At 42.0% G+C, this 129,710-nt stretch overlaps 4 protein-coding genes and 1 non-coding gene across 8 annotated transcripts in view; all 5 read right to left on the bottom strand.

The window, feature by feature from the left end:
• The window catches only part of fam171b (family with sequence similarity 171 member B), a 13,491-nt gene extending 8,896 nt beyond the window's left edge, over positions 1-4,595 (bottom strand). The window contains exons 1-4 of the mRNA XM_085448371.1: positions 4,160-4,595; positions 3,273-3,506; positions 2,214-2,306; positions 908-1,066 (exon numbers count right to left, since the gene is read on the bottom strand). Of these exons, the coding sequence (XP_085304497.1) occupies positions 908-1,066; positions 2,214-2,306; positions 3,273-3,506; positions 4,160-4,358 (685 nt within the window). The 5' untranslated portion in view covers positions 4,359-4,595. The remainder of the gene's footprint in view (positions 1-907; positions 1,067-2,213; positions 2,307-3,272; positions 3,507-4,159) is intronic.
• Positions 4,596-8,084: 3,489 nt separating this feature from the next.
• LOC146680951 (SLAIN motif-containing protein 1-like) lies at positions 8,085-26,112 on the bottom strand. Of its 3 annotated transcripts, XM_085448661.1 has the most exons (10): positions 25,532-26,112; positions 23,902-24,044; positions 15,307-15,450; positions 15,032-15,151; positions 12,182-12,331; positions 11,381-11,764; positions 10,688-10,699; positions 10,054-10,203; positions 9,613-9,934; positions 8,085-9,216 (listed from the first exon to the last, which is right to left on the bottom strand). In XM_085448661.1, the coding sequence occupies exons 1-10, from the start codon at positions 25,930-25,932 to the stop codon at positions 9,141-9,143; spliced, it is 1,902 nt and encodes a 633-aa protein (XP_085304787.1). In that variant the 5' UTR covers positions 25,933-26,112; the 3' UTR covers positions 8,085-9,140. The 3 variants fall into 3 exon arrangements, with proteins under 3 accessions (XP_085304787.1, XP_085304789.1, XP_085304788.1); XM_085448663.1 differs by lacking the exon at positions 10,054-10,203; XM_085448662.1 differs by lacking the exon at positions 10,688-10,699.
• Positions 26,113-27,190: 1,078 nt separating this feature from the next.
• Positions 27,191-71,762, bottom strand: mrps9 (mitochondrial ribosomal protein S9). Of its 2 annotated transcripts, none has more exons than XM_085448081.1 (11): positions 71,545-71,762; positions 49,026-49,211; positions 41,961-42,023; positions 40,598-40,628; positions 40,431-40,510; positions 32,252-32,337; positions 32,086-32,161; positions 31,832-32,000; positions 30,209-30,317; positions 29,292-29,461; positions 27,191-27,577 (listed from the first exon to the last, which is right to left on the bottom strand). In XM_085448081.1, the coding sequence occupies exons 1-11, from the start codon at positions 71,680-71,682 to the stop codon at positions 27,486-27,488; spliced, it is 1,200 nt and encodes a 399-aa protein (XP_085304207.1). In that variant the 5' UTR covers positions 71,683-71,762; the 3' UTR covers positions 27,191-27,485. The 2 variants fall into 2 exon arrangements, with proteins under 2 accessions (XP_085304207.1, XP_085304208.1); XM_085448082.1 differs by lacking the exon at positions 71,545-71,762 and adding an exon at positions 49,533-49,660.
• Positions 61,290-61,362, bottom strand: trnar-ucu (transfer RNA arginine (anticodon UCU)). Its single transcript has one exon. It is a non-coding gene; the product is annotated as a tRNA-Arg (tRNA).
• An 8,303-nt stretch (positions 71,763-80,065) lies between the features above and the next one.
• Positions 80,066-83,895, bottom strand: LOC146680948 (POU domain, class 3, transcription factor 3-B). Its single transcript, XM_085447995.1, has 2 exons — positions 81,892-83,895; positions 80,066-81,496 (listed from the first exon to the last, which is right to left on the bottom strand). The coding sequence occupies exons 1-2, from the start codon at positions 83,116-83,118 to the stop codon at positions 81,395-81,397; spliced, it is 1,329 nt and encodes a 442-aa protein (XP_085304121.1). The 5' UTR covers positions 83,119-83,895; the 3' UTR covers positions 80,066-81,394.
• Between the last annotated feature and the right edge of the window lie 45,815 nt (positions 83,896-129,710).

The raw sequence follows: 129,710 nt of genomic DNA, 5'->3' as shown, positions 1-129,710 counted from the left end.
CTCCTTGATGCGGACAGAAATTATTTTTGGAGTGGCACAAATAATTTGTATGGCATCAAATTTGATGCCAAACAGCTGATTATGCTGTAAATAGTTTGAAATGTTTATTTAAAAAAAAAAACACCTTGGCTGCATTTTTTAAAAAATAGCTGCAAAAAACTTCGTTGTTTGCAAAACTCAGTTACTTTTTTGAAGAAGTAACTATATAATTAATTGCGCAACATTGGTCATTATATATTGTATTTTGCAGACAGAGTTACAGGACTCTCTCCCAGACCACAGACTCATACTCATAATACAACTCAGAGCTTTATAAAATAAAAAAAAGAAGAAATTTGTGTTTTCAAAATTTGAGTTCAAGTTAGTTTTACTTCCAATAGTGTTAACATCCTACACAGGTCAATGACTACATTTTTGTTTTACATTTTCATTGTAAGTGGGCTAAAGCAGTTAATTAAAAGTAGTCTAACATAAATGTAAATGCTGTAATTTAATAAACCATGTAACTTGGATGGATTCAATGCTGGCATGACCACAGTCGTCTGCTGTTGCTCACAGTGGTCCAAGTGTCCGCTCAGGGAGTGTGTGTGTTCGCTCAGACACATGGAAAATTAGAGGGAACATTGTTCACGACCTTACTTTTTCATTCTTTACCTAGATTTCATGACCAGAGGTAAAGGTTGGGATGTAGATGGAGCAGTAGATCAAAACCTGAACCACCCTAACCCACTACTGACAAGGAGTGTGAGCTGGGTGTGTGGACCCTTCAGCACCACAGACTGGTTTCTGGGACGTGGAACATCATTTTTCAAAGGCATGATTGATCTCTTTCATTCTGTACCTCTTTAACTGGACCAAATGTCATTGTGACGTTTAAAAAATCTGATCAGGAAATGTTTTTCTTTACCTGATTTGTTGCTGATGAAGCCCGGCGTGCAGTTGGTGCAGTCCTTCGCCAGGTGGGAATGTGGTACAGTCAGGTACGCCATCACCGAAGAGATGTTGGTCTTATCCGGGATCGTGAGAATGTTCTTTGGGAACTTCACCATCGGCTGGGATGAGCTGTCTGTGAAAACAAAATGGCAGGTTATCAGTAGGAATTTGGGCACATGTGCTTTTTAAGTCGATTCAGCCTTCTGCACATTTGTTACACATCTGCAAGCCGCTTTGCAAACCACTTCCACAACAGCTCCTCCTTTTAAAGGTGTAATTGAATCTTCTCTTTACTCAAATAATCTTTACAAGTGACTTTAGTTGAACTAAAGTCACTTGTAAAGTAGCCACATACAGCTCAGTTTGGTCTGCTGTTTCAATCTATCGATTTAACTGTGAAGCAAACTAGCTAAAATGAACCCTCACTGGGTAGTTGATCTTACAGTCAGTATGTTCACTTTACTAATGAAAGTCTTTTCAATGTAAAGAAGAGGGGCCCTGCCATCTACCCACTGGGTTGCTGTACACAGTGACAGAACACAAGTACATTAAAAACTGACTAAACTAAGAGCAGCCTGTGTGCAGAAAAGCAGTTTGTTTAGTTTTCTGCAGTCTGAAATCTGGAATTTGTCTTTGCTGAAGGTTGACAGCAGTGATACCTGCAGGAGTTAGCCTTAAGCAGCTTCACTACATTCATTTTAGAGAGGGAGGCATGTGTCACAGAGTTTAAATACCTGGAGTCAACCATCCCAAAGTAACAGATGGTGAACAAGAGAGTACAGGCAGGGTGGAGCGGTTGGAGACGAGTGACAGAGGGCAGCAAGAATGGAAAGGAAAGTTAAGAATATGGTTAATGGTTTGGACACAGTGGTGCTGACAAAAAGACAGGACACTGGGAGTAACCAAGGGAGACAAAAGTAGAAATGAGTACATCAGAGGGACGGTTTACTCTGGATATATTTTTACTGCTGTGCAGTAAGGCTGATGCACCAAACCAGGAACAGCAGCGCAGTGTTTGCAAACTATCCAGAGGGCTGAATCGTACCTCTGGGCAGACCGATTCCAGCCTCTGAAGCCACATGTTTAGACACCTCTGGTTTCGTCTCAGTGTCTCTGCCAAGTGTGTCCACTTTACACTGTCAAACACACTCAAAAGCCTACTTAAAGCAGTGTAAATTGAATACTAAAAGCCTAAACACAGTGTGTGTGTATGTGTGTGTGTGTGTGTGTGTGTGTGTGTGTGTGTGTGTGTGTGTGTGTGTGTGTGAGAAGGAACTCACCAGGTACCTTCCCGGTGATGAGCACGGAGTCTTCATACAGCCAGATGTTCCCCTGACTGTGAGGCAGCAGCAGCAACGTGACAGAGGAGAAAACTGCCAGAGAACAAAGAGAAAGATCAGGAGCCAATCACAAGTACAGAAGAACAACAACGATCTGTCAGGTTTTCATGACCTATAACATCTGCTGGTGTGTTTGTTTGTTGGTTTGGTAGCTTGTAGAGCTACAAATCCAACAGCAGAGGGCGTCCAAACATTGGAGCACAGCAGAGTTCAGCTGTCTGGCTCAGCACCACAAAAGGGAGGCGTCTCTGCTAATGCAACTGTTCCCCCCACCCTTCCTGCATTTTCTCCTCCATAACACCTGCTCCCCACTTCCCTTTGAATCACCACCTGCTCCCTTGCCCCTTCTCCACACTAAGGCCAGCAGAATAAAAACATCCCCACCACCCCCCTGCTCTGGCAGGACAAAGACACTTTGCTGAGACAAGCATAGGTCTCATGCCGGCCTGAGGCAGACACCTCGACTCCAAGAGCGATCGATGAGGCGAGCACAGGACGCCACGCTCAGTTACACTCGACTGGGAACATAAATCGCCTCATCGTGGACAAACCTCAGAGACAAGTTGTGTGTTGTCGCTGACACTTCATTAATCTATAATGACAATGAATAATGGAGGCGAGTGTGTTTGTGTGTGTCTGAGTGTGTGGGAACTGTGCTAGCAATACTGTAAGCTCCACAGTCTTGTTTTTGGGTTTTTTACGTCACCTTTTAAAAAATTATTTACTGGTTTGGTCATTTTTAGGTTGGCAGTGAGCCCACTTTCTGAATTCTGTCTCTAAAGCACTTTAGACCAATAACAATACTCACCAATACCAGTACCGATATACCAGTATTGGTATTGGTAATATCTGCCCTGTATTTACTTGGTAATTGAAAATTAAAATTATTTAATAAAATTCAGTGGGCTACATACTGAACTTTGAGGATAGAAATAAAGTATTGATCCAGTACTGATATCAGTAATTGTTTCGATCTGCCCACCTCTGCTGGTTACTCACTTGGTCTCTTATTGGTGCTCCAGGGGAGCAGGCTGGGCACGTAGCCTCCCATGCTGCTCAGCAGGGTCAGACCGAGGCCCGGGCTGTACGGCACCCAGAGCAGAACCTCCCCCATCTCCCCGGTCTGGGCAGAAGTCCTCAAGGTGTGGTTGACGTAGACGTCCACCGAAGCCCCCGACAGGGGCTGGCGGGTCACCAGATCTCTCACCAGGACCTTCAGGGCAAACTGAGGCTCTGCAAAGAAGATGCCAGAGGAAAAAGAGGAGATCTGGGTTGCACGTGTCCCTCCTGCGTGCTCCGTAACCTTTCTCTCGCCATGAAAAAGTGATGAGGCGAGCACTTCTGCGGGGAGGGTGGAAAAATACATCCAGGAACCGAACGACAGCACAGAAGAGATGCAGTCTGACTTTTAAATACGAGCTTCCAGATAAACAATGCACTGTTTGCTGTTATTGACGGACACACACACACAGCCTCAGCTGTCCTTTGTGTGTTCACTAGGGACAGGATGTAAACACAGACTTTACTTACTGTATCAGCAGAGCAGCACAGGATTACCACACTCCCCTCCCTCCCTGTCTCCCATTAAGACATCACCTGCTCAGGCCAAAAAGATAAAAGCCTAATCCTCCACACCTCCATATTCCTCCTATTAATCCTATTACACTGGACTGTCTGATTTCAGTCCAGCAGTGTATCAGTGCGCTCCTGATTTCCTAATTTATTGCAGAAAGCCCCCTTTATTAACGCACCTGCACCATCAGTCATGCCCCACTGTTTCCTCTGCAGCTGATTTCCATTTTCAGTAACAATGACATCCCCCTCCTCCATCCTCCACCCCCCTCCATCCTCCAGCAAACACCCCCTTCCTCTTTGTTTATGTTTACCTGCTGATAGAGCCGAGAGGGTGGCGGCTCGGCTCGAGGCGGCGGTGTAGGTGCCGGACGGGTCTCCGGCCCCGGCCGTGAGGCCGCCGCCCTCCTCCAGTGCCGCTGCTGCCCTCGCCACCCCATCCAGGCAGGAGATCAGCAGCAGCGACGGCAAGAAGAGGAGCAGCGGCGGTGGGTGGCGTTCAGCGGCGGGCATGGCGAGAGGGGGAGCAGGCTCAAAGACATAACGGACCGCGAGGAATCGAGCTCTGGAGCGGGGAGCGCGATCACCGAGGCCTCGTCCCTCCCTCCCTCCGTCTGTGTGTCTGTCAGGGTTCCTGTGATGCTGGTGCCGAAAGAAGGAGGAGGCACCCCGCGGAGAGGAGATGCACTGGTGCTGAGGCTGGGCGTGTGGGGCCGAAGATCGTCTATATAAACCGCGATGTCTCACTCTGTTAGAGGAATGCGTGCGGTAATCGAGATTAAGCAAAATGAGGGCGTGTATCAGTAAACATACCCGGAGCAGAAGCACTGCCGCTGTTTTCTAACGTTTCATGGATGTTACTGTTTGACAAGAGCAGGGGTGCCCAATCCCAGTCCTCGAGAGCTACCGTCCTGCAGCTTTTAGACGCATCCTTCTTCTGACACACCTGAATCAACTGAATGGCTTGTTATCAGGCCTTTGCCAAACTTGATGGCATGCTGAAGAGGTAATCAAACCATTTGATTCAGCTGTGTTGGAGTAGGGATGCATCTAAAAGCTGCAGGATAGTAGATCTCGAGGACTGGGATTGGGCACCCCTGGACAAGAGTCTCTGCTGTCCGCGGGAAAAGTGTCAGAGTGAGCGCTCCTCTCTCTGCGTCATCTCTGATGAGACCCAACATGCTGTTACATCATCGGGGTCTGCGCGGCCCTCTGTCGGTAAACTGGGGACTCAACACTTCGGATCATACAGGGAATTCTTTATACTTTGCTATGTACATCTTTAAATAAATCACGTTTTTAAACATACATGTAAATACAGTAAATAAGGCAAACTCTCTTAGGCAGCTTTCTTGTCATGTCTTTAAGTAGTCTTCAGGAATAGTTCTCCAGGCTTCTTGAAGGACATTCAAAGCTCTTCTTTGGGTGTTTCTACCTTTAGATGATTTTCATAATTTTCATACCTCAGCCTTTTCTCTCCGTTTCCCTTCCTTAAGAATGGCTTGTTGACAGCCACTGAGACCATTTCTGATGAGGAACAATAGATGATCAGCTGAAGGTCCAGATGAATCTATCAGGTCCTGTGTCAGATTCTTTACTCTTTCTATAAGGACATGACTTGTGTTCTTTTTTGTATTTTTCATAGATTCAAAGAAATTGGAACAAATGATGTGTTTTTGTTACAGGCTGCTTAAAAAAGTGCCTAAAGATGTGTAGAAACAACACTGGCTCATCCCGTGACTTAGGAGCCTTTTTATGCTTGAGTGATAAGTGGCATAACAAAAACGACTGAAAATGAGTGAAAAAGCAGCAAATGCACAAATAAACACAGTACAAGATCTTCAGAAAGCTGGAGAACTACTGCTCAAGAGCACTTTGAAAACTGACCAGAAAGTTGAACTCCTTGAAAGCAAAATATAAAGAAATGAGGGGCGGCTGATGAAATCAAAAGTTGAATTCAAATATAAGTGAAAATCTGAACCTGTGAAAACCTGGGTGATGAATTTCCATGACTTTCTTGAAATATCATCAACAGTTCAATAATTTCTGTATTTCTCTTGTTATATTTGGGTCGTTTTTTTTTTTTGCTTTTTTGCTTTTTAAATAAATTAAAGGCTGTTGCCTGTTTTTAATTCATGTGTTTGCTGTGTTCCTTAGTGTTGGTAAGTCCTTCAACTGGGTGTAAGATCATAAAAATTATTATAGGAGTGAACCCACTGTCAGTATCACCCTGCACTGTAGTGGTCTTGATTCATTACTCCATGGCATCAGCCTCAGAAATCTGATGAGAAGCTCTCTCTGAAAGCTTGTCAGACTTTTCCTCAGAATGATGGGTTTCAAAAATGTAGGAGACACCTCAAAAATTCTAAACTTGTTAGATCCTTCCATCCAAAGTGAGACTTTTAAATAAACCCAGAGGTTAAGAGTTATTTTGCTGTCATACCTTCAATTTTTTTTCTTTCAAAGTTTTAGACTCTCTGAATCTTTGAGAAAACCCGAACCTTCTAAAAACATTGGGCGCTTTTTTAATGCTCTCCTTTGGGGTTTATGGTCAGCGCTGAAGTGTTTCAGGATCTTTATGGACTGGGTTTAGTGTATTTCTTTGAAAAAAAAAGTCAGTGAACACAGGTGATCCTTTTAAATCATATCAAAATACAGAGAATTATTTAAGTAATTGTTCTGGTGACTTCTGTTGATCACACTGCTGCCCTGTTACAAGATAACTGCCCTCTAGTGGTCACTATCAGGAACTACAACTCTGCATGTACATGATCATTTAAAAAACTTCAGGCTTTATATGCAAATACTGACATCAACAGTGAAACTGGGTGGAGCCTATCGCTGCTGACCCAAAGTCTGACTAATTAATGATAATTCTACAAGCTGTAACGGACGTACTCTCTCTGGTTATTTTATTAGGTACACCTACTACTGTGTGTGTGTTTAAGTGATGCTCAGCTCAGTCCAAAGAAAATGTCCTCTAGATCATTACACCACCAGCAGCTTGAAGCAGTCTGGCCATTATCTGACATCAACAGGGATCTGCTGCTCACTGGACATTTTCTCTTTTTCAGACCAGTCTCTTCAAACTCTAGAGACAGCAGATCCAGCAGATCTTCACGCAGACAAACAACCATGTCACATTCAAAGTCACTAAAACGAGAAAACAGTCAGGTGTCACAATAAGATGCCCCACAAATTATTTACTGACACAAAATCCACCACAAGACAGAGGAGAACACCACAGGGATAAACCCTGCAGGCCTGACAGCAGGTGTATCACTGCTCCTGTTTTCCACCTGGACAGTGTTTACATTGCAATCTGCCTTTGTGACAGTCATTAGCACCCTCACTAACACACAAAACAACGACTACATAACACACTAAATGTCACAAATCTCTCATCTCTCGCTCTCTCTACCTTTCTCTCCAATTCGCTCGCTCCGTCTCGCTGCTGTCACTCTCAAACCTTCCCCTCTTCCTAAACAACCAAATCCCACATGCTGCCTTTTTTTTTTCCTCTTCAAAGTTGGTTGACAGGGTACATTTTTCCACCAACAGGAAAGAGTTGGCTTTTTTTTGTCTTTACAGTTTTCGGACTGTCCTTAGAAAATGCTTTCTTCTTCTTTTTTCATTTCTTCTTTCTAGTATATAGAAAAAGGCATCGCTTATATATATTTTTTCATATCTCTGGATTTAGTGGCCTTTAATGAAAATTTCAAAACTGGTGTATACTTTGAAGTCCAAACTTTCAACACGAGCTGAAATAGAGACTCAGCGTGGCTGCAGCTTGTTTTTATGTCAGCTTAAATCAGTCATGTGATTTGGAGGTGCGCACACAGAGGGTTAATAACACTCACCTTCATTCCATTTCCAGACTGTAACAACCAAGCACCTGTGTGAAATCTTAAATGCCCATTGTGCTCTGGCACAATCATAGGCATCGGTTGCTACTGAAAACAAGAAATAACACCATGAGCTGAACCTGTTAATGGTGGTGGTGTGAAGCAGTGGGCAGCCACCAATGCAGCGCCCGGGGAGCAGTGTGTAGGGACGGTACCTTACTCAGGGGGTACCTCAATGTAGCCGTTCAGTGGAGTCAAACCCCCGCCGGGGCCATTAAAATATTATACCACTAGGTGGCAGCGTTGACCATTTCCACAATTTAAGTGATGCTGAAGAAGTCTGCTCCACTTTGTTACAGTGTTTCACTCATGCAAACATAAAAACAGCTTTAATTTAGAATATTTTATTAAAATGCTCACTCATTCGGTCTATCACAGTAACAAAAGTGTCAGGGTTTTGTGAAATGTGCCGTGGTCAAATATTACAAACAGACGGTGCTACATTAGGCTGCGTGTTAACTGTGAAACATCCCCAGAACGTTTTACTAACAGCCGTTTACTCACTTTAAATCCATAAAATCAAATACAGATATATTAAAAAAAGAAGTGCAAGTGTTAGTAAACAGAACAAAAAAGAAACAAAGTTGAGAGATTTTATACAAAAGTGCAACAAGAACCGTTTCCTCTTATTGGTCAGACAGTTTTAAAGTGTTAATATGCACAAAACTTGTGTAAACATTCAGATATTTTGGTCAAGCGTCACGTTTAAAATCAAATATCGGATCAATTAATATATATGTATGCACACTTAATAGTTAGATTTGTACACGAATACGTCATTTATTACGTTTATTGTAAAAACTGGAGTAATTGTACCCAAATGCACAGGGACTGATTAAACTTTAGCAGCATTGTGGGCGCTCGTTGCCACAGGGAAAAATCTCCTGATTAGTCAAAATTATTTATTTATTCAAAATAAATGTGATATAAACAAACACACACAGCATCACGAGGCTCATTAAAAAAACCAAACAAACTGGCAGCCCTCTTCAGCGGGTTAGTATTACTGGTACCCATCAGCCAGCGGTTTATTGCACAAGAGCAGCAGGGAACAGCGCCCCCTTGGCACAGACCACACTCGTCGATTGTGAAGCAGTCAGTGAATTCAAGGGCTGACGTGCAAACGCAGATTAAGAAAACCCGACTTCCCCGAAGAAATTCTGCATAGACTCTGAGAGATCGGTTCACAAAGACCCTCGGCCGACCTTTCTATGCAGGATCTCAGATTTAAGGTCATCAACAGTCACTTTTTTTGGTCAGAAACCTTTCAGCATCTCCACGGGCAAAAAACAAAAAAACAAAAAAAAACCCTTGATGCTGAAGCGCAGCGAGTCGCCCCAACCAGCGGGGTGTTGCTGCCACTACTGCGCCGCCGCAAACGTCACGTCCATCAGTAGCAGCCGTCTCGCCAGGTGCTGTCGCGGAGGGCACTGAAGGTGGACAAGCTCTTTGGAGGAGTCAGTAAACTGAGGGAACAGGAGGACGACTAAAGTCAGAGGACAGACAAAGACATGATGTTCCACAACAGGTAAATCTAACAGACATTCGCTGGAGCCACATGTCTCAGGAACCCCACCAGTGCGGTGTGGATGACGAGTAACACTCGGTGCTTTGCCTCATTTCAAACTTTTAGTGTGAGTCCAAATGAATCTAATACCATGTGCTCCAGGGAGAGTGCAGCAACATCAGTGTTTGATGAGAGTTGTTGCTTCAAATGAACAAATTACACAGTACTCTTTATTTTTAAAAAGTAATCCATTATTTTACACATTTACTGACTATAGTCCAATGAGGTAGGTTTGTGTTACTTCAGATTGTGCAAGCAAACACACACACACACACACCTTCTTTTTAAAGTTTACCTTCGTGCTGGTTGGGCCACCTTGCTGCGGGGGGTGGAGCTTGTGGTACCAACAAAGGAGGCAGGGCGGGGCAGGCTGCTGCGTGCAGTGTTTGAGGTGGTGGGTGTCCCTGCAGGTTTACTAAGCAAAGGGATCCCGCTGTTGGCCCCACCCCCCCCACTGCTGTTCAGATTAAGAGACTGGAGACTGATGGAGGTGGGCATGGAGGCGGAGCCCTTGATAGTGGGACTGACGTAGGCAGTGGCCTTCAGAGGTGGCCGTGACAATGAGGTGAAGTTCCCGACACTCTGGACTCTGTTTTGGAGTTGGCCTGGAGAGGGGACTGAAGACGAGAGGAGACAAACTGAAGTTAGTAAACTTACTTGGCTGGCGGCGCCTTCAAGGCGAATGAATTTTTGGGTGAGCTGTCCCTTTAATTAGAGAAGACAAGCAGCGTCTTACTGGAGGACTGCAGTCGAGCCAGTCCGCTGGACGAATCAAAGCTCTGGCTGTTACGAAGCAAAGAAGGGGAAGCACTGGGATTGGCTGGTATGGGCACACTGGGCATGCTGGGAGCTCTGACAAGGTTAGGCATGCTTCTCCGCAGCTTATCTAACACAGACAAAAACAGCCAACAGATTTAAGGCGTCCAGAGCTGCGCCAGGCCAGATTAATAAAGTTATCTGCAGAGTCTGCAAACAGAGAAGCTTCCAAACAAAAACACAGAGACAAATAGAAACCTTCAGATGCTGAACTATTTTTAAAGATGCCTCAAAGCAGCCTCTGATCTTCTTTATACTGCTAACAGTTTCCAGCCCCCCACAGTCAGATATACACTCCTAACTTGTAATCCCATCAAACTCTCGGAGTCTCCGCCTCAAAATGGAAACACATGCCAGCCCGAGAGCTTTAAGAGCAGTTGTACAAGAGGATTAGAAAGAGTTTATGAAGCAGGTAGAGCATCAGCGAGGTCAGGACCGAGACACCGTCACAGTGTTAAAGGGGCGAGGTTCACAATTAGAAGAAAAAAATACTCAAATTAATGTTCAGAGATGATGTATGAGGTTAGATATACTGAACCATGTTATTGACTTACTCTCATATTCGGCTGGAGGCCATGATGAAGTTTTCCCCCCAAAACAACATGTCCAACGTCATACACGTACACAGCAATACACACAAATATCACACGCACAAAACATAAACACAGAGATAATTTATATTAGTACTCTTCAAAGCATTAATAGGTGCTGATTCTATCAAAAGATCATCAGTAGTTTTAATCCATGTCTGCTGATGGATGGAAATACCTTCTAGTGCCAGATTCTTAAAATCAGGCTTTGGTTCATCCTCATTAAAGGACTACACTCTGAGATTAAAGGTACAGTCATGCTTTCAGCTTATTTAATAGACAAAAGAAAAGAAAAGAAAAGAGGTGATATACTCATAAATTTGGAGTAGCGTGTGTGTGTGTGAGAGAGAGAGAGATTTGTACATGTATATTCTCATAGACATTCATTTTTGATATTGTTATAAGCTAATGTTAGGCTCGAGTGTCCTTAAAAGTCACTTACAATTTGATTACATTCTCACAACGTATTAGAGTTTAAGTGTCTGAGATCAAAAGTGTTAGATCCACTTTCATGAAAGTTTCACTAACACCAGCTATTCTTCTGGTCTCTCAGGAAGCAGAAGACCAGAAGAATGAGCTGAAAGGGAATCTGTTCCTTGATAATTCCGCACAACAGCCTTGTTTCTTTATTTAGATCGAGTTTCCCCCTTTCCTCACCTGAACCTGGTCTGAAGCACTGTTGCTCGGCTGCGCAGGTGCTGCCCACTCCCAGCCCCAGCCCAAGACCCTGAGACTGGGCTTGGAGCGCAGGTTGAACGGCGAACCCAGCGGAAGGGTACGGGGGGGTGGAGGGGGTGGAAGGAGGGGTGCACAGGGAACTGGTGCTTCTTCGCCAGTCTCGGATGCTGGAGAAAGTGTGGGAGTGGGGCAGGCGGGTGAGGCGTGGCTGTGGTGGCGGCAGGAGACCGTAGTCTTCGTCGTCCTCCTCGTCTTCCTCCTCCAGGTCGGGACCGGCGCTGAGCTGGCTGAGCTGGAAGGTCAAGCTCTGGCTGCGGCGGTTGGCCAGGACGGATGAGGTGCTGGCGAGGTCCTGCCTTAGACCTGGGGGAGCGAAATATGAGGACCAGCGTGCAAAACACCCACCACACACGCACACGCACACACACAGTCATCACCTCCTGGGGTTAATGAAGCTGAAGTAGCGATGGGCTCTGAGATCTGGTGCCATATGTTAAATTATTAGGAGGGGGGGGGGACAGTAGGGATAGACAGACGGACAGCAGGAGAAGTGAGTTGGCTCAAATGACACAGATAACCATAAAAAAGTGACCAAACAGCCAGAATGATTTCTACTGTCCTGAAATCATTTCAGAAACATCTCTCTCTGTATAAAGATTCAGATTTATAGTGCATTTTAAGCACTCTGGCAGGCGGAGCAAACAACTAACCAACAGTCTACAACTCAAATCAAAAATCAGGAAGTGCAGTCAGGGTGCAGACGGAGGTCCTGCTACTTACTCTCCTCCTGCAGCCGGGCCATAACCTGGACATCAGTGAGGTCCTGCAGCTTGTATCCCAGAGCAATGGAGTCATCCTCTGCCTCAGATGCTCCCAGGTCGCTGTCCATGGACGACTGCGGGCTGAGGGTGGAGCGCCGCAGGCTGCGACCTTCAAGTAAAAACAAGACCCAAGAAGTCAGACTTTCCTCTCCGATGTCTCACTTCATGCTGCACAGTTAAACAAATGAGGCAGGACTGCTCCGATGAGAGAAGTACCCTTCACTCTTCAGAGCGTCCTCCACATAAAGATGAGGGGTCCGGACTAATGGAGGGCGATGCTCGGCTCACAGAATTAGAGCCCATTAGGCAGCAGTGAGGCAGAAATATTAAGCCCGAGGTTACAAAAACCTCTTCACAGTTAACGATCTGCCTGATATCTGCTCCCTGCGACTGCTCTATAAAGTAATCCCTTCCATCAGTGCCATTATTCTAATTACTTTAGTCTTATTTGACTCACACAGGCCAGGATTTCTGCACCTTTACGAGCTTCTTTAACGCGGGCCGTCTCTGAATCTTTGAAATTAACTCCTACCAATCAAGAAAGGAACATTAAAAATGTCTGTGGTTTGTGCTGAGTGACACAGGTTTCTCTGGATAGACAAGTGAGACTTTTGAGATCAGCACAAATGACATTTCCTTCACTTCCACTTTGGGCACAAGCTCAGGTAGGTCAACGGTCAGCTTCTTCAGGTAAAACAAATCCCATAATAGGTTTTTGTTCCCTCCTTCAGGTCGATGAGTTTGTCATATTTTCTTGTGTGAAGTAATTTGTAACATGCCTTCAGGGAAGCACTCTATAAATAAAGCCTCATTAAAACTATCGCAGTGAAGTTTTAGAATATTGTTGCTGTGCAGTTTAGATCAGAGGTGCTTTTAATAAAAGGCCAGGGCTAAGTGGTTGTTCCTTCAGTGGGTAGAGTACACACCAAACGGGCTGCACCACCTACAGGAGCTGTTTGGTCATAGAAATGAGGCCATGAAGCTCCTGTCACACAGCTTTAGTGCTGATGTTAATGCCAGAGGAGGTTTGGAGCTCCGCGGTTACAAGTCAGCAATCAGTTCCCCGATCTGCAACTTTATGTGGTTCTGCTGTGGTTTCTAAAAGCTTCCTCTTAGCAATACCAAAACTTACAGCTGATGGTGGAATTTCTCCATGAAACTGTACAATGAGGAGAACACACCTGTTGAGAATAAGACACATTTCTGTTCTAAGGCCTTTAAAATTATTTTTCAGACTCATCTACTCTTAAACAGTCGTTCACACCGATCACAAAATTTCGTAGGAGGAATTTTTTGGCATTCATTTTTTGAATCAATCTCGATTTTTGAGACTTTTCACATGCGAATAAACAGATATGATCAATCGGATCACTGCATTTGTGGTCGTAGCTCCAAAACGTGCACCGGTACCAACTACACAATGAGATGGAAACAGCAGACGTTGCTCCGGGGTTAATCGGCTCTCTCAAATCGTTTCCCCAACATCTAGACCCAACTCTCCCAACAACAGTTCAAAATGCCTCACTGACATCCTGAAATAAGTACTAAAGCAGCTGTGATACAACTTCAGCTCCCGGATCAAACCATTAAAGCGTCCCTGCTGTCGCCTGCTCATGAGAACCGGATGAACCCACAATCTCAGTTTCTTCCTTTTCTTGTTTAGAAACATCAGGACCAGCTCAATCTCACTTCACCATGACTCATGCAATGCAGAGCTTTTGGTGCATTTAAACGTTATGAGACACTTGCATATGAAAAATTGGGAATTTCGCATCGTTTTTCTAAATGCTTTCAGTGTGTAAAAGCCTTCACACATTCTTGGAGCCGTTTTAGATTTATAGTGTACATATTATGTATTAATACAATCTGTGCTACTCTCTTACACATCAGTCTTTTCATTTCCCTTGTTTTCACTGTTTATGTAAAACTGCTGCAGTCTCACAATACAAGTTCTCACTACGCAACTGTGGCACTTTATCCATCTTGATTATTTGTTGTTGACTATTTTTATTCCTTATCCTGCTGCTGTAATATTAATAATTTCCCTTGTGGGACCAATAAAGCATCTAACTATCACATTTAGTGCTTCAGCTGCCATAGTGTGTTTAACCTTTTCATATTTTTCCAGTATTGTAGCTTTATCCAAGCTTTCATCGGTAAGACGCTGCCAATCGTGCCTCTTTCTTGAAAGCGTGCTTATAGATAAATGAACAAACCCTGGGTTGACTGAGCCCAGCACAGAGCCCATTTGACAGCCCCGAACACATTGGTGGCACAGAGGAGGGCAGGGAGGTTCCCGTTTAGGAGAGCACGAGAAAAAGGCTCATTAAAGCCAGTGTCATGGAAATAAGCTTTGGGCAAACACCCACCACCACTACTTAGACCCCCCAGCAGTTATTTCTGAGCTACATTGCTCAGGATGTGAGCTCGCTCCCTTCAGGGCTGAGCAGTTTTATTCCCTGCCGCTTCGCCCTCTCCTGTGTCTGGAACGTCGTTTTTTCCATTGCTAATAATGCACTTGAATCCACTTTGCCTTCAAACAGGATTCATGTGCAGCAGTGAAATGTAGTCTTATAACGAGCAACAAGCAGGGCAGAGGAAAAAAAAAAAAGGCTGCGATGAAAATATATTCTTCAATTTCAACTTCCTACAGGAGGGAATGTTTGGAATAATGTATAAAAAGCTTGAGCATGACCCAGTTTTTTCCTCCCCCGGCACATTCGTATTCTGGTTACAATACGTATTAAATTTTTAATGTTTGTAAGGAATCAACATGTTCTTTTAAGAAGAGCAGCAAAGGAAGGCTTACTTCGGGTGAGCGGGTGAGGGAGGAAGGTGGGAGTCCTCTCAGCTACGGGGGAGAGCTCCTTCCCGATGGGACTGAGAGTCCGATGGAGGAGAGGGTGGAGCGGGGAGGAGAGGGAAGGAACTGAGGCACAGAGGGAGGGGAAGCCAGTTTTGGGAGAAAAAGATGTGACAGACAGCTGATTCATGAGTGAAAGTTGCACTGATGTTCAAATCTGGACAGTACTCGAGGAAATTTAAGTCCCAGGCCAGCTTTGAAAAAAGATAAAACATTGGTACCGTGTCTTTCAGACGGCTGAGGAGTGGAGCAGGGCTTGGTTGGAGGGGAAGCACTGATAGGAGACACTCCAGCAACTCGACTCAGAGGAGGACCGGGAGAGGAGGAAGGAGAGGGGCTGGACAGGGAGCTACGCCACCTGGAGACTGAAGGAGGGAGAAAACAAGCACAGAGTTAGCATATGTTTAATACAAACTGTTACGTTTCCCTGTCAGACATGACACACCAACTAAAAGCTGTGGGCGGATAAAGAAACAAAAGAAAGTCCCACCCACACACACACACACACACACCCACACACACACACACAGGACAGTGTGTTTATAAGATTTCTGCTCTTTTCAGCATAATTATTGGAATTTGTGAATATTCAGGAGTGCACAACAGAGCAAGTGTGCTTATCTAGAAGTCTAAGGGGAAAGTGGCCCAACTGCTCACTTTATTTACTTAGTAAATTTACATTTATAGTCTTAAACATTGGTTTCAAGTCTAATTTAATACAAGATCAGGTTTACTTTATAAATGTTAGTCCAATATAGAGAAATTAATGATAAAAAGCAGAGTATTTAGTAGTGGATACTCTGGTAATAATGACTTAAGGAGTGACTACCTCTTGATAAACAAGCCACCTCCATGTGAGTACATCGACCCATCTAACAAAAACTACCCCCCCCCCCCACCCCAAAAAGAAAAAAATTTATATTTTTTATTTATTATACTTTTATATAAACTATGGTTTCACATTAAGTGTGCATTATCCCAAAGGATGAAGTAGTTTTTAGTACATGCACCATTCATGCTTTCAGTGCAGGGGTGTCAAGTCAAACATCTGGTCCAGGGGACAGAACTGGGCCACCAAACTGACCCAGTGGACAGCTTTAGAAAATGTGACACTTGGAAAGTAGAAGGATACTTGCACAAAATATTGTACTTGTCAAAAGCACAATATGTCAAAAGACTTCACCCAAGGAATGGCATACCACACCAAAGTAGGTAGAAATGTAGGCGTTCTTTACCATTAGTATTCCAACACCCAACTTTGGAGACAAAGTTAGAGAGGCAAGGCTGGAATTTATTGGACAAAGGGTGTTAAATATGGAAGAAGGGAAAGAGTTTTCATGCTATGAGGGAAACAACTGGCAGGTAGACATGTTTATCGATGAGGCAATGCTGTAACTTCATTGGTCCAGCGCACATAAAATCAAATTGGGCTGGATGGTGCCCACAATGTAAAATTAGTCTGACACCACTGATCAGTGGAAGTTACTGAGCTGACAAACTCATTTATTTAAATAAAAACATTCCCATATTACATGAATGATGGGAAGATCAAACATGTTGCTAGACTGTTCAGGACCATGTAGCAAAGGCCAATACTGAGAATATGCAGCAGCTTGTTAGAATTAATACACATTAACATTTGATTTCACTCACTTCCGTCGATAGTTCATATTTTGGTTCTGTCTCTATATAAAAGTGAAGTTCCATCATACAGCTCCAACTGCCCAATAATATTTTAGTAAAAATCTTTTGGAGAATCTCTTTGACTAATTTCAGATAAACACATTTGCTTTTATTTGCAGTGCAAATTTTACATCAATCTTGTATAAAATGAAAAAGATTTCCTAACATACAAAAACATTTTTATTTTGAACAGATCATATTTCATTAATATAGGGATATACACATCCGTTATTTGGAACAGATATCTGAACTTTTCTGCCAATAAGTGCTGATTTAATCATTTTTGCCAGTGTTAGCTGCCGTAAGCCTCTTTTAGCCGGCGTTAACCTCCGTTAGCGAAACCTTGAGGGTAGCTCTAGCATTGTTAGACTTACCACACATCTGTCAGACTATGATGTGAGAATGAAGTCAGACTCTTTGTCAGATAAAAAGTTTTCAGGTCACTTGACCTTATCATTAGCTGGTGACTCTTTGAGACACTTTTTCGCTGCTTTTGCAAATAAGGAACCCTTCTCAGATGACAGTACTTTATCATATCTCAACTCTGAAGCTGCAGAAATGAATTAAAATTTGTCTATGACTTCTCTTCTCGTATGTGACCGGTCTCTAGCTACATACATAAAACAAGACTGAACAGTGTGTTCAAGGTGGCGGGCCAATATGACAAACCTGCACCTACGTATTTTTAACAGATTAATTCTAAGTTTGAGAACACAGTTTGTCGGAATACATAATTATGCACTTATAAATATATATTTATGAGCATAATATTATTGTTTTTCTGTTAAAAACGACTGACTGTAACATTTTAAGCTCAGAGTCGGGTAGACGTAGAAACTAGAAGGACATCACTGAGAAGCTTTTATTTCACTTACAGTAACGACTTGTTGCCAACTCGATTAATGTCCTTTTACTCCACCTGTGCCTCGATAGCGCTACATCAATGAGTGCAGGAGTGGGAATAAAGGACAAACTAGAGTGTAAATGAGCCGTAGTCCTCATTTCCTCACAATGAATTGGTACTTCACACCAGCAAGCATCCAAAATGAAACATGTTAACATTTTTGGGTGTAATGTCTCTTTAAATGCCATCAGTGAATATTCTATGGGACTTAAAAAAAAGGGAAAAAAAAATCACCATCAGTTCGACTCTTTTGTTCTTTACAGCTCAAAATCAGAGATAAAAAGACAATAACCACACAAAGCCAGACATCACAGACGTCTTTGTGCACGAGGGCAGCGCCGTGCAGCCGCTACCTCACCAGCGGTGTCTGTCACCGACTGCTCTATTCAGCAGCTCAGCGCCGAGGACAAAGCAGGATTCAACACAACAGAGACGCTCACACAATGCAGCTGTACCTGGTGCTGTGCGCCTCTCACACAAATACTATTCATAGAAAGAAGAAACATGACAGCTTTGAGACACACACACACACACACACACACACACACACACACTTTTGGAATCAGAGGTGAATAAAAGAAAATACTGCTTGTATTATTTAAAAGGTGTGCGAGTAAGGCTGGTGTCCGCACAGAGATGCGAGGGAAATCTTTCTCTCCTTTACCTGTCAATGTGAATATAAAAGCATTTAGCTACGAACCTTTCATGTACACCGTTGCTATGGCAACAGCTCTTCATTTCATCACGGCAAACCTCGGGTGGGGGAGAGAGAGCTAGTGGGCCAAGTTGGTGGGAGGATTCCTCTGCAGAGGATGGTTAGTGTGTCGAGTGGAGGTTTAACTGCTTCTGATGCAACAAGGTGCACAGCCGAGGCAACTTCAGAGGATGCAGCCGAGTCAGGGAGTCGAACTCTGTGACCCAAATACTGAGACTGCAACGGAGGCTAGTTTAAAGCACATGGAAGGTTAGCATGTGATCAGCAATGCAGAGGTGACACTCCAGCACAGTGATCACAGCAGCTGCAATATTCCTTAAGATTTGTTTGTCAGCACTCGCACTCAGCCCATCTAAAACAAGCCTGAGTTACCGTAGAAATGTGTCTAACTGGCAACATGGCTCTCAGGAAGTAACTTGCTACAAACCAAGTGTGGCCGAAAAGATATGCTGTAATGAAATTCACAAGTATCGAGTTCTGGCTGCTACACCAAGACTTGAACAGAGTAGCTTTGCATGAGTCACAGTTCAAAATAATCCTCATTTTATCTGATTCTAGGCCTTCAGATCATCCTCTCTGAAACAAGACAAGAGGTTAGCTCTTCCTCGCACAAGATTAAAAGCAGGTGGCTTCTGTGCCTGAGATGACCAATTCATGATGTTTCCTACTGATGTCATCATAAAGATGAGGAAAATGAAGAAAATCTAACAGAGGGAGGGGCTATTTGATCTTGATTAAACCACAATTTGTTCTGTTAGATGCTCAGAATAACCCAAAGTTCAAAGTGACATCTGGTTTCCGACCGGTTGTATTCCTGTATCAAAGCCACGCTGCCGAGCACCATGTCATTTTACAGTTAAATTGTCATCCTGCAGCAACTACGTCACTATTTGTGGAGGACTTCCTGTTTCAGATTTGTGAGTTGGGCTGGTCTCTGAATTCAAGTCGTGAATGTGAATTTCCATGCATTCAGATTTGTAACTTTTGCCAGTTTAGTGCAATTAATCACTGTATAGCAACAATGAGGTCAAGTTGTCATGCAGTTCCCAACCCTTATCGACCTCTTGTTGTTGTTTTATGGCCGTCTTGACACACCAATGTTGCTTTGAAGACGGCAGCTGACTACGAGTGGTTTCAGACATGGTCCCCGTCTTCAAAATGACCATTTCAAAAGGCAACACGATCACAAGTTCAGTGCAGTAGCACAGTAGCAACAACTTTGTCTCCCACGACCGGTTTCCTTTGTGTGACTGTAGCATCAGGATATGTCAGACTTTGAATGTGAAGTCGTAGCTTACTTGATTGTGCGTTATAGTCATATCAAACATGGCCACCTAGAGACTGGCACCATAAATTCAGCAGGAAAAGTGCTTAGCAACCAGACAGCTGGGCCCTCTTTTGCAACCATGTGTTGATCCTGGCTGGTCACTAGAAAGAAAACAGATTCAAGGCACTTTTCAATAGCACCAAACATGAGCACCAATTATTTGCCTTGGCAAACCTAAACTTTGACTTAATGATGGCATGATACCATTAGAGACTTGCTGAAACTGCATAAGGAGGCGGGGGATGCTTTTGCACAAAGAACAGGCATACATGCAGGCTTTAAATCTTGCCTCCTTTCTTTATTAATTGATTTAATCAAAAACATTACTGTCACAGTGAATTTTTGGATTGCGTTGGTGAATCTCCACTCTGCGCATCTAACAAGATTAAATTCAATGTTGCTCTTTCTGCAAGCTTTGCGGTTACAGTGTGAAGATTAGCCTTTCTACACCAACAGCCGGCCCTTGATGGAAGCAAAATTGCAGTGTAAGTGAAGTATTTCTTTGACTTTAACTCTGCACATAATTACTTGATTTCTAAGTATGTGGAGGCTGAGCGGGATCGTATGCAGACGAGCGCGCCCACGCAGGTGAGTGGAGCTCCATCTCGCCTCATTAAAGGCTGCGGGCGTTAAGCTGCCTGTTCAGCTGAGGCCGTGGGAGCTGTCGCCTCCACTCACACTTCACAAGCAGCCCCATCTTGCGCACACACACACACACACACACACACAAAACTACAAAGAGACCCATCGATTTGATGAGGACTCTGATAAGCACACGGACATCAGGACTGATGATCCTGATCTGCTTTTTCCAGGTCACCTGTCGATAAACTCCAAACACGAAATCCATTTTTACAGACCCATGAGGTAACCATGACAACACTAAGCCAAGCGGCGGCCTCACCACTGCCATCGATCCACTGGTCTGCTCCTTGCTTTAACCTGCTGGTATATTTACACCAACTTCCTGTTTTACTTGCTCAGATCTTTTCCGGTTGCTCAGTATCGCTAAGCGACGGCTGTAATTATGACAGACACGCAGGTCAGCTGACCTGGGCCTGATCTGCCTAAGAAGTGCCGACGGACTGCTGAGCCCTGCAGTGCATGGATGAAGGTGAGCCGACCTCAGACTGATCACCGTGACCACAGAGTACTTAGGAAGCATTACTGAGGTGACTGCTTATCTTACTGGCTTTAAAAAGTGGATCATTTAAAAAGAGCGCTAGTGACTGTGCTGCCAGCTGTTTCCATTCATCTCCAGACCTGCTGAGATTTCACCTCTCACAGGAAATGTCTCCTGCTTCTTAAGCTGATTAAACAAATGCAGTGTCACGTTACACTTGTGCTCTAGCACATTACTGCTGCGTCTTTGCATATCAGTCCAAACACCTCCCGTCTGACCATCACAGGTTTATCTGAACAACTTTGAGGGGTGAGATACATTTTTTAAACAGGATTTAGGTAAAAATGTCATGCCCCTGCCTTCATATTGGTAAAAAAAGGGGATCACCATGATAAATTCTGGAAAACACTTTAGTGCACCAACCTTCGTTTCTTTATATATTGCTTACAAAGAGCCAGACGTTGTCATTTTCTAAAGAGTCACCAGTTCTAGAGGTTTTCTAAAGTGTTTCTTTGGACAATAGCTGCTTTTTCACACATTTTCAGTCCAGTCCTTCAGACAACAACATTTCTTTTCTTGAATCTATGAAAAATATCTGGAACTTCAGTGGATCGTTTGAGACCATTTCTGATGAGACTTCAGTGAACAAACATCTCAGTGCATTCCTATTTTATTGTACTTTTACCTTAGAGTACTTTATTTTTCTATTGTCCCTTATTTTTGTGTTCAATGTAAAGCACTTTTGTCACCTATAGTTGTTTAGTATTTGCTATACAAATAAAGTTGAAATTTCGTTGTCCAAACTCTGTTTCTGCCTTAAATACTGTATTTACATGTTTCAATATAATAACTGCACCCATTTCTTATTTTACTAGCAAGATAAACAAATGAGTGGTAGCTCTTTTCTTGCTAATGGCTCCTCCAAAATAAATGGCACAGAGAAAATAGCTACACAAATATCAACAACTTTTGTGTGGCCGTTAGTTCGACTTTAATGCATGCAATGTTGGACTGAGCAAACTGTTCCGTCCACAAACAGTAAACCACCACTGAGAACACAACTTCTCTCATACACGATCCAAGACATGAAGATCAAGAAACAAGCTGCTCAAGCTGAGTAAGTTGAGAAGCCAAACAAGCAGCTGTCAATCTTGATTTTCAACAGGTAACAAAAGCAGAGATGAACAAGCTCATATTTTCTGCCTGTACTGGTTCATACGGCACAATCACCAAAACAGAGAGTGTGACGTTTTTCCTTCTCCTCCACCCCACGCAGTTTGCTGGCAGCTTTGTGCTAATTTCAAACAGGCAACTAAAACAAAGACCTTCTGTATGCATTTCATTTTAAAGAGATATTGGAGCAGACGAAGTTTGGCGTCATATTGTCAGAGCAATCGCACAGGTGACGTTTTGACATAAAAGGAACCTAATTAATAACCTTCTAAATACAATAGCACAAAATTTCTTGTAACACAACACCGCTCAATACAAACTCAGAAAATGGCCACAAGAGCAGGAAGAACAGTTTCAGCTGGAAAAACTAAAAATTAACATTGTAAAATAATACTAACAACAAAAACAACAAATTAATAAAAATAAATGGAGTGCAATTACACTTTTCTTATGCTGACATGCCGAGGCCCCAGCTGCCCACAGATGTGCTGACGTATCTAAAGTAAAGAGTCTTTACTTATTCATTACTGAATGAATTATTACACATTGCTCAAGTAAATGAGAAGCTGGGCTGTTTTTTTTTTTTTTTTTTTAAGGGAGGGCTTTTCTATTAATTTCTATGTCTGCATTTGTATTCTTAGTACAGCTTTGCATGATTCACAGTATCAAAATAATCCTCTTATCTCATTATGTCCTTAAAGCTAGCTTTCTTCTGGTTGGATGGTTCTCACAAACAGAAGCTTTTGACAGCGAGTGGGTGGGGCTTGTACCTGCTCAGTATTATCATACTGGTGTGAAAAAATAAATGATTCAAATGTGTCTGCATGTCATTTTGAAACTCATGCTCAAACGCTGACACAGTTTTAAGGAATTCATCCACACTGAACAAAAACCAGTGTTGACAAATTAATCTGCTGAACCCAGGGACTCATCTCATCAGTAATACACTATACTGCCAAAAGTATTCACTCATCCATACAAACTATTGAATTCAAGTGTTCCAATCACTTTAGTGGTCACAGGTGTATAAAAATCAAGCAGCTAGCCTGCTTGTACAAGCAAGCTCCATAAAGACACAGAGGAGAGAATTTGGTGTAGAAGAACTTGACTGGCCTGCACAGAGTCCTGACCTCAACTCGACAGAACACCTTTGGGATTAATTCGATTGCAATCTGTGAACCAGGCCTTCATCCGACTGTACTTCTGTTCAAAAATTCCCATAAACGCTCCTGAACCTCAGTTGAAGCTGTTGTGTCTGCAAAGGGCTGACATCATATCAAACCCTAAGAATGGGAGGTCACTTAAGTTCAGATGTGTGTGAAGGCAGATGAGTGAATACTTTTTGCAGTGTAGTGTATTTGTGCTCAACACATTTCTTTCTAACAAGCCAGCAGCTGTGCTGTGTGCAAGATCTGTACGAACTAACACCAACACTTCCTCCTGGCCAGCATTTGTGTTGTGAGAGACAGTAGGGGCGTGTGAGGTAGCGAGCGCTCTTGTTTTTGGCAAGACACTAAAAGCTGTGTACATCAGTTTTAAAATAGCCTGGAGGCGAGCGGCACCCTGCAAACTAATCCGCTGCCTCAGCCTTTGGTTTTAGCGTGCACTGAACAACAGAACTGCGGGGACTTCAAGCTCTGAAATGCTCCCAAGATAAAGATGCATTTTATTAAGAGAAACCGTCTTGAGAAACACCCACAGGCTGAACTCCAAGTTAATGAGGAAGAAACTCCCACTCTTCACTCATCTACTCAGAGAAATATCAGACTTGATCATCTTTCTTGCAGCAGTAGCTACAGCAGTGCTCCCAGCAGCAACTTAATCATGTGGCTTGTGTCCTCAGAGTCGTTTTCTCTACACACAAATTACAAACAAACCAGTTGACTCGCACCTTGCTCTAGCCGGAGGGACAGCGACCTTCTGGCGGCCTCCACCTCCGATTTGGGGCTGTCCAGAGCCTGCCGGCACCACTGCAGCGGTGTGAGGGCGTCGCTCGTGGTCTCCGACCTGCGGTCCTTTGATGACACATATAACCTGGAAAGAGAAGCAAGAGTGAACTAGACTTCTACAACTTCTATGAGCTCTGATAGGAGACTCTGGCCAATCCCAGATCTTTCCAAACATGATCAGGGGAGCAGTTTAAGAGACTACAAAGAGCTGGACAGTGTGTACACTGTGGTGGGGACAAATCTGGGAAAGCCAAACTCAAAGGTCAACAAAGACTTACTCTGTAGTAAGGTGCTTGAATGCTCATTCATTCTGAAAGCCAACTGGAGCTTTACTTATTTAGCCTATAAACCAAGTAGTCCATCCTAATGTTTCAGGGCGTAGAGATGATGTTACTGCCCAACAAACAGTTCAAAACCAAAGAGTGTGTTTGTGTAACTCTGAGAAAAGCGGTAAAAGCTCACATTTGAGATGGCAAAACAAGAAAACACAAATTACTGCCACTGTTTTGCCCAAGTTTGTGCTTGAAAGACATCTAAAACCAGTACTTAACAATGCCCACATGAGAATTTCCTCCTTTTCTGTCATAAGAAGCTGTGGTCAGGCATTTACATACACAGGCCTGTTAACTTGTTACCCATCATGATCGATTACACCTGGTAGTGTGTCTTTGCGACTATTAAAATATATAGACAAATATTACTCTTAATGCCATCTTCCTCTTTTAAAACTTCTCCTGTTTCATGTCAACATCCTCCTCACTACATATCTAGCCTTAATCACGTGCCTATTCTTTTAACTCAACTCTTAGCTGTTGAATACAGATAACCAACTCAATCTGGATAATTCAGTGCTGTGACATACATATATAATCTCTCAGCACACAGTCCCTGACAGATCGCACTCCAGACTCCATCGTTCCTTTTGCGCCACCAACTCGTTTCCTCCTGAGTCAGAGAAATCTGTCTCCCACTCAGTTTGAAGGTGGTGTCAAGCCTTTTTAGAAGCAAGGAAGAGGCTCAAACAGAGTGGATCAGATTATTCTGACAGCCCGGATGCTGCTGCTCTGTGGGCAACATGGAAGAAGCTGAATTATAGATTAAAACCCCGGCTGACATCAGGTGAGAGTGTGACCTGAAGGGGACTGAGTGCACACCCACACATGGAGATCTGTCATATTCATATCTATCTATCTATCTATCTATCGCTACAAGTGAAAAAAATGACCACTTGTATTAGTTAAATGCAGCCCTGGGTCACTTCCTGTTTATGAGTTTGCACAACACCTCACAAGCTGTGACAAAAATCAGCAAAAAATTTCACTTCCTTAATTTGATTTAGTCCTCTCTGCAGCCACTCCACAGCAAAACACAAGAAGTGTTTCCCTGAAGCTTTAAAGGCAAGTGGCAGCACATAAGTAGGGCCTGATTAACTTCAAGGTGTGTGTGGCTTTGTTGGGGCACTGCAGAGGGCTGGAGCAGCTGAAAACAAAGCTTTAAAATCCCACATTTCAGTTAGAAATCACATACTACATGACTGAGCAACATATGGTTGGAAATGCAGTGTGCACTTACCAGGTTTCATCAGACTCCTCTGAGCAGCTCAGGGAATTCAAATCCAGAAGTTCCAGCTCGTCCAGAACCGACGGCTCGGATGCATCCTCCTCCTCCTCCTCCTCGTCGTCCTCCTCCCTCGCAGCAGCAGCCGCTCCATCCCTGCCGCTGTGCGGGTGGAAATAGTCGAAAGGCTCCTCGGGGGCGGAGAACGAGCCCAAGGACGAGTGGCACAGCAGGGTGGGAAGCGGGCTGGGGAGGCAGTATCCGCCGGCGCCGGCTCGGGTGCGCAGCTGCTCGTTCTGCCGCTCCAGTTTGCGCACCAGCTCCTGCAGCTTCTTCACCTCCAGCTCGGCGTTCAGGGTGTTGCTGTTGCAGTCCACCTCCGTCATGATCGCGGGGTTCAGCACGGCCGCCTCCATTGGAGCAAAGAAAAGCACACGAAAAGACCACAATACCAGCCGCCTTCACCTCTACCTCCACCTTAAACCACAAATGGAGGACAGGTAGGGCCAAGCTGCTGCTGCTGCGCCCTCAGACTGCTTTCTGTATTCGGCAGCGGTAGTAATCTGTCTAGTACGCCTGTCTGGACGTTCACCCAATGGGAGACTACATAACTCCCCCCCTCCCTCCGACACATTTACACACGTACCCCTCCCTCTGTTCCTCTCCCGGCACTGATTACAGGTAGATGGTGCACCTGTCAGTCTAAAATGTGGGCTAATGTCCAACACACCTAACCGTAAACATATGACATTTATTTTTTTCATGCTGTAACACATTTCTATATTCTGCTTCACTCAATGCAAACACACTGCCTCAGTTAATATTTACTTATAAGCTTTTAACTAATTAATGATGTTATTTTATAATGAGATGAAGTTATAATTAGCAACAGACGGTCACACATGGCAGGCATTTGTGAAACTTTGGCGACATCTAGTGGTTGAAGTGAGGGATATATCAAATTAAATATATATTATTTCATAACAGAAATAAAACAGAAAAAAAGCCTACGTTCGTCCGGTTCTGCCTTTGACCTTTATCGGCAATATGTCGATAAAGCAATATGTTTTTTCACTCTAGAGACTAAACTATTGATAAACTATCGAATTCGTCAATTTATTTATTAATAAAAAAAACGTTACTTAGTAGAAATCACCACAGTCACCCCAAGCGAATTTGTATTTCACCGTTATTAGCATACACTCCCGAAAACACCCGGATGCTCCGAATCCACGAAGGCAGTGCCCGAGCGTTAGTGTTGCACTGTGGGTAATGTAGGCCATGGATTTTGACAAAATAAAACGTAAAACGCGGAATAAAATCATATCTGGTTCTACTGCAGGTTGTTGGCAGCATATTTTATTTGATTAATTTGATTAGTAGATTTGTTTATATAAAAACTTTTTTTAAACACATCACCACAGTTGACTTGATTCAATCTAAAAAAAATTCTTAGTTTTGCTTCAAAAACTGCACAGTTTGCCGTAAAATCGTTACTCCTGCCTTTAAAAAAAAACAAAAAAAACAAAAATTAGCCTCGAGTCTTTAACATTTACTATAAAATAATCTCACACTATGGTGAACATAGGTACCTAACCTACTACCTAAGAAGGTATTTGAAAAAAAAAAAAAAAAAAGGAAAATTGTTTAAATTGTATTAAAAAAAAAACAAGCCAAAATATCACAACCTTTATTTATATTTTATAGAAAATCTTTAATTTATTAATTGATGTACAGATAAACAGTCCAAACTATGAATTTCTTATAACATGTCTCCATCTGGTGGCTGAAGGAGCTCCCTGCAGCAGGTGCATCATGAAAACCATGTGAGAAAGCATAGCACTTGGCACCAAGAGCTTAAAGAGGACAGAGTGGCATCGCCTCTGGAGAGAAAATAAAGCAGTTTCACTGATGTCAGAAATCAGTTTGAATGTTTCATATCCAAGCTCAGGCGGAACTGATCCGCCCCTCAGCGCTTCTTCCAGGTGAATTTCCGTCGTGCTCCCTCCTGTCCAGGCTTCTTCCTCTCCCTCACTCTTGGGTCGGGGGTCAGCAGACCAGCTGTGGAAAAAAAAAAATGAAAAGAATGAAATATAACTGAACACAGGCGCAGATGAGTAAATTTTTATGTATCTATTAGTTCATTAGTACATGCATGTCATAACACAAGTAGTCCTTATGAGACTGGAGAGTGACATAAATATTTATGGTAGGGAAGATCACGGTAACGTTTAAGTAACAAAAAACACAGCAGCAAACAACCAGCTGTCACGGAGCTTTGTGGTCTCAGGAAAACCAGAGGTGATAAAAACTACACAATAAATTCAAGACTAAATAACTTTACTTTATTATAGTTGGCTAATAAAAAAGGTTAGCTGAGAAAAGAAAAGAAAAAAAAAAAGAAAGAAAACTCTGGAGAAAATACTGTGCTTTGTTCTGTTCTCCGTCAACATGATCCTACACTGCTTCAATAATGAGGTCCGACTCATGACTGATAGTGTTCCACTGTATGTTTTTCTATACAACTCTGATTTTACTGCACTACCAGTGTGTTTGGGATCATTGTCATGCTGAAAAATGTTATCAATCAGATGCTTCCTTGCATGATAGATTCAAAACCTGATGGCACTTTTCTGCGTTATTGTCACAATTACTTAATGTCAGCAGATTAGACATGTGACCCTCCCGTTCCTGGTGACAACGAGCCGGCTAAACAACAACAGCTGATTATAAGCTAACATTATGCTAGTTAATGTTAGGCTCGTGCCTCCTGAAAATCCCAAGTTCCTTGTGACAAACTCTCATACAGTATGAAAATTTATTAACTAAGTGTCTGAATGCAGCAATTCAGTGAAACTTTATTCTCAGTGAAACTAGCATCAGCTAACAGAGGCTAACAACGGCAAAATACAGCTGTGCTTAGTAACAGGAAATTTTCTAGAGTTGCTTTGCTGTCTGAGAACTCTTGCTACAGATGAACGGTGACTTGAGTGACTCGGGGTAACCATCTCTGTTTTTTATTGCTAAGTGTTGATATTATTCAAATATGTTCATTTACAGTTTACAAAATGTGTTTGTTTGTTTTCCCTTTTTACACAAACAGCAGTAGAAACATGCCGACCGGGTGTGGCCTTTATGGGGTACAGTCTAAATTTAATATTGTTGATCTCTCCTTGCTGACTAAAACATGGCAGCTGCCATAGCTAAGGCGGTGCACTTAATTGGGAGGGGTAAAGCCTAGGTTATCCTCAGGTTTGCAAACAGACTGCTGCAGACCCGACGGCCAAGCAGTCATTCCTGTTATGCTGCTTTAAAGTCAGTGTGTAATGTAAATTCTCTATGGAGAAGTCTACACGGTAACAAAAACCAAACAGGACCTTTGCACTAACCATCCGACGACAAACTTTACGTGACTGGGACCCAAGTAGACCCCCAGACTTCCCGAATCCATGCTTAGGAAAACAGAACCCAGTAAAGGTAATATGTAATCTACTGACAGAGATTTTAGACCCTCTACCTTAAAGAACATGCTTTTCAGATACGGTTTATTTAGGCTTTACATGTCTTGTCCAGTTCTTCAAATATTTTAAGGACACACTGCAAACCACGCTTAGATATGTCCATCCAACCAAAGATTTTTAAAACCAGCTGCACAAGCTGGTGAATGAGCACTCTTTTAATCCCAAGTTGTAAAAGTATATCAGTGGTAGTAGTTTTCAGACAGGATGCTGCCGTAGGAGATACAAACAAAACAAAACAAAGCAAAACTACCCACCTTGTCTCATCGCCTCCCCATCTCCCTCAGACAGGAAGCTGAGCAGCGCACGGGAAATGGCGAGTCTCAGGGCCCCCGCCTGGCTCGACCTGCCGCCACCGCTCACCTTACACTCCAAGTTGAAGCGGCCCAGCACGCCCATGAACTGCAACGGGAACATCAGCTGCTCTCTGAGAGGTATTTTTAAAAAAAAAGAAGAAGAGAAAATGACCAAGAGATAATAAGGTGAAAGAATGAAATGTGGCTGAATGGGCAGACCAGGAGTGTGCACTATTTAACAGATAGCGGTATCAACGGCGGAGGCTTAGCTAATTTAATGTCTGGTTGGGTGACTTTTCAGACAAGCGTAGAGGATCCCGGCGCTGTGAAATGCCTTCTTTTACAATCTCACCACCACATATAACAGAGTAACTTCTGACTCAGCAGGAAGAGGATAAGAGTGTGTGTGTGTGTGTGTGAGTGAGAAAAAGAAAGTGTCTGTGTTCTGGATGGCGTCTTAGGCTGAATGGCCCATAGCTGCTGACAAAGTCAATTGTCACCTCTCTGCTCCAATTACAGCCCCGTCCTCACACTGCGTGACAACACCAGCTCTGGACATTCTCTCTCACACACTCTCACTCTCACTCACACACACACACACACACACACACACACACACACACACACAATCACTCAACTGTGTAATTAACTTACTACAAGGAGATAAATAAAAAACGAGGCGATGCTGTGAAGAGTGAAAAAGCTGCTTTTTAATTTTTTTTTTTTTTTTTGGAGAGGTAGGGGTGGAGGGTGGAGAGTAAAACCCATCGCGTCTTGCATTTTAAGGAAAACGGTATCTGTGAATGAAGCAGTGCAGAGGCTGTGAGGTGGAAAGGCTTATTTGCTCAGAGTGGAAACCTTCGTGCTGCTCTCCTCACCTGTCCTGCAGCACGGGGAAGTATTGGAGGTAGTCCTGGCCGTTGACGGTAATGTGTCCTGAGCCGCAGTCCCGCAGGATCACTGATGAGTCTGATGTCTTCCTCCGACCTGAGAATGACAATGAAACACAGTCTGGTTTTTTACTTCAGACACGAGTGTCATGTTTGCAAGTTTACTACAAAGGTTACCTTTTTTAGCCTTCCAAATCATCCCAGAAATGACTGGGAATGGAGGAAGTTACCTGGTCTCGCATGTAGCAAGAAAACAAAACACTTTGTTTAGGCGAGGGAGGCATGAAGCATGATAATTCAGCAGAAATTACCCTCATTGATGGGCTCAATCAGACATTAGAAGGAATTGATACCCAGGAGGTGTCAGACTGATGATTATTTGATGTAGACACTTACAGTGGTCTCTCTCCTGACCTGCTCCGTACATACTGAAGATGTTTTGAACCAAACAATTCCATCAGACCCATTTTCACTGATTTCTAGTCCAATTCTTGTGTAATATGGGATGCCTCAGCCCTATCTCCCCGTTTCCCTTCCTTAAGAATGGCAGTAGATGATGAGCTGAAGGTCCAGATGCATCTCTCAAGTTCTGTGTCAGGTCTTTGCTGGATTATTTTCTGATTCTTAATACTCATCAACTCGACATGATACATTTCATCTACTAATAGTTTTTTAGACCAGAAACTTCTTTTGTCCTCCAATTGTTCAGTGTCCTTGATTTTTTTAAGAACACCCTGCACACCATGCTGAGATATGCCAAGTTTTTAGCTAACAGCTGTTTGAGAATCCCCTTTTTGGTGTAATGATACTATTTAATCTTAAACTGTGTTATCTTTGGAATTTTTCAGAGATTAAACAAAAGAAAAGGGTACAAATTGTGTGTTTTTGTGACAGGCTGCTAATAAAAAAAGTGCCTAAAGATACAATTTAACAACACTGGTTCATCCCTTTAGCTAGAGCTTTTTTTAATGTTTGAATGAATCTTCAGAGAGCCTGGAGAACTAATGCTTAAGAGCACTTAAAAAACACTAGTCTGGCTCTTTGGAAGCAAAATATAAAGAACTGAGGAGGGGCTCAAGACCTTTGCTCAGCACAATAAAATCATGCTGGTTTTTTTTTTTTTTTTTTTAAATTTCCCCCAAATACTCTGAATTCCACAAAAACTGTGCAATGAAATTATTTGCATTTGTTTTTAAGCCTGGCTAAATCTGCTCACACTGTCACATTATCAGAGTTTTAGCCAAGACAGAAATACCAAAAACTGAATCTCCACAGACTGCCACAGATTAACGTGTTTACGTCTTGCTACAAAAACAGTTTTGGTCTTGCTAATTTATCCATTTGTGATGGCTGTGCCTGGTCAACTGGCTCCACTATGACAAGAAAACAACAGGTGGTGAGGGTGGCCATTATTTCTATACAGAATATGCATGCTGACCTCTAGTACACATGTACAGATCCCAAAAAGCCACATTAAAAGGGACATACCAGGGTGAAATCAACCAAACGTGCCTTAAACTGAGAGGTTCCTTTTCTGTGTTAAACTGTTTTTTTGGTCGATTTTCAAAACTTCTGAGACTTCTGAGAAACACATCGCTGTTGTGAACCTACCCTCCGCGGTGCTGAAGGCCACACCATTTTCATCCTTCTCCAGCAGTGGCACCAATTGCTTCAAGGACTGAGCCTCCAGCAGCCGACGGTATCGCTGAACGAACTCCTCCTCCGTGCTGCTGTACGGCATGCAAAGCATGTGCTCCATTAGCTTGATAAAACGGTCGTACTGAAGACAAATGCACAAAAATGCAAATCAAACTCTTGGACACAAAAGAGGTGCAAAATAGGACGACAAAAAGCATAAAACCTACATCATGAGTAGAGATGGTCTCCACTAGTAACAGTTCCAGCTCCTCCTTTGTCAGCCACCGGCTTGGGCCGAGAGAGCTAATGGAAACAGGAAGAGATGCGAAATAAAAAAACAAATTGCCAAAACCGCTTTAAAGACTTTTGATTGTGGACTCTTCCTCCTCTTACATCAGCTGGGCATCCTGGGAGAAAAGTCCTTTGGCCCTCAGACGGTCTTGGTGCTTCTCGATTTTCAGGATTTTGCCATAAAGATCCTAAAACAACAAAAGCTTTCCTCAGTCTTATAGAAAAATCTTACTGAACACAAATCAGGGTTGAAAACGGGATTTTAAGGGGAACATCTTTCTCCATTGCCCATCCTGGCCCTCCACAGTCAGATTTAAGCCCTACATCAACACTGACATGGGGCCTAAAAATCCAACCAAAGCTCTCGAGAACGAGAAAAAGTTCAGCCGTATTCTAACCAGAAGAGGAGAAACAGTTTTCATTCCATTTCTATTTTACCCATTTCATAGACTGAACAACTAATGAGTGATGGAAATGGAGTGATCTGCCCAAAAGCCCTTTCTTCTGTTTAGGAAGTAACTTTCATTCCCAGGAAGTCTTTTCCCCTCCTTCAGGCAGCTGTTTTTCTTCCTTCTGTTAAAGTCTAAAGCGCCAAAAGGATTATGAAAATAACCACAGCACTTGTCTGACTCTCTTCTCTGTGGCCACAGAGGAACGGTTAAACCTTGCTGATTGGCTGCATCCGCACAGCACCTTCTGGCAGGGCAGCGCAGGGGTGTACGAGGGTTGATTTGTGCTTTAGAAAGAAATCATTGTGACATGATCATAAAGCACTGATTCACTGCTCTTTATTTTGCTAACAGCTTTTACACCTACATCGCCCGCTGCTGATTTTTGGCACAATCTTGCTCATTTAACTCATTGAAAGCATGAAAGTCAAAGTCTGAATGTTCTGTGTACAGTTACTGATCATTTCTGCACAATAAAAGATGGATGAGGTACAGATTTCTTTGTCAACATCTTGTTTAATTAAACCTAAACGTCACAAGTGACGCCCTGAAGCTTCATCCTTCTTTTTGACTCTATGCTTATGAAATAAACCTCATGCTCTACTAAATAAGTCTTCAAACAAGAGACTGAGACCATAGCTTTATCAGTAAAGAGTTTACTGAGGCCATAATTGGAGGCTCATTTTCACATGGATTTCTACACAGACTACTTCCTGTGACCAGAGTTGCAAGTTTAAGACACCTCAGCGTCAAACTGAATCATTGTTAAGTGACTTTAGACATGTGCCAGATGGGCTGGTCTGAGTATTTCAGAAACTGCTGATCTGTTAGGATTGTCCCACACAACCTTCTCCAGGGTTTACAAAAAAAATAGTTTGAAAAAGAGAAAATGTCCTGGTGACATCAGAGGTCAGCTGAAAATGATGGTTTCCATGTGATAGGAAGGCAACAGTAACTCAAGAAACTACTCGTTACAACCAATGTGTGCAGAAGAGCATCGCAACAGCAGCAGAAGACCACACAGGACCACGCCTGTCAGCTAACAACAGGAAACTGAGGCTATAATTCACACAGGCTCACCAAAACTGGACAATAGACGTTTTGCAGATCTGAATCAGGATTTCTTCTGCAAGTTTCAGTTGGTAGGGTCAGAATTTGGTACAAACAACATGAAAGCATGGATCCATCCTGCCTTATATCAATAGTTCAGGTTGCTGCTGGTGTAATGGTTTGGAGGATATTTTCTTTATACACCTCTCTGCATTTAATCATTAGTCATTATTAATCTCTTCCACAGTGTGTCTCTTGTCCTGTCTTACTCTCGTCACCCCTACTGGTCGCAGCAGATGGCCGCGTCTCCCCAAGCCTGGTTCTGCTGGAAGTTTCTCTTCTGTTAGGAGTTTTTCCTTCCCACAGTCGCCAGGTTCTTGCTCATATTGGGGCCATTTAATTGTTGGGTTTTTCCTCTCCAAAGAAGCTGTAACTAATGAATTGACCAGTGAGCGTAGAGTTAAAGACCCAGACAGTTCAAGACTTTAGTGTAAAAGATGCTAATTTCTTTGCAGCCTTGTTGAGAAACTGAAAATAAAGAACTTCATATCAGCCTTTAGTGGAAAAAAAACTAAAAATAATGAGAATAAAAGCAGATTACAACTAAACACTTTTAAAGGATAAAAACTCTTTTCTATTTTTCTACTAATTTTCTATTAGTTTTCTTTACAGTTTAATTTCAGTCAGTTTGTAATGTCATGATGCATTTGCTCATGTATTGTGTAGTAAAATTGACCTCGGCAACTGTGCTGCACAACTGAAGCAGAGCTGGAAGGAGCAAAAAAAATCTGGAGTTAAATACCCGACACTAGAGTTTCGCTGAGCGGCGGATCAATGCCGCGCTGGGGGTAACCTGGGGAGAATGTGTCATGGCGACGGACACAGACAGAAAGGCAGACAGACGGTAGGGTAAGATCGGGGGAAGAGAAGGAGGAGAGGGTGGGCATGCTGGTCACGTCCCCGAGGCAGTCCCCACCCCCACCCCACCTTAGCCACACAGCGCCTGGGTGAGAACTCATTTCCCCGTCAATTATTCACCAGATGTTTGTTTAATTCCTTCTTGATAGAGTGTGCCTAATCCGCTGCCACTCTGACCAGCGACAGAGGGGTACGGGAGGAGGAGAGAAAAAGAAAATCAAGCAAACATCAAGGAAAAACCAATTTTCTTTACAAAAAGAAAAAAAAATACAGTAATAGAAAAATCAGAAAAAAAGAAGGCGAGAGGAGAAGGCAGCTTGAGTTACACGTGTGCAAACACTGGCTCCTACAATGGCGAGGAATAATTCGCATGGATTGGCGGGATGAAAGGAGGTGGCGGCGGAGTAGTGGGCCAGTATCTGGATACATTTAAGTTGAGGCTGTTACAGAGACAGACAGTCAATAAAGGCTCTTCAAATGCACGTTCAGAGCTCCGGCTACGTGAGAACGAGGCATTAACTACCAGCATTTATTCGGTCTTCGTGTGGAAAAGGAAGGCGAGTTCTCGGGCCTCCCTGGAGTTGTGGCCATAAAGGGTTCAGCGGAGCAGCGAGCAGGTTAATGTGCCACGCCGGCTGAGAGGAGAGCAGCCGAGCACGAAGGCTGCTTCTTTACACGCCACTGCCCCCTCCTGGCAACGCTCCCGGGGCTTGTGAGACAGCGAGACGATGGGTAAAGGGCAAAGGATGGGAAGGACGGGAAAGACAGACATGTCTGACATACCTATTTAAACCCACAGCAGGGGGTGCAGATTACAGCTGCAGGGCAAAACGATGTGTGTGTGTGTGGGGACAAATATTCACATATCATCCCCCTCTTCTCTCTCTCCTTCTCTGTGTTGCAGATACAATCAGACAGAAGAACAAGCGTGAACGGTGTGCCTGCTCATCTGCCCCACTCATCCTCCTCTTCATCGCCCAGCCCTGCTTCCCTCCAAATCCCCGAGGAGGAGGTCTTCCCCGTAGCGGGACAAAGCCTGACAACCAGACACCTTTGATGGGACTCGAATCCTGGACATAAAAAAATAAAACTACACCGTTTATTCCAATCAAAAGGGTTTTAAAATTCTGTTGTGTTTGTATCTTTGTCTCAAACGGCTGTTTTGCTATTACACAGGCCAAACACATCATTTGATCTATTTTTAATACAAATGATCTCGGCACTGCAGGACAAAAATGCCCTGAAATTATTTTTCTTAGTGGAGTCTGGATATACTGCTGATGTGCGTTTACTTTCTGTTGTAGTAGTTTTTAAATTTTCCCTCTTTTGTGGTCTCAACACCAGTGTACGGTTCATCTTCACTTTAAGAGGCTTGAAATGTTTGTATATTTCATTTCTGGAGTCACCGTGTTCACATGATTTTCAGAAAACTTGACCTCTGACCTTGACTTCAAATTTAAATATTGGTCTGACTATTGGTGACCACTGATATTCGAACTCTCTGAGATTTGCAGTAGATGAACCTAAGACAGGAAGACAGGTCCTGTTTGGTATGTTTAGTAAGCACCCAGAGAGCAGGGGCCCGTTCTTCGTACCTCGCTAAGTAGGTTAGCCGGATTAGATTGTTGACGATTTCGCGTGATCCTGGATCGTTCGGTTCCCCGAAGCTCATCCGGGACTTGCTGTCATAGCAACAGAGCCGTAAGCGTAAACCTGCTCGGGAGCAGGTTTACTTTATGTAAACAGGATTAGATCGCGGCCACGCAGGTATGTCCGCTTCATTTATACGAAAGCAACAGCGATATTTTTCCACTGTTTCACCATAAATAAATATTATCAATGTAACTAAAGATAATGCAGCACTTGATCCTTTTATTGATGTCACACAGATACATACAGGTCATTTCCTAAAAAAGGGAAATGTACTATTAACATTCTATTACATGTATGTGATTATTACAGATGTAATTCATATTTCAGAGTAGTAATTGTAAATTACTTCGTGTAATCAAGATGAGAGACCACGGCTATAAAAGCGAAGGTGGATTTGGGAAGCCTGTCGCAGCCATGTCCTGTCCGTATACGCGAGCCACCCATTGCGGAAGGTGCAAGATTGATAAGGAGAGTCCTCAGAATTCAGCGTATATTGCGGGACAGACAGGATCCTTTAGCTCAGCGCGACAGTGTGCTCATAGAGAGATATCGATATTCCCGTGAGGGTATTATTTACTTAACCAACTTGTTGACGAGGGGGTGCAGGACCACCACCTGTCTTTTTTTCCTCTGCCCTTTTCTTGGTTGCTGTTATGAACAAACTAACAGAGTATTACAGGCCAGTATTACCTTGCCAAGAGACGCAAAGCAATCTAAGAGATAAATATTACCATTCTGTAGAATACTCCTGTATTCCACTTTTACTTGTTCCCATGTTCTTGTGGGTCCTGTTGTGGCTCTAATGTGAAAGGGGATATAATATAACATATTATAATATAATATAATGCCATATATTGGACAATATAGTGTCATATGATAGATCTACCCTACCGCCTACTGGTGTTGGCCAGAGGGGCCGATGGCGCGATATGGCAGCCTGGCTACAACCGTAGCTGCCTCCACCAGTGTGTGAATGTGGGAGTGAATGAATAGTGGTATCGTAAAGCGCTTTGGGTGCCTTGGAAAGCGCTATATAAACCCAATCCATTATTATTGTTATTATTGAATTACTTACGAGTTTGATTTGTCAGCAACTTTCTGCCAGCCCTCTCTCCTTGCTTTTGCAGCCTTTGCAGTGTTCTCTTGCGTTTTAATTAAACTCTGAAACTCCTGAAATCCCTCACTCATGAGTTCTTGCTCTGCTGCCGGAAAATACCGAGCACGCCCCTTGGACATTTTCGCCGACCAATCAGCGGGTTGCCGATCAATGTTTCTACTATCGATGCGTAGCCCCTTTTACGACACCCAGTGATGTCACATTCCTGCGTCCAGCTGTACTAATCGTCAACAGCAGGTGTGTTCGGGGAACCGGATTAGCGAGCTCACGGTTAGCGCGATGATTTGATCTTGGATGTGTCATTTGATCTTGGATGTAGTAAGCGACGTACGAAGAACGGGCCCCAGGTCTGGGTGCTTAGGCTAAGCCGATCCCAAAGCCACCCTCAAACATCACATGTACACAGACACAGACAGAAGAGGATGAGGGGAATGAGAATCAGTATGTATGTAAGTGCTAATTGGTGCCCCCTGAAAGCCTGAACTGAGCAGTTTCTGTCATATTTCAGGCCTGCTCAAAGAACAAAATGCCCGGGTGCATCAGAAGTTAGTGAGGGTGGTGTCTGCTTACGGAGTACGGAGCTACCCTTGGAAAAACTCAACCTATTCTAATGGTGTGAAAACCAAATCTTTATTGCGATATAATGAGGTGTCAAAACTCCTCATTAAGGGTGCAGGGAGGTCACCAAATGTTGTGTTTACGGGGGAAAGAGTTACGATTAAGGATCTGAAAGCCAGCACTGGGGTGCCAAGATTGGAGCCTCGACTGCCTTCTGTTTACACGGACAGACTGACTGAACAACACAATGTTAAAGGTCAGTGAGCCAGCCTGTGACTGTGTATGTGCTTATTTAAAGAAAAGTTGCTAAAATGATATAAAAAGTTGCAAAACCCAGTGGCAAATTTGTTAAGTTTGCAACAACGAGGCAAACTAACGCACAATGTCAAGTTGAAGAGGTGAGATGATAAACATCTCCACATGAAGAAAATAGAGTCTGTAATTAGCTTAAACAATAAACCTCTGCAGGTGGGCTTGTGTCTGATTATATAACTGCGACATCAGGTAAGGAAATCACCCCAGACTTGAATTAAAGATAATGGCTGTCTGTGCTGTGATTTCAGCTGTATTTAAATGTAAAATAATCACCGAGGGGGAAAGTTAGATGCAACAAAAGCTCTAGTACTTTTATTCTGTCACACGGTGCACAGCCTGAGAGCAACAGAAGCAGGAATGTCCGTGTTCTTAGCAAGTCCCATTCCTGATAACTAAGACTGGAGGAAAATGACATGTGATGCTCACTGCTTAGATTAAAAGCTGAAGATGTACAAAACTATTATCGAAATGCCAATATTGACCAATGAATACCTACACAACAGACGGATATTCAGGTACAACACACCCCCCCAAAAAACAAAGCAAAAAACAACCAAACCCAAAACTGTCACAGTGTTGTGAATTCCTTTGTGCTAAAAGTCTTCACAAGTCTTCAAGAGCCCTAACAAAAATAAAATCCTCCATTAGTTTTGTTTGCTGAGATTTGGGGGCTGGGTGATTAGGTATTCCACAGGGATCCATTCTTGGACCTCTTTTATTTATTCTTTACACAATATTATCTCTGTCATCCGCAATTTTTTATGCAGAAGACACCATTTCATATGCCACCGTCTCTTCCCTTGATCTGACCATTGCAAATCTGCAGCTGGCTTCTGATAAATTTTAGAAATCTGCTATTGCACATAAACTTGTTTTAAACAGTGACAAAACTAAATGCGTGATATTAACAAGATTTACAAGGTCCCCTAAAAGTATCCGGGAACTACCCTTCATATTCAAATGCTTTATAGTCATAAAATCCAAATGGTTGACTGATATAAATCCTCGGGCTGGATGAATTTAAAAAATCATTTAAAAAAAAAATCATCCAGAAAAGTTTTTTCTGTGTTCATTTTGAAAACATATCTCAGTCTATGTCAAAAAGCAAAACATTAAGGACAGTCAAGAGTGTACAAAACCAACAGGTAATGATGCAACCCTCACCGTGAAGAAATGTTTGCCAATCAAAAGCCCACAAACAATAACAGAGCGCACAATTTTTTGAAAATCTGCACCCTGGCCGGAGTTTTTCCAAAGCTCAATTTTCAGTGATCCAAAATGCCATTTATGTGTGGACGTAGACTGGGAAGCTACATCCAGATTTTCAGTTTTAACGTGCTGGTTTCAGTTCCACACAAAAGAAAAACTAACCAATCAAGTCATAAATAACAGTTTGCGAATAACATGACGTGGCATCTGGTGTAGTGTAACAGCTTTACTTCCTTGGTGGAAGAAGTTGTCTGATGGCAGCTGAAGCAGGGAAATAAATATAATATATATACTATAAATACTTAAGTTCATAGTGTTTTCCAACAACTACATCAGCTGACAAGAACTGCATTTAAATGTGAGCTATGAAACTACATCTCTTAGTGACATGCAGCCTATATTACAAAAACAACCTTTTGCTGCAGTTTGAAAACCAGCTAAAAAAATTACATTCATGCAGGGCTATAAAAAATATCTTCAGCTACAAGAAGAACAGGAAGTCGTGCAGCAGATTGTGGGTTAGTCCTGACCTCAGACTGTAAGTACAGAAACAGACTCAAGGATATGCCATAAAAACATAAATAAAAACTACTGTTGGTACTATGTTTTGTAAATTCATGGTACACAGATAAACCTTCGGTATGACAGATGAAAGATGACCTCAAAAGGTTCAACATGAATCCAAACAGGTGAAAATAAGCCTCCATCTCTGCAGCAGGTTCCCCCCTGAGATTCGCATGTTAAGCTGGACTACCTCTGACCTCCTGCTCACCTCACCTCCCTCTATTCTCCCACCTCTTCCCTCACACCGCTGCGTGGAAAAGAGGATCTGACTTCGCTGCTCCTCCAGGGAACGGCACCGTCTTCTTTCAACTCACTCTGTCTGAATAGGATATGACCCGAGGGTGCGGGAAGCAGGGAGGGAGCAGGTGAGGAAGAGCTGGGGATTTGAGGGGGATGAAGGTTTAACTGACAGCGCTGCTCGCTGCTCCAGCTGTACTGCCGTACTCACATGCATGAGGGAGTAGTAGGACTGCTTGCCAGTGTAAAACAGGAAGTGAAAGGGCCGCCCGTCTGCTCCCCACTGGACAGCTTTATGGAGAGGAAAATGAATCAGCTCTGGAAACCCTCAGTTAAAAAAAATGAATAAAAAATGCATTCAGGAGCAGATTTACATACCTCTTTGCTTGGGAAAGATTTCATCAGGATGCTGGAAATAAAAACATATTTGTTTCAGTAAAAAAAAAACCCCAAATAAATAAAATCAAACAACTGGTGATGTGTAGAGCTTTAAAAGCCACCACTCCTGAGCTCTACTCAGGAACCATCTTTTGCTTCTGTTTACCCCTCAAACTCACTGATGTACCAGACAAGTACCTGTGCTTGTGATGTTTATATTTATACTGGTGACCACAGTGAACAAGACAATTTACCAACCTACCTGAGGTCAAACTGAAAAGATCAAGGACATTTCATCATAAAAGCACCAGAACTGATGCGTTCCATCAAACTGCTGCTTGTGTTTCCACTGTAGACCCACCAACATTAGAGAAATTACTCAGCACTAAGCTTCTTTTGTTTGTTTTTTACATCCCTTTCAATCTTTAAAAAAAGGACAAAAAAAAAAAAAAAAAACAGGTAAATTGAACAGACCATCTCTAAACTAAATTTGTTTCATTTGTTCTTTTCTATTTTAATATTTCAACTACATATTTCCTTTAAGAAAAGGGCAAAAAAAAAAAAATTGGGACAATATGAAACAACAGTGCTGGCGTCTACAAAAACTGGTTTTGAAGAAAGTGGAGCCCTGTCCCAGTTCAGATTTTATTTTTGTTTTTCTTTTTATTGTGCCCACCATGGAACGTGTCCTCCTGAGAAGTTCTTGTCCAAGATCATAGATGGTAAAGAAAATCAGACGTATCTGTGTCCACTGGTTGATCATCTACATCGTCGTCCTCCACAGAAACTGGCTCATCCATATTAATGTTTTGTGTCCAGATATGATGAACCACAGCTTGGCTTATTGTAAATCTGCTTATTTTTGCATGCTACAAACTGGAGATGTGTACTGTGAAAGCTAGCGACTAAACCGAGTTGGTCTGCACATGCCTTACATGTCTGTACCTTTTCATGTGGACGTTTAGATTGGAGCAGTGGGGATAAAGGGGGCTGTTTGTTCAGGGAAGGAGACAAACAGGTAAAGAGGGAAACCCCTAACTTCTCTCTGACAGTGTTCGTGACCTCACAGTATGTTTATGATTTCAGTTTTGGCACTGATTATTGTTTTATAGTCTCATATTATAAATGGGTTGAAACCGACCCAAACAACACAAAGATGAGAATTTTCACCAGAGCATTTTATCATTTTGTAAAATTCAATTTTTGTCTTTTGTTTTGTTTAAACAGAGATTCCTGACAATGTGAAAAAGCCTTGAAGCAATAGCCTAATTTAAAAGGTGTTGCCACGACAGGTTAATGGAAGTAAATAGGGGAAAAAAGAGAAACGCTTAACCAACAAGTAAATTAAACCGTGCAGTCTTACCTTCATGAGCGGCCGAGCTGTCTTCTCAAACAGGCCGGAGGGAAAAAGGTACGTGATGCTTCTCTGTGGGCGAAAGACAGAGAAACAAACAAACAAATACATAAATAAATAAATAAAAGGAGATGGCAGTTTGAGAGATGATGGCACATTATGACAACGCTGACATGTCCACACAACAGAGGTCACACCAACAAAGTGACAGAGTAAGAGGTGCAAGCTGCTTGCGGGTTCAAGGAAAGGCGAGCAAGGTGTGTGTGTGTGTGTGTGTGTGTGTGTGTGTGTGTGTGTGTGTGTGTGTAGTTAGAGGAGAAAACAAGCATGAAAAGGCACAAGTTTAGGCTTTGTTGACAGCGAACAGAGGACACTGTGGATGTCTAACAGTTCACTCCGAGTTCATCCTCTGCTGTGTGTGTTATTAGCAGGGCTACAGATGGCATTGGAAATGTGTGTGTGAGGGAAGAAAGGCCCCTCATCAAGACAGCCTGCTCATCTCTCTCCCTCTTCATCCCACCATCTCTGCACTCTTCCTCCTGTCCTGCTCTCTCTGTCGGTTCAATTAGCGAGGCAGCAGGTGCTGCGGGGAGAGAGCAGGTTGCTGCCTTTAAGGTTGTCAAAACGACGGAAAAGTAGGAAGAAAAAAGGGGGCCGGTCGAGGGAAATGTCTGCGCTAAAGCTGTGAGAGGCAGGAAGAGGAAGACAAGTGAGGAGAAGTTAAAGGGTAGGAAAAAAAAATAAAAGGAGGAGGAAAAGGGAAAGACGAGGAACAGATGAAGACGCACCTGTGTGTCCCCAGAGAGTTGACAGAGATGTGGAAGAGCTCCCCGAGGGGGGAAAGACGGAGTGACAGAGGGGAAAAGACGACTTAGCAGAGCCACAGCGCACAAAGATTTTTTTTTTTACTTCATGGTGAAATAGGAAGCTGCAACAGGACAGACAGTAGTGGAGGAAAAGATCAAAGACGAAGATGAACAGAGTTATTTTAAACCTACAAAACCACGAGTGAAGATTCAAAACTTCACAAATTCACTGCACGATTCAATATCTGTGAGATTTTTTAACATTTTGTAATATTTCGAGTATTGCAATAATATATACCGTATTTCACGACCATAAGGCGCACTGTCAATGAACGGTCTGTTTTCATTCACAATGCGCACCGGATTACAAGGCGCATTAAGTGAAACAAAACAGTCAGATACGTCACACTTTAGTCAACCTTTTCTTCTTGCTTCCTCCACCTCTGTGCCATTGATTCACCAATGCTGAATTCTCTCACAGCTGCTCTATTCCCATGTTGTTGCAGTATATTAATGACTAACCTCATATTGTGGATGGATTATCTCAGTTGTTCTCCTGACTGAAGTTTGGTCTGTTTACAGCATCCTGCCATGCGATTGCATTTGGTGAGGTCTCCCGTTGACTTTTATTGAGTGGAAAAAGGTTAGCATTCGTCCTCCAGCTTGACTGTGTTTATGTTATGCTAACGTAGCTGTGTCGCTAGCGATGGCGTAGCACATCATTATATACCAGCTAGCCCAACTTCAGCAACCCTAAAAAAGTCACTGCTGTTCAGTTTTCTGTCTTCATTTATGTTGGAAGTGATGGCAGAGCTGTAAGTTTGAATTCTTTCAGATATCTCTCAGTCAGAACATGCTATATCATGTTTAGGTAGAAGCTAGCGAGCTAACTTCCTGCTAACTTCTAACTCTGTTGAATTTCATAAATTCTGTTTTCATGGATGTTAAACTTAATTGTTACACCTGGTAAAGCAGCAACGGGACCTGAAGAGGACGGTTTTTTGACCCAGATTACTCTGCCAGGCTCCTGACTACAATAGCCATAATGCTCCAACAATCCATCAAGCAGTGCGGCTTCATAGCTTACCAAAGTCGTACTAAAACATTTCTGACTGATTTTTGAGCGCTGTGTACCACATAAAATCAGTTCGAGGTCAGCAAGCACAACCAGAATTCATACTTAAGGCGCACCGGATTATAAAGGGCACCGTCGATTTTGAGAAAATTAAAGGATTTTAAGTGCGCCTTATAGTGCGGAAAGTAAGGTACTGCAAATAATGTTCTCAAAGTTAGACTTTGCCAGTATCTGTTTATCCAATAAGATAAAGTTGTCTCACTTCAGTTATTGAGATTGTCAAACAATTCAACACTTGCTGAAACCTGCCGTAAAAGTTGCCATAACAGCCGACTTGACAACTGAATGGAGTCAAGTTGTCCGTTACATGAAACCAGTTTCTAATAATACAGCAATTAATTGTGATAAAAAAATACAAAGACAGAAATTCATATTTAACTATTATATTTGCACTCAGCAGCCTTCCAGTTCTGGGAGGGTCCTGTGCTGGATTCCCCCCCAATGCAGCCAGTTTAATATAGGTTTACTCGACTAACACTATCACAGCTGCATGAGATGCCACAAATGTACTCAAATGTATAATTTTTTCAAAAATCAGTTTAGCTAAATAAGACAAATTTTTTCAAGTTCCAGCTTCTAAAGACTAAAGACCAGAGACTGTATATAAAAGATGGAATCCTACTGCCTATGGTAGACCCAATTTCCCTTTATTTTTTCAAATATAGTTTGTACAGTAGCAGATAATCTCTAACTGGTACATACTTTTATTTTTGTTTTTCAGTTCTTACCGGTAACAGCTTGTAGGTACACTACTGCCGCCTTTTGGTTGTAGCAGTGTGTTACATCTTAGCAGGAACCAGTTAAAAACAAGCAAACTATGAGCTTCAAGATCATAAATAGCTGCATGGACAATTTATATATAATTTAATGACTGAATATTCAAAAATTGTGATCATCGCTAACAAGAACGCGACCAAAACTAAAGCACAAACTTCATGAATGTTTTTTTTAATGGCAGTTAAGCTTTATCTGTATTCATATGTATGAGTTATACAGTTGCTATGAAGGGAGAAGCTAGCCTAGTTGGAAATTTTAACATGATGTGGGGATTGACCCACTATCAGAAGCAGCCTCGTGGCCATTAGAGGAACTGCAGTTAGTGACACTTTTTTCAGCCTCCTTATTACCTCTAAAACCAGAAATCATCTTTTATTCGCCTTTGTTTAACCTGATAATGTTCTAAGCACTTTATAAACAGTTCCCTAAAAATGTTTCATTTATTTATGATTAATCTATTAAATATTGTCTAACTGTTTCAGTGCTCGTTTACTTGCAAGTAAATTTGGCTCAAAAAGTCACCAGAGTCCCAGAACAAAGAAAAAAACCCAAATAAATAAAAAAAATCTGAGATTTTTTGGGCCTTTCTGGGTCTGCGCTCTGTATTAATTCCTCCTCCTGGCTGCAAACATCCTTTTGATTTTCCCCGGGTCTTTATCACCGTCACACCTGAAGAGTCTGGACTCCAAACTGGAGCGCAGGGATTTCTCAGGTGCCCCACTATGCACCTCTGCAGTCCTCCCAAATTTTCCTCTTTCCCTCCACGCATCCAAGTCCAGGCTGCTGGCCGTCGCTTCGGCTTTCACAGCCTGGCGCAAACAGCTCACTTCATTATTTGTGAGGGGCACTGGGGACTGGACGAGGGACGGGTGGGAAATCGAGCTAAATGGTTAGAGCAGTGAGGGCTAATGTATTGCCAAAAAAAAGAAAAATCACAAACAAGCTTTGGGTGCATTTAAGGGCGTTGCTAATAGCAATGATGCAGTGGATTAGACAGACGCGGCCACACCTGCCTGCTGCACGTGGAGCCAAACGACGCTAATGATCCTGACAAAGAGTGGAGGCTTTAAACGCATCAAACTTCTGCCTGCAATGCCAGATAGGATGGTGTGAGGGGGAACGACATACCAAAGATGGCCTACGGTGGATTCAAAGCCACCATGCTACAGTAGGAATCTACACTGCCGCACAAACTCAGCATTTCAGAGATTTACAGCTCACTGTTCACTGCTAAAGACTCCAAAATTTATTGTTTTTAATTTACAGAAATGTTCCTAAAAAGGAAATTCAAACAAACAGGAGTCAACCACAGTTTGTTTGGGACTTTTTTTAGTGGCGTATTAATCCACATTTAGTGGCTTTCTGAGCATTTGACTGAGATGTGATATAAATATGTCATCTGCTCAGTGGATCTGGAGGTTTTAATGTCTAGAGAGGTGGGAAAAAATAAACAGACTCCACAATTTAATATAGTGAACGTCAGCAAATGCCATACATACAGTCCCTTAAACTCAATCGCTTCATTAGCTGGGATCACATATCCAAATGGGATTAGACACTTTTTAGTGAAAGAAAATGTCAGATGGACGGTAAGCAAAGATCTGGGTCTAAGACTGCAGTTTTGCCCAAAACGAGATGGCATTACGCTCATTTAAAACTGGGTGTAAAAAGGTTAAAAGACTGGCTGTTGAAGATGGCAGCAGGAAACACAGAGCACGAGGAGACATCAGCAGGTGTGTAGTTCAGCAGTAAGTGTGGCTGCAGGGTGGTTGTTGTAATCTTAGATGTGAGGATTAGCCTTTTGTCTAGGGTAGGGCTGCCACGATTAGTCGACTAGTCACGACTACGTTGACTATCAAAATCGGAGACAACTAATTTAATAGTCGACGCGTCGTTTGAAGTAGGGCTGGGCTATATCATACCGTTCACGGTAATACTGGTGTAATTTTGGGCAACGATAGGAAAATGAAATATTGCGATAGAATATGGGTAAAACGTGCATGCGCAGTGCCTTTGTTTACATACACACATGGCGGCGACGCAGAATGAAAAGAGCGAAAGTGGATCGTTGAATGAAACGGATGAACCAGAATTGGTTTGTAAAAATGCTGCAACTTCAGTGGTGTGGAACTGGTTTAGCTTTCGTCCGTCAGATAAACAACAAAGCACTATTTTTGATAGCGCATGCTAGCGGGCCGTCGTTATTACCGTGTTGTTTGGAAACTACGGCACACTTAAAATCAATCCTTTGATTTTTCTGAAAATCGACAGTGCCCCTTATAATCCCGTGTGCCTTATGTATGAATTCTGGTTGTGTTTACTTCCCTCGAAACGATTTTATGTCGTACACGGCGCTCGAAAATCTGTCAAATGTTTCAGTACGACTTTGCTAAGCTACAAAACCGCACCGCTTGATGGATTGTCGGAGCATTACGGCTATCGTAGGCAGGCGCCTAATATTACCGTATTGTGTGTGTATAACCTCTTTTTAAATTTTGTGGATATTAAACATGGTTATGCTGAGGATATGTCGGCCAGTTTCCACTGGAAATGCCTTTTGGTTAAACTGTCAGCAAGGAATTTGCACCGTTACATTTTTATATAACTTTAATGCACATAAAAAAACAGCTGCTTGTTTAAGTGAAAATACATTGATGGGGTTTTTTGCACTAATGAAGTTGTGGAGTTGTGAAGTATTTTGTCTAGTGTCAATTATATCGTCAGTTATATCGTTATCGCAAATTTTCAAATGTATATCGTGATAAATATTTTTGGTTATATCGCCCTGCTCTAGTTTGAAGCTTTGTAAGAAAGATGCAGGAATAAGTAGTAGGATTTAATTGTGTAATAACGGACTGAAACAGAAGATGGCAGCACTGCATGTACAAGGATGCCAGCTGCCGTTAAACCCCAAAGAAGAAGAAGCAGTGTCCGGTATTGTAGCTGTGTCCAAATTCAGGGCCGCATCCTCCTGAGGCCGCATTTGTAGGCCGATTACGTCCAAATTCGAAGACTCCTCCAAATGCAGCCGAAAAATGCGCCCTCCTTTTCCCCAGATTTGAAGGATGGGTCGAGTGTATCCTTCGTGGCCCAGCTATCCCAGAATTCATAGCGCGGCCCTGCTCAGTTTCCAACAATGGCGGCAGCTAGTTAGTTTTAATATTACTCTTATTATTCTTTCTGGGTCACAAAATAAACGTTTAATATATTTTCAGGCGAGAATGTAGCTGTGTAAACTTCAAATATCTGCTCAGTTTATCAGGACACCACATATTTTCAAAAGCGCTCTGACGTTTTCAGAGACGTCTGTTACCCACTAGCTTGATAGCTAGCCGGGGTTCAAGGCTCACTAGAGCTGCGAAAAACCTCCCAGCAAATCGTTTTCAAACCCACCGCCGTCTTTCACTACTCAGGTTAAACATGATATATAAGTCACTTAGATAACTTAAAAATGTTATTGTTTGATTTTTTTCAGTTTTTTGTTTTGTTCCTGAGTAAATCAGTTTGTCTGAGATTAAAGTTATAGTTTTTACACAGCTGAATAAACGTCAAACAGACAACTGATCATCAGAAGTGTGAGATGGTCGAGAATATACTCCGGTGTCCTGTTATATTTTAGATAGCAAGGAGCAGACGGCTGAGTTTATTAAACTCCACCGAGACAATCTGCAAATTTCTATAAAAGCTTAATAAACTATCATCTGCTCTTTATTTTTAGTTAGCACAGACCTTAAACACTTCAAGCTTTAAGCTAATGATAGTTATATAAGAGCAGACACATGCTGATGCAATAAGCTGTACGTTTTACGTCCAATGGATGCATGATCTGATTAGTCAACTAATCGCAAAAATAATCCGTGACTAGTCGACTATCAAAATAATTGTTTGTGGCAGCCCTAGTCTAGGGTCACCTGCGTTTCCCAGTAGCAGGAGAAAAGACAAGAGAGGAGAGTGCTGGGGCAGATTTCAGATACTACACAAACATCACTTTCACACTCCAAGCCAGATGAGATCACTCACTCACGCCAGCTTTCTGTTGATTTGCAGTTATATTTCTATATTTTCTTTTCGCAAGTGCCAAAATTAAGTGACCCCTGCCCAGGCCAGCTCCTGACCTACATCAATTGCAGATACCTTTGCAAACACCACTGTCAAGTACTCAAGACTCACTAAAGAAGTGCTGAAAATCCCCAACTATGTCATGTACAGTTCAAAGCTTAAAATGGTGCAAAAAAAATCACATGAAAACCTCGCCGTTCTCGTCTTTTTATCCTTTATTTCCCACATAAAGCATCCTGCCTATGTGTGATGCTTTAGAAGCTGCTGCCAAATTCTTTCTAATTAAAGCGAACTTACATCGATGTCCTCCTGGGTGAAGTTCTCGGAATCTTCTCCCATCATGTTGGCCAGGTGGCGTTTCCCGATTTCGTACTCCTCCACCTGCTTTTGGATGTACTCCAGGGTGAACTTCTCCGGTCCAGCGGCCGCCAGGTTCTTCCTGCACAGGGCAGAGCTCACACATACCTGCCTGCTCAGCAGCACCTGGGGACGGGGGGAAAAGAGCCATTATTGTCAGACAAATATCCAGGGCAGCTCGATAACACAGCCGAATTACAGTTAAGAGCTCAGTAAACTGACATAAAGCACCTCAACGACTGTGGCACATTCATGAAACTACAGACGTGGTGACAGGTTCTTAATTTAAATATCCGTCAGCGGAGATTTGGCTAACAAACCCTGCTAGAAGCCGCTAACTCAAGGACGAGGCAGTTTCGTCCTTTATTTAAACATATTCGCGTGCGTTAAAGGTGAAATAACGCGTTAAAATGTCACACGCTACGTTAATTCTACCTGTTGGCTTACCTGCGTGGCGACTGTGTTTATACTCGAGCTGCATGTCATACATTTCCCCAGAAACGAGCCCACGGTCCGCACACAGGACGCCGCCATCTTTGCTGACAGCGGTGACGTCCGAGGCGGAAGTTGTCTACGTCAGAAACACGTGCGGTAATCCGTAAAAATAAAATAAAATAAACTCTGTCCGCTTAATAAAACAACAACAACAACGTTATTAGAAGTGTAAATTCTAAAATCAGGAGTTTGTTTTAGTTTCTTTGCAGCCCTTTTCTGTTTAAAACAATGTCCTGATTTATGTATGTAGATGAATGTTGCTGGTGTCTTTACAGTTTACAATTTTAGAAGAATTACCCCTGAAAATATGGCATAATATACATCCCACCAAGAATTAGATGCTGATAGTATGAGTGAGGCATAAGTAATTTTAGCAAAGGGAATAAAGTGTAGACCTCAAAACTGTGCCAAACAAATAAGAAATTTAGGTCAGTAGTTTGTATTTCAGGCTGTAAAATTGACATTATTTGAAGATGATTATCAGCTGTTTGTGTATATATGTATAAAAAGGGTGGTCTTTATTCTTCAAGCTCGGGTCCTCTACCAGAGGCCTGGGAGCTTGAGGGTCCTGTGCTTTATCTTTGCCGTTCCTAAGACTGCGCTCTTCTGGACAGAGATCTCGGATGTTGTTCCTGGGATCTGCTGGAGCCACTCACCCAGTTTTGAGGTCACTGCATTGAGTGCTTCGATTACCCCTGGGACCACTGTAACTTCACCCTCAACATCTTCTCGAGCTCTTCTCTGAGCCCTTGTTTTTCTCCAGCTTCTCGTGTTCCTTCTTCCTGATGTTGCTGTCACTTGGTATAGCTACTATCTATCACTGTGGCCGTCTTCCTCTGCTGCTCCACCACTACTATGTCTGGTTAGTTAGCCATCATCAGTTTGTCTGTCTGTATCTGGAAGACCAGTAGGATCTTAGCATGGTAATTCTTCACCACCCTGAGGGGGCATATCACATTTTTAACTCTGGATTTTCATGCCATACTCAGGACAGACATTCCTCTCTGCTATCAGTCCAGCTCGATGTACTCTGATGTACTCAAGGATGTTTGTTGTCTCATCCTAGACAGTGGTTCTGACACTCACTAGCCACTGGGCTTCTTCCTTCTGCTTAGAGTACAGTCTCATGTTACTGGAGCTTTTCCCCCATCTATCTATCTATCTATCTATCTATCTATCTATCTATCTATCTATCTATCTATCTATCTATCTATCTATCTATCTATCTATCTATCTATCTATCTATCTATCTATCTATCTATCTATCTATCTTTTACAGAGTTTCTTGGAGATAAAGATATGGTAGATGAGGTTGTTGTTACCAGTAATGTTGATGAAATATTTTAATCATAGATTGGTAAACCTTTCCTTTGCAGTTCCTTAATTATTAATTAATATGCAATGATGATCCCTCCCACTCTGTGTGGTTGATTCTCCTTCTTCCTCATCTGTGTAGGAAACAGGTAGCGTATTAGAGGCGGGGCCTAAGAGAAAACAAATCTGTTACCATTGGGCTAATTGTTTAAAATGGGCCTGCAGCATGTGTTTTTTTTCTTGTAAACATTTAGCTGCTCTATATTTCTATTTAGCTTAAACTGCATTATCTGTGTGGTCTCCTAGTTTTGTCTTTAGTAGGATACAGCAAGGTAAAAATAGGTGCGCAGATAATTAGAAAAGAAAATACAGGTCAAATACTAAGAAAACCTCGGCATCAACTCAACCTTGTTGTTGTGACTCTTTTAGGTTGGTTCATTCAGTGTACTTCCTCAGAAAGTGTCCAACAATTCTTAGAAACACCTTTCCTATTACTTATTAGTTCGTGTTATGATTATCCAAGTTTATGTTGGTAGCAGCTCAAGTTTAACTGTGCACACACAGAAAATATTTCCCTGTTTTATATATCATTTTCATGGCTGTACCCCAACTTTAAAGGATTTATTTCATTAACACGAATATGAAAACAACATCTGGTAAGAAAAAAAATACATCTTCTTGCAGGTGTTTTTACAATTTACTCTTTCACTAAGCTAGAACTTTACTGAAAAAAAGGTCCTGTGTTTGTGCCTGTGGCACCATGGTACCACGTTCTTACCGCACACTTTGTTTTTGTACCAGATAAATCTTGACATGTGTGTTGGTGAAGTAAAAGAAAAAGCTTTTTAAAGCATAACAAAAAGCAAAAGAAGAGCATGAACAGGATAATCCAAGCTGCATGACAGCAAAACCACAGAGCTGCATAATCTGCCCGAAATGACAAACGAGGCGAATTAAAAAAGAAAAAAAAAGAAGAAGAAAGGGGAAAAAAGGGTACATTCCAGTGAGAGCAGAACATTTTAAAACAATTATAAAGGCCACTTCTACTACACCACTTTCTAAACTCTCTCTTGAGCAGCGGTCCATATCCTAAAAAGTCACACCTCACTGAAAGCTCGTGTTTTGCAGGGCGAGCATGCCAGCCACATGGTGCAGCTACAAGTCTGCAGGGATCTGGCACTCTGGAGCGATCCCTGCTGATTTTTTTTTTTTTTGGGGGGGGGGGGGGGGGGTGTTATAAATTAACAGCAGCCACTGACACAACCTTAAACTCTAAACTTGTTTGTGCACAGGTTAAAAAATGACAAACTTGGCTCCACCTCTTTTAGCACAATGAAAATTTGTTTCTATATTTAAACTTAATGGATCAGAGTTTGACGCCATGTATCTGCCGCTGGTTTTGTTTTTTGGATCCAGGTCACACGTCTATCGGGCGACCTCCATGACCCCCGCAGAGCCAGTGGATGTTGCACGCGTTGCTCAACTCCATGTGAGCGCCATGTGCCAAATGGAGAGCTGTGCTGTCAGCGTCATGCAACAGGATTTAAAACGGCAGATCCGCATGAGTTATCAGAAATAACACAATAATGATTAAAAGAAAAAAGCTCAGCCAGAGCTTGCCAAACGTGCTGGCACGGCTACATGTAAAGCAGATTGTTTTGCATATGCGGTGCAGCCGGAGCAGAGATGGATTAACACAACATTATGTGACGCACAAGTTTGTAGATGAACTTCATACGTTGAGATGAAAACAAAGTTTCCCACAGGGAGTGCTGGCTGATGGTTTTCATGCATCACATACAGCAGCGTGTGGTGAACCACAGCTTTCTGCTGTGACTGCTGAGCAGCAGGTGGTCTTAGTTTTCGTTTGAAATGATTGCACTTTATATCTGGTCCTTTACTGAGTTTGCTCTTCTACAGCCCACCCCATGATTCAGTAGCTCGTAGAACCACCTTGAGCAGAAATAACGAGCAGTAATGGTTTTCTGTATGACTTTATCAGTCTCCCACATTGTTGCGGAGGAGTTTTGTCCCACTGTTCTTTACAACATTGTTTCAGTTCACTGAGGTTTATTCACAGCTCTCTTAAGGTCCCACCACAGCATTTCAGTCAGGTTGAGGTCTGGACTTCAACCGGACCTTTGCAAAGACTCCTGTTTAGGTCAAGCTTCATCTGTCAGACAGATGGCCTCACATTGACTCTACAATACTTTGGTATATGAAAGAGTTAATGCTCAACTCAATGACTGCAAGGTGTCCAGGTCCTGTGACTGCAAAACAAGTCTTGTAGTTTATTCAGATGCAACTTTGCAAACCTAAGATGTGTTGCTACAACGATGGGGACTTTGATGGTTTGGCCATGTGTGCCGAATGAACAGAAACCGGATACTGTCAAAGCTCCTATGGCGCGAAAGACCAGCTCAAGGAAAGGTGCAACGCTCCCTGAAAAAAGTGGAGAAACCACATCGCCGAAAATATGGAGAAAATGTGATTGACCATCGAGGAAGCCTGCACCATAACCACTGATTACAAATAGAAGAAAATCACAAAGAAGTCCTGAACCCATTGTGACCACAGCAGCTTATTTACTCCAAGGACACACTCCTGTTCCTACTGCCAAGTGATGGAAAAAAGCAGAAGAGAGAAGCTGTTCCAAGTCAAACTTATTCAGTCTTTTTCCAATTGTACTGTCATGAATTTTGATTTTAACGTGCTAACTGAGGCCTGTAGAGTTGCACATGTAGCTCTTGGGTATTTTCTCAGTTTCTCTGAGTATTGCACAATCTGACCTTGGAGTGAATTTGCTGGGATGCCCACTCCTGGGAAGATTGGCAACTGTCTTGAATTTTTTCCAAAGGTGAATAAATCTCTCTCACTTCAGAATGATGGACTTTAAATTGTGTGGAAATGTCCGGTTGTTTTTCTAACATCATTGCTGATATCTTTCCTCCTTGGTATTAACTGACACCTGAATGCTCCAAACCACAAACTTCCCAAACCTCTGCTATTAAAGAGGTGCTCACACTTGACTATCAATTAATCAAGTGTATTTGATTAGTTGGTTGCTACTTAGCCTCTTAATCCCTGGTGGAAGCGGTGAGGGTGGACTGCATCAGTCCTGTGAAAAGCCTTTTTTTCACATGATTGTATGTGCAAATACTTACTCTCAATTTCTGTAACCTGGCTTGTTTTTGACTTCTTCTCATCCTATATCAGTGCTGATGTAGGGTTACTGTCTGAGTGGCAACACCCATAGGAGAATACTGCAGTGGATACCCGCACCTTAATGGTGAACATAAATAGAAGTGGCTGTATGATGACGTTACCAGTGGATATACTGGAGTCTTCATGCGGCACAGCAAGCAATCTCAGTGCCATTCCATATCATACCTTGATGCCTCTGCAGACTGTTTTGCAACCCACCTCCACCTAGCTCCTCTGCATGCCATTTCTAACTTAATCAATTAGATATCTGTTATCCATTGATGCCCGTACCCTTTATTCCTTGTTGTATTTTCAAATCTGAAATGCAACATTTCTAATTAAGCTTTACTTTATTGTAGCCAGATAATCCCATTTGTTGTTGTCCAAAGAAAATCCCAAAGAGGAAGAGTTCGGGCAAGACAATAGAAGCCGGTGTCTCGGTTCATGTAAACACTTTGGAGGTAGCACTACAGTACAATGTATGAAAACCCTTCATTATCCTACATATTTATCATCAAAAATGAGACAAAATGCTTCCTTTTCTAATCACACCTGCAGTAATTTTGGTCCTGTCTCCTCTGTGTGTTTGTGTTTGTGTGTTTTCAGTACAGTAATATGCTGTGTTTACAGATCAATGCTGTGTGTCTTCACTTAGATTACTTTGATAGAGTTGGAACAGGAACACGGGGAGATTAATCAAAGTGAAGGGGCACCGACTCCCGGCCCGTGCCAGTCGATATGGCCGCATGGTTAATTTGCCCCGAGGAGGGCTGTCGTCAGGCAGATGATAAACAGTGTTTGCCCCATTTTTTCGCCACGAGCGTGCTCCTGCTCACCAAGAAAAATAGTTTCGACCTGTGGTCTCTAATTCACAGTGGGGCGTGAGAGGTGGGACATTAATCATCCTTCTGTTGTGGCCTGCCTTTGACAAGCGAGCCACCGTGGGTGGATTGGGTGGAGATATTCGTTTGGTGAGCTCACAGTGGACTCAGGTAAACCATGCAATGGGCTGAAATGTGCAGAAAGTAGAGAATGTATCTGTTTCACTTTGTTAATAATAATAATTAAAAAAAAAACATTAACAGTTGGTGTGAAAACAGCAAATCTGCCCTGAAACTAAAGTAAAAGGATTTAATTTAGGGAACGTTATGGGCTTCAGTTGTCATGCATGGCAACTCAGTGCCAGGCATTAGAGTGCTGGCTGTCTTCCAGCTCCTCCATATGGACAAAAGGGATTCCAGCACCGTCTTGAAAAGGAAATGCCACAATAGGCGACACTGACCTCCTCTCAATTTGCCCGATCCCCCAGATTGAGTGACATCCTTCTAATTGTAGAGCCAAAACGGCGATGGAGCAAGAAATAATGGAGGATATCACACTGTGGAGCTTTACCAAGTCCGCCCCCCCCCTCCCCCCTCCTTCTTTCCTAAGGATGGAGTGCTGGAGAATCGAGGGCTTATAATACCAGCGAGTTGAGGCTTTGCTCCAGTCATCATTTCCATGCTGCTTTACGCTGATTCCCTAATATCCTTAGCGCCTTGCGTAGGGATAAGCCCATCGTGCCGAAACATGGCTGTCATGCCTATAAACCATTCACGGCTCTAAAGAATCCATTATGGCTGCTCCACAAACACGGGGACTCAAAGGGCCACTTTGCTCAAGCTCATTTATTCTTTTAAGGGGTATTTATTTACCCCTAGCGCTGCTGGTGGAGGGGGATCTCCAGTACACCACAATACATCACAGCAAGCTGTATTTAAGTGTAAGTGGTCATTTACACCATGAGTCACACATATTACACTTAATGTACTGAGCCCATAATGCACACGCTGATCCTGCGATGCACAGACTGTGGGATAAACACATGTTATGATGTGTATGTACTGGCAATGGGCAAAAAGAGGAAATGGACAGATCATTTATTTCAAATGCAGCTCACTCGGGGGGTGGGGGGTGTCAACATTTGTGGTTATTGTCGCAAAATTTAGACTTACAAGCCAAAACTCAGAGAAAGTACTTTAATAAAATATAAATATACATTTAAATCTATTTCATTTACATTTTTATTACTTAATTAAAATGTAAAAGGTTTAAATATAAAAATAAAATTGAGGAAATATCATGAAAACTTGAGATATTAACCCTTTTAATTTTGGGAAGTGTAAAAAGTGACTTTCCTTTGCGCTCAGAAAATGAACAAAATGTATTTAACTTAATTTTTAATTTGATTACATAGATTACATAGAAATTTTTGTGTAATCATGTTACATATGTGGAAGAGTTATTGTAATTTAGTAGTTTATTTTTATTTCATTTTGAGTTTTTGTATTTAATTCAGTTTAGCTGCGTTTAGTTTCCAGAGTGGATATTCTTATTTTTACCTTAGTTTTTATTGTTTTCAAATATTTAGATTTCATTAGTTTCATTAGCTTCGTCTTTTTAATTATTATCTTAATTATAGTGTGAAGGGCCTGTCTCAGAGGCAGGGTTTGAGAAAATCAGTACAGGTAGTAAAATAAAAACACAGAAGTTCTTGAACATCATTAACTCAAGTTTGTAGAGTGATCCAAAATCTCAATAAACACGCCTGCGTCAAAAGGCCAAAATGAACAAAAACTAAAATTAAAGATATTTTATCTCTGTTTTTTGTTCAAAATGTTTTTTCACATCTATTTTCAGTTTAGTTTTAGTTAAAAGAAAAAAACGTTCATGCTGTAAAACGTTAAATGTAATGGAAACTGGTCAAAATGAGATTAACTTTACTGGTAGGCATCCAGTGTATCCCAAGCATATTTTCCTTAAAAACCATTTTTTTAAACAAATAAACCTTTGATTTTATTCAATTAAGATGCATTTGACTCAAAATGACTGCTTCGTGTTCACGAGGGCAAAGAATAATTTTTTAAGGCAGCGCTGATGTTAGTCTGATTCTGCAAGTGGCATCGTAGCTGTGCAAAACTCAACACTTTTAGCATTAACTTTCACTGAACCACCAAAAGGAACAAGAAGCACTCTGAGAGTGCAAACCTACACCAAGGCAGCTATATACATATATGTATAGTAAGTTTGTAGTAAAAACAAGTCAAAAATGTAGGCTCTTGTTATTTGCCCTATTGAACCCCTTTTAATATACTTTATATTAAAACACATAATATTTTTTATTTATGTGGGTAAATTTCAAGTTTATTTTGTTTAAAGTTTCAAATTGTTATTCAGTTCAGTTTAATTTCATTTATACAGCACCAAATCACAAGAACAGCCGCCTTAAGCTGCTTTATACTGTAAGGTAAAGACCCTTCAATAACAGAGAGATGACTGCTTACCAGTAAGCACTTTGGTGACAGTGGGAAGGAAAAACACCTTTTTAACAGGAAGAAACCTCCAGCAGATCGTCAGCAACATAACAAAGTCAAAAATAAAGTAATGTGATATTTAGAAGCCTTATATATTATACTATATGTCTGTATGCTGTCAATACAAACAATGGCAGAGTTAAACAGATCTTTATGACATTATTATCACTTTCACCTTCAGATCAATATATTGAGCTTGAAGCAAAGGTCAGAGGTCGAATACCTTCTGTATGTGGGTAATAAAAAACCACACTCAGGCTTTTAAGCTCAAGTTTTAAGGCCTTTTGTCTTTTTTTTTTCGAATTTGCAGGTCACAGAAAATTTTTATCGCTATAAAATTTTATATTTTACTTGTTTGCAATCTAAACTTCTAAACAGCTTACCCCAAAGCTGCACTGCTGTGTGGTTTCACCACATCCGGCACAGCTGTCTACATTACTTTTTAAAAAAAAATTTTTTTTTGCCTGTCCCATTTGGTTCTTTAGCCATCAGAATTAAAGGAGACCCAATGGATTTACTTTGCCAGATGTATCATCACGGCCTTGCCGTATTGGTCCATTTGATCGACCTTTGTTGTTATTATTTATTTTATTTCCGGTTGTTACAGACGGGACAGACATGACTGAGGGATAGGAAAGGGAGAAAGAAAGATGAAGGAAAAGAAAAACAGAAGGGAAGAGGGACAGTGAGAAAGGGCACTTAAAAAGAGAAAGAAGAGAAAAAAAATCTCCTGGATCACCTGTTGAGAGAAAAAGAAGAGAAAACAAGCAAAAAAACAAAACAAAAAACGGAGCAAAATACTAAACACAACATCAATCTAGCTAAGTGTAAACAGCAGTAAATGCTAAATATTGAATGTTGTTGTGTAGTAAGCAGGACCGACAGCGCACAATGTGCTTGGAAATAGCAGCCAATAAAGGTGTAGTTTATGTCTATGAACAGTGAACACCTGTGTGGATCAGTGCGCTTGTATTCAAAAGGTTTCCCCATGTAACGGTCTGCTAGAGGATGTAGAGAGCCATAGCCCCGTCCCCATGAAGCAGGCATGGAGGAGATCCAGGCTCCAGACATCCAGAGGCCCCAGAGTGTGAGAGCCCAAGGAGGACCACTGGAGGGGCATCCGTGCCTCCTTCCTGGGATGAGCTGAGGAGAGCCCTAGATGAGGGGTCACCCAGTAGCCCCGGAGCAGAAGCCAGAGGGGGCTGCACTGGCATGCCCGCCGGCTCTGCCGGCAGCCAGCTGTGCCAGAGTGAACCGAGCCGCAGGCCCAGAGACCGGAGGCCCGACGGCCCCCTAAGAGGCCTGACTGAACATCAGGTGCCAGGCCCCGCCAAGTAGCCACCAGGAGTGAGCTGGTACATACCTGAGTGCCCAGCCCCGGACACCAAGAACCACCAACGCACCGACCCCTGAGGGCATCAGTTACCGGCAGGGAGTGTGGTGAGGGGAGATAGGCCTCCATACTTTGGAGGGCCTGGGAGTTCCCAGAGAGGTGGAGTCTAAGGCCTGACCTGGCATATAGACACAGACAAACAGGCACACACAGACACAAACATGCATTCCCACCCTCATGCACACATATACAAATACTTAACACTCACCCAACGTAGGGATAGACATACATCGACATGTACACACAATCACACACCCCAAACATACTCTGTACCCCGGGTCCAGGTACCCTCACTGTCTACATTACTGCAAAACTGAAATTATTAATGACTTTCTGTGGAACCAGCGTGCCAGATTGATCCCTTTGGCCCACGTGTTTGACACCCCCGGGCTAACGTGTGCATAACCTTAAACCCTTAACGCCAAAACTGACATACAAATGTGGTTCAGTTCCTCATGTTTAATAAAGTGTAGATTTGAGGGGGAAAACGGGAGCAGAAATATTAGTTTTCATAGATTTCTTTAATGCACAATCTTATTCATCAGCTTCAAAGTTTTTCCTGCTCTCTTCTGAGTAGAAGCTCTGATATTGGGACATTTGAAACCCAAATAAACTGTGAGATGCTGTTTTTCTTAGTTTAGAGGGGTTTGTTTCTAGTTTGCAAATTTTAAGGAAATGATGCCTGTGCTTCTTTTTTTTTTTTTGTCTGTATGCCTCAGATACATAGTTGAGATGAGTATCATTCCTATAAAGCAATCATCCCAACCACAGACATGTGTGACACGTGTTGAGCGTGCAGAAAGTCTTGAATATGAGCACAAATCCCACTGAAACACATCTGAGCCCCGTCCTGATAAATCTGTTGTAAACATCAAAGCATGTTACTTCCTCAAACAGGCTCGGTATCAGGCAGCGCTGCCAAATACTTACAGGACTCTCAAGTGAAGTGTGGAGCCAAGCGAACATCCATGGCCATGAGAGACACTCATATTTGTGTTTGTGTCAATTCAACAGGGATACCTTTAAACGAGAAGAGCTGAGAATAATTCCTAGAACTCATTGTGTTATTTTTCAGCACATGTTGCTTCGTTTTGTGTTTTTTTTATATATCAAACAGGTTTCGAACAGTCACCAGATCTCAGTCAAACAGCACACCTTTGGGATGAGGTGGAACAGGAGATTATAATCGTGGATGTGCAGCGGACAAATCAGCAGCAACTGTGTGATGCAGTCATGTCAACAAAATATATATATATATTTTTGCCTGTCCCATTTGGTTCTTTAGCCATCAGAATTGTTGTCTGAAGACCAACAAGGAGACCCAATGGATTTACTTTGCCAAATGGATCATCATGGCCTTGCCGTATTGGTCCATCTGAGCGACCTTTGTTGTTATTATTTATTTTATTTTATTTTCAGTTGTTACAGATGGGACAGACATGACTGAGGGATAGGAAAGGGAGAAAGAAAGAGGAAGGAAAAGAAAAACAGAAGGGAAGAGGGACAGTGAGAAAGGGCACTTAAAAAGAGAAAGAAGAGAAAAAAAATCTCCTGGATCACCTGTTGAGAGAAAAAGAAGAGAAAACAAGCAAAAACAACCCAGAGCAATATACTAAACACAACACCATCACGTTAATCTAGCTAAGTGTAAAAAGCAGTAAATACTAAATATTGAATGTTGTTGTGCGCAGGACCAACAGCGCATGATGTGCTTGGAAATAGCAGCCAATAAAGCTGTAGTTTATGTCTATGAACAGTGAACACCCGTGTGCACACCTGTGTGGATCAGCGCGCTTGTATTCAAAAGGTTTCCCCATGTAACGGTCTGCTAGAGGATGTAGAGAGCCATAGCCCTGTCCCCATGAAGCAGGCATGGAGGAGATCCAGGCTCCAGACATCCAGAGGCCCCAGAGTGCGAGAGCCCAAGGAGGACCACCGGAGGGGCATCCGTGCCTCCCTCCTGGGAAGAGCTGAGGAGAGCCCCAGATGAGGGGTCACCCAGTAGCCCCGGAGCAGAAGCCAGAGGGGGCTGCAGTGGCATGCCCGCCGGCTCTGCCGGCAGCCAGCTGTGCCAGAGTGAACCGAGCCACAGGCCCGACGGCCTGACCGAGCAACAGGCACCGCCAAGTAGTCAGCGGGAGTGAGCTGGTACATACCTGAGTGCCCAGCCCCGGACACCAAGAACCACCAACGCACCGACCCCTGAGGGCATCAGTCACTGGCAGGGAGTGTGGTGAGGGGAGATAGGCCTCCAACAAAATCTTTGAGGAATGTTTCCAGCATCTTGTTAAATCTGTGAAGATTTAAAGACATGGCCAGTGAGTGCAAAGAGGAACCATTTCTAATCCAGCTTCTGTCTAAAAGTGCTAGCAGAGGATGGTTTTGATCCATCGACCTCTGGGTTAGGGGCCCAGCACGCTTCCGCTGCGCCACTCTTCTGGAAATCACCCCAGATGGGACTCGAACCCACAATCCCTGGCTTAGAAGGCCAGTGCCTTATCCATTAGGCCACTGGGGCCACACACAGTGACCTTGACATGCTGCATATTGTTTAGCATACAGCTGGTTCATTGTGAACAACAGAATGGAGAAAATGCTTATTCAGCTCCTGAGCAGAGCTCTGAGCTTCACTTTGTTTGGTCGGTGTTTCTGTTGTTTGTGGAGACTCATGATACCACATAAGGACCAGAGAGTAACTACGATCTGGATCACTGAGTCTAGTTACATTAAACATTAAGTCTTTATGAGTCTTGGAAGCATCTTTCTGAATTTATACCACAAACAAGTAAGAAAGCTCTGAAGGCAAAAGGTGATTCAGCCCTTTACTATCAAGGTGCACCTAATAAAGTGTCCAGTGAGTGTATTTTCCTATCTCTAGTCCATTTATATTCCTGTCTTTTGTGTCCTTACTCCCAGTTGGCTTACTTCATTTCCCATTTACACCACTATCATTCCAGTCTATTCCAGTTTCTCCATGCCCATTTCTATTTCAAATCCCACTACTGTTCCTATTCCCATTTCCAGCTCCTCTATCAATTTCTTTTTCCATTCTCAGGCCCGTCTTCCTAGCACTTGGTTATTAATAAAGTCATACTGTTTAAAATGAGTAATTGTATAATATTAAAGAAAATGAACAACATTTCCACCCCTGCAGCATTTAAAAACTGTTACTTTAACCAATAGTCAATACACACAGAGACTAAAACACAGAGTGTACTATGTAGTGTCAGGCTAACACCCACAGTGTGGGGTAAAGCAAGTTATATGCTATGGTTCAGAGCTCTGACAGGAATTACTTATCGTTCTTCTTACACACACACACACACACACACACACTGATTCAGAGATTATCAACGAGTATGGCCATTGAGTGGAAATTAATTTGCCACTGGTAATGGATAGAGACATTTTGCTGAGATGCGTAAAAACAGCTGAACTGCCAGCGATTACCTGCTGGAATCAGCCTTCATCAATATCAGGATAATTACAAAGCACTTCTGGCAGTGCGTGAAATGAATGGAGCATGCAACAGATTGGGCGGTGGCCATAGATGTCTGCAGATATTAGGCCTCCTCCTCAGAGTGGCTCCACAAGGGGTTGAAAGCTACCTGAACAGACTGGAGCTGCTGCTGCACCAGCAGCTTCAGGAGGCGGGTAAATCGGAAGAGAACTGAGTGTAAGAGAAAAGCACGTTCGGGAGTAGACTGAAGAAGAGAGCAAAATTAGAATGAAATAAGTAATACACACCATAAATGTATATATACTTATATGAAAAAGACTGTCGAGAGTCCTGTGAAACACTAAGTCCACCCCATGATTCAGTAGCTTGCAGAACCACCTTCAGCAGCATGGTTTTGTGCATTATGACCAGACATGTCCACTTTGGTCTCGTCTGTCCAAAGGACATTGTTCCAGAAGTCTTGTGGTTTGTTTAGATGTTACTTTGCAAACCTAAGCTGTGCTGCAGTGCTCATTTTAGAGAGAAGAAGCCTTTTCTTGGAAACACTTCTAAACAAGTAATATGTGTTCAGTGTTTTTCTAATTGTGCTGTCATGAACTTTAGCATTTAACGCGCTAACTGAGGCCTGTTCTTTTTATAAAACTCTACTCATATTTTATAGAGACATGTGTGTGTGGAGTTTGCCAGATGTGAGATGCTGAAATTCAAACCCACAGAAAAATGGTCTAAGACTGAAAGTTATTTCTTGAAACTGCAAACGCGAGTTGTCAAAATAAGGGCTTGGTAATCCTTCCACAGCTTTTGACCCTATCAAATCTGCTTTTTTGAGCAGAAATGCCAGAAAAAATTTTCATCTTTAAGCACTTAAAAGTAGAGGTAGAACAGGGTTGATTTCCGCGCTTTTTAACCTTTGCATGAATTGCTGATCATTGAAACATTTTTAAATATCCATTAATTCATTAAATCAAAGTTTAAGGTGTGTAAACATCCTTTTGCTCAGTGGGTTTCAGTAAAAACAGTTATCTTAAAAAATAATGTAAAACTTTTTATTTTCTCAGATAGAATAGAGCTATCACTAAGTTTAGAAATGAACACCACCTAATGGCTCTTATAAGGAGTTCGCTCCTATTAAAAGGTATTTAATTATGAGATGAGCTCCTTTGAGATCAACGATAAATAACATCGATGTGTAGCAAATGAGCACATCTTTAGTGGTCTTGTTTCTGATTCTAGGCGGTAATAATTAACTGTCTACACCCTGAGAGACTTAATGCTTTTATTCTCCTCAAGCGTTCAGAAGCAAACGTCTTCAGATTAGGGCCAAACAGCAGCATTTTACAGTGTCTATGGCTACGTTCACACTGCAGGTCTTAATGCTCAATTCCGATTTTTTGATCAAATCTGATTTTTTTGTCTGCTTGTTCACACTACAAATAAAATGTGACAGCAAACGCGCTCCAGTGTGAACCCTCAAAGTGTCCCGCAGGCGCAAAAGAAGACGTCACACACAACGCGCTCTGTTTAGACCCAGACCAAACAGTATTGTTTGACTGATGGCTCTTAATATAAAGATTTGTTTCGGACTTTACGTTTCCCAATTTTGCTTTAAGTTATAAAGTTATTTTGTTATTTACAAATGGCCTAATAATGATCCTTATTGCTGTTTTAGAGAGGAGCGGTGCTTCAAATGATAGTTGAAGATTTCTGTCAGAATCTGCAGATTGTACAGTACAAATAAAATGTTCACGTTGTCTTCCTAACAGTTTCACTGGATGGCCAGGAAGCGTTCACGATGTCTTCTCTGGCGCTGATAATTGGCGTCTGTCTTGTGTCAGTGACGTAAAAGACAGATTTAATGCGACATGACCGTTCAAACAGCAGTCGCTTTCTAAAACATCGGATATGTATCGGATTCAGTACCACATACGAAAGTGACCCAGATCGGATTTGAAAATATCGGACTTGTGCCGTTCACACTGTAATAACATGATCGGATATGGGTTGCATAGGGTCAAAAAAGTCGGATTTGATGCGCTTTCGCCTGCAGTGTGAATGTAGCCTATGCTTCTCAAACTCTATGTGGTATCCCCCATTTCAGAAGCCAGAGGCAGAACTGGCTACACACCAGTGCCATGATGGTGGAAATATGGGTGGGCCCACAGCTGGAGCCGATGATGTTCAAATTCAGTCAAAAATGATTTCTTTGCACCGACATGACCCCAGTTTCTACAAAGCAACACTGTCTGACGTTCGAGCCTCGCTGGAAGACAAAGATCGGTAAGGCGGTTTGAGTTGGTCGGCAAGGAGGGAGATGGAGGGGTGTCAAGGGTGACAATCTTTGTCTTTCCCAGACTTCACTTCCATTTCTCACATGGAACCACTTTGCGTGCCCCCCTCTCCTCTTGGCCTCTCCTTTCTGTCCTCTCAGACAGCAAGCAGGAGGCAGTATTCGGTTACCTCTCCAGCTGAAGGGTTACTTCAGTCCATCGCTGGGATGAAAAGATGACTATTTTTCCTGCCCTTCTCCAATCCAACTGTTTTTTAAGGTGAGAGGCTCAGGGAGGAAGGAAACTATTAGACGAGGGGTGAAGCAGGGCCTAGAGACGCAGCTGCCAGCCTCCTTAGCCCTAGCCTGGTGGGAAGGAAGAGGATCTGGATCTAGAAACCCGAGATCTCTCATAACGTCTGGGAATGACCTAAGTATAACTTCCGCTGCCCCTCCGCCATCCTCATCCTCATCCTGTTGTATCCTATAACGGTTTCCTCCAAAGGCTTGCATGCGCAAGTGTGTGAAAGCATGAGAACACAGGGGTCGTACCACATATAAGATCATGAACGAAAGAACGAGGTGGTGTCTTTGACCTTTTCAAAGTTATGCTTTGGCTAGGCACACCTCTTCAGGCTTCCAAAGACTGATCAAAACCAGGCCTCCGGTCGGGAGCAGATTTGCATATTTGGGAGAATTTTTCAAATGCCGGGTCTGATCAGAAGAGTCGAGGGGAAATTCCAGCTTTAGCAGTAATGTTTTCACTTTGCTTCATCTGGACGGACGCTTTGTGCGAGTCCCACATCAATCACCGCCTTACTGTCAGAGAGAGGGAGAGCTTTGGGTGGAAAATAAGGCAAAGAAAATGGAGGCCGTGTAGCTTCGTCTGCAATGTGTTCCTTACAAGGGTATCTTCTCTCTGTGCTTCTTTAAAACAGTAACAGTGGCGTAAACAGGCATCATCTCCCCCTGCATGGCGTCCCAGTGGATGTGTTAAACCTCCCCAGCTGACAAATTGTCAGAGTGACTCGACTGAAGAGCTGATTGCTAGGTTAATATCTGCCATTGATCTCTTCATTGATCATTTGTCCCCTGCTAATGACTGTGACTGGACTGATTTTAAATAATACGTCTCGCTTGTAACCCGACATCAGAGGAGGAGGGATAAGGATCGGAGTATGACCGTTTCTCGGGGAAGGAAACCGCTGCGAAAAATCAGCTTGAAAGGCCAGAGGAAATTGAGACAATATTAAAAAGAAAAGGTTCAATCTGTAAGCTCTTTTTCCCTGCTGATCAGAAGGGCTGCGGACTACCGCTGGGCTCCTTAACATCTGGTCGGGCAATTTACCCCGCTCTGACGACTGGAAAGGTTAAACCACTAAAATCTAATATTTGCCTGGAGGGGGTCAAGGCACTGCAATTACAAGGTACAATCGGCAGGGCTAATCAGCTAGTAGCGCGTACCAGGGGCTCGGCTGGGCAAATAAGCCCTGATCAGAAGCGCCTTGCTCTGCCTCTCCTGTTTACTTATTAAACCCTGTTCTCATGTTCAAGGGCCCCACTGCAGCCTCTGGCCCCACACACCCCAAGGCACAGGGGAGTAAATTTAGCTTTTTAAATGGGACCGCACCACTTGGCGAGAAAGCAGCCCCCCGTGTTAATCAGTATCTGTGGCCTTTGTTGCGAAATGATCTCACATTACTTTTCTCCAATCTGGCAGGCATTAACACCTTGGGAAGGAATGGGATAGGTAGGGATTTGTACCCTGAGGAGGAGCTGCAGACAGATGTGTGTGTGTGTGTGCAAGGACACCGATGAAGGCCCATGTCTCAGAAGGATGTGTGTTGTTCCACAGTGCTGTTTACATGATTGCTCTTTGACACACATTTCCTAATTGACTGAGTATCAAGTGCAGGATTAGTGTATAATATATCAGAACTGTCTGGTGCACACAACACTTTTGAACAAGGCTCGGGGAACAATTACTGGTAATTAAATATGTGCCAGTTACTGGAAAAGATAATTATGTCCTTGGTGTATAACACCAATTAATTACTTTTATTTCAGCGAGCAAAGCTTTTAAACGGCAGCGGAAGCCATTCGAATGGCGTTCGAGTGCAGGCAACCTCCGTGTTTGCTAATTGCTAAAGTCGTGTTGCGACGCGCCAGAGGTAGAGCGCACGTAAAGTCTTTAAATCGGGTTTTTCACTTTTCTCCTGCAAGCTCATGTCGACTGGAAGGACGGAGAGGATGCAGACATCGTGGTGGTTGTGAAACTGCCATGAAAAATTGACAGTAGCACTCTGGCATTAGCTGCAAACAAGCTCTGCCAAAGCTACACTATACATATATATTTTTACCTCTCTCCTCTCCCTCGTTAGGCATTAAACACTGACATAATGAAAAAGAGACTTCTCGAGGGAGGGCAGAGCTCAGCTCTCTCTTGCTAAGAGGATTGGTCAGATTGGATATAGAGCCTGTGTGGAATCGCAGGTGCTCTGCATATCCTCACACCTTCTTCTTCAACGACACCTCTCCACGCCGAGATAGGAGCGTTAGATTAGCCGTAAACCTCTCCTTCCCCAAAACTAACAGCTTTGAATTCAAGCATGTGTACGCCGCTCTTCTTCACATATCAAAGCGGGGCTTCGGGAGAGGTGAAAACCTACGGATTAGCAATGATCTCAGTTTGGGCGTCCGCCTTTTAATGTCTAACTTGGAAAAACCTGTGGCCGATCATTAGTAATCTATTAAATCCACGGCCTAGAAATGGTTACACTGCGAGCTCCTCTGAGCTCCTCTGGCTGATGCTACTTTTCCAACCGCCCCCCCATCGCCCCTCACTTTGGTTAATGAGATACAGAGTCAGATGGGCCAGGCGTGCTCTCTCTCTCTCTCTCTCTCTCTCTTTCTTTCTTCCTCGCTCTCTTTGGTCCCGCTGCACACACTACTGTAATTTTTATCTGTCAGCTTGAGTCCTGCACCAACAGCTTAATCCTCAAATAATCATTCAGTCAGGAGTGTGTGGCCCTGTAAATATTGTTGTGTGGATACAGGAGTACAACAAAATATGTGCTCTATCCAGCATTGTGGGCATGTGCAGAGGAGTGTTTCTGAGTCTGTGAAGATACTGTTAATGGTAGTACAGGGTGGGCCATTTATATGGATACACCGTAATAAAATGGGAATGGTTGGTGATATTAAAGTCCTGTTTGTGGCACATTAGTATATGTGAGGGGGCAAACTCCTCAAGATGGGTGGTGACCATGGTGGCCATTTAGAAGTCGGCCATCTTGGATACAACTTTTGTTTTTTCAATAGGAAGAGGGCCATGTGACACATCAAACCTATTGGTAATGTCACAAGAAAAACAATGGTGTGCTTGGTTTCAACGTAACTTTATTCTTTCATGAGTTATTTACAAGTTTCTCTTTGTTCACAGCCATTGACATGTCGAAGAGGTTAACACATGAGGAGCGGATCGAAATTGTGTTGATATCTGGTGAAAGCAGTAACCGGGTCATTGCAGCAGATTTCAATGCAAGACACCCTACGAGACCACCCATCTCCCATGGTACAGTTAGCAAACTGCTTCCTAAGTTTTGTGAAACTGGTTCAGTGTTGGATTTGCCAAAATGTGGACGCAAGAAAACTGTCACTAATGAAGAAACATCAGTGGCTGTCCTAGCTTCATTCAACAAGAGCCCACAGCGTAGAACTCGCCGCATGTCACTGGAGAGTGGCATTAGTCGAACATCCCTTCGGCGGATATTAGCTACTCACAAATGGCACCCTTACAAACTCCAGCTACTGCAGCATCTCAACGAGGATGACCCAGATCGGCGCACAGAATTTGTAGAATGGGCAAAACAAAGATTGGCAAACTTTTATGTGAATGGTGAAGTTAACAAACAAAACCACCGCTATTGGTCTGACACTAACCCTTGGATGGATCCCTCCAAGACTGATGGAACAACAAAAGTGATGGTTTGGTGTGGTATATGGGGTACAACGATAGTGGGTCCATTCTTCATCAATGGAAACCTCAAGGCCACTGGATATGTGAAATTGCTACATGATGATGTGTTTCCCTCTTTATGCACTGAAGCTGGCACGTTCCCTGAGTTTTTCCAGCAAGATGGTGCACCACCACATTATGGGTGCCAGGTCCGAGCATTCCTAGATGAACAGTTTCCTGGAAAGTGGATTGGTCATCGTGGGCCAGTTGAATGGCCCCCAAGGTCTCCCGATCTGACCCCCTTAGACTTTTATCTTTGGGGTCATCTGAAGGCAATTGTCTATGGTGTGAAGATACGAGATGTGCAGCACCTGAAACTACGGATACTGGATGCCTGTGCTGGCATTTCTCCTGCGGTGTTGCTATCAGTGTGTGAAGAGTGGGAGAAGAGGGTTGCATTGACAATCCAACACAATGGACAGCACATTGAACACATTTTATAAGTGGTCAGAAACTTGTAAATAACTCATGAAAGAATAAAGTTACGTTGAAACCAAGCACACCATTGTTTTTCTTGTGACATTACCAATAAGTTTGATGTGTCACATGGCCCTCTTCCTATTGAAAAAACAAAAGTTGTATCCAAGATGGCCGACTTTTAAATGGACACCATGGTCACCACCCATCTTGAGGAGTTTGCCCCCTCACATATACTAATGTGCCACAAACAGGACTTTAATATCACCAACCATTCCCATTTTATTACGGTGTATCCATATAAATGGCCCACCCTGTATATGTGAGTTTGTAGTATGTCACTGTTCCCTACAGGGTAAAGACTGTGACACAGGTGCTTCATACAAATGAAACAATACTTGGATTTGTGTTGTGACGTATCAATAATTGATTCAAACAGTTCTGTCGGTCAAATACGGTGCCTCTAAAGTCCAAAACACAGCAACGTTAGGTCAAAGACAACAACACAAAAACTCAAATTCAATTCAATATTATTTATATAGTGCCAAATCACAACAACAGCTGCTTCAAGGTCCTTTAGCTTGTAAGGTAAAGACCCAATAATCATATGACCCCTATGAGCAAGTGCTTTGGTGACAGTGGGAAGGAAAAACTCCCTTTTAACAGGAAGAAACCTCCAGCAGAGGTGGACTCAGGGTGGGGCGGCCATCTGTCATGACTGGTTGGGGGTGATGGGAAAAAGACAGGCCAAAGACATGCTGTGGAAGAGGACCAGAGACTATCTATAACTAATAATTAAATGCAGAGTGGTGTGTAAGCACACAGTGAGTGAAATAAAATGTAACATTTGACAATTTATGGCCACTTGTGCATTGAGTTGTGAGATTAATGCTTTACATCATCAAACACTACATGTTTTTGTCTACATATCAAAGCTATCTTGAAATTGAACCATCAACTCAATGTTCAGGCACGCTAACAACTGCATATTTAACCAGTCTCAGTACTCTCACTTTACTTTGTTATAATAGGCACTGTAAGCAGAGCATACCTACTATACTGAAATCATTTAAATGACTTGCAGTTGTATATCTAACAGCCTCATAAATCCTTTCTAACTGTATGAATGGAACAGAATGTGCTTTTATCTGTGTAACCATAGAGGATATAACTCATGATGATGGTTTAATTTTTCAAAACCAGTTGTGCAAATAAGTCCAGAACACAATAGTTGTGTCACCCGACATGTCTGTGTGAATTTCTAAGACAAACATGCTGGAATCTGTCAGGTAATCTAGTACATTTTATGGTTATGAGTTGTTTTTTGACAATGGTTAGGGTTTGTGTTGAGGTACCTGTCAGACTAAATATGTGTACCTGCTAACCAATTTTGCAGTTTTAAAGAGCCTTGTGGAAAGATTAGCAACTAATCTATCAACCTAGAAGCTAAAATAGACTCCATTTTGTTAGACTCTATTGGGCCAAAACAGGAAGTGTTAACCTAGGATACTTTTGATATTGGGGGGAAAAATAGAGCTCCAGAGGAAACTTGGGAAAGCACAGAGTGAACATAAAAAATTCACCCAGAAGGTCTGGCATATAGATCTAGGGTTTAAATTCAGGACCCTCTTGCAGTGAATGAACTGTGCTAAAGTATTAGCAAATGGTAGAAGTGCAGCATTAAGACTTATCTAAAAGCAATAAATATAGCTAGCTAAAAGTAACAAATAAAAAAATCTAAAATATGTATCTAATACATAATAATATTATGTATTATTTAGCTACATAATATTTAGCTATTATGTAGCTAAATATTTAAAATATGTGACTAATATGTTATTAAATACCAAATATTTATCTAATGTGTAGCTAAATTTAAAAGAAATGGCAGAGAAAGAAAGCTACATTAGCTGTAATAATTAACCTAGCTAAGTATTTATATATAAAACGTAACTAATATATTATGCAATGGCAAAACTTTTGACATTGTAGAACTCGACTTAAGTAAGTTAAATATTCTTCTATTGGAGTCATAGTAGAAACATTCAGGGTTTGGGGGTTGCCTCCAAAAATGAGTAAGAATGAAGGTTTATCAAACTAATCTAAAGACTGGAATATGATAGGTGGGGTCAGTGAAGGGATACTGGAGCTTGTTGGAGATCTAACTTGCTAACATATACCCATGTGAATACATATCTGTATGTATCATACTGTAAACGATGGTGTCTATATCTTCCCAGAGGTGTTTGCATTAACTGGGACAAGACAATATCCTGCAAAGGTTTCATTTAGAGATATAAAGTAAGTGCCCATGAGGCAAACTGCACCTACAGCATTAGGATGGTGTGTGAGGGAGTGTGTGTGTGTTGGCTCTCTGGAGAGGCCCAGCGTGTGTCACGGCGGGCTCTGCTCCCCCTGGATCTAAGCAGTATTGACAAACCCATCAGAACTGGTGATGCATCTGGCTCCCTGCTCGCTCCCCTCCGCCCTTCCCTCCTGCCCTCAGTGGCGCTGTGGGGCTGCGCTGACATGCTGTCACCTTGGTAACTGCTGCCAGAGCGAACGGGCCGGCTGGGATGGCTGACCCGAGCTGGCGGCTGGCCGGCGAGCTGCAGCAGGAGATGTCACCGACGCACCCCTGAGGACCAACCGACCCCTGTCTCTGTCCCCTAGCCATCGATCTGTCTGGCTTGTAGATCCGTCACCGCTCCGTGATGCTCCCTGGGATAGGACACTGGTAAAATCTAATGTGCAGGCCTATGGTGAGAAACATTATTGTACACTTATGTTCACATTTTTACATGTAGACACACTGAAACGGTCCCAAAGAGCTAAACCACATTCTGATCTTGGATATCCTGACACCAAATCCAAAATGTCCCCAGAATTACCTCCTCAAAGCCCAAACTACAAAAACATCTGCCTCCAAATCCATGTCTATTTGAGAGAAGCCGTCCCCATGTGATGTTTGTCTGCTTGTAAGCAGAAAGTGTTTGGCGCGTCTTTGGAGAATCACTTCTTTTTCTCTGCTTTTTGAGGTTACCAAGTCATAACTTGGCACCTTCTGAATCCCCCTCTCTGTACTGTTGTTTTTTCAGAGCCAACATAAATAGAAGTTGTTGGCAGCCGGCTGTCAGTAGGCGTCCACAAAAGCTTCAAAATGTTGACCAGCTTTTTGACACAAGATTTTAGAAGTAAGCAAGCTCTTGCTGAGAGTCATAGGTCAGGCTGGGTTCACTAACTTTATGAATAGATGAAACACATGCCATGAGTATCTCAAAAGGTCCCTGCAAGAATATTATTCTGTTTTAAACTTTGCTCCACTTTGTGTTAAATTTAGAGACTTTATGCAACTCTTTGAAACACTAAGACACTTTAAAAGTAGGAATATTAATGATAATGCAAATGATAGGCTGGATCTGAAGAAGTAAGATTACCGGTTATAAAGATGATAAGGGTGAGAAAATAGAAGCCAAAAGGAATGTATACAAGATTCAAATAGATCAGCTGCACCACTGATAAAAGTGATCAATGCCTGAAACACTTATACAAATGTTAACTAAATTTAACAGTTGATATAAAATAGCTAGCCAAAATTGCGACTGTTTTGCAAAAAGTACAGCTCAAAGTCAAATTATTAATCAGTAACTAAAAATATTGAAATAAATAAACAAACTTGTTATAGAGCAGCTAACTTAAATTAATTAAGTATAGCTTCCAGGAGAAATATTATCCAGTAGCATAGCTCGACAAATTATTAGCAGATCATTAGCTAAATATAATGGGAAAAAAGTAGCTAGCTAAAATTATTTATAAAAACCCACAGCTATATGAATTTGCTAAATAATTAGTATTTAATTTGCTACCACTCTGAGTTAAGAGTTGAACTAGCTTGATAAAAGTGGTAAAACACTTTTAGCATGAAAGCTTAAAGTATGGATAGAATATAATATTATTACGTTATTTTGCCCAAAATATAGCTAACTGTTCAATTTTAAGCTAACACTATGAACTGAGTCAAACTAGCCAGATAAAACTATTGATAAGCATGTATTGACAAGTTTTGATATGCACTGATGAGCATAGACAGCTAAAAGTGTGTTTATAATATATATATGAATTGATTTGCCAAAGAAATATGGCTAATAGTACAGCTAAACATAACATAAGTATGGCTAAATAACTAAATTTGTTAGCTAACCATAGAAACAAGATGTTAGCTACAAAATTAAAATTGAATAGTGGATAAATGGATAAAATACTAAATCAGGTACAGAAAGTTATAAGTTAAGTAACTATAGGGTAACTGGAAATAAGCTAAAAGTAGCCTAGACACACTTTAAAATTAGTCTAATTAAACTCACTGAAACATTAAAGGCATGGAAGAGGATTTTTGAGCCCCTGACAACATTTTTTTCATCTGAGGGGGGATCAGTTAGATTAACAAAAAAAACCAAAAACAAAACAAAACAAAACAAACAAAAAAAAAAAACACTGAAAAAATCAATACATTAAGTGAGTAAGTACTCAGATTACTGCATGGAATCAAAAATAAGTGTTCAAGAAAGCCATTTCCTCCATTTTCACCAAACCTAAATAAAACTAAAAACTAACAGTGAACTAGATGCTTCTTCACAGAAAAGAACCAACACATTAATGATAACAGATCAGTGGTGTAGCCTTAGCAGGAACAACAACAACACCACAAAGCAGCTTTTCCAAACGCATGTGCACAGACTGAAAAGCCAGTCTCAACCTCGCATCACCCGAATCTACAGCAGGAGAAAATGTGAAAGATCACTAACTAGCTTCCTGGTTCCCATGGCTACAAATAAAGCCCGGTTGGCTGTCTTTTATGTGGGATCATGAGCACGGGTGTAGCATGTGTTTAACCGAGGATGCTGCAAAACAAGATCTCAATCCCCCCCTCCCAAAACTGCATCACAACTGAAAAAAGCTGAACAGATGCCAACAGGAAACCCTTTGAGGTGGTGATAAAATTTTCAAAATAAGCATGAAAACAGCTACTATTTTTGGGAGATGCAAAATGTGTGTAATTTGCAAAAAAATATTATATTTATCATATTTACCATCAAATGGTTTTTTAGAGCCACCGATAATACCCAAGTGCTGTAGTATAAATAAAGCCAAAAATATTAAGTAATATTCAGTAATGTTATTAATATTATTAAGTAATGTTTTTTTTTATTTAACCTTTATTTATACAGGTTAGACTGAGACTGTCTCAATTACAAGAGAGACCTGTTTCAGACAAACATATTAAAATTACAACAATTAAAAACGAGAAAGATAAAACAGCCAAAGCTGCCTAATGTTTAAAGAATCATATCAAGACCAGGAACAAGTTCCCAGTGATGACATGGTTACATCTATAGCTGAATCTGCAAGAAACAGATTTCCTCTCAAAGCATCCAGAACGTTCTCAACTTGTTTGCTTTGATTGCTCAAGAAGAAGGCATTAACTTGGATGGCATAAACACTTGGAGACCGTACTCGTCTGGACAGCTACAAAGTGTACAAAAGTGTTGCAAAGGAGATTAGACAATCAATGAACCAACAGGAGATACCAAAGAGCTCTTTAGCTTCTTATTTAAGTGATGAAAAGCTGAAAATGTAGAGATTTTGACAGGTCGGTCTGATAAACACACATCACATACTCCATCGGTGCTCAGTGATTGTAATGCTTAAATAATGATAATTAAAAAAGCAATAAGAAGTTCAGCTTTAATTAATAAATAATGGATAGCATTGTATTTTTTATTTTTATTTTTTTAAATAAATGCTCATTAAACCCATTTCCTGTATCTGCATGGCTAACGTTCCAGCCTGAAGTCCACAAAATGACACAAAGTGACTTAAAACCTTTGCAGACCTGCACACAATCTCGAGCTAAACGAAAATGTCAGGTTTATTAATTAACTCTGATTAAGGATGTTGTTGATTCTGCTGGAGATAATGACAAGGGGAGCTGGAAAAATCAAACGGGGAGTCAGCTCGAGCGTCCACTGGGTGGCGCTGTAAGGTCAGGGAAACCGGAGAGGAGAAGCTGTGGTTATAAGAAAAGAAAAAAAGAAAAGAGGATGGAGGGACGGGGGGGAGGTGGGGTGTGTGGAGAAGATGTCTGGATTAGATTAGGCTTTGATTGTGGAAAAATACTCATGAAAACGTGAAGGAGTTGTTGTTTAAGTCACTTTAATGCGGGTAAATATGGAGGGAACTGACAGGTGAGCTGGATTTATTCAAGCTTTTTTCCTTTTTTTTTTTTTTTTTTTTTAGTGTAAAAGAGATCCACATTTGTGTTTGATGAGCTTAAAGGCGGATGAAGAGGGGTTAGAAGTCTAGTTTCACTTTCTGGGCTTCTTCTGTATTTGTCTATATAACTTTTCCCTCTCAGTGAGGCGTTTCAGGGACACAAAGTGAGCCACACACAACACGCAGAGACTAAAATTACGCGCACACACACGTATGAACACCTGATTTCATTTGATATATTGTATATGTTGTATATTATATAATATGATATAATAATTAATGAGGGGTGTGTGGGGTCTGTAGTCTGCGCACTGACCCGCAACAGAAAAAACAAACGGGACTACTTTTCGTCTAAAAACTTCCTTTGGAAAATACAACTTATTGTAATAGTGTGTGTGTGTGTGTGTGTGTGTGTGTGTGTGTGTGTGTGTGTGTGTGTGTGTGTGTGTGTGCGTGTGACTTAAAACAAACAAACAAAAAAAGGAATTTCGCTGCTACTAAACTTTCCTGTAAGTGTGTTTATTTACCGCCTTCATAATAAGAAATTTTAATTCCCGTGACGCACTTATGAGAATTATGTGCTTATTACATGATTATTACAAACAATTACAATGATACTAATAATAATTTAAAAAAAACACTTTAGCGGTATTTTAAACCCGAAGCACATCAGTGTAAAGGCGAGAAACACTTACAGGGATGTGGAGGAGCGTTTGAGGTGAATTTATTTTGAAAATCTCGTGTCTAAATAATCAATAATCATTTTGGTTTTTTTTAATGGAGCATTTTGTATCTGAACTGCTAATCAAAGCTCTCGTGTTGCTGAGTTAAAGTTAAAGATTTAAAAAGAGGAAGAGGAGTAGAAAACCCCCACAAACATTAGACTTCAGCGCGCAGGCTTTCTGCGCTTTTGAAATGCACGCAGGCAGATGAGGTGCTGAAGCACATTACCTCTGTGAGAGCTGAGCTGCCTTCAGACTCCATTCACCCCACCCTCCTCCTCCTCCACCTATCCATCCTGCCTGCTCACAAAACCATGACCTTCACAATTTATAGAGAGGAAACCCCCGAGAGTCACGTCATATTTTAAAACATCCTCCTCTCCTTCTTCTTCTTCTCCTTCTTCTTCTTCTCTCCCTGCTGCCACAATAGAGTCTTGATAAGCTGTATTTACACGGAGGCCTGTTATGATCTACTGCTTTTGTTTGACTCTGATAGATATTCTGATGTCGAGAGAAGAGGAGGGAAAAAAAGTCTCCCGTAAATGACTAGCATGCCACTTTCTTTTTATATTTACATACAAATATGCAAATACTGATGATAATAATAATAACAATATTATTAATAATAATGGGGTAAGAATAACGATGACTAGTAAAAGAATAACTAAAATAGTTGCGTCAACCTTAGTTATAGTGCGTTTGAAAAAAATCTGTACAATTGCTGTAAAATGAATTCAAAACAAACAAAAATAAATTACGAATAAATGAAATTATAAACAAAACTATTTACTTAATTACTAATAAATAATTCAGAATAAATTACAAATAACTCACAAATAAAACTAGATTTATGATAATAAAATATACTATTATTATTAGTTTGCGGAATGTATATTAAATTGTAAATATAGTAAAATAAAAATTTTTAAAAATGGGGAATTATCTTCACACAAAAATTGAAACTGACCCTGTAGCAGCTCCCACAATTTCTCGTAAAATTTCCACGATGACAGCCCGACAACCGGGACACGAGTGGGGTGAAATAAAGCGCCATGGTGGCTGGAAATCCTACCCACTGTTAATGACGATCAGAAGTCAGAAGACGGGGATAGGTTTTTCTGAGCGTCTCTCTCTCCCTCTCCCTCTCTTCTGCAGCACACATAAATCCATGTAGACGTGGAAGCGGAAGGCTCCCTGCGGAGAGCAGCTCTGAATAATCCATATTCATGCGCCCGACACGTGGAGTAAATATGAACGTGGTGGTTTTTGGGGTGGGTGTGTGGTTGGGTGGGTGGGTGGGTGGAGGGTTTGAAGGGAGAATCCAGTTGTGCGTATGCACATTTTCACCAGGTCAGAGGGCGAGACCGGCACCCACCTGCCCCATAGGTGTGCTTTCAGAGAAAGTGGAGCCAAGAAAGTGAGGAAGTTGTGCGGGGCCTTGTTAAAAGTAGAAACCCTGTGCGTGGTAAATGCGCTCAAAACCTCTGAAACAGGGTGGGTATAAATATGATTTCAGAGGTGCGTATTATTAATTTAAAAACAGTAAAAACGTTATGAAAAACAAACCCAAACACCTGTAAGTCTGGGTGGATGTATTCAAGCGTGAACGTCGCAGTCAAATAGACACGCGTGTATTTATTTTTATTCAAACAGAAGCATTTACTGAAATATGAATCTCATTAAGTAACTGTTTTTTTTTTATTAGATTTCTTGCGCTCAAGCAGACTTTGCGTGTACGTGTGTGTGTCGGCGGCTGATTGAAGGCCCATGAAATATTTATCATCAAAAGTTTGGATTTATAGGAAAAATCTGGAGTCCCTCCACCCGCCCTCCACCCTGCTGAAGCCTGGTTTTAAAGAGCGCATAGCCTGTGCAAAGCTTTAATTAGCGCGGACGGGCGAGGCGAGCCTGTCGGGCCACCGTCGTCCCCAGAATCAATAGCGGGGAAAGCGAAGCGCTCCCAGCTCCCGGGGCCTACCGGTGCGCGCGCGCACACCTACATGCATGCACACCCGCGTGCTACTGCTGCCAACACGGCTATGAAAACCCATGAAAAAGGCAAAGCTGTTGGAGAATAGGCGGATCAAAACCCATTATGAGATTTGAAACTCTTTTTTTCCCCTCCTGTGTGTGTTTCTTGTGTCGCCCTTTGGTTAAAAATGTCTCTCTAGATTGGGATATTTGTGCAAGAGCAAACTGTTGGATGCTCTCAAAGCTATTTTTCTTCTTCTTCCTCTTCTTTGTGTGTGTCTGTGTCTTTTTTTTGGTTGGAATCCATAAACGCAATGTAAACGCACAAGTGTGGGATTTGTTGCAGAGGAACCTCGATTGTTCCTGCCTGTGCTGAAGGTCTTATCTCGGCGAGTCACGTGACTTTCTCTTTGGGTTTTTTTTTTTTTTAATGCAGAGGAGCACAGGAACTGCATGCATAATGAGCGCGTGCAATAGGTAGGCCAAACTAGAACCTCGCGGTATTTTATTTTTATTTTATTTTAATGTTTACTGTCTCATAAGCACGCCCACATATTTATTTATTTATTTGTAATTTAAACACAATTAAACAAGCAGCCCGGCACCTTTTAAAATATTTTAATTAATTATATTATTTTTTAAAAGGCAAAAATGCACGAGAGAGGGTGTAAAGTTTTTTTTTGTTTGTTTTGTTTTTGCTGGCTTCACGTGCAGCAGCGTGCCTCCTCTGCTGCCACTTTTACTAATGGAGACAAAGAAAAATGATGCCCACTTCTCTCTATATCATTGAATTCAGTTGCTAAGCAACTAGTATAGGGAAATCATCCGCGAAATTCAAAATCCTGCAGCGCGAGGACACGTTTGGTGAGTTTTTGCTGAATAGGCGAGCAAGACAACTCCAGAAAAAAAAGTGAAATAAACAAAATATCTATATATTTTGTATATTTTCAGTACAAATTAAAAAAAAAAGTTTGAAAGACAGGGACACGTTTTCATGGTGATAAAATTTGCATGATAACAACAACAATAATAAAAATAATTTAGATTTACTACAGGAAGATAAACATTACAAGATGCTTTTTTTGGTCTGCGCAGGCGCTATTAGTGATATTGTTTGGCTGGTATATTTCCCTGTCAGACTGCACCGTGCTGAGCTGTGGACACACTCGGTGCTTAAAAACCTCAGTGACCCACTGCCCCGGATCCTAAAACAACATGTCAGCCTCACCGGGTTTATGGAGCCCGTGGACCCAAACACACCTGCACAGCGAGGGGCAGAGGAGAGCCAGGCAGCCGGCTTATAAAGTCTAACTTAAGGAAATCATTGTGCGGATTAGCCTCTCGTAATGTTGAGCAGAATTAAAGCAGGAGGATGAAAAAAAAATCCCCAAACATGATGCTGAGTGTGTTTATCTGGACTGCGAGCTTAAATATTACATAACACACAACCCCAGAACATCAGGAGGCTCCACACAGCAGCGACACTAACCCACAGCGCCCTACTGTACCTGTATCACACACACACACACACACACACACACACACACACACACACACACACACACACACACACACACACACATATATGTATATATATATGTGTGTGTGTGAATATACAAAACAGCAGAATTACTGTAAAACCACAGTCGTTTGTTTTAAAACTACACAATAGAGACACTCGTTTTAATCCTATTTACTTATTTCTGTTTTAAATATAAGTAGGAACCATTTCCCAGCCTGAAGGCTAACTTTCCTGCTTTTTGCGCAGGCCCTGAAGAGGCAGCAGATGTAAACAAACAGCCAGACGAGCACATGCACTGTGCAGGCCTGCAGCTGACCGCGATGTTCCACTCACACACACACAGTTAAGGCATGATGACGATGACGAGAACACTACTGCACCTTTACCCCATCATCACGCACTCTTACTACATCAACAAATCCCGGCGCTGTTTTTTTTTTTTTTAAATAAATGAATCCCGCGTTTTATTATTATTCTGCAGCTGTGCACGCAAATAACAGCATCTGGATTATTTTTGAGCTTTTGTGTTAAATACATGAGTAAATAAAAGTGGAAAACACAACATGACTGCGTTTCATTCTAACAAATTTATTGTGTCTCAATCAGCTCGTACGGAACCACTACTGAAATTAAATTACAATCAAACTGATCACATCAAAATATACCCTTATTACCTAACAACGGTCAGCTTATGGTGATTTGTGCTCCTTTAGAAAACAAAATTAAACAAATAAGGGCAATTTTTTTTATATATATGTAAATATATATACATATATATTTACACATATTTTTTAAAAAAAAAACAAAACAATAAAAAAAAGAGAGGGGAAAGCATCTTACACAAGTTCCTTGAGGAGGAGGAAGGGGTGGGGAGGGTGGGGGGCAAGAAAAATAAATTACCGTGTTGAAAGTATTCCCAATAAAATATTAAAACAAGTCATTTTTGGATGAAAAATATAAAGTAAATAACTCAGATCAGTATCTGATCTAGTGATCTATATTGCCGCCTTTACAGTTTTTTTTCATTTTCTTTTCTTTTTGTTTATTAAAACCTACCAAAGAATACTGCTTACAAAGGGCAGCATTAATAGGATATCCACAGCACCCACTCAGTCACACTTGGCAACAGAATTTTTTTTCTTTTTTTGTCCTTTTTCTCTCAAAGAAGTGCAGCTGGAGTCTTTTGCAAATGTCTCTATTTGTTGATGAGGGGGGAAAAATATATATATATATGTGTTTTTATATGAAGAAGAAAAAATCCACTCGTGGTGTCCATTAAATAATAATAATAATAATATTAATAATAATAATAATAGGTAGAATCGAAGAAGCTCCCACGTGAAGGATTTTGTATTTTTTTTTTTCAGGTCAGTCCTGGTCCTGCTCGTCTTTTCTTTCTCGTGAGGGGCCTCAAAGATGGCAAACAAAAAAGGGAAGGAGAAGAAAAAAAAATATCCCTAATTCTCCATAAGTGAAACCATGCAGTCCACCTCAAAAAGAAGCTGCAAATGATAAAGGAAGCCTCGTGGATGTCACTCTTCTTCACACAGTTGCAGTTTTTACCCCCCCTCCTGTCTCTCTTGTTATTGTTGGGCATGGAGAAGTAGAAAGGGGCGGTTCAGTCCCATTTCTGAATATACAAAAAAATAATTAAAATGTAAAAGCCCCAAAAAGAAAAAAAGAGCGTCCTTTGTTGTTTCTTCAGTCAAACACAGGAAAATGAGAAATGAGGGGTGATATTTTTTAATTTGTCCTTTTTTGTTTTATGGGGATTTGGAGGGACAGAGAATTTTCTTTTTCTTTCGTTCTTTTTTTTTAAACGGAATCATCATCGTCATAATCATAGTAATAATAATGATAATAATAATAAAAAATACTTGGGTTTCCTCTTGGTTGTTGTCTCAATGCGCCAAAATTACCTGGTGGAATGAACTTGTGGTTGTCACCCTCTGGTCGCTCGCTTCACTTGCATCATCTTTTAAGTAATCTACTAAAAAATGCCCCTGAAAGAAAAAAGCAGAAGGAACCTTTTAGGTAAAGACATTTCTTTAAGGGCCTGGAAGAAGAGAGGGGGGAGGACACAAAAAGAAAAAAAGAAGGGAAGGGGTGAAGGTTTTTTGTTTCTGGTGAAAAATAGATAACACATTTTTGTTTTTTTGTATTTTTCTTGTTTTTGTTTTGCAGTCTCATTCATATTCCCTCACAATCACAGTATCAAAAAAATGTTTTTTGCTGTCTTTTTTCTGTTTTTTTGTCTATCTTGGCGATAGTCTGTATGGTGTTGCTTTTATGTCCTAAACAGTTTTAATTTGATATAAAATATTCTGCTGTGCTGTTTCTATGTTTCACTGAACATTCGTTTGCAGTCCATGGAGGGGGGCGGTGTTTCTGCACTCACATTGCCGACCTGAGAGTACACATCCTCCGGCGTCTGCGCCACTCCCGGGGGCGTCATCCGTTTTTCCTTCTGTCTCCTATTGCAAAACCACACTCTAACCACCTCCTTCTCCAGCTGCAAGTTGTCCGCCAGGCTGCTGATCTCCTGGGCCGAGGGCTTGGGGCATTTTAGAAAGTGGCTCTCCAGAGCCCCCTTGACGCTCACCTCGATGGACGTGCGCTTCTTTCGCTTCCTCCCCTGCGCCGCGATCTTGTCGATGCTGGTAGGGCTGCCCGTGGAAGAGTCGGCCTCCTCGAGCCACTTGTTCAACAAAGGCTTCAGCTTGCACATGTTCTTGAAGCTGAGCTGCAGAGCCTCGAACCTGCAAATGGTGGTCTGCGAGAAGACGTTCCCATACAGGGTGCCCAGAGCCAGGCCCACGTCTGCTTGCGTGAAGCCCAGCTTGATCCGCCGCTGCTTGAACTGCTTGGCGAACTGCTCCAGGTCGTCCGAGGTCGGCGTGTCGTCGTCCGAGTGCGGGTCGTGGCTGTTGACACCTCCGCCTCCTCCGCCTCCGTGGTGCTGGTGGTGCGGATGCTGGTGGTGATGGTGATGGTGGTGGCTGCCGTGGTCCAGGTCCGGGGTGTTCCCCCTCACCAGCCCTGGGTGCACTAGGCTCTGTCCGCCCGGGCTCAGCATGCCGTTGACAGTGAAGCCTCCGGGCTGGGAGTAGATGAGCGACTGCTGCTGCTGCTGGCCCCCGGAGATGGAGTTGATGTGAGCCGCCGTGGTGCTGCCCCAGCTCCCGGCGTGAGTCTGATGGGGAGCTAGGTGGGGGGGCCTGTGGTGTAGAGCCGTGCCCGTGTGCAGGTCGTCTCTGCCGGATCCTTTCACGTCCTGCTGCTGCGGGCTGCCCGTCATCCCGACCGGGCTCGACGACCAGGGGGACCCGGCTTCCGCCGCGGCCACAGCGGCCGCCGCTGCGGCCGCGGCGGCGTGCGGGAGGGACGTCACCCACTGGTGGGCATGGCTCAGCATGTGCCCCCCGTTGCTCGCTGCCATGGCGCCCTGCATAAAGTCACTCTGAACCATCTTGACCGTGGGGTCCCCCCTGTAGCCCCCAGACCCGGAGGTAACCGCAGCGCTGCCCGGCTGCATGCCACCACCTCCGGAGTCAGAGTGCACGATGGAGCCGGACGATAAGATGCTATTGGTGGGGAGATAAGGATTGGAAGCCGCGGTGGCCATTCCGTCAGCCCCTTATGAATATGTTTGTGGATAACCCCCCTCCCTTTCTCTCTTTCTCTTTCTTCCCCCTTTTTTCTTCTTCTTTTTTTCTAAAACCGTCACTTCTCTCGAGCAGGCAAATCGTATCTCATGAATTATTCAAACTTTTAAAAGTACGGAGAGGGTTTTTTTTCTCTTTGGCAAACACCATCGGAAAAATAAAATAAAAATCCTGGAGTAGAAAAAAAAGTGGATAAAATCCTCTCGTGTTTACAACATTCTACTGCAGGGATTAAAACATCCACGTCTTTCAGAAGCCCTTTTTCAAACCATGTGCTGTCCGGCTCGAAAGTTTCTGGCTGGGGTGAGACTGCGAACATTAAAAATTCAAATAAGAAAAACGGCACGCGCTTGTCCCGAAGCAAACTTTCGGTGGCCGCAGAAAACAAACAAAACACACGAAGAAGAAGGAAAAAAAAAAAAAAAAAGAACAGCCTCGCAAATTCTCCACAGCGTACAAAGTCCCGGTTTATGTCCCCGTGTAGATGTGGAAACCATGAGCGGAGTGTCCTCAGTTCTTTTGTAATTCAGTCGCTGAGATTTCTCCCCTCGCTTTCTTCTTTTTCTCCTCTCTTGTTTCCCGGCGCTGTGGCCGTGCTCGAGCCCGTCTCTTTGTTCTGTTTTGATGTGTATAAACCTGCCAAACCGCAAACTCCCGTTCAAGTACAATCCAGTGGAACAGTGCGCGGCGCTGCTCGCGAGCCTCTTCTCTCATTCGCTTGTTCTCTCACTCTCTCTCCCCCTGCCTCTCTCTCTCTATATCTCTCTCTCTCTCTTCCAGACAGCCCCGCCCCCCTCCAACACCCCCCAAGTCCTCTACCCTCCCCACCTCCCAGCCAGAGGACGCGGTGTTTTACCCCCGTGCGTCCGCATTGATTGGTTACCCGGGGCGTGATTGGCAGATTTTTTTTTTTTTTGCCAGCCTTGCTCCGGGCGCACGAGCCCTCCTTCCGGCTGTTCCGATTGGCTGATTTTTAATTGCAGTCCAAACAAAACCTGGGGTACAACTTGGTAGTAAATAGTGGTGAGATGCTAGTACACAAACGGGATGAGGAGCGCGGGGGAAATAAAGTTTGGATAAACTGACATTTAAACCATAATCAAGATAAACGCTCTCTGGTGTCTTCCACGTGTGTCTTTACAGACAAATATGCACGTTTTAGTGGATAAGAAGATTAGTTTTGGGGAGTCACTCCTCTCTGGGACAGAAGTGTACAAAAAAGGGCTTTACAGTCTCAGGATTGTGGGGTTTGTCTAAATCCACCTGCTGAAGAGAGCAAACAAAGAAGCAAAAAACAGGCTGAGACTGCCATCCTGTATCTTACATCCAGTTAACAGATGTGGACGATTGATACAAATATCAATAATAATGATATAAACACTGGTATCGATATCAGATTGAAACTAGCACAATAGGGTTGATATTTTGTATTTATCCTCCAAGTTCAGTATGTAGCCTGCTGAAGAGTGTTAGTTCTATTTTTTTTTTTTTGGGGGGGGGGGGTGGAAATGACAAAAAAAAACCCAACCCAACTCAGACGTACACTATAAAAGATGTCTGAACCATTTTTTGTCTCCCAACTTTTGTGTGCTTAAAATAGTCGTTTTTGTGGATATCCTGTGGCTATTTTGTTGACTCCACTGACATACAGGGTGAGTTTCACTTATTTCTCTAAAGAGGTATGTGCCACCCTACCTTGACCCCCCCCCACCCTCCACACACACACACACACACACACACTTGCTGGCCCCCATGTAAAATTTTCTAGCTCTGCCACTGCACGAAAAGCTTAACTACTTATTGTAGAAAGTTAACAGTTAAAAGAAAAATCTCAGTGATTTTGTGGTCATTAATATATGTTCAGAATTTGCAAATTGATGATGACTCGTGTCATAAATAAAGACACACTGCTCTCACCTACGTGCGGGTTAAAAATATCGGTATTGATCGGTATTGATATTGAGTCACTTTTAAAACACCTGGGGGTGAGGCAAGAAAAGTGGTGACCAAAACAAGGGCGAGCTGAGCAGCCCTTTACGGAGACATGGCCTGCACCGTCACTCAAGATGACCACATGACCCCCCCCAGAGATGAATGGGGCCCTTTGTGAGAGGACATCCCCCCCACCCCTCCCTCTATTTCCCCCCTCTCCCTGCATGCTTATATACGCATGCATGGGTGGTAATAAGCCACAGATATATAGCTCCCACTGCACCCACTGGCTGGGTTTGGGCCTGTAAGCAGGTGAATTTCAGGCAGATTAGCGGCGCATGTCCCGCCTTAGCCCCCAACATCGCCTCATAAGCTCCCCAAATCAAAGATGACGCAAAGATTTTTATTGCAAATGGGATTTAACAGCAAATATAAGGCGGTCGAGTAGCTGTGTACTCCATGCCAGTGAACCACCACCACCGCCCCCATTCCGCCCTTCTTCTTCTTCTTCTCCTCCTCCTCATCCCCAGCAGATTTAATTTGGACTGGGCTCAAAAATCGAGGGAGCCGCGTGGATTTGTTTACATTGAATGGGCAGGCTAGGGCCCAGAGCCGTGGGGCCCCCCTCCATTCATTAATATACAGTGAGGATTTCTGTCTAAATTACTGCTGCTCAGTCCACACCGCCGCAGCTTTGAAAGGGCGTCTCAGGCGGCCAGCGGCACAAACGTGACAGCACATATGCAGAGAAGACAAGACCGGAAAAAGAACAGAAGAAGAAGAAATATGTAACATACATAAAAGAGGAGTCAGGGAAAGAAAACAAACCCACTCCTCTCTGATATGTGATGTGTTTATTATTTATTTGCTTACTACAAAAAAAGGTCCCCCAAGTTCCCCTGCTGCGGATTGGGGGTGGGTGGGGTGGGGTAGTGGGGGGTGGTGGGGTTCATTTATTGTGTATGAAAAAAAGAAGGAAAGAAAGAAAGGAAAAAAAGGGGGGGGGGGGGGAGAGGAAAAAAAAATCATCCCCAAGTACAACAAGAGACGAACAGTTAGTGCTGATTTTCATTTGCATAAATTTTCATACATTTTGGTGAAAATAATAGCGGAGCCGAGCACAGCTCCTGCTCAGTCGAGGCAGAGGGAAGAAAATCTCAGGGAGCACCGAGTCGTAGGAAAAAGACACACAGATAACCGTTTCCAGGCTGCACGCGAGCAACGGTGAAGCTTATTTATTACCCCCCACCTCACACACACAACACCACCCAACACACACTCACACACACCGACACCGACCATCACCGGCACCAGCTCCACTTTTCTCGGACACGAGGTAAGTCAACAATCATCGATAACCTTTGCTTATTTATTTATTTGTTTGTTTATTTTTTGTGCACGAGGGATGTTTTGGAGTTTATCGCCTTCTTGTTCTTCTTCTTCTCGCTCGTGGCTTGCTCTCTTTCCCCCACCTCCACCACCACCTTGTCTGTCCTTTAAACGACATTTCAGCCTGCACTCGTATCATCATCATCATCTTCTTCTTCTTCTTCTTCTTCTTCTTCTTCTTCTTCTTCTTCTTCTTCTTCTTCTTCTTGTTTTTGGTTTCCTCTCTCCTGAATGCGTAAAAATCAATATGCTCGCGCAGTTTGCGCCCCAGCCATCCCGTCTCTTTCTTTCCTTTCTTTTTCTCTTTTTTATTATTATTTTTTTTAAATTAAATATATATATAAATATCGGGCAGATGCTGTGCTGCTTTGTAGCGAATGTCCACCGGAGAAAAGTGAAATCAATCACATTTTTAAGCAGGGAGAGAGAGAGAGAGAGAGAGTGGAAACCCCTCAGTGGAATCCTCCAGAGAGTTCGCATAGGCAAGTGCAGTATGAAAATGGGTTTTAATACGAATCGATCTTCCACTGCTGTGGAGTTTGTTTAAAGTTTAGGAGAGAGGAGAGAAAAGGGCTTAAAAATAGCGCGGATTTGAATGTGGATGACTTCAGATTTTGTCGTATGTGTTTTGGTTTTTGGAGATCTTCCAGTGAGCGTCAAGAAAAGTTTTCTTTCTTTCTTTCTTTTCTTTTCTTTTTTTAAAATAAAGGCAAAGAGAGGAGTGGGCACAGGGAATAAGTTTGTGTTATATTTTACAGTCGAAGTTGATTTGAGGAGCTGCTGAGTGTGACTTTTTTTTCTTTTCTTTTTCTCACGGGTTAAAAAACCTCTTTCCCTTCATTGATTCAGGGGGCAGAGCATTTCTGAGCCCAGCGCTTGGTAGCCATGGTGAGCCCAATAAAAGAGGGGGAACACTGGTCGCATTAAGCTGTATGTTTGTGCACTGGAGTCGAGATGAAAAGGGGCTCGGTGTGTCCCGGGCCAGCAGCACCGGTGCTGCCCGCTCCAAGCGGGAGGAGAGGGGCAAACAAACCCGCTTGATTTGTCTGTTATTTCTTTTTAATTATCGCCTTCTAACGATGTTTTCTCATTTATGACTCATCTCAGATATGCGCAGAAGTTAACTTAAAATTAATTAGAACAAAAATCAACACCAGATTCTTGACTCTTCATGATTTTTATTAATGTAAATAATTTTTGTAATTTATTAAATAAATTCTCGTGTATTTGAGCTGCATTAAAGGCCTCTCCACCTCTCGGCGCTCCGGTCGGTGCTGAGGTGGAGGAAACGGTTTGCAAGTCGTTGTTGGCCTCGTTGATTGAGAATGATGAAGCTGCCGCCAGGTGTCGCGCTCACTCATGGTGCAGCTTACACTGCAACCCCCCTCCAAAAAAAACCTGCCTCTTTAATATTTGTGGGCTTTATTTGAATTATTTAAGAGTTTAGTTCATTGAATCACAAACCTAGTTAGCTGATTTCCCCCCCCCCCGCCCCCCCTAAAAAAAAAAAGAAAAAAAAAGAAAATTGTAATTCTGCAAGAAAAAAATGGACCCTTTTACCCTCACCTTGCTGTGTGCCAGTGCATTTTTTCAGCTCTCCCCCTTCTGTTTTTTAAAGTATGAGTGACTGAATGGCATGAAATGGGCTTTACGTACATGTATACTTTCTTGCAATGCGTAGGTGCGTTCCCACTTTATGGCATGAATCGATGGCTGAACGGGGAAGATTGGCAATTAAGATATCGCCCGCCCACGGCAGGAAAAGTGACTGATTTCTGTGGGTCACTGCAACAAAGATGTGGTGCTCATTTTTGAAAAACAGGGGCAAACACACCATATTATATATATAATGAAATGAAACATATATATATATATATATATTTCTAAATATGTCTTAGACCTCCGCGTAAAACTTGAGCTTTCTAAGGAATGCTGTCTGTATCGATCCGGGACGGGAGCCTATCAGCGAGAGCGCAGTCCTGCACGGTTCATATGCATAGTGGTTCAGCCGCCATCTGCAGCCGCCTGAGCCATGAGTCAGAGCCATATGAAGCAGACGAGGACGCGGGGACATTAATAATTATTAGCAAAGTCAAAGGCTCTTTCTTGCAATTCCTCCCTCCCCGTATTGCTCTACCGGCCATTTAGTATCCAGTCTTCATCATCCCCCTCTTCACCACAAGCAGCAGCAGCAGCAGCAGCAAAAGCACTGGATGTTATCACTCTGCGTTATGCACCCGTTCTGACAGTGATGGTTATTGGTAGCAGGAAGCCAAGTTGCACAGATCGCCAGGAGCAACATTTTAAAGTTGATTTAATTCAGAGTATACTTGCTGCACCTGCACTACACAACAAAAAACACTAAATAAGTGTCACTCTGTCCCCCTAGAAACCCCTCACATATCCAGAGGTGGAGCCATTCAAATATCGTTAGTATCGATACCAACGTTGGTATTGGCATCAGATCATAGCAGCGTCATAGGGTTCAGATTTTGCTTTTATCACCTAAGTTCAGTATGTAGCCCGCTGAATTGTGTTAAATACATAATTATTTTGGAAATGTAAAAATCACAGTGACTTAGTAGTCATTGAAATGTGTTCAGAATTTAAAAATCATGACACATTGCTCTCCTCTAAATAAGCTGCCTTTATAGGTAAAAGATATCGGTATTGGTATCGGCAATACTGTCCCTGTATTTACTTCGTATCAGGTTGATGTCAGAATTTGCAGTATCGCCGAGTTTGGTCACTCTGGCTCTACTTTCTGCATCCGCCGGTTTATTGGGGAGGCACTCCACCACTACAAGTTCCAACATTCAGATTATATTGATGCATTTCCCGCCATTTTAATTATGCTGCCATAAGTTGCCTATGGGCACCCATAATTTATCCCCCACTAATCCCCACGCGACATACGTTGAGTGCGTCCCACGTCGGGGGCCAAACGTTGATTTAAAGCCGAATCCAACTTGGAGCACTTAAATGATAATGTAGCTCCTGTACCGCTAATTAAATGGGCCACACTGAGTCTAAGCATTAAACATGCCTTCAATTTCAGACATGAATGGGATTTTTTTTCCTCCACACACACATACTTCAGCCATTCAAATGAGACAGAGGCTCTTTATTAATATTCTATTATTAAAGGCCACCGTAGAGTTATATTGCACTACACGGGGCTGGTAATTGCCCTGTATTAGTCGGTGAAAGCACTATAGGCCTACAGCTTGCAAATAGGCCAACGCGGAGGTAAAGATTATATGTTTAGTGTTATCGCAGGACTCACTCAGTAGTGATGCTTGGTGCTCATTTCAAACAAGAGTCCTGGCTCAGGCGTTGCATCAGCAGGGCCGGGTATTGATTTCAGATTGGAAATCAGCAGGGATGTTATAATTTGGTGAAAAATAGAGATGGCTGTGCTTCTTTTTTTTAAAGAGAGGATATAAATATATATATAAGTAATTCTTTCTATGTGTTTTTGACAATGAATTAAAAAAATCACTTTTAATTAGGCAAAAAATAACTAAGTTTTAAGTTGAGCAAGAGCAGCAGATTGTAATTAAAAGGATTTAATTTAAAAACAAAGGTCAAAAGTTGCACTGAGGCTGAGCGCATATGGAATAAGGTGAAGGCGGGCACATGTAGGAGGAAATAAAAGAGAGAGGAGGTGAGTGAGGGGTAAAGGTGCGTGTGTGCTCCAGCTTTGTCCCAGTCTATCCCCACCCCTCACTGGGTGCCACACAGTCATCCATCCCCCTCTCCCTTTCCTGCACCACACATACAGATGTAAAGCACATCAGCATGGACACACACACACACACACACACACACACACACACACACACACACACACACACACACACACACACACACACACACACACACACACACTCCACCTCCAGCAGCAACAGCATCAAAACAAACCCAGTTTTATTGTGTATGCAAATCAGTTTACGGACACGCTGCTATTTTTCTGTTCTATTAGCCTGTATTACACATGCTAATCAAGACTGATATTCTGTTATTAAGCCGAGTAATTAATAAATAAACCAAATCCGCTGCAAATCAACTCTACAGACTCATACTTTGGCTCAGCGGCCTGGTTTGCAGCCGCTCTGCATGTCATTCCTGCTTTTTTTTTTACGTTCCTTGTCTTCTTCTACTCCCTTTTTTGTTGTTGTTTTGTTTTTGTTTGTTAAACAGTGGCGGTCCCCGAGGATAGAAGAGGGGGGCTCGTGGCACCTCCCTGCCCAGGATTACATTAATCAAAGTATTTATTTCCCTCGGGGAGAGAGGCGCAAATCACTCCAAATCCCAGTAAAATTGGATAACAGAAGAATGGGCGCACCTAGGGTAACCCGCTCTGCCACTTTTGTGTGTGTGTGTGTTTGTCTTTGAGTGTTCATTTCAGCAACTTAATGGATCTAGTTCTAACTTTTTTTTTGTGGAACAGCGTGGGGAAGAGCAGGGTTGCGTGGAGGAGGAGGATGAGGGGTGGGGGGTGCACAAAGCTAGAGGTATTGGGGTCTTTGAGAAGACAAACAACATAATTGGATGGAAGCAGGCGCTCAGGTAAAGAATAAAAACAACACTAACCACATCCCTGATAGGACTCACTCTGGATATAGAGCTGTACAAATAATAGCCATTCTCTTGATTCCCTGTCGAGGCTACAATAGGCATGCCTGGGTCCGAGCCAGCGGCGGGGAAAAAAACAGATCTTCCATCTGTGATAGACGCGTTCTACCTCCAGCGCTAAAGCTGCCTGCTTTCTCCATGCTAAGTCTGGTCAATCCACTGCAAAACCCGCCAAATTCCCGATCCCGTCCTTGCGCTATTTGCTCAGTAATTACGTCTGATGTTTGGGTATAGCCCGATGACTAATAAATCAGCAAATGTTTACAGCCAAGCTGCTGCTGATAAGGCAATAAATACAGCGCCCAATATGGTGCCTATTACAGGTAATGCAAATAAAATAATAGGGCTGTAATTTTTCCTTATGTGTTGCTGTGGCAGTGGCGCTGGCGCTGCCTCGTCTTTGATATTCATGAGGGAAATGGGGAGGAAATGTCGTCTCTTGGTCTTTATGGGAGCCACAGTGTAGTGCAAATCCAATGCTGTTGCCTTCATCCCAATCAGGGGATAAATAATGGCCTTGTTGTGTCACAGTGGAGCCTCTCGAATGCGTGCAAACACATTTCTGTGTTTGTAGACACATGCTCGCACACACACACATACTGTTGCTGCCATGCATGCTGTGTTGGTTGTGGGTATCAAGGGTAGTCCCCCCCCCACACACACACATCCCCAGGCAGGGCTCTTGCTCAGACCCAGGCCTCTCAGGGTGATCATGTGTATATGTGAACCAGCATTTTGTGGGTATTGTATTTTGCAGAGCAGAGAAAGCTGCACATTTTGGTTTCTTTTCCACCCCGTGTATACGCATGCGCACATGTGAGTTTGTGCCTGGGTGCAGGTTTGACGCACATGTGCAGACAGACAGCGCAAACCTGCATCTGTCTGATGATGCATGATGCTTAGTAAATGAGCAGAAAATCTACAGCTCTAATGGGACCAGCACAGGTTGGATGGAGGGGAAGGTAAGGAATGTGTAATCGGAGTGGTGGAAATGCTAAAATGAGTGTGCACAAGGCTGTTAATGCAGGCTGAACGCCAGAGTTGACTTTGTTGTAGCCCTTGGACCTGGACACCATGTGCTGCTTGAATATATATATATATATATATATATATATATATATATATATATATATATACTAGCATGTCTTGTAAAATGGCTTGTGGTCTTGTGACATCTCTAATAGTCAAAAACTGAAACCTGTAAAAATCCAACAATGGCTCCTTTTAACCAAAACATGACAATAGTTTCAATAATTTAGCCATGTGAAGTTTCAGGCTACATTTCCACAGGACTTCATTCATTATATGAAACTGGAAGTCTATTGGAAAATGCGAATAAAAAAGCTAGTTGAGAAGTTGGCAGTGGCGCACCAAGGACAACATGATAAGAGTAACCCAGACCCTCTAACCAACTTTATTAGTGTCAAATCATTCCTAAAGTTAACCCTCTCAGGCTCAAATTAAACTTTTTGTTGCTAATGCACAACCAAGTCCTGCAGTGGTACTTCTGAGTAAAAAAACCCTCATAAAATATGTATGTGGGGTAATCAGGTTGTTAGTTTTTAACTGTTGCAAATCGGCAACGCCTGTCTCAAGAGGGTTAATACAGTTTGTCTCCTTGCATTATGATTTTACAGCTCTGGTCTAGGGAGCTAAGCTCTGATTAGTTTTAAAAGTGTGGTCACTGATTACCATATTGAAGTGAAATTATTGGTAGCAATGGCTTCCTGGAAGAGCATACTAAAACTAAATGCACTGCTGCATTTAAAAGCCTTCTATTTGTCCCTTATTTGTCCTCAGCACAACACTTTGAACCTCCCCTGTTTTTGTAAAACAAAGGTTCTGCTTAAATCATACACAAACTGTATAAACATGTATGAGTGACTGAATGTGGCTAGCTACCTCCAGTTTCAAGGCGTTTACAATAATGATCAGTGACTTCCAACTTCAGAATGGGGCCTTGCTGTTGAGGGTTGGCGACTGTTGTTGATGATATGTGCTATTCAAACGCAAGCTTGTGTGGTCACATTCAACAGCCGGGAAGTCTTGATTCATGCGGGCATTATGCACGCTGGACGCTTATGGCACCTCTCTCCGTTGCTGTGCAGTCGGGCCCATTTGTTTGGAAATGGGTTTACATACATCTTCTTCTCGATGGCTCTCCCTCTTCCCCTCCCTCAGCTTACAGCTCTTGTACACACACATTGGGTGAAGTGGAAGTCACAAACGTGCAGCCATATGAACCATAACAGGGTGTTTAGGTGGTGTAGTTCACTCTCTTTTGGCCATGCTGAAGGTGTTTAGCTATTGTAGGTGGCTTTGTTTAAGAAAGTCTTATTATGCTTTTACATGAAGGATCAGGCATTTACAGCAATGATACCTAGAGTTGGAGATATTTTCATTTTGTAGGGTTTTTTCCCCCCAAGTGTATAACCATTCTAAAGTATATAACAATTTATTAACCCTACATATTTGGAAGCATTAGGCTTAAGAGTATATATTCAGAAGTTGTAAGGTTTTATGTTTTAGAGCTTTAGCTCTAGCTCATGCCCCCATGGATGATCAGCTTTATCATTTAGCTCTGGCCCAAAAGATAAAATTAATGCTAGCAAAGTTAGCATTACAACGTGGCAACAATCAGGATTTTACTGTTAGACATCGAATTTTTTACTGACATAATTTCTAAAATATGTTATTTTCTCAAATCATAGTGCTAGAAAATGCATCTTTATGCTAAATGTAAACCAGCTCTTGCTTGAAGTTTCAGTATAAGTGTTAAATGGTAGCTAACTGAGTCTCAATCAAACCACACAGTCTATAGAAAAAGTTGAAAAAAAGTAGAGCTGGAAAGCTGAAAGAAAACAATAAAAAGAAAGTAAAAATAGATGCAGCAAAATGTGTCAAATGAAGCGACATGTTATCTGTCGTTGCTGCTCTACAGTGAACAGTAGTACCAGTAACAACTAGCTGGAGATAATTAGGAAGAGAGCGATTTAAGGGTTCAGGTAAAATGAATGAATATTCTAACCTGATTAAAAACTGTTCTAATATCTGTAATTAAATAAAAAAGAAATGTATACATGATATGTGCATGTATAATATATATATATATATTATTATTATTTTTTTTTTTTTTTGAGCGATCATGGTGGGTTGCCTGGACCAAAAATATGGACCCGACTATTTGTCCCAGTCCAGCCCTGCTCACAGTCCACTGTCTTGGTGGTTGGTGAGTTCATAGATTGACTTCTGCACCTTGAGAGGTGGTAGAGCTTTCCCTCTCCAATCTAACACAGATATTTTTGCACTTCTGTAACTGTGGCTACATTTCTCTATGAGTGTCCCATATGTGAATGGTCGTAATTAAGCGTACCGAGTCATGATGTGGTTTAGAGGAACTTGTTTATCCTTAAATTTGTTGTGCAGTCTGTAACGGTGGTAGAGTGTATAGTCTTATTAATCATATAGGATCGACTCTCTTAGCACTCTTTAAAATGTAAATTTAATGGATATTTCAGGGCATTTTAGTTAAAATCCTCTGTTTTGTGAGTGCTAGTGCATATAAGTGACAATAGGTATTCACTATCTCCTGTTTTTCTTCTTTATTTTCATTGTATTCTTTTTAGATACATGATTTGAGCCAAATGAACCCTCTCCCTGTTAAAGTTGGTTACCCATCCAGCCGATGAACTCAGGCTTTCATAGAGTTCACTGAAGGATTTGTACATATTAAGCAGCCTCCTGATTGGGTTGTTCGACAGAATTTCTCCCCGACCTTTTAACTCCTTAATGCAACAGTCTCGAGGAGAGACGCCAGACGTGATTTCTGGAAGTGTTACAACTGCAAAAGCCTCAATAGGAGTATGATTGGCCACACTTAGACGCATACTCTCTCTTTCGCTGCTCCACGGAGCTGCTGCTAGCTTCACCCCTTTCACTTTTCCTCCCTCCCTTCTTTGTCCATAGCCCGGAGTGAGCGTTCAAGCCAGCAGCACCACAAAAGCGGCTTTGAGGAGATTGCACGCTGGCCGCCGACCCCTCTGAGCTCACACCCATCACACATTACTCACCAGCAGGCCTTAGTGCGGGCTGCAAACCAGGCTGGGAAATACTGCATGTCACTGAACTGGAGAGAAAGGAGGTTATACTCGGTTTTATCCCGCTAGAGTCTTTAGTCTGTTTTCATTTCAGAGCTTGTTTTTTAATTTAGCTTACCTTGAGTGGGGATCTTTAGGCTGTATAAATGACGAGTAATTAGAGGAGAATTAAACAATGCAGCACAGAGCAAAGCACAATAGAACTTTGTTGCTCAACCACATTGGAAAATTGCCTCAGCATGGACTGTCAAGTCAAATATCCCTCTCAGCTCTTGGCTTTTGGTCGTGCACTGTCAGTTTGTCGTTCCAGGAAGTGATGTCGGCTTCGTGTGAACATGTGTATTGAATATGAGACTCTCTATTTGCTGTGCAGCAGACTTTTTTTCCCCTTTACCCCCCAAAAGAAAAAATGAATAACAGAATAGCATGGTTTGCTTTTAGCCAAGCAGAAACAAGTTAGATCTGTTGTTCGGGGAGTTTCAGCTCTGATTATAAATAGTTTTCACACAGACTGAAAGGTAGTGTTAACTTCAGCGTGTCAAGTGTCATCAATTTAGGTCAAAAACCACCTTTTTCACAACATATGGCATCACATGTGCTCATATTACTATATATTGCCACTGAAGATGTCTTCACTGTCAAAACAGAAGAAATGACAGAAAGCTTGAGGTTTTCCTGCTTCTTTGTCTGAGCTTCAGGTAAAGCAAAGTGTCATGTGAAATGAAAGTACATCTGCATCTCTCGAGACTGAAACCTTCATGTTGTAGGTGTGAGGTGGACGCTAGATGTAGGCTGATCGATGCAAGTATCGATACTGATGCTGGTATCGGTATTAGATCGATACTGGAGCGATTACTGGGAAGTTAAGAACATAGCCAACTGAATTGTGAAAAATTCATTTTGACACACTGCTCTCCCATACGTAACCTGCCTTAATAGGATCAAAGTATCGGTATCAGTATTGGTCTCAGCAGTATTGGACCTGTATTTACTTGGTATCAGATTGCTAGTGGAACACATCGCCCTGCATTTAGATTTCCCGCTGTGGGTGATGTATATGTCGTAAACCTCTCTCGAACTCCACTTTAACCTATATTCATCCAACCTGTGTGCCCTCCTCCGCCTCCAGCGACACCTCTGAACAACACTGTTACGTAACGCCGCTCAGAGTCTTCAATGCAGATAAAACTGCACCCACAGGAGCCCGTGTCACACTTCAGATCCATCCTCTCATTTCTAAATGCCATTTGTATGCAAAATATTTGATTCAGTGGCTGATCCCGGCCTTTTTTTCCTTATACCCTGCAAGTACAAGCCAGTTGGACTTAAATTAAGAGAATGCCACTGACAATAAAGCAGCTTTGGTGAGAACCAGGGGAAAGTGTATTCATCTCTGCTTCATTTCCATCTTTCATGGCTCGCAGTTCTGCTGCATCTCTGTGCTGCACTTTCCAGAAACAACCTGCCAATCAAACTGCGTAGGTGGCACTGTTTTGTTCTTTTACATACATTTTATTTTCTGTTGAGCTCCTTAGCCACATCGAGATGCCCAGTAGTTCTTTAAAATCAAACATGTTTCCGGGAAAGAGCTGACAACACAAAGTATGGAGTGGTGTTTGTAAACTTATATTATAGACCAGGCAGCACAAGCGAGTCACGTTTGCATAGATTAAACTAGAAATAGAAAACACAGGAAGATGCCACAGAGTGCCACTTCAGGCCTTAAAATTGACACGAGAGGTGCTTTTGGTGTGTTTAGAAGAGCCAGAACTGGGAAAAAAAAATAAAAAAAATCGTACATTATCCAGTGGATACATTTCCAGAAACATCCCCACATAAGACTGAAAAGAAGAAGTACACAAAATAATCTCAAAGTTAGTGGGAATGAAGAAAGATCCCAACTGATTCTGGAAGGACTGATGGTGCCCACCCCACAGCGTGAGCACCTTCAGATATTTATTTATTACTGAAAGTCAACTGAAGTCCAGATTAAAAGCTTGCTTCTGCAACTGAAATGTGGTTTTTTTTGCCACTTATCAGTCAAAATCTTGGGTTATTATCTAACAATTTGACTTAATGACTCAAAATTTCACATTACTACCTCAAATTCTTTAATTAGTTTCTCCAAAGTTCTGAAGTTGAGTTAGCGAGTTGAAATTTTGAGATAATAACCCCAGATTTTGACTTTTGGATGGCAAAAATTGTTCTTTTTTTCAGTGGTGGAAAGTTTTTTTGGAGATCCTTTGTTTTTTTCTGATGGTGTGGGGCGTCAACTGTTTTCTGTTTGCCAGAAAAAAAGTTTAAGAATCACAGAATTAGCTCAACAATGAATCTTTTCTAACGGACTGCTTACTTCTAAGAAGCCTTTTCTTTAATTTTTTAAGGAGAAGAGGCGTCTCCTGTTAGACTTTAGAGCAGTTTACTTTTATTCTTGGGGACAAGAATGTTTACCTTGAGCTAGATGTTTACTGGGTGGCACTGTGTGATGTGCAGACTGTGTTTATAATATTGACAGGGTGGCTGTCAAATACCCATCTTCACATTTCTTGTTCGTCATTGTGCCTGAATGTTTGAAGCATTATTTAGTTTGTGTTTTTGATGTAAAAAAGAAGCCGATGGTGCACAAATTTATCTAAACAGGTACGGCCGAGTAGCCTAAAAGTAATTCAGTAATTGTTATCTGAATAGAAGTAAATAGGCAACAGCATGCAATGAGGTACGACAGTATTTTTCAGGGTTTTGATTATAAAGCACTTTGTGACTTTATGTCTGTGAAAGTGGTTTTATCAATTAACTTTATTTACTTTTTTACTTTTGAAGGGTAAGTTTACTGATGGAGTAAAGTTTTTAAACGATAAAATAAAAATAAATACATTTCTTAAAAACAAAGATGAAATTCAGCCTGGATGGAGTGTTTTTTAAACGTTCACCTGAAAGGACAGACAGACAAAAAAAATATTTACATATGTGAGATCAAAAACAAGCCGATGATTTACTAACTGATGTACTGATTTCTAAAAGCATTTTGAATTTGCTAAAATTATTATTTTTGAGTTACAAAGAGCTGTTTTCTGTAAAAGTCTGCATTTTTGGATTCATCTTCTACTTACATATGTTTAAACGTCAGGCAGGCTGAAGGTTAAAGACCTGAATTCATAGCACTGGGAAGAAGAAGAGTACAGAAAGACAAAGTATCCACAAATGCTACAACACATACCTTCCTTCCCCTTGATATGAAGTATCCCCACATTAAATCAGTTTACACTGTAATATCTAATTACGTCTGTATCTTCTTGTATTACAAAGCAAAAGTTGAGCAGTATATCTGTACAAATAGACACTCAACATCAGGTGCTAACAATCAAGCGTTTCCCGGCACTGACCAATCAGAGGAGAGCAGCTCAGGTCACAGTCCTTTTTATGAAAAACTTTAAAATTTAATAAATAAAGTTGTATTTAAATCTAAACAGGTAACTTAAATTTAAAGAAAAAAAATGTAGGAGCACATTTTTAAAACCCCCACAACCTCACTAAAAGACGTCAGATAAATACAGAGAAAAAGACTCAAAGAATGTGCTGAATATGAGATATTGGAAAACTGTACAGTGAGCCGCACAAAAGATGAGATAGAATAAAATTATTAAAGATTATATGGAAGAAATTCAGTCTTTTAGTCCTTAGCAATATTTTATTTTCAATGTTTTCTGTGTAAAATCAACTAAAAAGTAACCATATTATGGTTAAAAAACACAAACTGAAAACCAAAACTTATTGTTAAAAACAAACAGACATTGTAGCGAACTAAAATAAAAGCTAGACTTTAATGTGAAAGGAACAAAAATAAAACAATACAGGTTTTGATGTATTTCTTTGTTGAGTCTCAGATGTTTGAATTAAAGTTCATCCGCCTTCACAAAGTGTTGATTGTTTTAATTTCTTAAGTTTTTCCCCTGATAAAAATTGCCAATAGGATAAAAAATGAAAAAGTAGACTAAAACTAATGATTTGTGAACAATAGAACTTATGTCATTTGCTTTTCTGCTTCACAAGAGACCTACAGTGTATTGTACAATATATTTTTTATATTTACATGTTTGAAATAAAACATTTAATCACTAAAAGGAGAAAACCTGATCTGAAAGTTAAGCTGAACTGAAAAAAGAAAAAAAAAGTTAAACTAATTAAAAATAAAACAAATGAAACTATTTATTCAATAAATTCATATCTGATACATAATTAAATGTCGGTACCACACTGTAAAAAAACACTCAGTTGCATTCACATGTCAAATGATGTCAAAAAGTTCTCAAAATACAGCACACACAGTGAATAAATGTCCCCTGTAAGTGTTAGATTATTTTATATTATATAATCTAATAATTATTATCCATGTATCAGTGTGTAAGCAGCATTTCTACCTTGCTGAAAATGACCTTTTGGGGGGTTTAGCTCTTAAGAGAGGATCATATTCTAAAACTACTTTATTACTTAGGTAACTCAAATTAATATATGTTAAAAAACACAGAGTAAAATCATAATATTTGAAATTTAGTGAAGAATTGGTGTAAAGTAGCACAAAATCAAAAAGCTGAAGTACAATGAAACAGCTCTTCTTAGCTCATTTCACTGCATTTTTTCTGTTGTCTTCAGTATTAATTGATTTAATAAATTTCTTTGCATTTATGTATTTATTTTTTTACAGTGTGTCCATCTGATTCTAATGTCTGCTTTCTTCTTTGTCTCTTTCAGGAGCGCCACACTCCCCTGGTGCACACACACATTCATATATACTCAAACACACACACCAAACTTTGGTCACCCCTCCTTGCCCCCCTGTCCCCCCCCCCCTTCATCCTCACCCCTGATGCAACACCTCTGGAGGTAAGGGTTGCATGTGTGTGTGTGTGTGTGTGTGTGTGTGTGTGCTTGCACTGTCTCTCTCTCTCTCTCCCCCCAGCGAAAGCGGACACGTCGTCTCCCCAGCTTCCGTTTTCCTCTGCACGCCTGCTGCTGGAGTATTCACGCTTCAGGCTGTTTTCTTTGAGAGAGGGAGAGAGGAAGACAGAGTATAAAAATATGCAAATGCTATTGTTGAAGCGCAGAATGAAGGAGGGTGGGGGTGCTCCTTTTACACCTCCTCACCTCCCCTGTCGCCACTGCTGCCACTGCTGCTGCCACCGTCACCACTTCCACCTCCGTCCATCCATCTATCCATGTAGAGTGAGGGAGAGAGGGGACATTCAGGTGGCACAGCAGGGGCAGGTTATTAAAAATATACTTAAAGGCCACCATTATCTCTATCAGTTCAGGCTTTTCCCCCCAAAATCCAGCGGTAGACCGACGGATATATCAGAGAAAGAAGGAAGGAAATGTGCAGCTATTTAGATAATGAACTACAAAAGAAGTACATATCGTTAGCTTCATAGCATAAGTGCCTAAGTCATTGACTTAGTCAAATGACTTAGGCAATTATGCTATGAAGCTAACGATATGTAAACCCCCCAACACAAGGAGGGAGGGGCAGGGACTTCACATTACACTGTATATAATATATGCATATGACTAAACAGAAGCAGCAATAGGCGTACACATAAATCTCAGTCAAACTGAAGCGATGGAGGGCTACAAGCTGTGGCCTAATTGCAGGGCTGTGCACACCACCCACACAGGTGTTTTCACTGTGTGGAAGTTAAAGGTGTTTAAAGGGTCATTACAGCGTTTACTGCAGTAACTGCAGCGACTGCAGCAAATGACGGTTGCAAGTTTGCAAGTGGAGGAAGGGCTTCTGCTCAGAACATCCCTGCCTGAATCATTTACTGTTTTGCTGATGATTTGCTATATTATCCACTGTTTAGCACATTATAAATAATACTTATGGAGCTTGGCTGTATTTGTACTATTAGCATGGATGCATACCGAGACTGCAGTTCCTCCAATGGACACTCGAGGCTGGATCTGAACATGAGACTCCCAAGTTAAAATTTTCATCTTTATATTAGGTTTAAACATGCTGCTAATAATGCATATCTTTAGCTAATATAAATGCCATTTGTGGCAGTTAACTAACTTTTCATTCTCTTTAGTGTGTGATATAACAAAAATAAAAGATCTCTGACAGGCACGGGTTTGTACGCCAAGCATCAGTGGCAAAAAGTTCCCCTAATGGCCACTTGAGGCTGGCTCTAAACGTGAGTCAACCCCCATAGACTCCCACGTTAAACAGCCAAACTTTACATTAGAAATAAACATGTTTACAGCCCAGTCCAATTAATAGTTTTGCTCTTTATGCTGATTTAGCTCTGTACAGGAGGTGACCTTTAATTGAAGTTATAATAAGGCCTATTTATTGAGGGTTTATTGAGGGTGTGGCCACTTTGACTGACAGGGTGGGAGCAGAATGAGCCACTAGGAGTCACCCAGCAGGTTTTTTGACCATGAAAACATTTTAAAGTAACATTACGACAAATAATGTCTCAATTCCCAGTTAACTGTACTAATAGACTGTTTAAGAAGTCTGTGCCCTAGTTTTGGATGCACCTGACCTAGCACTCGTCCCACTTTAGACATAATGCTGAAATCAAACCTCCAATTGAATTGGTGACATTATAATGGCTTAATATGACGCGCAGGTTGGAGAAGATGCTTAGTTGTCTTTTTTCCACGATAAAGGTGGAGAAGAATGAACACAACGCTTTTCTAGCCCACTAATAGAAAAGCAGAGGCTAAAGCAGACATGGAAGCACACACACCCAACCAGAGAGACTGAGAGGCAGTACGAGTGTAGCCCTGTGAAAGTGGGAAGCCCATTTGTAAAGCCCTCACGCTCTCAGGAAGACTTTTTGAAGTGATTATGAAGACAGTTCAGATCAAAGGATTTGACAAGTCTGAGTGCGCGCCAAATACGAGGCCGGGTAATCACGCTGAAGCCCCTCCATACAAGATGGCAGTGGTCCCCCCAGCTGCTTTGCAAATGTAATGCGACACTTGCGGATAAACAGATTATGAAGAAATGGAGGGGTTGGGGGCGGGGGCGAAGGGGACCGAAAAGAAAAAAAAAAATGACTTCACAACTTGTAGAAATTAGAGGAGGGGAAATAGTTTATTTAATGAACTCTGGGGATGGGCAGTGTCAAAGAAATGATGATTAATTCTGGAGCGCTGATACAGGTCTAAACGATATAATTTGGGAATATTAGCGGGAACATTAGATGATGAGGCAGTATTTCTCGTGCTAGTATCTCAGACTCGAGGCTCCAGAGACTGTTTTTTTTCTCTCCTTCCTTTCTCTTTCCCTTCACTAGTTATTATAGATTAATCCATAATCCTCACCACCTAAAGACATTTTTGTCAGTAAAGCTCAGGGATAGAGCCGGTAGATTTTTTATTTTTTGGGGGGGAATATATCTCTGCTCCTGCTCATTTCCCCTCAGCATGATGTCACATTGTCACATCTACTGAAAATACTCCATCGCCAGCTCCTCTCAGATATACCGTTTCATTTCGGTAGAGCTAAGGTGGGACTTATCAGTTTATGTAACCGGAAATTTTCTACATCATGTACACGATTCCCATTTATTCAACATCATGTCAAGTTGAATGTGATGTTCGGCGCTCACAGTAAGACAGAAACGCTCATAATGTGTTGATATGAATCATTTTTTTCCTGCTTTTTTTTCTTCTCTTCTTTTATGAATGAGCTCAAGTAGCAAAGTATTGTAAGCTGTGCAGCCGTGCTGTAATGTCAGATAATGCACTTTTCACTGTACAAGAAGGGATTTTTGTGCCTGTTCTTCATGCAGTGTTTTAATTCCAAACTCCATTGAAAAAACAATCGATTTTATTGCTGATTTGTTCTCTGTGTCTGTGCAGCATTTCAAAGCTGTGGAGCAGAGCCGGATAAAGTGATAGCTATCTTGATTGCAGAAAGTACTACAAAGCAATTTGATGTATAACAATGTCGTCACAGTGAAAACATGCGTCTTCAAATGTGGGTTATTAACCATTAAAGAAAAAAAAGAAACACTGGAAAAATGCTTATTTTCTTAGCTCACAAAAATCTGTATTTGCAATGTCTCTTTGCTTTAATCTGTGCAATAAAAACAGATCAACAGAAGGTGTGCTCTCTGCCTGTTTTGTCCTACAAGTATCTTAGGCATTAGTCAGCTTTTAGGTTAAAAACAAAGCTCTTTACTTTCATTGGACAGGACGATTAAAGCGCCCTGAAGAGCCTCACTCATCACCGAGTGTCCATTTGTCCAGTCAGAAGAGGGTGTGCTTCTTTCTTTCTTTTTTCTCTGTATATATGTGTGTGTGTGTGTGTGTTCTGAATGACCCTTGTGGTGGGATAAACGTCTCTTTGAGAGTGCAGGGACAGATGGACAGACAGAGGGACTCAGCGACAGACACAGAGGACTGAGGCTCCAGTGTAGGCGCTGCCACGTGGCCTGAATCCCCTTTCATCTCCACAACTCGTCCATTTCCTGCCCCTTCACTCTAAACAAACATACAAAACCGTGATGCTGCACGCAGTGACGGATAGATGGATGGGTTTGAGGAAAGGGCTGGTGATTTGAGGTGTCACAGGGAACAATGCCAGCTACGTTCAAACACCTCCTGGTTTTATTTAGATATAAATATTTTTGGTTTTGGTTTATTTGCAAATAAAAAAAAAATGCCAAAAAGCTGACAAGAGCATAGAGAGAGAGACAGAGGCAGAAATACAAAAAGAAACCCCATGGAGCTGATAAAAATATCTCGCCCCAAAAGAGAAAAGAGGGAAAAAGAAACAAGTTCACCAGCAGAGACACAGGTGAATTTGTCACAGAAGCAAAAAAAGAGAAAAAAAAAGCCCAATGCAGTATTTTGAAGTCTGTTTCTGCAAATAGAAGAGGCTAAGCGCCATTAGTAATCACTACAGTCTGACACAAACGATTACAATTGAAACAAATTAAGTCTCTTTAACATAAGCACTCTAAATGTAGCCTGTTAAAAGTTAATTCATATAAAAGTCATCACATAACCCAGTGATTCCCAAACTGGGTAAAACTACTGGTGGTAGGGTACTTCTGCAGTTTCCACGTGGAAGGATTAGCTGTCTAATCTGAATAAAGGAACAAATAAATAAAAACATAATTACATAAAGAAAAAAATAAATATTTATGTTTGCTTTGAGCAGAAAAAACACAAAGACTGAAAGAAAAAATATGAAATATTTGTGGTATTTGAATTAATAGTATAGATAAAGGTAACCCGTTTAAATGAATTATTATTAGCTAACATTATTGTGAAATGTTCAAAATGAAATGACAGTAAATACAAACAGCTAAAATAGTTCAACAGCTGAATTGAATGGTTAACAATAATGTATAAAAACTCAGAAATGAGTAATTAATAGATACCAGTAAACAGCTGAAAATGATTCTCTAACAGTATAAATATGCAAAATTTGCTGTTGCCAATAATACACAATAAACAACCCAAAAAGCTATTTGATCAAACTAAGTTTTGACTTGCAGCTGAAATTGCTAGCTTAAGGCGTGAATAAACAGTTGGAAATTGTATGAACAAACAAATGAAATGATTAGTTTCACATATTAGATAAACGACTGAAATAGTGGGATAAAATTAATAATAGAAACCTGGAAATTATTAGATTAAGGTACAGATAAACAGCTGGAAACTGTTATCTAACTGTGCAGATATGCTAATTTAGCAGCTTGCTAAAAAAGCTAGCTAAAGTTAAGAGGAAAATGTTAGAAATTATTAGGTAAAAGTAAGCTAGGACTTGCAGTAAAATTGCTATTGAATACATAGTTGGAAATTATATGGATAAATCAAATTGTGCTGTTGAAACAGTTGCCTAAGGTTATCAAGAAAAATTAAGCTGAAGGTATGGATACGCTATTGTAAACTATTGTAGGTCAAACTACAGTTAGGCAAATTCAACCACTAGCTAAAAATAAAAGATTAACTGAAAAACTAACTAACTAAAAGTAAAAAAAAAAGTTAGCAAATAGCTAAAACTCTTGGGCTTTCATATTGCTCAAAAGTTATCTAGGTCATAAGCGAAAAATGTCTACTCATTGCTTGAGATGAACTCAAGTAAAGTAAAGTAAATCTCCTTGTAGTTGTTTTGGTAGTATTCAGATTGTCGCCTGTAGTTTGCATAGAAGACACTGATTTATCTGCAAACACCTGCTACCTACAGAGTGGCAAAAGCGAACTTTGAGGACAACATTCTCTGTTCAAGACACGCTTTGGTAAATTTTAAATAAATTGTGAGAGCATGCAGAAAAATTTGCAAATCAGCATCTTTCATGTAAAGCAGAGGCGACTACGGCAATCTGCTGTCATGATCAAAAGGATCACGAGGAAGTTTTTGCCAGCAAGTCAGGGAATTTTCTTCCCTTGCGACCGGTGGCTGTCAGATAGTCACTGAGTGCTCTCATTAACTTAACAGGGTTGCACATCTGAAATGACTGACAAGTTATTGTCATGTGACTGAAAAATCTCAACAGATAAACTTGCAACAGATAAAACTGCAATTTAAACACTTAAAAATGGTGTGGATAAAGACAAGTATTAGGTAATCACAATGAGTAAACAGTTGAAAAAGCTAGCTAAACCGGCAATTTTGCCAAAATTATCAGTCAAAATGACGCTAACCCTAACTAACTTTAGCTTTAGCTAAATGTATCAAATAATTAATAAAAGTGGTTACTAAAAGTAATGAGTAGTTTTTAAATATAGTATTAATTAAAAGCAGCAGATCAGTGGATGAAATAGTAATGCAGTGGTTGAGATACTACCATGCTAACATAACTGATATGTAACTGAGTGAGCTAAAAGTAGTCCTGATCCAGTTTCAAGTTAGCTGAGAGGTGTTGTTAATAAAGCTGTTCTTGGGACAGTGACTATGGTACTAACATGTCCTCCAGTATACTCACAGAAGTGGTGGACCTGCAGCACAGCTGCAACTTCCTCTTCCCACTGGCTCAATGTGTCAGCAAGAGATGTCAATGTGATTGGTCAGTACTGAGGGCAGACGGCTATTGATTGGGTGGTCATTAGGAGAAAACGGCCCGGCGGGAGTATCAGGCCTGACACCGTTAACACCCAACTCCGCCGTGTCGACCGCTCTTTAACGAACGGCCATCAACTGACTGGGACCCGGGCCATTGACCCGCGGGCTTCCTGCAATCCCTTACTGCCAGACTGGAGTGTGAGTAAAGGGCTGTGGTGTGTGGTAGTATCGATCCCTTGATGAGACACTGAGGCCGTGGAGGGAAACTGTATCGGAGACAAGTTTACAATCAGAGTGAGAGTGATTTTTAGTTATCAGAGTGGAGCCTAGCAACATGAAAAAAGGACACAATCCAAGAAAATTAGGAAACTGGGAATATTACTGCTACTGATACTCTGACTCTGTTTGTTAGTACATATATAGATTTAAGTACTTGTACTAACTGCAAACAGTTTGACCTGTTTTTCCCTCTGAATAAATGAAGAAAGAGCAAAAAATTTTCTCACACAAGGAAAAACAGGAGAAATGCACTTTAGTTGATCATATCATGTCTAATAAACAGCAGTAAAGTTTAAGATGAATACGTGAAAAGTTTACCGTCTGTGTATTCATGATTACATTTGCCACATTCATTTTGGGATAAAAGCACTCAGTAACTGTAAGCATTAAAATCTAAGCTTTAAAAGTGTAATGCTTAACTGTGTCAAACCAGAGCAAATACTGGGTTAACAGTAGATGGTGCTCGAGATAAGAAACCCTCATTTGTGCTCAGAATAACCGTACTTTTAGATTTTAGATTGGCCTGATATTAAGAATACAAATTTTGGAACTATTATCAAGCACAACCATAATCGTAACCAAGCGTCGCAGAGACGGAAAGCCCTACCCGAGGTTAAGTAGAGTTTGTTTGCTTTAAGAGTTACATCTTTCTTTAAATCCATCAGATGTGGAAAGAGTTATGCATGCTTATGTTACGCGTAGACTGGACTACTGTTACCGCACTGCATACTGGAGTCAGTCAATCATCTCCTGCTCGTTTACAAGTAGTCAGAGCTTGCACTGGATTTCCTTTGCATTAAGGAATCTGCCATAAAGTGTCACTCTTTGTACTTACAGCTTGATTATGTGGTGGATATGCTGCTTCCTAATCAGTCTTCACCATCAGGCGATCAAAACTGACCTCAGACAAGCATCAGCTGTGACTGCCTTCAAGATGAAAACATACCTTTTTTCTGTTGTAAAGCGCTTTGGTTTCAGATGTGCTATATGAATAAAATTCACTTACTTAAATACCAGGAAATGTCCTGAGGGCCACCTGGAGATTTGCCACGTTAGCATGAAGGCAGTAAAACGGGACTACACATGTAAATTAGCAGTTCTGCTATAATCTGGCATGTTTGCATTTCATATTTTTGGTATACTGGTGTCCATTAATGTGCCTTTTTTCCTGCCAAATTTAAAAAAAGAAAAAAGTAAAGTTGAAATCCCTTCACAGTGTTGTCAAAACTGAGTTTGGGTTTCATCTGGTAGCAGCAGAACCTGGTTTGCAGCTCTTATCTATTCAAAAAGTTTCTTTTTTTAAACATCTCTCGGGTAGCTTGAATATTTTGTCACATCTTTTGTAGAGAAGCTTGATTTTTCTAACAATCCCAGCATGCGTTCTCATGCTGAACAGGTGTTTTTTTTTCTGTTTTTCTGTGAAATTTCTTGAACCTGTAGCTTCTCCCTGCACTGTGAAATCAGGGCCTGGATACACGAGACACACTGACACCAAATTTGGCCGCTTTGTGTTGCAGCTTCTACTCTGAGCAGACGGCGAACGGACTCGCGCTCAGTGCTGCGTGCGGCGTTAGCACGGGAGTGTAGCTCAGGTATTCGACCGTTTGGCTGATCAGATGTCTTCATAGTGAGAGTTGGCAGAGGTACAAGTCAACAACAGCGGATTGGTTCAGCACCGCCGTGCCTTCGGGGATGCCTGCACATAAATCTGTGTGAGTGTGTAAGGGGGGAATGCAAGGAAAGGATGCAAGCGGGCTTCCAGTGTATGACAGCTATATCCTCTTTGACTCAGTGAAATATCATTAGCTGCACTTATCAGATTAGTTTGAGAAAGGGATTAGCGTGCTGCGACTGAGCGCGTGCACTCTGGTTTATTCTACTTTTGTCTGCAGAAATTACCAAAAAGAAAATTTGAAGAAAAAAAATAACGTGATGCATGAACAAAGAAGCTTATTTTGATGAAATCTGGCGAGTCTGGTATGAGATGGCAATCACAAAGTGAACTGTCAGGGCTGAGGAAATATTTCCTGACACTGGGGAAGTGAGGGACGAAAATAGCAAATAACCGCACAATGAAGACAGGCTGCGATGTCTGTGTGTGTTTGACTGGCTGTGTGTGCACGTCAGTTTGAGTGTGTCAGGCTGTGATCAGAAAGTGAATGAGCCATTTCACTGGCTGCTCTTCTCCCCCCTCCTTCCCTTTCCCTTTCCCTTTCCCTCTCTCTCTCTCTCTCTCTCTCTCTCTCTCTGTCTCTCTGAGGGGAAGCCTGAGCTGTGGACAGCAGTGGAAATGAGCTCGGCCGTGCAGTAAGTGTGGCGACCTCGTGGCTAACCCCACACTGTTTCCACCGCTCTCTCCACTAAATGATGCCTACTGTATCCTGCCCGGGATGAGGAGGAGGAGGATGGAGCCTAAACTCAGACAGTCTACCCACCCCCCCTTCCCTTCCTTCCTCCTAGTGTGCGCTCATCAGCCCGTCTGGCGGACTAAAGCAGCACAGACATGTGCTATTTCTATCTAAGGGACATTTTGGCTTCTCACTCATGACGGTGCTGATTCATGTTAGAACTTGCAGCAGCAACAAAATTTATTATATACCATATATGTCATTTTAAGGATTGTTATGTTTAGATTTCCCTCCAATGATGACAGGGTGGAAGTGAGCAGGGATCAGTTGGGAAATGGTGATGTCATGTGCTTCTGAGCACCAATCAGGATTAAGCAAATTTCTTAATAAGCAATACAAAAAAACCCAGAAATGGTTTACGTTTGTAAAATGATCGGGACTATATGGATACTATATGGCTGAAACTGCCAAAATAAAGACATAACAAGATAATTAAAAATAATTATTTAAACATAAATAAATTAATAAAGAAATGATGTGCAACTTTTTATGCTGTTTATTGGTTAAACTAATAGGGTTTTCTGTTTTATTTTTCTTCTAAATTTACTGCATTTATTTAGTTTTTATTAAATGTTGAATTATCCTGTAATTCTCTCCTTATTTGCTTTAAAAATACATATATTATTCTTTATTAATTAATTACACTTAACAGGTGTTGCTGTTTTTTTGCTGCCTTGAGGCATCGTAAACCTACACAGGTTTGTTTGTTAAGCACATTGAGTTGACATATAATGAAATACATTATATAAATAAAAATGCCATTGCCACTGATTCACGCTTAAATCTATGTATTTATTTGTGAATTTATTTGTGTTCTATTTTCTAGTTGAGCTGCTCCTAAATAGCACACAAACACTGTGGCCTGTTACATTATGGCAACCTGATATACTTGGCACATGTTTTTATGGTATAATTGGGTCATTTTAGCCCACTGCTAACTAGTTGCTAAACCACACAAGGGAAATAGTATGTGGAAACCAAAATTATTGCAACCATGTGCAATACACTCTGGATTTTGGAGACCAGGTGTGTGTGTCAGTCGCCTTCTTCAGACCGGCTTTGGTGCATGAAGGATGGAAATAAAACAGCAATTACAAAGAATCAGTCCGCTATTAGTTTGCAGTTGAATTGGGGTCAGGTTGGTAATTATACGCACTCTGTTTGTGATAATGATATAATAATAAATTCAATCTTTTGCTGTCTGCATATATAGACATTCATTTTCATTATCTTGAACCAGGGTCCAGTTTGAAATACGTAGATCAAAAACATGAATTCAGAAATTCTTCCACGAACAGTGATGCAGTTGTTGCAGGACAGAGATTTTACAGTAAAATGACATTGATTTTAAATTAGACTACAACCAGAATACAACCAGTGCCACGTCGCAGACGAATTGCAGTCATCAGTGCAGATTGACCCAGATTGATTGCAATCTGTTGGCAATCATTCTGAGAGTGATTGCAGGGAGTTTGAGTCAAACGTGACTGTTCTCAGTCACCTTGTGAGGCAGACTGGTTATTTGTTGTAACTTCTTACAATCAATAACTGAAAGCAAAAAAACCCCCAAAACAAACAAATCCATGCAACCACTAGTTTTTTCTATTCTCAAAGAGGTTGCAGTCCAACTGTCAGCTGTGTGACTGAGCCATGCATCCCTAAGGGGTCTAAACTGTCCCTGTGCGCCAGGTTTGTTTGCTGAAATCCTGATGTTTCAGGAGTAGACAGACAGTAGGAGTTTACATGTACAGTATTACAGTATGATTAATTTCTTCTTTCTATCACTGTATTATCTTTTTATTTGCCTTCATTCGTTTTTGCAACTTTTCACCTACGATCGATGTCCGTAAGCATACGGTGAGTGTGTATCAGGCATTCAATGGAATTTATTTCATAATTTTGCAAGTTTCATCTGTGTTACAGAAAATTTCTGGAACTGAAGTTTCCAGAGTTCTTCAGTGGTATACCAGAGGTATCGATTGGAGTGCAGTTTTTTGCAACAGTACTTGCAGATCAGTGTGGTGAAGCCTGGAGTTTTTATCTCAAACTAAATTTAGTGTAAAAATTTAGTTTGGCTTGGTTTTGAAATTTGCTCTGACACAGGGGGTTTTATAACTCTGCAAACTCTGGGATGTTGAATTTAAAATAAATTTTGCGTGGGTTTGTACATTTTGTTCATGGATGAATTTGTAATGATTACTGATTCAACTTTAAAACTGTGCAGCACTTCTGTAAATGCCTACCGGGCTTTGGATCGCTGACAAATCAGAACGTCAATACGAATGTGCGGAAATGTAACGTCGTATGAAAATAAAACCATTTTCATCACAATGTGAGTCTTTTATTACTTAAATTACAGCTTGGCTAGAAGCACCAGATTTTTGCTGCTGTAAATCTCTCTTGTTAAGTCCAGCAGCGCAGCTTTCCTCTTGAAAGAGTTTTGTTTCTGTGAACAAACTAAAAAACATGACAAAAGCTACTGAAAAGGAATTGTGAATGTTTCCCTATATTGAATTAAACTCTTGCTAGCTTATAAAAGGCTTGTGTGTGTTTGTAACTATAGATTTAAGGTGAGCAGGAATGTTGAAGGTATAATTTGACCAGGTTTCTAACCTTCAGTGTCTCCCCACATGGGATCTGTGCAGATTTCTCTGTCATAATTCACGACTTTCCAAGTAAGAGTTTGTCTTTTAAAGGATGTTTTTGAAAGAGTTTCACAATCTTAAGATAAATCGAACACTATATGAAAATCACATAATTGGTTCTTTAAGATATAACGAGGGTTTTATGATGACTCTTTCCCCTCACATAACAAAAGAAAAACACAAAAGGGCGGAAATATTCTTTAATCTTTCCCTTTTAACCTCACGCTGCTAGAACAGGAGCCAGTTCCAGGGTAGTTGGAGTCTTCTCGTTTCATAACTGCAGTAATGTTTATGAAAGACTGGGTGTAACAGGGTTTTCTTCTCTTGCCCCAAACCACAAAAGATCAACGTGTGCAACAATGTGCAGTACGTGCATTCTGCTTTGTTTCATGCTGCGCTGTAAAAACTTTAAAGTGGATGTGACAATCTGCGCTTCCTCTTTCTCATTTGCTTAGGAAAGTTTGACCTGATATTTTAAATGAAAAGTGCATCTATTTAAGAGCAAAAGCACAACATTTTCACATGTTCACACACATATAATTACTTACTGGTTGCAAATGTTTCATGGGGATGGTACTGGGACCTGATAATGAAATGAAATATTGTGAGTCTTTTAACAGAGATCAGCATGACAGAATAATCCATCCATGACCCTACTCAGGGTCGGGCACGGTGGTTAGCACTGTTGCCGCACAGCAAGAAGGTCCTGAGTTCAATTCCACCATCAGGCCGGGGTCTTTCTGTGTGGAGTTTGCATGTTCTCCCCGTGTTTGCGTGGGTTCTCTCCGGGTACTCCGGCTTCCTCCCACGGTCCAAAGACATGCAGCTTGTGGGGATAGGTTAATTGGATAATCCAAATTGCCACTAGGTGTGAATGTGCAAGTGAATGTGAGTGTGAATGGTTGTCTGTCCCTATGTGTTAGCCCTGCGACAGACTAGCGACCTGTCCAGGGTGTACCCTGCCTCTCGCCCTATGACAGCTGGGATAGGCTCCAGCTCCCCCCGCGACCCTGAAAAGGATAAGCGGAAGCGAATGGATGGATGGATGGACCCTACTCAGTCCTGTGAGTACACCCTTATCCTTGCTTTCACATTGGCTTGTATTAAGAGGGTAAGTAGTAGCCAGCTGGTGCTTGTCGACTGCACTACATTAACTGATCATCAGCAGAAGCTTTAGCGGTTTCCTGGTGTGCAGCATTCAGGTGTTTGTTGAAACAATGGCACAATCTTCCCAGGACTGGACATCCCAGGAACTTTACCTCAAGGTCAGAGTGTGCAATGGTCAAAAAATTTGAATCTGTATTTTGCTCATCTGTTCTTTGGCCAGATCAGACCAAAGTGGTGATGTTTGGCCATAAAGCACAAAACCACACTCGGAATATCAGCACAAACACCTCATACCAGCTGTAGGCACGGTGGTGGAGGGGTCATGATTCGAGCTTATTCTGGAGCCACACGATGTGGACAGCCTGCAGTCATGAAGTCTTCTCTATACCAAAGTATTCTAACAAAATGTGAAGACATCTCTCTGACAGCTACAACTTGGACCAAAATTGGGTCATATAAGAGGACAATGATCCCAAACAGAGCAGAAACGTACAACAGAATAGCTGAAAAAGAAACAAATCAAGGTCCTGCAGTGATTATGTGGTTGGACCTTAAGAACCTTAAATTTTTAATGATCTGCAGCATCGCTGTAAAGAGGAGTGGGCCAAAATTCCTCCACAATGATGTGAGACAGTGATAACGTCATACATAGAATGATTACTTCAACTTATGGTTGTTAAAGGTGGCTCCACAAACTACTGAATCAGGGGTGTATTTAGTTTTTAATCCATTTGTTTTTGTCTTCCACATTATAAATGTTTCTTTAAGAAGAAAAGGAAAAGAACCTGAAGGAAAATGTGAAAGAGAAGAGGGTAAATCAAAAGAGCAAGGTGGGAAGAAGAGGTGGAAAAAAGTCTGGGAGGATAAAGAGAGAGAGTAGAGATGGGATTATCTACACCTGCAGAAGAGAGAGAGAGAGAGAGAGAGAGAGAGAGAGAGAGAGAGAGAGAGAGAGAGAGAGGTGAGGACTACAAAGTGAGATCTGGGAAGATAGAAGAAAAAAAAGAGGATGTTTGAGTGAGAAAAAGAGAGCGAGAGCAGCGAACATCCAGCTCTGCTTGGAGCTAACCCCTCCTCACAGGGGAGCCAGCTGGGCAGATTGCATGTGAAACAGAGGCTTTGATGGTTGCAGGTAGCAGCTTTTTTTTTACCCCCCTTCTTGCTCTCTCCTTCCTACCCCACCACACCTCGCCTTCCTCCCAGTTCCTCTCTGCAGAGCAACAGCTCGAACCACAGCGGCCCTCCAGCAGGCACAGGTGGTATTGCTCACTCCAATTTAGCTCAAACCGCCGACTTGAAATAGCGCGGCTGTCAGAGGCAATCTGCGGCGCGAGATGGACCGCTGACTCCAGCGCTGAAGAAGTAGGACTGAAAGAGAGTGAGTGGGGAGGAGAGGAGGGGACCGAGAGAGGAAGGAGGAGGAACGACCTCCCCTCCTGCTGAGCTCCTACCGTCCAGCAGCAGCACATGCTCACTGTGAGCTCGGTGCAGACAAAGGTCAGAGTAGCCAGTTTATTTATTGCCGGATGGGACCACATGCCATATGGGGGGTCCAATCTGTTAGCGTCCATCCTGCTGTACCCCGGAGCTGAAAAGGCGCTGCTAACACACACATGCTCTGAGTGAGGCAAACTTTTCAAAAGCAGAAAGTAGCGAGTGTGATGTTTGCCTTTAGTAATTCTGGAAGACGCCTTACAGGTGATATAACTCACCTGAAAGTCGTACTGGAGGTCTGTAAATCGCAGTGTCAGCTGAAAAGGTGCAAGACAAAACAAATCCTTCTTCAGCCACTATCGAGGAAAGAACCTGCGAACAACCTCTGGTCCAGTTTTACTTGTATAGAGTCACATCCCAACGACATCCGCCTCATGCACAAGTTAGGTAAAGACCATATCGTACAGGATAATGTTCACTGCCTAAAAAACGGTCAAATTTAAAGGAAAACAGATGATGAGATGCAGGCTGCTCTTTAAGGAGAAGGTTCTTGTGATATAAATGAACCCAATAAAGATAATTAACCAACTAACAGGTAACTACAGCATGAGCATCCTTGGTTCGTCAGTGCCAGAACTGTGGCCTTCTGTGTTGATCTTTGATAAACCGTGTGTGTTTTCAGATCATCTCTTCAGATTTCTCCAGACCAGAAGCTTTTCAAAAGCACCCTTTTTACCACCTGTGCCATCAAAGTGGTTTTTCTACTTCGGGCTTCTGGAGCGAATCGGTGGGACTGATGGTACAAATGTGAGCCTGCCTTGAAGACACAGCCGGTTCTACAAAAATTAGATAGCCAGGAAGTGTGTGTGTGTGTTTGCTGCTGTCGTTGTTGTTAAAAAAGGTAAGACTGCAAGGTCCTGAAAATAAACCTCAAATGTTTTGAACCCAGAAGAGAGGTGAGGAAAACGGATTTGGATTGAGAGGGGAATGAAACGCAGATCGTATTTTACGCAAAGACCCAGGAAGCTCTCTCTCCCTTTATTTCCCATCATCCTCTCTTTTCTCTTTGTCTTTCACACACACACACACACACACACACACACACACACACACACACACACACACACACACACACACACGCCCATCTGTGCTACAATTGTCTTAAGTGCAGATGCTCTCTTCAGAGGTGCATTAACTGGTAATGCTTGCTTCTAAGGATCCCTGGGTGCCTGATATCCAACGTGCAGACACAGAGAGCACCCAGCAGTGTAGCACAGCACACAAACAGCAAGGGATTTACACACACACACACGCGCACACACACACACACACACACACACACACACACACACACACACACACACACGCACACACAAAAAAGCAACAAAAACAGGAAGCACACGATTAGAATGAGCTCTGAGAGACTGAAAGTGTTTCTTCTTCGACAGCGTGCGTTTAAAGCCTTGTTGTTTTCGCCCGCAGCTACAGCCAGCTCGGATGATGTTGAGTTCCTTGCAGAGGGTGAACTAGGCTGCTTTGGCTGAATGTTAATGCAGACTACAAATATCTGGAAAAGAAAAAGAAAGAAAAAAACATGCAAGCTCACTCTCGCCGTGTAGCGTTTAATGCCGGCTTTGGTTAAATCAGCTAATTCTGTTGTTGAGCTGAGAAACCAAGAGGTGTAGCTTCAGTGTGCGACGGAAAAAACGAAGCGTGGTTTTATTTGATGGTATATGTTTATGTTTAAGTGTTATCAGGTATCTATGTATTTTTCTGCTATATTTCTAGATGCTGTTTTCAAAGCCTTTGAGAACAACTGAGACAGGTGCCCGGGACTCGACACATTAGCTACATGTCAGCCAATTACAACTGAACCATGGTGTAAAAACAAGTCACGTGACCTCACAAAAACAAATAAACAAACGAAAACAGTCACCGGGCAGAAATAAAAGTAACAACACAAGCGCAGTTATTTCAGGTAGTAGCTAAAATCTGCAATCCGTGAACCTGAGCTGGTAACAGCTGATCTGAATGCCAGCTGGCATCAGCTCACCCTGGCTCAGCTGAGAATTTACTACACACCCTGTCTGATAACAAGCTGCTTTAGCCTGGTCCTACATCTGCAAACCACTTTGCAACCCACTTCCACCCCAGATCTTTGTGTTCATGTTGTGTTTTTTTCCCCATTCCAAAACACTAAACATTCACCAAACCAGTCACTTTAATTCAGTTCAGTTCAATTTAGTTTTATTTATATAGCACAGAAACACAAGACTGCAATGTAAGCACTAAACAATAATACACGGTCTTTGTGCCTACAGTAAAAGCTATCTTTGTTAGGTACACCTTGCTAATACTGGTGCTGGAAACACTGCTCAGAGATTTTGGTCCTTGATGATATGACAGCATCACACAGCGCAGATTTGGTGGCTGTGTTAGATTGTTGTGTTCTCGTGTGCATGTGTGTGCGGTCATGTCTAGAAGTTTTTTAGACTGAATCTAAACTTACTGGACTTTTTATTGGTACACCTTGCTAGTGAAGGGTTGGACCAGGTTGAGCCTTGCAGCTGTCTTAATTCTTCTTCGCATAAATTTAGCAAGATGCTACAAAGACTCTAAGGGCTTAATGCATAATGTAACTAGATCTTGGTTACCCTCTGGTCCTCGTGTCGTTTCATGAGTCTCCACAAACAACAGAAACAACATCCAAATAAAGTGGAGCTCAGAGCAAAGCTCAGGAGCTGAATCAACATTTTCTCAATTCTGCTGCAGGTCACAATGGATCAGCTGTACACTGAACAATATGCAGCATGTTTGGACTTTGTTTGTGCAACCTCAGTGGCCTAATGGATAGGGCAATGGCCTCCTAAGCCAGGGATTGTGGGTTTGACTCCCGTCTGGGGTGATTACTAGTGGAATGGCACAGCAGAAGCACGCTGGGCCCTTAACCCAGAGGTGGATGGATTGAAACCATCCTCTGCTAGCATTTTTAGACAGCCAGATTTCTGTCATTAATGCATCATGTTCAAGCAAGCAGTTTGAGATCATCTGGGCTTTATGACATGGTGTGTTCTGATGGCTGCTTAGATAAGTACCCTGCGTTTATAAAGTGATCGACATGGTCTGCAACAGTACTCAGGAAGGCCCTGGTGTTTAAATGATGCTTAGTTGGTACAAGTGTGACAAGAACCCCCCCCCCACACACACACACACACACCACTAGCAGTCTGAACCATTGATATGAGGTAGGGTGGATCCATGTTATCCATGTTAAATTCTGACCCTGCCATCTGAATGTTGCAGCAGAAACTGAGACTCTTCAGTCCAGGAAACACATTTCCAGTATAGTGAAACCAGAGATGCTCTCCTGCACGCCTTGGTTGTTTTGAGTGGTTATTTGACTTCCTGTTAACTTGAAGCAGTCTGGCCATTTTCCTCTGAAATACACTGAACTGCTGCCATGTGATTGAGTGATTAGGCATGTGTGTTAACGAACAGTTGAACAGGTGCATATTGCAGCTCAAGACTTTTGCACAGTATTGCAGCTTCAAATAAGTAGATACCATTTGAAGTACAAATATAGTGATTAGCTCAAAAATGACATTTGCAGCCGACAGGCATTACGGTTGAATGCTGCTTCAACATTTCCTGACTGCGAGACTTCAAAGATATGCCTCCTTAAAGGCCTCTTGGCTAAAGCACCTACAGTATACAGTAAACACTACGCTGAAAGACCAGACTCTGTTCAACGCCACTCATATCATCTATATCTGCTCACAGACCCATCAGGTCAATAATGTTTCATCTGAGGAATTAAATAAATAAATAAATAAAAAAAGCAGGCTGAGGCTTTAATTAAAGAAGTGGCTGGCCATTGAGTTGTCCATCAGAGGCTTCAGGAGAGAGAGAGAGTGAGTGAGTGAGAGGGAGCGAGAGCAGCGACTTTCATCCTCTGGCTTCAAACACTGTGCTGAAAATGGAGTTTTTGCCACTCTGGCTCCAACGTAGCGGACGGCCCTCAGTGCGTGACGACTCGCACCCCGCGGCGTCAGCGGGGAGTCTGCTCAAAAGCACCACACACGCACACACACACATATGCAATAGATGAAGACGGGAACTCACATAACATTTGCACAAAAAAATAAAACCTGGCGTGCACAGAAGCACACATTGTCCTCGTGCACGCCCGTACAAACGAGAGGAGGAACTAAGTAGTCGGCGTGGAAGCTCTAGGAGCATAATGACTGCTTCTGAGGGAGACAGACAGCCAAAGAGCTGAACATCTCTCTGAAAACTGGACTCTTTTATGTAACGGCTCTTTATAGACCTATAAACTACAATAACAAAAAGTTTGTGTGTGTGTGTGTGTGTGTGTGTGTGTGTGTGTGTGTGTGTGTGTGTGTGTGTGTGTGTGTGTGTGTGAAAAAGGATGCAGTTAACTCTGGAGAGCTCTGAGTCATCTTTCCACACTGACAGCAGAGCATTCGTACCTGTCTCCTAGAAGCACGATAGCACAAAGCGTCTATGGGTGTGTGTGAGTCTGCGTGCTTACCTTGAAACAGATATCCCGAGAACACCTACGTAAACTCTCATCTGTACCGAGGTGACAAATGAAATAGCGGCAGAGCCAGAGAGTTGAAGATAAATGGCACAACCTCGGTGTGGAGCAATTAAACCTCTCTCCATGCCCACATTATTCACTTCCTCCTCCCTCCTCCTTCTCCCTGCTCCTCTCTTCAGGGGGTCCCAGCCTCACTTTGTTTGTTTTAATTATTTTTCCGTATGCAAATGTGCCTTTCCTTCATAATTGCTGCATGAGCTCCTTGTCTCTGATTTAGAGCATTGAGGCGGGAATAGAGTAAGTTTGGGGGGATGGGGTTAAAAAGAGAAGAAAGAAAAGAAGGAGCGCTGGTTATCGATTCCAAGGGAGCCATTTTTGGAGAAGTCATCAGTAAGGTAGCAGTAAGGGTAATCAATCGTTCGCGTACATTACACCACCTCCTCCTTCTTTCATGTACTAGCAGCATGAGAAGTGTTAATGCTACCTCTCAGCATCAATCACACACTGAGATGGGCGGGGTGGTGGTGGGAACAAGTGCTGGAGGAGAGAGCAGTGGAAGAGAAATACAGATGCAACAAAGAGAAAGAAGGAGTAGAAAATATCTAAAAGAGGGGAAAATAATGGAAACGGCGGGTTGCGAGGAAAGATAAAAGCTGTCTGACTCTGAACATCCACAAACCTGAACTCACTTCAGAGAAACATCACTTCTCTCACTTCAGACTGCTGCTGCAGGTCAAGAAGCGGCAAAGAGTTATAAAGACTAATGTGCTAAAATTGAAAAGAAATTGATTTTCTATGGAGTCATAATAAAGACTAAATGTTTTTCAGCATTGAGAGTATCCATCAAATTGTCTTGACATCAATTATGAGGTCACGACTATTATTAATATGAGGTTATTAAGGTTTGGTATCGTAATCTAAGACCCCATTTAAATCTGGTGTTAACTTGCAGTTTGGATCTGGATTGGAAGAAAATCTCCGGCGTCATCCACATCTACCTTTTCTACACTAAATGGCAAAATACAGAGTTCGTTCAAGCTAGGCGTGAATGTTTTCATGGCGGATGTCTGAAATACTCTGGGTTAGATCCCAGTAACACATGCTGAGAGACTAGTTGGCAACAAAGGAAAGCGTGTATTTGGTGACTGGTTGATCAGCAGTTATTGGCAGATGCTAGTGTTGATGCAGGGAACAGTACAGCACAAAAAACCCCACCTTTCACTGCTTCAGTTGCTAGTAGGTTGTCACCGGTAGTTTGCATGAAAGACACTGTGAAGTACAAAAACTTGCCAAATAGTCACCAAGTGGTTGTGAAAGTGGAATTTTTTTATTTTTCAGACGGGACAGACATGACTGAGGGATAGGAAAGGGAGAAAGAAAGAGGAAGGAAAAGAAAAACAGAAGGGAAGAGGGACAGTGAGAAAGGGCACTTAAAAAGAGAAAGAAGAGAAAAAAAATCTCCTGGATCACCTGTTGAGAGAAAAAGAAGAGAAAACAAGCAAAAACAACAGAGCAACATACTAAACACAACACCATCACGTTAATCTAGCTAAGTGTAAACAGCAGTAAATACTAAATATTGAATGTTGTTGTGCGCAGGACCAACAGCGCACAATGTGCTTGGAAGTAGCAGCCAATAAAGCTGTAGTTTATGTCTATGAACAGTGAACACCTGTGTGGATCAGCACGCTTGTATTCAAAAGGTTTCCCCATGTAACGGTCTGCTAGAGGGTGTAGAGAGCCATAGCCCTGTCCCCCAGGGCATGAAGCAGGCATGGAAGAGATCCAGGCCCCAGACATCCAGAGGCCCCAGAGTGCGAGAGCCCAAGGAGGACCACCGGAGGGGCATGCGTGCCACCCTCCTTGGAAGAGCTGAGGAGAGCCCCAGATGAGGGGTCACCCAGTAGCCACGGAGCAGAAGCCAGAGGGGGCTGGACAGATGTGCCCGCCGGCTCTGCCGGCAGCCAGCTGTGCCAGAGTGAACCGAGCCACAGGCCCAGAGGCCCGACGGCCCCCTTTGCCCCGGAAGAGGCCTGACCGAGCAACAGGCACCAGGCCCTCGCCAAGTAGTCAGCGGGAGTGAGCTGGTACATACAGTGCCCAGCCCCGGACACCAAGAACCTCCAACACACCGACCCCTGAGGGCATCAGTTACCGGCAGGGAGTGTGGTGAGGGGAGAACGAAAGTTGAAAAATTTAACTGTAAATGGGCTTTTTTCTACTCTAGCTGACGACTAAAAGTACTTTTTTTACTCCAACCCAAATTCACACAGTCATAGTCATTTATTTATCTATACTGAAGTCCACTCTGATGGATGCACCTGAGGCAACTCAGGGTTCAGTATCCTGTCCAAGGATAGTTTGACAGGACTGGAGGAATCACAGACCAGGTCATCTATCTGCCTTCCAATGGGTAGATGACCTGCTCTAACACCTGAGACACAGCTTTCCATAATGACTGACACAAGACAGGTTAGTTTTACCCTACTGATGATGTGTTGTTGCAATAGTAACGACACACTGCTCACTAAGAGACGAACTGCAGATTTAGTGGTCACTACTGTCTGCGGGATTATGACCAAATGCTTCTGTGTCAGTCCTGCTAGAAGCAGTGACAGTGTAGTGTTGTGGATCTTTGATAGGTCTTTGATAACAATCCCACCCGAGCAGATGAAGGAAAGCTGCTCGTCACTGGGTTGCTTGTGGAGAACCTGGTGCAAAAAAAATATTTTGGGTCAGGGTCGTGCAGAACAGCTAATCGCTGCCACGTTTTGAAAAAGTGCAACACAAACTGTAAACATAGACCAATTTGTTTCAAAGTAAAAGTGGGACGCTTGAAATGTGTTGATTGCAGTGAAACCTTTACTTTGAAAGTGAATTTGTTCATTTCATGTCACATGTTTTCAAGTTTCTCATCACCTCCTGGTCTCTTGGCTGGTGTCATTGAGGCCTTAGTAAGATCTTTTTTTGGTTAAAAAGACTGATTTGTGAAGATTAGGAGATCTTTATCATCATCATTATTATAATAAAGACGTGGTCAAAACTTGAAAATTATTCCAAGTAAAGAAAAACACTTCATGCTTTGATTTAAAAGCAGATGTTTTGCTGACCCATCAATCCACACCACTCTGAAAGAAGTCATATGGCTGATGAAGTCTTGGGAGGACAACGTCTTCAAGCAGAGGCTGTAAATTGCTCCAAATACAAAGACAAAAGTAGGTTGAGTCCATACAGCAATCTGGCAACACATCGGCCAGTCTGCTGACTTAGCCTCTGGAGATGGCGGCCAAACATTTTGGGACTGTTGGTGTTGCCAGTGAATATATGAGCCAAGACTTTCTGTTACATGCACTGGCCACTGTTGATGACTGTGTAAAAGTTTTTAAAAACTAACAAAAAGGAACACTGTGCACAGACAGACAATAACTGATTGTCTTGAAATTGAATTCTGGCAAATGCTTTCCCTCTTTTGTTGAAAACACAGACTCTTAACCTGCATGCAACCGAAGCCTTCTCATAAATGATGGAAACAAAAAAGCTTAAAAAAATCTTATTCTTTGTCTCTTGATTACTCTTGCTCCTTCTATTTTAGGCATATATTGTATATACAGGCATATTAAATGGCCTGTATTTATATAGCGCTTTACTAGTCCCTAAGGACCCCAAAGCGCTTTACATATCCAGTCATCCACCCATTCACACACAGGTGATGGCAAGCTACATTGTAGCCAAAGCCACCCTGGGGCACACCGACAGAGGCGAGGCTGCCGGACACTGGCGCCACCGGGCACTCTGACCACCACCAGTAGGCAACGGGTGAAGTGTCTTGCCCAAGGACACAAAGATCGAGACTGTCCAAGCCGGGGCTCAAACCGGCAACCTTCCGATTACAAGGCGAACTCCCAACTCTTGAGCCACGATCGCCCACCATTATGGACTTAATGTTTAATGTAACTACAGCCAGTAATCAATCTTAGTTCCTCTCTGGTCCTCGTGTGGTTTCATGAGTCTCCACAGACAACCGAAATCACCCAAGCAAAGTGGAGCTCAGAGCTCAGCTCAGGAGCTGAATAAACATTTTCTCCATTCTGTTATTCACAATGAACCAGCTGTACACTGTGTGTGCAACCCCAGTGGCCTAATTTAAAAGGCACTGGTCTCCTAAGCCAGGGATTGTGAGTTCGAGGCTCATCTGGAGCGATTTCCCGCAGAGTGGCGCAGCGGAAGTGGGCTGGGCCCATAACCCAGAGGTCGGTGGATCGAAACCATCCTCTGCTAGTCCTTTTAGACAGCCAACTTTCAGTTGTTAACTGGTTCCTATATGTATTCACTAACTCTGTCATTGCTAGCACCTGGCTGGATCTTTATTAATTAGTGTGAATGCTTGAAAAGCATTCACAGTATTGTTGTTGTAATCTTTATTATTATTATTATATTTTATTCTGTATTCCGTACGTTTTTTGTAATCCTACTCCTTCAAAACCGTTCAACTTAGAAAAACCATTCCAACACCGTTAGATTCCTATTCTTTTGGACAACACTGCTTCCATTTTTCATATTTTTAACATTTATATTTTTAATTTTATTCAACTTTATTCAACAAAAATTTATAATGTATTTCAATGGGGAGACCCTTCAAATCCTCATTCAACTTACTCATTTTTAAACTCTTACTACTTCCACATACATTGACATAGAGCCACCATTCAAACTTTAAAACGAAGACAAGACATTCAACTATTCAACTTGCATTTATCTTTTCAATATCTATTATACTTTTTCTTCAGTTCCAGTTTAAGTTTCATGATGTTTTTTCACCCGTTTCAGAGTTTATAATGGGTGTGTATGGGACGGAATGTTGGGGCTAGAGTGAGGCAGCTCAACTGCTAGAGTGAGAGGAGCAAAAAAAATAATCTTAAAATCTTTTTTAAAACTGCTGCTGTGTCCGCAGCGTTTGCTCTACAGGTATGATTTTACCCTCAAAACGTAGCCATGGCTGTCCTCTTTCATCCAATGTGTTTACTATTGTACTAGGTGTTATGGTTCTTTCATAAATGTCACCAATGCACAGCCTCCTCCCTCCAACTCTTCCATAGACTCTAATGTTAAAATGGCTCAGAAGGTTCGTTTGAAAATCAGAAGAGCATGGTGTCTTTCCACTGTCACCACGTCCATATAATAAACTCCACAGACATGAAAACTGAGAATTTGGTAGACTAGACATTGCTGTCGCTCACAGTGAAAGAATTTTGTCAATACGACTTTTACTTTTCATTTGGGAACGATTTGTTTCGGCCTGACTTTTCTGTTCATTTTAAGCAGCAAAAGTGAGGTGCATGTCTGTGTGCGTGTGTATGGAGCCATTGGGTGCGGTCACTATAGCAACCAGGCTCACACCTGCCTGCTTAACGAGCTCTGCCTGCCACTCTGCCAAGATTCATCTTAAACACTTCTCTTTCAACTGCTGCTGTGTCCACAGTGTTAAAGCCATCATTTTACCCTCAAAACGTCGCCATCGTTGTTCTTTTTCCAACATCTTGTCTTTCAAAGCTCAGAGATGTAAACTTTTTAAACTGTGTGGGTCCAAGTGGAGGGATCACATTTTAGTCATTCAGTGATTCAAAGAATATGACCTTTTAATATTCTTTCAGATGTTTTCTGATTCTAAATGTTCTTTTCTCATTTCTTAGGGTTTTCTAATTTACAATTAAAACATTTTCAGCTTTTTTTCCAACTTCTTCTTCTGTGTAACCTTCAGCTTTTAGCAGTTCAGCACTTTTGTTTTCAGGTTAAATTCGGGGTTTTTTTTAATCTCATTCAAGATTTTTAACTTAAATTCAGTAATTAATTCATTTCAGTGCATACATTCAGATTCAAGCATTCACACTGCAGTTTCTTCAGAAAATGCACTTTCTAGTTCTTCATGATTCAACAAGGCCCTGGAAACATTCCTCAGAGATTTTGCTCCATGTTGACATGACAGCGTCGCATAGTTGCTGCAGTTTTGTCGGAGGCACATCCATGATGAGCACCATTGATCAAATTATGACCCTACCATCCATATTTTGCAGCAGAAATTGAGACTCCTCAGCAGGGACGTGCAGAGAGGTTTAAAGGGGCGGGTGCTCAAAGTTAAAAAGGGGCACATTGAACCAGGCTGAATAACAACAACACACATTCATCAAGAATCTAATATGGAAAGGGCAGGGCTGTGTTGATCTGAGACTGTAGACATTAAAAAGTCCACAGGAGAGATGGTAGCTGATTAAACAAGTGTCATGAGATAATAACAAAATGCAAAGATTGGTGACAGCGCTTGGAACCATAAGGCAACAAAAAACTGTGAGAAATAATTTAGGCTCTGCCTGTGAATCACTCTTTGCTTCTCTTCTTCCTTCCATCCCATCATTTCATATATCACTCTCCACTTGCTGTCTATCTGAGAACAAGGCACAACTTGCTATTGCAATAAACTATAATCTAATTATCCACACCTAACAACTCTTGCACTTAATCTATAATAAAATGATGACAGAAAAATGTTATAGCACTGCCTTTAGTAGCCTCACACAGCTCCTGCTGTTTCCTCCTCATGTCCTTACCAGGCATGTCTGGACAATGTTATATCATGAGTAATATTTTTTTAAATCCAGCTAAATAAAACACACACATGCACACACAGTGACATTTTAGACCTTCTTCAGAATACTGTATATACTATGGGCATCCTTACATTATTATTTATTACTAGAGCTACAATAATAAAGCAATGAGGAGGGGGAAGTAATAAATATGAAATAATGTATTTATGATGATTCCATTTGTTTCACTATCCACTCTGTGCAGGGCAAAGCTTATTACATTTTTAAACTGTAGAGATACAATCATTTTACTGCTGTAAAATCCAACTTTTGTCTTATTTAAAATATAAATCTAATATAATCTACTTCTTAATGTATGTTCTTTAAAATACAGCGTGTGTTTTTTTAATATATTATAATTATAATAATTATTATGTGGACATGCATATTAGATCGTTTTTTAGTGAAATATAATCCCTGCAGAAAGGCAGGAAATGCCCGGAAACTTACTTTAAAACTAAATATGTTCCCTAAAACGGTGACAGAGCTACAGACCCATGACAACCTTACACAGGTAGCCAGCAGCTATGACCAGCACTACTTGTGCAGTTAATAAAAGGACAGGTAATGTTTGTCGCGCTGTTGCACACACAGCACGCTCGTTTGTTTCAGTTCGTCAGTTGCAACAAGACAGCTTACCAACGTGTACGTAATAAGCTAATACTCCTGTGTGCTACACACTACAGTGTACGCTGTACACCTACTTACTGGGTTTGTCGCATCAGTCTGTGTCTCTGAGTTAACTTGTGTTTCTCCTACAGCTCCGGACCGCAAAAAATGCGCGTGCTCTTTGTGAGCTCGTTCCCGGCTCGTAACCAGCGCGTTTTGCCGTCGAGGGCGATCATTGGTTAAATGTGATCATGTGACTGATGCAAGCCAGATCCTTTTATTTAGCAAAACTATGATTAATAGTTAAATATTATTGTTGAGGGGCACAGACAGGACTCCGCACGCACACACACATAAAAAAATAAATAAATAAATAAAAAAAATTTAAAAGTTGCCTCAACAAAAGGGCACTTTGGGCACTCATCAGGAAAGGGGCGGGTGCTCAAGCCCCTCTAGCCCCCCCCCCTCTGCACGTCCCTGCTCCTCAGACCAGGCAATGTTTTTCACATCTTCTATGTGAATTTTAGCCTCAGTTAACTGTTGTTAGTTGACAGGAGTGGCCACTGGTGTGGTCCTCTGCTGCTGTAGTGTAGAGATGCCCTTCTGCATCCTGTATAACCAGTGGCTATTAGAATTACTGTTGCCGTCTTATAAACTTGAAGGAGTCTGGACATTCTTCGCTGACTTCTAACTGGATATTTTCTTTTTGTCAGATTGGGTGGGGAAAATCCCAGCAGATCAGCAGTTCCTGAAATACTCAGACAACGATGCCATGTCCAAAGTCTCTTAATCACCTTTCTTACTGATTCTGATACTCATTTCAAACTTCAGCAGGTGAGTTTGATCATGTCTACATGTGTAAATACACTAAATTGTTGCCATGTGATTCGCTGATTTGGCGCTTATGTTAATAAGCAGTTGAACAGGTGTACCTAATATACTGCCCGGTGAGTGAATTTCTACAGTGAGGGGAACCAATCCTTGCTGACCTTTTCAGTTTTAAAAAAAGGAAAAATGTTTTATTGAAATTTCACCATAAACCCAGGGGAAACATGTGGTTTTAATTAAGTTATAACCAACAGTACCAACACCTACTGCTGCAAGATGGAAGAAAATTATCATCTGGTCTTATATCTTGGATATGATTATCCCAAAGTATATAAGTTAGTTAGACTAGACTGATGAACTGATGACAGAAGTGGAAAAATGGAAAAATTAGTCCAGTTTTGCCTTTGGATCCCAGTGGTAGACATATTTTGAGGCAGGTAGTTGTGTTTGAATAAGGATCGTTAATGAGGTCTGCTCTATATACATATATTTATATGTATATATATAAAAAAGAAAAGCAGAAAAGGATAGGGACTGAGACTTGAAGACTCAGAGAGAAAGACGGGGCGGGAGAGGAAGGGAGTACAGTGAGTTGGCTGTGCGCTCAAAGACAAGAGAACAAACCCCTCAAAGTCATTCAGCTAATCCATCTCGACAACACTGAAGCCTCATCATATCGACCCCTCCCTAAGCTGTACACACAAACACACACACATACACACATTTCACTCCTTTCCTGACAGGCCCTCTCCCCCCTTCTCCTTCCTCACCACCACCACCACCAGCAGCAGCACAGCTCCTCTCCGGCTGTTTAAAGGAGAGAGAGGGATGAAACGAACAGGAGGCGGAGGACGGAGGAGGAAGGTCAGGAGGGAGAAAGAAGGGAGGAAGCAAAGGGAAGAACAGCTGAGGTTCACCCCGTTGGCGATGCAGCGGCATGGACTCTGGCTGCTTGAGAGCCTCAGCCCCTCCTCCCCCCAACCACCACCAGCACCACCTGACTACTACAATAACAAGTAACCTCTACGACTGATGACTTCACTAACTGACCACCCACGTCTCATGTTTCCAAGCCCGGCGCCCCTCACAGAGGAGAAAGGTGGGGAATCCTCTCTTTCTGCAAAAAAAAGAAAAAAAGAGGCCCTTACATAAAAGCCTAACCAACCCTCACTGCAGTTTTTCAAATTAAATTAAAAGATGACAGTTCCTCAGGTGCTCAGCAAGATTCATGACCCAATAGAAGGAGGTGAAAGCGATTTGAAGCTACAATATGCAGCTTTTCGCCTGCAGCCTGTGAGGTGTTTTCACCGGGCCTCCCTTCCTTGCCCCCCCCCACCACCACCTCGCCTTGTCAGAATCCTATCCTCAATGCTTTTTCCTCAATTTGATGAGCTGTCAACCTTGACTGGGCGCTGAGCCCAGCCCGCAGCCAAGGTAACAGGCGAAAGCAGTCGATCTACAATTAAAGGACATATAAACATAAAAATACAACCGCCTTCACTTTCGTCTCTGCGCTGCAGCTGTTTGAACTGTTTGCTCTACATTACATTGGCATTTTATAACAAAATACAGCTTTTGGGTTTATTTGTCTTTTCCCTCTTGTCCATTGGCTATTTGATTTAAAACAAAGTTATAGTGACTCAGAACTCATGATATAAATCAAAAGAGAGGGTTGCACAGCAAGGCATAAAAGGAATGCATTTTAATAAACTACCACAGGCTCATTTGACACATAAAGCAACAGATTCTGGCTGATGTTAGACCTCATTCACATGGGCCTAGAGACTGGTTGTCAACCCACAGGAGACCTCAGTTCACTAGGGAAGAAAAAAGTTTTTTGTTTTTTCAAATTGAGGTTGCTGGCAGTCTTTAAGTGAAACTGGTTGCGAAGAGGTGAACACTAGTGATGGTAAATTTGATTCTTTTTACTGAATCGAGTTTTAATGAGTCACTCACCAACGTGAATCATGTTTTTTGAGTTATTTGATTCACTGAGTCAGTTGACCACAGGGTGCAAAAAATGTACATTTTCACTCAAACTTAATTTGTTTCTCTTTTCATGTATATCCTACTGCTGATTCTAAAAGAAAACAATTATTTTAAAAAAGAACAAAACAAATTCTAAAGGGAACATTTATTTTGTTTATTTTTATTTTATTAGTATTTTCCTTAAATGTGTCAAATATATATTTTCTCATCTAAATGTCCACTGAGCTGTGAGCCAGGGGGCGGTAATGCGCCTTAACATTGGTTGCCAACCAAGAAGAAGAAGAAGCTGTGAGCCAGGATGGAGGGGGTGAGTGAGTGAGTGAGTGGCCCTGTCTCAATATGCGTACTTGTGCGTACTTGCGTTCTCGTGATACGTCATCAGTCGGAGACCAAGTACTGTTCTAATTCAAACTACGCATCAATGCGAAAAAGTCCTGGATGTGTTCTCGCTCCGCCTGTTTTATCGAGCATGCATCGGTGGTGACTTGTGTGGACTTGGTACAGCTAAATATCCCAGAATGCATTTCGTCCAAAACTCAAACGCGGCAATAGCGGACGAGCGGGGCTAAAAACTTTTAAATATTACTCTTTCTGCGTCACAAAATAAACTTCTAAGTTATTTTCAAGCGAGAATGTAGCTGTGTAAACTTCAAATATCTGCTCGATTTATCAAGATATCATATATTTCCAAATGCGCTCCGACGTTTTCGGAGACGTCTGTGACCCGCCAGCTCGATAGCAGACAGCGAGGTCGAAGATCACTACAGCCGGCAAGAACAGCGGACTCCCGGCACATCGTTTTCAAAGTTAAGCTTCATAACATATCCGGTTGTTCAGTCTGACGTCACTAGCCGTGTCTGGGTCTAAACTCCGCTGCAGGTTCATATATCAAACGATCACTATGGCATTACTGAGAGTTGAAAAACTGTCTAAAGTCTTTCATCTTTAATAAAATGATCAGCGTTCTGCTCT

Source organism: Copadichromis virginalis, linkage group LG23, assembly GCF_057382275.1.
Source record: "Copadichromis virginalis isolate Kocher_CV1m ecotype Utaka linkage group LG23, C_Virginalis_male_GT1.1, whole genome shotgun sequence".
Taxonomy (NCBI): domain Eukaryota; kingdom Metazoa; phylum Chordata; class Actinopteri; order Cichliformes; family Cichlidae; genus Copadichromis; species Copadichromis virginalis.
The sequence above is the reverse complement of the archived record's forward strand: the minus strand, read 5'-3'. Positions and strand labels throughout refer to the sequence as shown.

Excerpts from the sequence above, each read along its gene's own strand:
- LOC146680951 (XM_085448661.1), bottom strand. The coding sequence starts at position 25,932 with ATGGAGGCGGCCGTGCTGAACCCCGCGATCATGACGGAGGTGGACTGC. Across the intron at positions 11,765-12,181 it reads GGCCCGGCTGCAGGAGGAGA|GTCTAAGGCAGGACCTCGCC; the intron begins GTAAGTAGCAGG and ends TCGCTCCCCCAG. Across the intron at positions 9,217-9,612 it reads GTGGCCCAACCAGCACGAAG|TTTACTGACTCCTCCAAAGA; the intron begins GTAAACTTTAAA and ends CTGTTCCCTCAG.
- mrps9 (XM_085448081.1), bottom strand. The coding sequence starts at position 71,682 with ATGGCTAGGGGACAGAGACAGGGGTCGGTTGGTCCTCAGGGGTGCGTC. Across the intron at positions 40,629-41,960 it reads CAGCTCGGCCGCTCATGAAG|CATCCTGATGAAATCTTTCC; the intron begins GTAAGACTGCAC and ends TTTTATTTCCAG. Across the intron at positions 27,578-29,291 it reads TGGGGAGGCGATGAGACAAG|CTGGTCTGCTGACCCCCGAC; the intron begins GTGGGTAGTTTT and ends TTTTTTCCACAG.
- LOC146680948 (XM_085447995.1), bottom strand. The coding sequence starts at position 83,118 with ATGGCCACCGCGGCTTCCAATCCTTATCTCCCCACCAATAGCATCTTA. Across the intron at positions 81,497-81,891 it reads TGTACTCTCAGGTCGGCAAT|GGGCATTTTTTAGTAGATTA; the intron begins GTGAGTGCAGAA and ends TTTTTCTTTCAG.